The 142,631-nt window shown below is 42.6% G+C and overlaps 4 protein-coding genes and 5 long non-coding RNA genes across 29 annotated transcripts in view; 4 read left to right on the top strand and 5 right to left on the bottom strand.

The window, feature by feature from the left end:
* The window catches only part of LOC110396930, a 14,085-nt gene extending 6,527 nt beyond the window's left edge, over nt 1-7,558 (bottom strand). Inside the window, exon 1 of the long non-coding RNA XR_002437373.1 lies at nt 1-7,558. This exon is cut by the window's left edge and continues 2,610 nt beyond it. This is a non-coding gene — a long non-coding RNA (uncharacterized LOC110396930).
* Nucleotides 30,384-46,609, top strand: C3H1orf100 (chromosome 3 C1orf100 homolog). Of its 8 annotated transcripts, none has more exons than XM_021392728.1 (5): nt 30,384-30,432; nt 32,107-32,177; nt 32,484-32,576; nt 33,225-33,409; nt 35,175-35,334. In XM_021392728.1, exons 2-5 carry the CDS (start codon nt 32,116-32,118, stop codon nt 35,276-35,278), a joined length of 444 nt encoding a protein of 147 aa, XP_021248403.1. In that variant the 5' UTR covers nt 30,384-30,432; nt 32,107-32,115; the 3' UTR covers nt 35,279-35,334. The 8 variants fall into 8 exon arrangements, with proteins under 8 accessions (XP_021248403.1, XP_021248404.1, XP_021248401.1 ...); XM_021392729.1 differs by having other exon boundaries at nt 30,414-30,494; XM_021392726.1 differs by having other exon boundaries at nt 30,427-30,630.
* On the bottom strand, nt 36,604-68,528 carry ADSS (adenylosuccinate synthase). Of its 3 annotated transcripts, none has more exons than XM_021392718.1 (13): nt 68,195-68,528; nt 56,486-56,588; nt 54,033-54,101; nt 53,237-53,287; nt 51,345-51,411; nt 48,407-48,514; nt 48,096-48,177; nt 46,620-46,746; nt 44,374-44,528; nt 43,415-43,539; nt 43,046-43,143; nt 38,225-38,374; nt 36,604-37,474 (listed from the first exon to the last, which is right to left on the bottom strand). In XM_021392718.1, exons 1-13 carry the CDS (start codon nt 68,459-68,461, stop codon nt 37,422-37,424), a joined length of 1,455 nt encoding a protein of 484 aa, XP_021248393.1. In that variant the 5' UTR covers nt 68,462-68,528; the 3' UTR covers nt 36,604-37,421. The 3 variants fall into 3 exon arrangements, with proteins under 3 accessions (XP_021248393.1, XP_021248395.1, XP_021248394.1); XM_021392720.1 differs by lacking the exon at nt 68,195-68,528 and adding an exon at nt 62,734-62,757; XM_021392719.1 differs by lacking the exon at nt 68,195-68,528 and adding an exon at nt 58,563-58,589.
* On the top strand, nt 68,598-97,178 carry LOC110396851. Of its 9 annotated transcripts, none has more exons than XR_002437303.1 (14): nt 68,598-69,079; nt 74,888-74,976; nt 77,192-77,382; nt 77,749-77,779; nt 79,015-79,089; nt 80,164-80,275; nt 83,135-83,270; nt 84,176-84,314; nt 86,058-86,226; nt 89,011-89,069; nt 92,405-92,480; nt 94,365-94,504; nt 96,043-96,096; nt 97,046-97,132. It is a non-coding gene; the product is annotated as an uncharacterized LOC110396851 (long non-coding RNA). The 9 variants fall into 9 exon arrangements; XR_002437304.1 differs by having other exon boundaries at nt 84,176-85,384; XR_002437309.1 differs by having other exon boundaries at nt 68,598-68,875; nt 84,176-86,226.
* Nucleotides 93,402-99,686, bottom strand: LOC110396852. 2 transcript variants are annotated; one of them, XR_002437310.1, is made up of 2 exons: nt 99,490-99,686; nt 93,402-98,478 (listed from the first exon to the last, which is right to left on the bottom strand). It is a non-coding gene; the product is annotated as an uncharacterized LOC110396852 (long non-coding RNA). The 2 variants fall into 2 exon arrangements; XR_002437311.1 differs by having other exon boundaries at nt 96,163-98,478; nt 99,293-99,686.
* On the top strand, nt 99,909-114,649 carry DESI2 (desumoylating isopeptidase 2). 2 transcript variants are annotated; one of them, XM_021392722.1, is made up of 5 exons: nt 99,909-100,086; nt 106,449-106,521; nt 108,304-108,397; nt 109,088-109,229; nt 111,031-114,649. In XM_021392722.1, exons 1-5 carry the CDS (start codon nt 100,048-100,050, stop codon nt 111,262-111,264), a joined length of 582 nt encoding a protein of 193 aa, XP_021248397.1. In that variant the 5' UTR covers nt 99,909-100,047; the 3' UTR covers nt 111,265-114,649. The 2 variants fall into 2 exon arrangements, with proteins under 2 accessions (XP_021248397.1, XP_021248398.1); XM_021392723.1 differs by lacking the exon at nt 99,909-100,086 and adding an exon at nt 102,521-103,722.
* Nucleotides 103,729-112,701, bottom strand: LOC110396853. Its single transcript, XR_002437312.1, has 3 exons — nt 112,567-112,701; nt 106,530-106,651; nt 103,729-105,650 (listed from the first exon to the last, which is right to left on the bottom strand). It is a non-coding gene; the product is annotated as an uncharacterized LOC110396853 (long non-coding RNA).
* On the bottom strand, nt 113,442-127,646 carry LOC110396850. 2 transcript variants are annotated; one of them, XR_002437299.1, is made up of 2 exons: nt 117,560-127,646; nt 113,442-113,567 (listed from the first exon to the last, which is right to left on the bottom strand). It is a non-coding gene; the product is annotated as an uncharacterized LOC110396850 (long non-coding RNA). The 2 variants fall into 2 exon arrangements; XR_002437300.1 differs by lacking the exon at nt 117,560-127,646 and adding an exon at nt 116,404-117,545.
* Nucleotides 132,743-136,944, top strand: LOC110396849 (cytochrome c oxidase protein 20 homolog). The gene is made up of 4 exons (XM_021392732.1): nt 132,743-133,125; nt 135,175-135,289; nt 135,434-135,497; nt 136,038-136,944. Exons 1-4 carry the CDS (start codon nt 133,093-133,095, stop codon nt 136,177-136,179), a joined length of 354 nt encoding a protein of 117 aa, XP_021248407.1. The 5' UTR covers nt 132,743-133,092; the 3' UTR covers nt 136,180-136,944.

The following is a 142,631-nucleotide window of genomic DNA, read 5'->3' as shown; positions in this document are numbered from 1 at the left end:
GTCCCTGTTCCTTACTGCAACAGTGGAGACAGAATTTAGTCTTAGAGCTTGAGAGGAAAAGGGACTTACTGGTGTTTGGAAAAGACTACAGAATTCCTGAAAAGTCTCAGAATTTCCTCCAGCTCTCCTGACATACATCAGGTGCATCGACTGAAACAAATTGACTTAGTTTTACTCCCAATGCTGCTTTGAGAATCACTTGAAGAAAGGTGCTAAATAAAAAAATAAAAGGACATAGGTGCTAGATAGAAAACAATACTGCTGACAAAATTAAAGTTTGGGTTTTTATTTGTTTTTTGTTTGTTGTTGTTTGTTTGCTTTGCTTTGTTTTGTTTTAGCTTAAAAATAAAAGATATTATAAAAAAAAAAAAAAGCCCACAAAAACACCAAAACCAGACAATTCAGAAGTTCTGAAAATTGCTACCAGCTATTTTTATAGGAGGCTCTCTGGAAACAGATCTTTGCTCTGTCAATCCAAACAAGTGTTTCTGAGACACTGGGGACTGTGAATTATTTCTCTTTCCTATGCAGGACATTGCTGATTTAGGTCACATCAACAGGACTAACAGTTCCATTTAAAGAAACGCTGAGATGGGTAGAAAGTTTAAAAAAGAGGCTTCCTGTTAGAAGGAAATCTGCATTTCCAAGTTGCTGATGACCTTTCTGACAACAAAAAAGCCTTAATGCTTTACCACAGTCTCCCGAGCTCCAGCCTTGCCATGCCAATGCAGGAATATTATCCACCTCCTGCCACTCTAAAGACAAAAGGCACAAGGAAAGTGCCGTTCGGTCTTATATCAGTTACTCACCCTGTGTTTGCCTCATGATGTGAAGCTGAGCCCTCCCACAGACTATAATTGAGTTAAATCATTGCCAGAGCCTTCCAGGCTGCCTCTCGCGCACCCTTCAGTTCGTGCATTTCTGATGAGGCATGTGACCGGGGCCGTGCTCCCAGGACATCCGGGAAGACAGCCACCTGCCTGGGGGCTCCAGATATTTCCATCAACTCTATTTCACTCCAACATTTTCTTCCCATTTAGATGATCATCAGAGATGGAGAGGGGAATAGGGAGGATCTGTGAGCAATTTACTGGAATATGTACAGGCATTCCCCAGATTTTCCATCCTCCTCCTTAATTGGATATTATCCCTCATTAATGATCTATCAGAGCCTGTACAGTACTAATTGTCTGTAGTTTCACTCCCTTTCCCTCTCCTCTCCCCTCCCAGTGATTTGTCTTTTGTTCAAGTTCATGAAGTTTAATTTCTGTTCCCCTCACCGCAATGGGAAGCGCGTCCAACTTTTGTTCCAGCAAAGCACTCAGAGCCTGGCATTACCTCCGAGGACTGGTTCTGAAGGATCAGGGGAAGTCCCAAGGCCTTCCGTCCACTGCATTGTCACTCACCAAAGAACAGCTATCCTGGCAGTCACAGCCCCACAAGACTCCTTCACTTCTCAGGCAGGTGAGAGTACAGGAGAGCCAGAAGCCTGCGTCACCCCTCTTTACCTTGTGGGGGGCTTGTGTTCCTTCCAAGCAAAGCAGCTAATCCCAGAACAAACAAACAAACAAACAAAACTTAATTTAAGCGCCTATTAATCAAGGGCTGACGTGAACAATGAATGGTTTTGAATGGCTGAGTTATTTTGCATTGTTGCCTGCCATGGTAAGCTTTCTGCTACTCTTTGGCCTTTTTCTGGCTGGATGTCTTGCTACTAGGACATTTTAGGTCAGTTTATTTAAAGCACATAGATTGGTGAGGCTTCCACGGGTATCAGCAAGCCCTGTGATGCAATTTGGCTGCCTATGGTCAGCACAGAGATGCAGTTACATGGAGCATGAGTATGTCTTTTAACCATTGCTACACAGGGAAACCTCATTTTCCAACAAAAGTCATACAAAGGGAGGTTGCTTTTTCAGGAAGATCTTCTGTAACAGCAAATTATTAGCTTGACATGGTTCAGTCCCCAGGTTGTCCCAGGACACCAGCGAACAGGCACGACCTCTCATGCTCCCACTGGCCGGGCTGCTGGGCCAACCTTAGAGAGCCCCATGGCTGCCTCCCAACCTCCTCCCCACCTCCCCACCACTAACAAAGGCAGAGATGCCCAGGCCCAGGCACAACTTGCCACCCCACCTGCCCATGGTTCCTAGAGGGATATGTCCCTCCTGCACACCAGGGTTGCTTCAGACAGCTGGATCAGGAGAGTGAGTGCTTCATGGTTCCATCCTGAGAAATATAGGACAGCAGAGACTACGCAATGGTTAGAGACTTCGCTGTAAAGTCTGACCCATTTTTGTTCTCTAAAAGCAATATAACATCTGTTCTAAGTATTCCTGTGTGCCATTTAAGAAATACCTCTGAAGGAGCACCACTAATTCATGCCCTGTCCACTCTCAAATTGTATTATTGCAGCTCTTACTCTATATAGGCTTGGGGATAGTTCTTATATTAACTAAAACATACAGAGAAGATTATCCTGGGGGTAAGTTCTGTAGCCAAATGGACCTGTGGCAGTTAAATCTCAGATCTCTCTGACTGTCCTGCAAAGCCTGCTGTGAATAAGTGGGAATAAATGCTAGTTGCTCTATGCTGAGGCATTGCTATAGAGCAGCCACTTCTGGGAGACCCTTGGGGCTTTGCTTCTGGAGGTGGTAGGAGAAAGAGCCTGGAAGGCATCTCCCCACAGCACCCAGGCAGGTGCAGGCCTTGCAGGCTCGGTGGGCTGTGGGAAGGAGGGGCCATGGAGACCCCAGAAGCTGCAGCTCCCAGGTTTCCTGTACTTCAGTTTCACAGCCTGGAAATGATGAGCAGAAATCACTTCCCAAGGAACTCACTTCAGCTGGGTGCAGTCAAGGGGGAAAGGGACTCAGCTCAGATGCCTTTCGTGCCCTGGAAGGAGAGAGAGAAGTCCTCCTGTGCCAGGGAGGCACTGTGGGCCCTCCATTTTTGCTCAAGGTTCAGGGAGACCTGGCAGGCTCTGAGAGGTGCTGGCTGTTGCTGAAAGTCTTCTCCAGCTCTTGACTGAGATGTTCTTGTTCTGCAGATATTCTCTGCCAGTAAATATTCCTCTAATCTGAGAGCCATCAAAAATGCTGGCTCCACTTATTTTAGAGTCCATCTTTGACCTTTACTGCTGTGAAATACGTCTACTGATATTCCACCAGAGGCTATAAAACATCTGGCTTGACTGTGCACCAAATAGATGGAATTTTCTATCCATTTCAGCCTGTGGCATTGACCCTAAATAGCAATTTATCTGCAGTACTTCTGAGTCCCTTGGCACCTGTGGAGCCCATAACGCCGGGAGCAGCATCCATGTGCCAAGCAAAACCAGCCTGCATCTGGAGAAATTGAGAAATCTTGGTTTTGAAGGAAGACTTTACATGGGTCTCACATAGCATGATATACAGCCTTCGGGCAGGTCAAGGAGGCTGAAGGATGCTGACCCTGACTGAGAGCTCCAGGTATACATGTGGATGACAAAGTGACACACTGCGTGCCCTTCAGTGCAGCCATTCTGAGCCCAGCATCGCTGCTGGGTGGCAAAGTAGTCAGAAAAGGCAGAAGAAATGTGGACAGTAAAGCAGGGTGGTAGCCAGCTCAGCTGCTCACTCACACATCATCAGGCACTCTGTGAAACACCCACATGCCATGCTTTGGCATGGGGTGGCACCAGTGTCTGCCGGGGAGAGGAGCAGTGCCTTGCCCAACACCCTGCATTTCTGGCTCTGTCCCTTCCTCTGTCCCTCCACCACAGCCCGTAGGGATGCTGGCTGGTGAGATGGAGAGGGCTGGTCATCATTTCAAGGTAATTTCCTAGGACAGCAAACAAGGCTTGCCTTTGCGTTCCTTATGGTAGGCCGCCGGGAAGGTCAGCTTCCCAGAGGCATTTCTGATGGTGGCATCCATACTGGCAAGGCATTGTGATATCTTCGATTGCACATCTAATTCATTGTGTTCTCTGCTGCAGATGAATAGACAAAAGATCTTCCAAGCGGGAGGGGGGCTGCTTCATCAGAACTGGGATTTTTCACTGTCAGCCAAGCAGAGGATCCAAACTCCAACAATGAGCTCCCTGCTCCTGTCGAAATACATTTATAACCTCTCCAAGCAGAGCTTTGGCAGGGCGATACAAACTGAGCTCCACAAGCTAATGACCTTGAAAGTATCCATTTATCTTGGCCTTTCCCCCCAGCTTGAGATGCCACAGAAAGTGTGAGGCTTTCTTTCTTCTCTTTTCCTTTTTTTTTTTTTTTTTGTTTTCCTTTATGAGCAGGAGGGATGAATACTCAGCAAATGCAGATGACATGGAAACAGCTTGGTTTCACCTCTTTGGCTGGAGCTCAGGGCTGAAATCCCAGTGGAATTCCAGCATGCCAATGATTGTCCCTCCTGCCTCCTGTCTGAGTACATCAGGAGAGACGGCGGTGGTGAGAGGACACCACTGCTCTGCCTCACTTACCTCACTGGTCCACACTGCCTGCTCATTCATTGATCTTCCTAAGTAAACAATCCTCATAACCACAAAACCCAGTCTTTGAGCCCGTTGTTCATACTCACCAAAGGCAGCTCCTACCTTCCTGTGCTGTGACAACCTGAACTGCATTAAAATCTGGGAAACATGCTAAAAGTGTCCCTCGAACAAATGGAGTTGGTGCACAGTAAATGGTATTTCCTCAGGGAGAGCAGTAACTCCCTGGAGAGTTTTACTTTGAAAAGTCAGTGTCTGTTTTCTATGTCTTGCCACTGTATAGAAACCACTAGCTGGCACAGCAGGGTGCTCCCTTTCTTAAGGGATATACGACTTGGGTGTAAAATAATCCCTTTTCATTTCCTTTGGCATTCAGAACAGACAGCTGAAAGTGAAAAGGAAAGTCACATAAAGCAGCTGACGGACATGGGCAGAAGCTGCTACTAAGAAACATCCTTCCACTTCCAGAAAGAAAATCAGATTTGCCAAGATGTTTTCCGACTGCTGCATGTTTTCATCGTCATACAGATGCGGTGGAGCCGCTCCTTCTATTTGCAGCTCTTCCCATCTGGCTGCTGCTCCACAGATGCTCCCGTGCCGGTGGCCTGGGACCTGGTGCTCACCTTTGATCCCAGCCGGCACCGAGGGCCGTGGGCAGGGACCAGCATTTGGGCTCCAGAGAGGATCTGGTGGCTGCTGCCTTTGAAGATGTAGAAGTAAGCACCAGCTCACGTTTCCATTTTAGGCATACACGTAATGTACATCTTTGCTTACTGGACACTCTGGGATGCAATCCAGCCTCAGGAATTCTTGGCTTCCCGCTGGGCTTTGATGACTTTATAAGAGGTTTTGCACCAAAGAGGTCCGCAATAGTCATCTCCTGACAGCTTGCCAGCAGGATGGAGGCCCACATGGTGGTTTGGAGAATGGAATTTTCCCTCCAAAGGCACCCCAGCAAGTTGGGTGCTGGGCTCCCTGTGCACGGATGCTCCAGACCCCACCCAGTGCCATCACTGGAGATGCGGCTGCAGCATCACACACAGAAAGGGCATGAGGCTTGGTGTGACTGTGCACCACAAGTGATGGCTGTCCTGTGGCTCCACGGGCCAGATCTTTGCTTTTTGGCAGTGTGGGGAGACAGAGCAAGTTTCTGTTACGTCTCTCTTCCATCCCCTCTGGTGCCCTGTTTGCAGGGGAATGTTCAGTGAGACCATCTGCAAAGCCTGCCTTGCTCCTCGGGCTCTCCAGCTCTGCAATGCACCTCAGGGAGGTGGCTCTGCAAGCTGTCACCTGTAAACACTTTGGGTGGAGCTCTGCTGGCTGCCATAAGCAGGCATGAGGTCTGAGAGAGCAACTGGAAGTTGATCAGCATTCAGCGCAGCACTGCAGCGGACCGCTCGCTCAATGAGATCGCATTCAGCATGAATACAGCTATCAGAGCCTGGCTGCTTCCAAACACCTTTATGACACACGGGTTCAATTATTTCTTTAAAAACAAAAACTCCTTTGCAGAAAAGGAAATGTCACAGCCTTTTCAAAGCTTCTTAACACAGTCAATAAGAAACCAGCTCTGATTTACATAACAGTGATATACATAAGTATGTATACGTGCGTATACATTTGCATGAAAAGCATTTGCAAAGCATTCTAAAAATAGGAGACATTTCAGAAGGTTTCTTGGGCACATACATCTTCACTTTCTATTCTGCTTTATTACTTCCCTCAAAATTAAGTGTTTAAATTAAAATCCAGTCCTTCCATCCCATCCGCTGTGCAGTGCAGGGAGGCACAGTCTTCCCACAGACACCTTGCTCTAATTCCCTCCCTTGCAGGCATAACCATGCTCATGCAGAGCTATGGGGACGGGGGTAAGCAAAGGAGTTGTCCGAAACTGAGACTCACCTCACAGGCTGGAGGCCAGTTTTTCTCAGAGGAAGGTAGAAAAGTGGTAATACTTCCCTTTGCAACCCTTCTTGTTTTCACATGAAAATATCTGAAGGTTTGATGTACAAAAGTGGGAAAAGGGAGGAGGTTAGAGACCAGCTCTTGTGAACTGTACACTCCAAATACGTGAAAAGATGCTGAGCTTAAAGCCCAGGCATAGCACCACTGATGTGGGGGAACAACTCCTGTACTTCATGCTAAGTGTGTGCTCAACTGCTCCCTTGGTCAGGGCCCCTGTTAGCAAACCAAGATCTAATTTATTCTCAGTTACAGCTGCCTAAGACTATATCAAGAAAATCAAACTGTATCAGTAAAAAAATAAGATTAAAATTTGTCTTGAGATAGAAAGGGAGAGCATGACACAAAAATGTATTTTGTTGTTAGACGCTGATTCCTCTGTTACATATTTGTGCACTTTCACAGCTCTTTGTCCTCTTAGAATGCCTCTGCTTCAATCTCTTCTCATTCAGATCAGTCTTTCTAATTGCTTCTTCAAAGCAGCTTCTCAGCAGAAGGTGCTCCTATGCCAGTGAGATAACACCGCGCACAAGAATCCCCCAGTTTCTAAAACAAAGCCTGGGAGCTAAAATCTAAGCAAACTCATAGATAAAACGAATGTCCACGAGTTAAACCTGCACCTATGCCCATGAGTAATCACATGCCGGTATTTTTGTACCTCTTTCTTCTCCCTTCCCTTCTCTTTGAGCTGTTCAGACCTTGACCCTGCCAGTAGCTCAAGCCAAGGGCCCGCTGACTTCAGCGTAGCTTAGGTGCGCTCTTCACATCTCACTTTTTAATGAGTTTTACATGGGAGTATCCCCCGGCATAGCTATGCCGCCAGGCTTGGCCAAGGGCCTGGAGGTTTGGGAATGGCTTTGGCCAAGCACTCAGAAGCTGGTAACATCCAGCACAGCGTCAAAGAGAGGCCCACGCTCCTACAGTGCTGGATGCGAAAGAATGCACAATTCACAGCAAACACAGGATACACCCCAACCTCTAGCAGCAGCCACTCCTTTTATCAGAAATATGGTTTCATCTGCCTGAAAGGAAAGTAGGAAAAAGCAGCATGGACAAAGGCACATTTGGAGATGACCAAAGCTTGTCTGAAGCCAGTTCTTCAAACAAACACCTCTCAGCATTTCTCACTGGGGTCTGGTTGTCCCTGTGCAGGGATAATAATTAAAAAAAAAAAAAAAAAGTTTAAATTTTATTAAGCATAGGTATTTTTTTTCTGTTAATCTTACCTTCTTTTTTTTTATTTTGGCAATTGGCTGTAGTGGTTCTGAAATGCAACGTAAAATAGAGGGTTTGTAGAATCATTGGTAGGACAGCATAGATGTGGCAAGCCAAAAGTTTGAAGAGAAATCCATGCATGCAAGCTCCTAAATATGGATCTATGTGGTTATTTTCAGCCAGAGTCTTGCACATCCATAGCTCTGGGTTAGAGAAACACCAGCCCCAGGTGAAATGCATTTGGAGGCTCTCCACCATCCTATGAGAACGAAGACCCCTACCACACAGTCATCTGTATGACCTACTTGCTGCTTAGGAATTGTCCAGGACTCACATAACAACTCCACACTCAAGCACATTCCTCGAGCTGTGTGAGGAAGCTTGCACATTGCCTGACCACATTATATCTGCCTCTAGGCAGTGTTATCACTCCTTCCCTTCCATATGCTTAAGCAGAATTTTTACAAAAATAAATGAAATACATATGTACATTATGCAAAGAGTGTTCTTGAGCCGTGCTATATTTGGTTTTGCATGATACGTATCCAGCGTGTAGACCATTGGCACTCGGTTTTTAACTGTTAGAGATAAGCAGAGTCACAGCAAGCTACAAAAGAGTGTAAAATATGCGGGGCCTGATCCTCCGGCTGACGGAGGCCCCTTTACATCACGCTGGCACCGCGCTGGAGCCTAAAAGCAAGTGCACATGTGACTGGAATCCACTCTGAGGCCCTTTCATACTGCCAAAAGAGCTTAAAGTTGCCTGCATTCAAATGAGACTCAGAGGCCTGTAGCACAAGCTGGTAGCCATAATTAAAAGGTTCGTTAACAGAGCTGCCCCTCTGCCTCCGGAAGAGTGGGAGCACTGACCTGGGACAGGCACAGTGGTTGGGTCTGGTGGGTGCCACCACACTGGGGACATGAGGACAGGCAAAGGGGGACAGCACATGAGGAGGAGCTCCCATCTGGCCCCTGCACAACCCAGGACATGCATTGCCTGTGTGTCCCTGCTCAGGGCTGCCCAGGGCTGCAGCAAGCAGCAGGGAGCGATGCACATGTGGGTGCCCAGGCACTAGCCACAGCTGGGAGAAGGAGGGGAACCAGAGCTCCTGGCCCAGAACTCACACACAGAGCAGCCCATGGCTCTCTCCTGCAATAAAAGAAAGTTCACTTACATTTAAAATGCTGGAGGGAAGGATTTTTTTTTCCAAACTCTGAAGTCACATGGCCAGACTATTTTAAACATTCCTGGCTATTCCCCCATGCACCAGCTCCCTTGGCTGGCACCGGGGTATTCTCGAAGCTCGGTTAGGAGAGTAAACTCTGCATGTATAATTTATCCATTGTAAAGGATGCAAAATCTACTGGGAACAGGAGGGGATAAGAAAGAGTGAAGACACTTGTGGATGCCAAGAATTCCAAGTGCCAGACCTTGCTAGCTCTCTTCCAAAATGGAGGGTCCTACACGGCTTACGTTCAGCTCAAGCTGAACCCAGCCGTGCCTGCTGTGTTGAGATTTGGCAGCCGGCAGCTCCCCATTGTTGCCATCTCGCATGAAGGCGGCAGTGCCAAGGCTCCGGCTGCACCCCTTGCTGCGCCGCTCCCGCCATATCTGGCTGCTCAGGCCGTGCCGGGCAGCGCAGGGGACACGAGCCTCAGGCGAGCCCCACCCGGCCCCGCTCACTGCCATGACGGATTGCCACTATGAAACAACAGAAATGTGACAAACAATTGGGATGGGGGGAAACGTGAAATTTTATTCCTAATCCTTCCCACTGGGCGAGCCAGAGGGGCCTTGCCAAAGTGGGCAGTAACGCTAAGCACCCTGGGCGCAGTCCTGCGTGGTGCTGGGGCCGCTGCCCGCTGGCTGCAGGGCTCGGCCTGGCTGCTCTGGCTGCATGTTGCAGCCCAGCTCCCCGACTCCTTCTGTGGGGTGGGAGCACCGCTACTCCACCTGCCAGCGCTTGCAGGGACCTTATCCTGGTGTGCACAAAGGTAAAAGGGCAGGATTTCATACCTTAGCAAGGCAGTGAGGTCACAGTGAGGAAGCAAGACATGTCAGTGGCATGAAGCCCAGGGTCCTGCAGCTTGGGCTGGCCTCTGGAATCCAATGCAGCCACTGGGCAAATGGTAATCTGATAGTTTTTCAGCCTCATTCAGCACTGGGTTTGAACTGGGTTTTGCAAAATGTGAACCTTTAAAGAGCCAGGGCTGAGCACCAAGCACTGTCCCTCTGCCCTGGCTGGATCTCAACAGGACATCCCTGCACAGGGGATGCATCAAGGGAGCTAGCCCAAATGCATGCCAGCACCATCCAAAGCCAAAACTGGACCCAAGCGCCCACGCTTGCCCATCCTTCCACACACCCCTGAACCGTCCCTCCTTGCAAGCACCAGCAGGACTTGGCCGGTGGCATGAGGACACTCTAGCTCCCCAGCAGCCACTGCAGGGATGCCCCCAGTGCTTATGCTGGTTGGAAACGAGAGCTGCACCTCATGTCAGGGGCAAAGTGCAGGGGAGGGTCCCAGGGCCCATGGTGCCAGCTGCCCCAAGCCATCACATGCCGACCATGCCCACTGGCCATGCCAGTCGTGTCTGAGGAGAGCGGTGCAATCTGGGCATGAGGACAGGGAAAGCAGCAGGTAATGAACACATCAGTTTCCCATTTCCCACGCCTCCTTGAAAGCAGAAGGCCTGAAAGCAGGTGCTGCTGTTGGCTCCAAGCTCCTGTTGCCAGGCCAGCCCAGGAATGTGGGGAGCCCAGCCTGCAGTGGTCAGACCAGCAAAACCCTCAGCCAGGCTCTGCCATCCTGATTTTTTGGCCAAGTGGAAGAGGCCCTTCGCTGCAGAGCCTCCCTCCTCCTTAACATGCTGGGCCATGGGCTGGTGACAGGAAAGGATCCCCTCACTATTTCGGGGAGAATGATGGAAGATTCAGCACCTCACTGGAGTTCTGTGGAGGTCATCTCCTCTCAGAAGAGGTAGCACACTCTTTTGACCCACTCTTTTCAGATGAGCAACTGAACCGAGGCGTTCAATAAGGCACATCATTCAGCGCTTCCTGCACAGCCATGCTCCCTGAGCCAAGGACAAGGTGACAGCACCAAGAGATCCTGATGGATGCCATGGGAGCTTCTTGCTACCTCTCCTTTGGAAAACCCAAAGAAAACTTTCTGCCCTGTGTTTTCATGTCCAAGACTTTCCCACAAACACCAGCATACTTCACTGCTCTCCCAGCCTGGTTCCTGGCTGCTCTCACTATGCCAGATTGCCTGAGGTTTTCTCTCCACATCCTCAGGCTGCACTTGGCCATGTTCTCCTCCAAGCAAGGGAGGGAGCCGTCAGGCTGCACCCGAGTCCTGTCCTACCGGAGAGGGAAGGAAAGGCAAGACAAGGCAAGGCAACACAGCGCAACCCAATTCAACCCAAGGCAACACAAAGCAAGGAAAATGAGACCGTCATCCCCAACGTGCCTGAGTTACAGGGTATGATGGGGATGGGCAGCATGTGAACATCTCAGGCCCAGCAGGGTAAATTATGGCTAGAATTACGGACAAAGGCTAAACTTGGCACCAGGATATCTCTCACTGTACCTACGGCTCAGTACTCCTGCATATGGGGGCAGTCCTGCAGGGAGCACAGTGGAGTAATGGCTAAGGCAAGATGATTTAATCTAATGGTTAGGAGCTAGCTAACCTAAATAAAGTTTCTTTGTAATTTCTATTAGTATCTTATGAGAAGCCAGACTCTTTAAAGAGAGAAGTAATAAGCAAAAAAATTACAAATGAGACCAGTCTAGAAAAATACACATTTGCTCACCTACTTGTTAGAAGGCAACTGTGCAGGTTTTTGTGCAGGCCTTCAACAGCACTGTCACACAACACAGTGCTGGGAACCAAGCATCCTCTTCACTGCCATCTTCCTGGGACACGTGTGCTGTGGGCTTATTCCCAAACACACATGAGGAGCATTTACTAATTGTGAGGCCTTTGTGTGTAATGTTTGGCTGGGAGCTTATGGCTTCCATTTAGTGACACACCATTATTCAGATCTCTGCTACTAATATGCTTTGAAAACCCCATTAGTTGCCTTTAACTGTAACTTCATAAAGTAATAAGTCATCATTTTTTATTTTACCGATTCTGCCCCTAAATAGCACCCTGTCTGCCTTCCCTCTCTTCTGCAGGTACATGTGTATCCATGTGACCCAAACACTGAGGCTCACAGTCCCCCAGACAGATGGCCAAAACAGAAATGCAAGAGCTGGGAACTAAACCAGGGAGCCCCTTTTCTTCCTGGCCCCCTACAGCTGGAATTCCAACACCATTTATATGCATGTACAAATATACATGGGTAGCCACATTCTACATATAATCCACACAAACATGGATTCCTTTGCAACTACATACGCGTAACTTACGTTTGTTTTGCTCCCTTCTGATCACGTTGAGTGTTGCCTCTCCAGCCTTTGAGTTTAGGGACAGAGGCATTTAAAAAATTAATCCGTTAGTTTTTCCCAGCCAACTCTCTCTCTAGTTGTTTTCCCACAGATGCACCCATGGCACATGTGCTCTGCTTCTGCTGTTGCTTTGTGGTCAGACAGCAAGGAAATTGTTCCTCCATTCTCCAAACGGAAAAATTCCATCCCCAATCTTCTCTGCAGCACTCCCCACATTACCTTTGCTTTTTTCATTTTTTTTCAATACTTGCCCCAGTTGTTTCACGTGTTTCAAACGTGGGCCCACCAGTGCCCATGTCACCGCAACGCCAGCTTGGTGCATCCTTCTCCCATTGTCACACAGAGCACAATTTTCACCTGTTATTGACAATTCAATATTGGGAGATTTTAATTCCAAAGATTTTGATTTTTCAATGAAAAAGTGAAAATGAATCTCGGCGGGACTGCAGCAGAAATGTTGTAAATAAGCTGATCACGTTGAGGTGGAAGGGGAAGAAGGAAACAGGGAGGAGGAGTACAGAGCAAAGGGGAGAAGCACGCATAGCCAGCCCTTACAGGAAGGCACTTAAATAATTCAGGTGAGAAGCATGACCAGTGGCACAGATGTAGTTCTCTGCACAATCTAACAGAAAACAGCACTGCTCACACTGGCCCATCTGTTACTTCGGAGCTGCTGTGCCTGCAGCTCAGCTTGCACCACCCATGGGTTCCGACCCCCAGATTTTGGAGCAATGCCACAACACAGCTGAAAGTCCTTGTTGGTGTCATCCTTATTAAATCGACTAGCACTTTCTCCTAAGGGTTAACTGGATTGGTAAAACAACAAAAATGTGTTGTTTAAAAAAAAGAATCCAATAAGCAAAGTTAAATATGGATCTGTTCTCCCTATTATTTCTGATAAAATAGTCTACATTAAATATTAATGGGCCATTTTTTGGTCTTCTGTGCAGCTGGAAATCTCACAGCATGGAGGGCATTGTGCTAGTCCTTACTTATGAAGGACATCGACTGTTGCACATGCTCAGGTCTAAGAAGAGACACAACACCTCCATGTGTCCCAGAGCAGCTAGCAAGGCTTTGGGTGGACACTCGTACCTCAGAAACAGAAGTCTTCACTGGTGCTGGTTCTGGGGGCATGCTACTTTGCCTCCTAGGGCTAACACTCTGCTGGAGACCTGCCTCCTACCTGCACCGAAATCTGAAGTCTCTCATCTTCTCATGGACAAGCAGCCATCAGCATGTGCCCAGCAGGGTTAAAACACAGCTGCCCGTATTTCTTCTCTCCCTCTTGTGGATCCCTTTGTCTCCAATAGCTCTGCACAACCTTACCCCACCACCCCTTCATCCCTCCACCCCTCCATCCTTCCATCTCTCCACCCCATGATGCCTTCACCCCTCCATCCCACCACCTCTCCACCCCACCACCCCACTATCCCTCCATGCACCCCTCCACACCCCTCCACCGCTCCATCCCAACACACGGTGTCACCTGGGCAGCGGCTCCTGCGGGCGCCTCCCCTGGGCTCTCATCCAAGCCCGCTCTCTGCCGCTTGCAGATTCTTTCTGCATCACGTCTCTGAGATATGGCCTTCCTTACCCATCTGTACAGCTAAAACTCTTGTCAAGACTCTCAGCGTTTCACATCTCAATTACTGCAAAATCCTTCTCCCTGCTTGGCAAAGGCAGCCTCAGCCAGCGCTTCCTCTCCCATCTCCCTGCCCAGCCACCACCTTACCCGCCAACCACAGCTTTGAGCCATTTATGCACCAAAGGATCACGCACAAACACCTCCTAGCAGCTATTTTTCTGCCATCCCTCGCTGGCGGTCACAGGGCAGTGGTGAAGATGTGGATGCAGTTTTACAGGTCCCCCCCCTTATCACCACTGTTAGGAGCTGGTGATCACACCATAAAGCTGAGATAAAACACTGCAGCCGGGGCCAAACCCTGCCATAGTGTGGCACTGCCCTTCCCGTGGCTCCGTACATGCTCTTCTCTTCCTCCCCTGTCCTCTCTTCCCAGAGCTGCTTTTCTCCTTCCTTCCCCTCCCGCTGCTTCTCTCTTCCTCTCTGCAGCGTGAGGAAGCCCGGAGCTGGCTCCTGCGTTTCTCTCCTATTTATCCTCAGGTCTGCGCAGCTTTTACTTTCTGTTTTCTACCCCGAAGATGACAGCAAAGCGAGAGTTTAAACAAATTTGGCTTAAGGTGCTTTAATGAAAAATTAACGGTTTTAATACTGGCTTAACCATCAAAAGAAGGACATTAATGTTTAATATTTAAACAACACGTCTTCACAATAATTCCACCACACTTCACATAGAGGATTCACAGCAAATGCCTGGGGTGAGGCAATAAAAAAACCCAACAGTAACATTATTTGCTGGCTTAACTCCTTATTGACTGCCATCCCCTGTCTACACCACATTCTCTTACAAAAAGAATTGAGACATTATCAGTGTGTCCTTTCCTCTGCCACAGTGAAAGGTAAGAATACTGGACTTTGAGTCATAGCCCTGACCCCTTAAGACTTTTCAAGATCAGGGATACGGAAAGCTTGAAAGAAAAAAAAAATGGCTCCAGCATCTGTACATTTTGGTGTCTCCCCACATTCCTGCACTAAAGTCACCGTGCGCCTTGCAGCCAGTGCAGAGGGGGCTGAAGTGCCCAGCACCGCACCAGGAGCACCCAGAAGTGGGTTTGGGGCAGGTGTTGCTGGTGGTGGCCCCATGAGAAGCCATGGGCCAGCTCCCTCCCTGCTTTGATTTCAGCCAATGGCCAATGTCTCCATGAGTCCATTAGTTACGAATTACCCCCGAGCAGACGGCTCCCCAGACCCCTGCAAGCTCTCACTGATGGAGCACAAACAACTTGAAAAGAAAACACCTCACCCAGGAGGAAACACCGATTACATTTTATTGCCTGAACTGGCTTCAACACTCTTTTACATGTAAAATGAGAATGATTTTCTAAATGGTGAGGAAGTTCAATTTGAGACAGGAGTCTCACTTAAGTAAATCTCTGCCTGTAAAAGAGCATGATCCAGCTGGATGGCGAGAAAGCAAATCACATGCATTGCAATACAGAGGAAAGAAACTACAATGCTTCCAGATGCATATTACAGGAAAATAATTAAATAGCGGCCCTGGAAGTAGACATCACAGTTGAAGCAGATAAATAAGAAAGCTTTGTTGACATGAACCCAGAAATAAAGCAGAGGAGGAAAGCACTTAAATATAAAAAGTCATCAAAGAAGTTGCGTGTCTGCCTTGATTGTGCTTCCAGAAAGTTTCTGGGTCACGTGTCCGTGTAGTTTTCCTGCTTTCAAAACTGAATTCTGTAGCACAACAAATATTATACAGGAAGAGATGAACAGCTGAAGCAGGAAGCAGGCAAGGCTCCTCCGACCAAGGCACAAAACACTGCCTGAAAATTCAGATTAAAATGTCTCTGTGCTCTTTACATGGCACACATGAGCAGTAAAATACACCAGCAGAGAAAGTATTGGGGTGAGGCATTCTCAGTGCAGACTGGGATTGCCGCAGGCATCGGCTGCTCCACTGCCCCATACGCCACGGGGTCATGTGCTGGGCACTTTGATTACAGAGGCAGAACACACTGTTAGGATCAAGCATGTTCTTTTAAGAGCAACCATGTCCAGGCAGTTGTGGAATATGACTGATGAAGGTCAAGGTTAATTTTAATTGGCGTTCTTTCTGGAGCAGGCTCAGAGGACTGTTTGTATGGAGCCTGAGGACTTCCAGGACTCCCAAAGTCCTGATGTCCCCACACTACCACAGCCCTCTTACTAGCGGCCACCAGGCAACCTCAGTCCTGCAAGGCTGCAAATTACTCAAGGAGTGCAAAGTTACATAGAAAATCTGCAGCCTTAGCAGGGAACAGCTTTAGCAGCGGTGTTGGACTAGGTGATCTCCAGAGGTCCCTTCCAACCCCTACAATTCTATGACTCTGTGATCGAGAAGCATTCTCCAGCTCAACTCCTTGCAGCAGCATCCTTTACTCATCCACAGTGGAGGCTGTACAGCTTCCTATGGCATACCCTTAAGCTTTCCACAAACTGAGTGCACCCCTTCCTTTTCTTCTCCTTACAAACTACCATGCCCACAGCTCCAGATGGAGCATATTTTCCTCCACAGTCAGGTTGACACCCCCAGGAGGGGGCCAATTCTAGAGGGATGCGGAAGAACACTGCTCAGACTGCAATCAAGCAGAGAGCATGTCGTCCTGTTGCTGTGCAGTTGTGCACAGTGCAGCACAGAGGGGCCTGCTCCACCGCTGCGACTCCTGGCTGCTGCCACCATGCAAATGACAAGGAGGATGAAGATATTTTTCAAGAGGAATTGGTGGTACACAAGCCCCATCTGTATTATGGCTAATTCCATGTTCCTCAGCCATCATTTTTCCCCCCAGCAGTTGCTGCCCCATCGGAGTGGTCTTTAGTGAGCGGCAAGACCCACGTTGGGGACCTCAGAAGAACAATGTTGGGACACGGTGCTCAAACAGCAGCTTTAAGTCCACCTCAGATTCCCACTGGCCTGAATCGCATTCAGCAGAAGTGTTACAAGTGCAAGATCAAGCCTTTTAACTGAGCTTTCTCTGTTGTTTCCACAAATGTTCACTGGTGGCAGGTACTAGGACAGGATGGTGCTGCTTCCCCACAGGGGCAGGTGATACCTGCTAGCTTAGGATGGATTCCATTAGCATACCGGGCCAGGAAAACGTCAAGCGAGAGGGGAGAGCAGGAATGGCCTTAAATGCACTCACTGAACTACTCTGGTGGGGAAAGCGCTGACTTCATTCAGTCACTTGTCACAGCTTTTTGTATTGGTGCCATACACAAATATGCACTTAGAGCCTATTTTGCACAGAGCCACAAGCCCTTCCCATTAGGTAGTGGACCCTGAGTCGGTGTCAGTCGGCACTGCGAGTAAACAAGATTTAATCCAAGGACTTCTCACCATGTTATAACTTTTCAAAGAGCTTCACATGAAAGCCTACATTGTTCCTAAGTGCTAGACATTTTCCTTCTCTAAAGTTTCTAACACGGAACTTCTGCTGGGTTTTGGATTCAGGTCTTGTCGGCTCCTGGCTGCCAAAATGACTTTTGTGAAGCAGATAAAACTTGGAATCGATCTGGTGCAACCTTTACAGCCAGCTCCTACGCCTGGGAAGTTTCTGAAACAAAACCCAGAGTCTCTGGAAAAAAAAGAAAAAGAAAAAAAAACCTGCACTCCCGATTGTCGCTCTGTTCTCAGTCGGGTGTTATAGTTCGGGTTCATGGGCACCCTACAGCCGGCTGGCAAAGGGAGCTCCCCTTTCAGAGTGGGCCTCGCGTTTATTCTTTGTCCCTTCTGAGGTGCAGCGTCTGAAAGTGCCGCACGCAGTGCGCAATGTGCGTCGCAACAAAGCGGCCGGCCAGGAAACCGGGCAGATGTGGAGTCCCTCCGCTGACCTGCGGTTTCAGCAGACCTCTTTGTGGGCTCAAGCCAGGAAATTGCCCCGTGCCGTTTCAGAGATGGAGGAAAAAAAAAAATACCACGTAGAGTATGGCACTTGCTTAAAAAAGAGGGGGAGCACCCAAATAGCCTCTGCGCTGACTTGCTGCAAGGAGAGGCCACCCGAGCCCCGCTTCCTGCCCAGGTGCCGCAGACCGGCCCCGAACCCCCCGCGCTGCTCTCCAGCTGCGGGGCCGCCTGCCCGGGCCCTGGCCAGGTCCGCATACGGCGGCCGCCGCCTTCCCCCCCCGGCGCCGGAGCAACGGCGGGCGGTGAGGGACCCCTAGCGTCCGAGCCGCCCGAGCCCGGCTCCCATCGCCGGGGCTGCGGCACCCTCTGCTGCTCGCCCGCCGCATGCCCGGCTCCGCCGCGGCTGGGCTTGGGGAGGCGGGGCAATGCCCGTGTCGTGCCCTGGGTCTCGACAGGGATCCCACTGTCAAAGCAGGCCTCGATAATTGCAGCCCTGATAATTAACAGCAGCGGCAGGCCTGGCACCTTCATAGAATCAGTAAGGTTGGAAAAGATCTCTCAGGTCATCTAGTCCAAGCACCAGCCCATCGCCACCCTGCCCGCTAACAGTGTCTCTCAGTGTCACAACCACACGGCTCCTGAACACCTCCAAGGACAGTGATCCCGGTGACTCCCTCACCTCCCTGGGCAGCCTGTCCCAATACCTCACCACGCTTTCTGAGAAGTTTTTCCTAATATCCAACCTGAACCTCCACAGCACAACTTGAGGCCATGACCTCTCATCCTATTGCTGTTACCTGGGAGAAGAAGCTGACCCCTTCCTTGCCACAGACTCCCTTCAGTCGTAGAGAGCTATAAGGCCTCCCCTGAGCCTCCTCTTCTCCAGACTGAACAATCCCAGTCCTTTCAGCCACTCCTCATAAGACTTGTCTTATTCCCCTGTGGGCAGGTAGTGATGGACCTCCTTGTCCTTGTCCCCATCCCTATCACCATCCCCATCCCTGCTCCCTGTCCTGCCAGCCCCACACCTTCAGAGCTATGTACAAAGAAGAGGGAGAGCAATAGCAGAGGGGTTCCTCTGAGGAAAGTCCAAAAGCAATAATGGGGATGGGGTGTTGCCACCACCTCGTGCCCAGCCTCCACCAGCAAGAGGCCACAGCCCAGACACCAGAAGGGCAGGCAGCCTCCCAGAAAACATTGATGGTCAAAATGGTCAATGTGTGGGATTGCTGTGAGGACGGGGGAGAGGCAAAGGGAGGCTTACTTAAAGGGGGAACAATTGGTTTTCCCCATTTTTGGAGACACTGCTTGTCTTGCCCTGCTTTTTGTCTCAGAAACCTGGATGGATGACAAAGGAGCTTGTCAGACTGAGACACGGGAGGTGACAAGCAAGTGAAAATTGGTTTGCAGGAAAGTTCCTTTATTGTATTTTGATTGATAGTTCTAGTTGCACCTCGAGCCTTCGTTCAGACCTGTGTTCTGTGTGTCTAGGAGGTGCCAAAGCAGCCATGCGGCCTTGCCCAGGCCTCCATGAAGGCAGCTGGCAGCCCTGAGACCTGAACCAGTGCTCCTGAAAAATGAGCCTTGGAGAGAAGACAGGTGTTGTGCCGTGACCAGGATATTCCTGTTAATTTTACCTAGAAAAACAAAAAATGCTTTGTCCTACCAGCTATCTATCACAACTAATGAAGCAAGGGCATCTTATTTTTTCCACACAAAGCCATCTTGAAATAGGCGAAGAGAAGCTGGAAGATGTCTGAGGAGGAGAAGCACAGTCCTGTGGGCCAATGCCATCAATCCTGATGGATCTCACCACCTGCAAGTGGCAGATGCACACACACAACACACACACGTGGCCCATGAGCACAGCACAAAGGGACACAAGGTATACACAGGATTTGCGCACTTGCCTCCACAGCAGCCGTGCTGCACCCATAGCACTCACCTGGTAGAAAAAGGCCTCTTAAATGCAAGGCAGCACGATGCACCTGCAAGATGATGGAGGTGCTTGGGTGATGTTTGGGGATGTGCTGATGGTCCTGGGCAATGAGCACCAGCTCCTATCACTGTCCCCTGCTGGGTCGGGGGTGGGGGACTGGCTTATGGGTGGGGTGACTGACTGGGTGGGGTCTGGTAGATGGTCCCCAGATCCTCAGTGCCGCAACTGGGGAGCCCCATCAGCTGTGCCCTGGAGGAGATGCAAGCAAGGATGCAGAGAGCAAGGGAGAAGACAGCTGAGGGTGTTCCAGGACTAACTTTGAAGCCAATAAAGGACTTCATTTCTGACCCTACAGAAGGGCACATAGGACAGCGGGTGAAGGGCTGGGAGTACATGTTGGGGAAATGTGGTAATGCAGAGGGTTGCTGCCTGCCTCTGGGCATCCAGGAGGTGGGGTGGAAAGCAAGATGAAGCACTCTGCCCTGTGCTGCCCTCCTGGCTGGGTGGTTGCACAAACTCCAAGACCAGTCAGGAGGAGCAGGGAAACTGATTCAGTCACTTGAGACAGAGAGAACCAGACTGGAGGGGGGATGGAAACATGGGGCGAGGCTCCGTCTGTGTTGCACAGGAATGCTGGGCTCGCTGCTAGCTCCACGTTTCCCTTTCCTTTCCCTGCTGGTGTGAGAAAATGCACGCTGCATTTGTTCGACTGCCAGGAGGATGGCAGCTCAAGCACCATCTTGCTAGCTTTGCTGTGTGTCTTTTCCCACAGCATTGCTTTAAATAATGAACGGAATCATGATCCACCAGCTGGATTAGACGGTATGAACTTACCTGGCTTAAATCCAATGGTGATATATTTGGTCTCATTATTTTATGCACAAATGCCACAAAACAGCACAAGATTTTTTTTCCTCCAAAATACTCTTTTTCTTTTAGCGCTGACATTTCTCTTCTTTGCATTAAGATTTGCACTGAACAGTCTGTGCCAGACCAAATTTGACAGAAACTCATGCTTGCAAGGCTGGGTTGTTCCAGGAAATGGGTTTGGGAACTGTGTGCCCTGCCGCAGGTGTGGGCCGGTAAGCACTCCTCAACCAGTGAAGACGAGGGAGGGCAGATGCAAAAGCCAGAGATACCAAGGGAGCAGAGCTGGGCGAGGGGTGAGAAACTCTCTGAGCACAAGGTGATGAGGGGACAGAAGCCTTCGCTCTGGCAGGGAGGGTTGGAATTGCCAGGAGCAGGTTCCAGTGTCCTGCCACCCTGTCATGTGCCAGAACGAATTCACCACAAGGTGATAGTTACCTGGGATGGCAAGCTCCAAAATTATCATTTTATTGTGATAAAAGTGCAAGAAAGGAGAGTGCTGGGTGGGAAGCTTTACCCGGGCATCCTGGCAAGATCATGCCGTGTTGCAACTGAGTTCAGCCCCCAGACAACAAGTTACTGCTCTGCTTCCAGAAACACAGGACCTGCATTGGGTATTTCATCTGACAATCCAGAAAGAAAGGGAGACAAGAGAAGCAGAAATCTACCATATTTTTAAAGTCTTTTTATTCCTTTTGCTTTGTGTTTCCTATAGTCTTAGGCAAGTGCATGTGATTGTGCTGAATCTGCTATTTGAAGCAGCTGCTGAGAAGTAAGACTAAATTCAGAAACATCTGGAAAAAACATGAGCAAAACGAATCTGAAAAGCAAAGTCAGGCTCTCCTCTTTTGTTTTCTATTAAGCAGATAAAGGGAAGAGAGCAATCCATGTATTCAGCCATTCAGGTGTGGTGTGCTGAGCACAGTCCCAGCATCACGCAAATCCCAACAGTCTCTCCGTATAAGCAGGAGCTCTCGGAGTCTAATGTTAAGTGCTCATTTCATGTGTTCCTCAATGAAAGCCATGTAGTCAGGGGAACAACAAGCCTGAGGGTGCTTGGTGTCTCTTTGAGACACGTCTTCCCAACACTACGACTGTTGTAGTAGGCCGGAGCTCGGTAACACTACGACACACCACACAACCACACAGCAGTAGCCGCTGTGGCTGGAGCTGAGCCTCCTGCCAACAGCCCACCCCCAGATGGCTGTTTTGATCCTTTGCACAGATCCAGTTACTTAGGGTGAAGCATAAGAGAGTACTCGTTTTTCTATTTTTATTTTTTTGCTAACATTTCAGTCTTTAGCAAACTCACGGACATTTTACAGACTCATGAAAATGCCTCCCAGGCTGAAGAACTCTTCTCAAGGCAGTAACTGCCATTCCCAGGCACTTTCCAAACTGCAGTGACACATTTGGATCTCATGAATCCACAGCTTAAGTGCTCCCAGCTCTGGGACAGTATGCAGTCACTGAGTGCTTGTGGTTGAACAACATTATGGGAAAACTCAGTGCAGGAGGGAGACAATGCCTCTGGCTTGCAGGGGAATCAGGAAGCTGAATTTGGGAAACAGGAATCTATTTCTGTACATACTCCTCAAACACACTCAGGATATGTACGTTAATGAAGGCTCTGCAAAAAGCACCACTTGATCTTCAGTGGCCACAGGTGGCCAGGACTGGACTGCACATCATTTGAAGACTGATGAATAAAATAAAATTACGGCACGTTTTCTCTGCGGGGACATTTCCTAACCCCTGGCTCCTGATGTAAACCACAGGCCATCTGTGAGGTAAGGTGGCCCTCTTGGCTTCCCTGGGCTACAGGGACAGGAGATGAAAATCAGATCTCCCAGCTCACAGGACACATCGCCTCTCCTGCGCTAAGTGCTCAGTGCAGTCACAGAAGGCGACAGGCAAAGGTTTCAGGAGCATTTCAAAGCAGTCAGATAATCGATACGGAGGCAGAGGAGCAATGGTGGTGTTCACAGCTAAACAGATAAGGTGTCCTGTCACGTTTGACCTATTTCACAGCATCAGCATCATTTCTGCTCCAGTTATCCTTAAGAGACACTGGATCCCGTTACCACTGGAGAACAAGAGGGAAACATCAGAGTCTTCCACTGAGGTGTTAAATGGGCTCCAGCACAGGTTCTATTAGCAAGCCCCCGTGTAACTATTCTGTAATATTTCTAAAGAAAAACTGGAGAAAGAAATGAACTGTGCAGGGCAGACTGTCATTGTGATGCTGGCTGTCACTTACACATGAGTGCATCCAGCAGCATCCCCTGTACTCGGATCACTCCAGGCAGCCTTGCCCTGTGGGATACTAGGGCAGGACTCCCTCCTCGTGTCACTACAGGCTGAATACTGATGTATTTGGGACCATGACAACCTGTCAGGCTGGAGCAGGTAGGCAAAGCAGGCAGATTCAATGCCCTAGCAGTGCAGCAGTCCTAGTTTGATTGTAAGATGAGTCTGTGCTTCTGGGAAAACAGCCATGCTGCTCGGCAGGTATTTGCATTGTCCTGCCCCAAACAGTTCCAGTTGCTCCCAACCCTTCTGTCCAACCTCCTGTGGAAGGTTAGCCCCATACACCATTGCATACAACTGGGAAGAAGCAGCTACCCTAGGTGATCCCCATCGGCACCCTGCAAACACGTTGTATAGCAGGTGTAAAGCCATTAGTCAGTAAATTGGTGGGCAATGAGGAGCTGGTCCAGATGAACCAGGGGAGAAGGCAAAAGCAGCCACAAAGGATACTTCTTCAGGCTGCAGCAGCACAGCAGGACACAATTACCCCCAGTTTTGCATGTTTTGGTGCTTGGGAGCACATAGCTCCAAGCACATTACTGCTAAAGTGTTGCTGCTTCTGCTTGTGATATGGACCAGCTCTTTTGCCTGAGGTGAAATGCAAATTTGTGCAAGAGCAGGATCTCCTCTGATGCTGCGCAAAGTTTTTCACAATTAGGTCTCCACGCACTATATAGTTTCCTTCTCAGGAATTGTTCTTACACTGCGTCTCAGGGATATTTTGCTGTAGGGTAAAGACGTAAACCATGATATTTAGAAACACAGCAGCAGTCTGTCCCTCTGCTTCAATGTGCAGAACTAGTCCTTCCCCTGCTAGGTTGAAACATGAGTGATGTAGCTTGGATCCTTGTCCAGAATTCAGCGGTCTCTGCTCTCTGCATTACTGGCCAGGAACAAAGACCTTTGGCTATTCACTACTTCACCTGTGTGACGGATTCATAACCAGTAGGGCTGGAAGTTCCTCCAGTTTATCTCACCAGGAATGGTGAAGGTGGCAGGAGACACTTCCTGCATTCAGGTCTCTGCATCTTGGTGCCACCCGGGCAACGCAGTGCAGCCCATTACATCTCTGATACTCTCTAAATGCCTCAAGAGCGGGGCTTGCATTGAGTCAGGACGTGTTCCCTTGTGGATTTCAAAGCACACAAGCATGTTTCACTCCCTGGATGAAGAAACTCATAGAAATTTCAGATTTGGTTTGAAACAAATTATGAATAGTTACTGATGAGAAGGTGAATGCATGAAACTTGGATCCCCACCACTACTCCTGGATCACTCATCTAATGTGCTCCCTTTTGACGCTTTTTCACTTTTGCAGTGCTCCTGTTGTAGCAGCAGTGCTCATAATCCCTCTCCTTAATGGCTCCTTGCTAACACTGAATCTGAGCTGAGGGGTTTGGACTTACCTTTTCTTCATGGATGCTTTTTCACAAAGGGGCTGAACTGAGGAACTGCAGTCTTTGAGAACATCACCTTCAAGCTGGTTGGAAAATTCAGAAGTGATTTGGAGGGAGCTTACAATGATCATCTCGGCTTTGTTTCCATGTGAAACAATGCTTTAAAAGCCCCACAGGTTAAAATCTATGGAGGCTTCTTTCACACTTAGGATCCTTTTGTCACTGATTTGGCCAGTTTGTGCTCTGACTTTTCCTCTTACATCCACAGAGAAGCCCAGCAGGCACAAGGACCCTCCAAGCACTGCCTCTCAGCCCTGGAACAGCCTCGGCATCCTGACTTCCCTGCATGTTCCTGCACAGTTCCTGCTTGAGCTTCCCAATTTCCAGACCCTCTCCCATGGCTGCAACAACAGAAAGCCAGACAGGTTTCTCCAGGGTAGGGGCTGACCACGTGCCCCAGGTCTGCTGCTGCCTCCTGGCTCCCCCTCCAACTCCATCTATTATCCTAGCATTTTTCTTCTCAAATGTAAGGACAGCATATGTCTGGATCTGCAATTACAAGTTGTATCTTTGTGAATCGCCAAGAAATGAATGCTCCTTGATCCAGCCCATGTGTTGCTTCTTCCCCCTGGTGCCAGAGCATATGATGTGAGCGAGGCACCCAGCCCACCTCTGCAGAGGAGAGCTCTGCTGAAAGCAGCACTCGGGTGTGCGAGCTCAGAATAACACAGCACTGCTCCCCTTCCTCTCTTGTGATGTGAACGACAGGCAGACCTGGGCCGCCACGCTCCCAGCACATCTTGTTGCAGGGCACCTTGCTCGTGGAGGAGGGAGGGTGCATGGGCAGGGACATCTCCAGGGGCCAGCTAGGGCAGCACCCAGCACCCCACTGCCTGGGCACACCTGTGCCAGCAGCTTTCCCAGAGCTGTTGCTTACTTTAGGTCACACATTCCATTGTCTGCCAGGGGAAATTATTTTCTTTCCCCAGCTGAAGAACTTTAATGGCATTGAAATAATAATAGATTTAGAGCATCCCTGTGTTTACACAGCGACATGCCACAGTGACAGGCTCAATGTAAATCGCTAAACACTGAGATAACTCAACACTTAGACCGATGAAAAAAAATGCCAACATTTTTCCCATTCCAAATTCTTTAGAGTAATCTCATTTGACCTCCAGCACAATGCGTGCTTTAACGACGCCTGAATAATTACTAGGCAAGGAATTAACACCCACCGTGGGTTAACACACTCACTTTCACCCGGAAGACCTGGGCTCAAATCCTGAATAGATCGAATGGATTTGGTGATCTCATTCCCATTCCTCCCAGCCCTTTGTTCGCAGCCTATGCTGTGACACAGCCGGTGGCCTCATGCAGAGAGAGGCCCAGTGTTCAGCCTGTAGAGGGGCTGCAGGTCAGACACAGGGTGCATTAGCAGAAGCCAGAAAGCCCCTCCTGGTGCAGGGCCCTGGCCCCTTCCCATCCCTGCCCTTAGAGCAGGATTCAGGCAGAGAGTGTGTCTGGAGAGCGGCAGCACCTCACACCACCTCCGGGATGTCAAACATGAGCTGCTTTCAGACACCTAGATGTCAAAAAAGTACCATTTTTGACTGCGAAGCAGATGTTTGAAGACAAACTGCCTCAGTGTGACCAGCTGCAGATTTGTCTTGCCAGTTTTACAAGTGGGAGAGCAAATGGGATTCGTGCAACCTGTGGGAGGTCTTCGCCAGGTGGCTGTGCTGGCAGAGTTCTGTGCATCCTATGGAAACCCTGCACCTACAGGGAACCTGAAGCAAAAGCAGTCCCCTGATGCCTTGCACTTCCTGCATTTTTCTGCTTGCTGCTAAGGACACTTGGACAACATGGAACCTCTGAGTGGCATTTCCAAATCCTGTCACCACAAGCTAAATGCCCAGCACCCGTACTGGGGCCCACAAATGACATCAGCAAAAGCTCAAGTGCTAGATGGCTACAAAAATCACATCACTTCTGCCTAGAAGCATTTCTGAGGTGAAACAACTTGAAAGGCTGCGTTGTTTTCTTTTTCTTTTTTTCTAATTCAGTATCTCCTTCTAAGACCACACCCAAAACACAGTAACATCACAACTGCCGTGGAAATAACTGAGTCAGAATGCTCTATTATTTCACCTTTAACAATGTAGGCAGCCCAACTCGAAGGTCAGTGAAGCAAAGAGCATGTTTCCATGCAAATAGAACTGCCATTAACAACAGCACGTGGCTGGTGCTCCACCCTAAATCAGACAGAGTAAAATACACTTACATTTTTTTCTGTGAAGCCTCAGAGTGTAGATATACTAGGAGTAAGTAAACATACTAGGAACAAGATTAGTATGGACAAGCTTGAACAAATCTGCATTGTTCTTTTCCATAAGGTGATGCTGCAGTCTGGAGGGCTGCAGCATGACATGGGGACAGCTTTGCAGCATTTGCTGAGGACATCCCAGTCACAGGATGCACCAACAAGAGTTCATGCCCTCGTTTCAATAGGGATGGGACATTATCCCATCTTTTCATGTTCTTGATGTGCATATTAATAGGACAATCTTTTCTGGCAACACATGGTACCGAAACACTCAGAAAAAGGTTTGGGTGCTGGTTATCAAACCGAGGAGCATTGCCAGCACAGCAGGATATCCTTCCTGCTCCCACCTCATTTCACATGTGAAACATGGAGGGCATGTTCATGCTGCCGCATTATGGAGCCCAAATGGTGGCTGTGGAGCCATAGGGACTGCAGCCTTTCTCCTCTGTAGCACAGATCCTGGCTGTGAGCAGAGCTCCCCATGAACAGCAAGAACAACCTGGAACTGCTGGTGCAGTGCTGTGCGAGGGGTCACCTCCAGGGGAGTGCAGAGGCACAGGGGTGCAGAGGCTCAACCCGAGTGGCTCCCACTAGCAAACAGGGCTGGAAAGAGGTGTTGGAGGGCCAGGATCCTCCTCCCAGTTGCGAGCACCAGCTGCTCTTGCCTTGGGAAAGCAGGTGGCCTAGAGCTGCCTCTCCAGGTATGAAAGCACACATTCATCATGCCATGGTTTGCTGCCCTAACCCAGCAAGGTCGGGCAGGATGGGAGGCAAGGCACAGGTGGCATGTGTCCCTGTGTACCTGCGCATAGCAGCGACAGCCAGGTAACCCAACGGGGAGAGCTCAGCTGCCTGGGAGACCCACAGCAGCTCCCTGGATGACAGTCACATGAGCCAGGCACAGCCAGGACATAAGGAAATCCCATCCGGAGAGCATGCTGCCCATCCCCATAATGTGCTCCTACTGGGAGAGGTGACACTGAAGGGAACAGTACAAGCTCACCCTGGCCCAGCACAGTTCATCACGCAGCAGGGAGAGGCTGAGGTCAGGAACAAGGAGCTCTTCACAAACATTTCTGCGCCACAGGGTCTGCATGACGTTGGCCCGCACTCAGTTCTGCAGCTGAGGAAACCGAGGCGAAGCAAAACACTCCAACAACCACAGGCACCAGGTTCCATGCAGGCTGGCAGGCAGCAAAGCTCTGCTTCCAGCCCGTGCCCCCCAGCAGGTCCGCCACCCACCCAGCAGCCCCGCACTCCACGCTGTGTGTGCTCTCCCTGTTTGCACACACGGATTTAAAGCATCTCCCCCGGTTTCTCCGCAAATTGCTGCATTCAGATGAAGTGGCAGCTGCTGTAATTAAGACACAGTTAATTACATATCCCCTTAATTGCGATGATAGGATTTTGTCAATTTGGTAAATAAGAACTGTGAGGTTTCTTCCGGCAAGTTGAGCCCCCGTGTGGCACAGGCGTGCCTGGCTTGCCCCCAGCGAAGGCCGAGCCCCGGGCTGGGTGAAATGCCCACCCCGCAGAGCCCACGGCCTCGGTCGGGCCCTCTCACTGCAGCACCAGAGGGACAAGTCCCCACCTGTACCACGGTGACTGGACAAACACTGCTTTGCTCAAAGGGAGGGAAACTGAAGGCAAAGGGATGGCAAAATGCAAGGATCAACTCCGGCCTTTCTGAGGCAGGCTCTGCAGCAGTGACCGCAGCCCTGTGGCACTGCGGAGCCAGCGGGATGTTGGGTGGGTGAGTGGCACCAGGTACGGGAGGTGTGTGGGAGCTGTGGAATTGCGTTTCCGTGACTCAGCACACAGAGCTGTCAGCCACATTATTAATGAGCTGAGGCTGCGCAAACAAGTACGCTCAGGGTGCTCTCACACAAATAACAAAAAATCATCTAATTAGAGGTGACCTACAGTCACCTCAAATTTCATCATTAGTTACAAATAAATCGTGATTAGTTAGAAATTAAGCAAAACATTGTTTGTGTTTGCCTCCCAAGCCCTCATCCAGTGAGCAAACCCAACCTTTCTCCTGATGGGAAGGAACATCAGGCAAGGCCTCACAGCTGCCCTACCTGGGGCCTGACACAGTCGAGAGGAGGCCCTGCCCCATGCCCAGCGCAGCCAGGTACCTCTAAGTTGCCCCTTGGGCCTTTCACAATGCCATGTCAGCCTGCCAGGACCTGCACACTTCCTGCATTATCCTCCTGCCTCTCTGCTCAGCAATCTCGAGGCAAGGAGCAGGATATTTTCCTCAAGCATGAACAAACCACCGGTATCAGCTCCAACAGTAACACGTCTCAGCTTGCAGGGTACCACTGTGAGCAAGCAAAGGAATGCAGTCTACAGAGGCCTGCATTGGGGTAGGTGCACAACAGGACAGCGGGATAAAAATCACACCCTGAGAAGTTATTCACCTTCAAACCACCAACACGCTTTTAGCAAATGGGCGCTGCTCCCATACAGTTCAAGTTCTTCATTAGTGAAGGCAGCAACAGATTAGAGAATACACTTAGTAAAGGTGCAGGTGTAGTAGCACTAAGAAGAACTGCAAGAATGTTAGAGAACAGCATAACAGTTCAAAATTGCTTCAATAAATCAGAGAAGTGGTCTGAGAAAAAAATAGGCTGCAGACAAGACTCTACGTGGAAGCAAAAATAAAATACTTAGGAAAACACAAAATGGAATGAGATATAATTCACCAAATCTATTCCACTGGAAAGGTGGAAAATATCACACAGGAATCCATAATTAGATTTCTTGATGTAATAAGATATGTGATGTCATCCATTGCTTTTATTTGGCATTGCAAGCATCAGCAGATAAACCATGTCTGTTTTCAGGTCCCAACTCCCAGAGTTAGGAGTCACAGGCAGCCTCAGAGATATCTAAAAATTACCTTCAAACAAAGCCTGAAAGAACTAGAATTGATCAGCCTGAGGAAAGAACAACTGAGACTTAGCAAGTATCCAAAGCATTGCTGCAGAAAAAAGGGGGAATAATCTGTTCTCCATGTCCTTAGCAAACAGAGCACCGAACAACAAGCTTAAAATGGCAGCAGGAAGGACGCAAATATATAGCAGGATAAATTTTCTTAATGGCGAAACACCAGAGCAGATCCTCTGGGAGGTTGCAAAGCCTCATGGTGGGAGCTGGGCAAGTACCTGCCTCGATCAGCAGAGCCATCCTTTGTCCTTCCTGTCACCCCAGGCCCCCAGTACCGGTCCTCCTTGGTTCCAGAAGCAAACAAAGCTCTTCCTTCTTCTCTGCCCCACCTCGTCCTCCCTGAGGTCTCCACATTCCACTGCTGAGGTGTAGGTTATAGCTGCTATGACAGAACGCAGTGTAAAAAAAAGAAGTCCAGACTCAAATTACACCTACACTTCTAATTCCAGAAAGGTTAAATAAAGTCTTACCTTCTGCCTATAGCAAGTAAGATGCACTGGAGAGTTATTGGATAACTATTAGAAAACCATTTACCTGTAAAGATCCAGCCCTGAACACTTTGCGGCTTGCATCAGACCTTCTTTGCTTTCTCATCCTTGAAGCTTCTTTAAATTTCACTCTTGTCAGGCGATGCTCCTACTGTTAAACCTAGAAGTAACGCGAGGACCGTGCAGCTTGAAGACCAGAAGACACAGCCATTTCTCTACCAAAGCTCAGCAGCAGTCAAGGCAGTGGTCAGCAGTGCAGGGGCACAAGTTTCTGGGTGGTTTGCTGGTAGATCAGACTTCCCCTCCCCCTGTCCAGCTCTGTCTCAACCCTCATCTTCACTCTGACACCGGTCTTTCATTATATTGTGGACATAGTCAATTGCAGAGCTGCTAGCAAATTGGTCCCTGCCGCGTTAGCCTTGTGCAGCTGTGTTTTTGTGGTTTTAATGCTGCTGGAGCCAGCTCCCAGGACCCAAAGGAAGTGAGGAAGCATCACAAAGCCCCACACAGTGAGGTAAAGGGCTTTGTTCCATTGGCTTCACCAGGGACAGGGAGCCCAGGTAGGCAGCACACTCTGCACTGCCTCATCGCCCCTCAGATTCATCTCATCCGTAACACCACAGTGCGTGAACTAGGGAAGGAAAGCTTGCTTTATAGCCTCCATCTTCACCCAATCTGCAAACAGAAATGCCACTTGGTAAAATAACTGGGATGAGCTTTCCCAATTCTGGAAAACAGAGTGGATTTCATCCTGAAAAGTAAATCCTTTTCCAGTGTGCTAGGTTAGAGAACTTTCAAAACCAGGTTCGGGTTATTTTTAAATGTCTGTTTATTATGTAGCACTAACAGGGTGGTTACAGATGGTCCTGCAACTTTAATCGTTTGGCTCTGGCATTTGCATGCACTCTTTTCCTTGCCTGTCACAGGCTTCCTGCAGGCCCCTACATGAATCGCTTCATCTGCCCGAGGTTCTCTCCTTCCTGCTGTGCTTTCCATGCCTGGTCTGCTCAGACCAAAGCCACGTTGCTCTCAGCACGCTGAGTTTTTAATACGCTGAGTCTCAAAGGCTTCTGAGACTCTCAGCAAAGTTACAAGAGAAAGCTGTAAACTGGGCATGCACGTGGCAGATATTGAAAATACTCCTGGCTGTATCCAGGATGGACAGTTTTCTACTAAAGTCACACTAAGGGTAAAACCAGAGAAGAATCACCCGCGGGGAGGAGCCACGGAAAGGAGAGGAATCTCTGTTGGTGCTGCTGACTATGATGAGGACAACAGTTGTGCAGAACTGGCTGACAGGGATATGGAAATGTTAGTAAATATAACAGTGATTCTCAACAGCTCATATTGTGTGTGAGTGTTGGAGTTGTCACTTTTGTATGTTGTATAGCTACATTTTCCAAGATTGACTGAAATTATCTAAAGCATGAAAATACATTCTTTTCTAGACTGAATTGGATCAGCGGATTTTACATAGTGCTCTACAACTAAGTGGAAAACTCACGGTTCTAAGTCTTAGACAAAAATCAAACTATGGATATATTCAAGTTGTTTCTAAGACAGCAGTGCCACAATGCCATCCAAAACAATAGTCTGTGGCTGAGAACCGATCTTAACATCAAACTCCTCAGGCTGCAACATTATTTCACACTCCAGTGAAGTAGTTGCCATGGAGAGGCCAAAACAATTCACTGACTCCAAAGGGCAACAAAATACAGAAAACATTTACCTTGTTTTCCAAATACTGGTGAGTCACCATTTTATAGATAACAGCCAAATTTCATTCCTCAGGAGGTAAAATAAATTATGACTTAATTGTGACAAATGAGCAGACCACCAGACTCACTGCTATTATGAATCGGTCTGCAAAGAAATTCTGCCTTGAGACACAGAAAAGCCCTGTTGTCCTGCATTACAAAACACTGCCTAAGTTAACCACTTCCTGCCTTTATTTCTGTTTTGACATCTGCTGCTGATATTGCGCAGCTCATTCTACAAACACCCATACCTCTGTAAAGATGCAGCATTTTGTAGAGCCTTTACTTTTGCACGTATATAACAGTTCTTTTCTTCCTGTAGCCATTTCCAGGGGGGTTCCTAATAGATACGCTATTCCACAGGGGGTTTGGGTACCAAAACAGAGATAAATGCATTCAGCCACATAAGCAAGTTCTTTTAGGTCTATCGGTAGACTCTTATCAAACAAAAGTAACATTTTACATCATTGCTTGTAGGAATTTGTCATGTTGTACTCTGCAACCAAACTAAGGGAGCTTGTCGATCCTGCACCCATCCTGCCACCAGGGTAAGGCTCCTGACCAACACAGCACACACTGTGCACACAGGCCAGGCTATCATTAGTTGTACAAGAAAACTGCTCAAGACTACTATTTCACAAGGGTACTTTTGGTAAAGAAGTCTGCCCAGCTTTTTTAATTAAAAAAAGGTGCATCAACACAAACTCAGACTTTAAAAAAATAATAATAATTCCCTTATTTGCTAGTAAGCTCAGTAGTGGGACAAACCCTGCTTGCTTTTCCACAGAACGGATGGGATCCTGCTCTCTGCCTCCTGTTGATACCATCACTGTCTTGTTTGCTTGCTTTATCAGCTTGGTTGTTCGCCCTGGAAAGGATGCCCGTGGATTCTATCCTGGAGAACTGGGACGGGTCCACCAGACACACATGCCCAGAGGAGCTCCAGGGTAAGTTTGCACGTCAAAGTAAACCTGTAGGAACTCTGGAAAATGCCTTTCCTATTTGCACCTATAATGAGCAACATCACAACAACTCCTAATGATCTTTTATGACTCTGGCCTGAAAGAGAATCCGGGTAGAGTAAACCAAAATTACATCCAAAGGCTTTTGGCTATACGAGAATTGATGCATGTCCTGAATTTAGTAAGTAACCGAGAATCCAGGACAAAAACTGCTGGGGGAGTGTGGGGGGGCAGAATCCCCCCAAAAAATTTGTTTAATAGCACGTCCACTTCAAAACTTGTCTATATTTTATTTAATATGTTGTATGTTATTTCAGTTGAGAAGTCAAGGCTTTAAAAATCCTAATAATATTAAACTAATCCAGTTAGTTGCTCAGCTGCACGATGCACAACTCTTATCGTGCTGATTACAAGTCAGATGGAGCCAACAGAACAATACTGAATTATTAAGGTCTTACCGCACATTCTGAGGCTGTTAGCATCTATTAGATTACAGTGCATTATACCAAGCGCTCATTTCAGCTAGAGATTAGAAAGTACATTTATAATGCTGGCTACTCTTTGGGTGGATCACAGTATTTACATACCATATGTCAGCACAAGATTACAGACTGATTCATGCTTTTTGCCTAGGCCTTTCAGTAAACTGCAACCAGCTCCAGTAAACTATAAAGCCAAAACTCCATTTCAACCCAGCTTCGACAATTCAGCTCTCAGGAAGTATGTTCATTTTCAAAAAATACTAAGAAAGCCCACACCTGACTGGTACAGCCAAACTACCTACAGGGCAGCATTTGACTTGCCTTATCTCAAAATGGGTAAGTAACCCATGCTCTACCACACACACTACTTCTTGGCAAGAGGGGCATGAAAGAACCAGGGAGGTTCACTCAGCTGCAAGTGTTACCCAGCTTAAATTGCACTGAAAAGGAGAAGTGAATAGTGCCTCACTTCCTTTTTTCCAAAGTGGACTCCACCGGCCCTCCAAAGCCATTCTCTCTCCACTACCAACACTCAGGTATCCCAGTTCCCTCTGTAACAGTCAAAGGCAGCCAATGGATGAGAACAAGGCAAGCTGTTGATACTTGTGCAGACTGTTATCCAAAAAAGATTAGCTGAACACACTGCAGATAGTGACAGCAGCATATAGAGAAGGCAGAGAAAGAATAAGCACCCAGTTTTATGAACAAATCGATTCAGCATTGAAGAAATTAGTATAGTATATGCAAACAAATTGTATTTGTTAAATAAATGTAAGAGCTCTTAAGTGGCAGGGAAGAGGCTAAGGATTTAATTCAATATTATCTTTTTAAAGTTGCACTGAAAGCCTTTGAATGTGAACTTATTGCAAGATATTTAAAGATGCAAGATGATATGTTATATTTTGCAAGATATTTTTATAAAGGAGTCAGCTGTGACAGCGAAAGGGAAGTTATGATCTCCTAATAGAAAGTAGATTTCCAGGACGATGACAGACAAAGCAGCTGTCATGCATTACACAACCATATCCGTCTACCTCTTTATCTGAAGGGTTTGTCCATTAGCTGCATGCCAAAACCCAATTACATGTGTAATACAAATGGAAAGGCTAAGCATAAGTGTCCCTTGCTTCCTCTCCTATTAAGTTAATAAAGCAGGCTCACCAAGCCACAGGGACATAGGGCTATTAAATTCTGCAGTACACCACAGGCCAGGACTATCAAACTCATCAATATTTCAACATAAGCAAGAATGGCATGAGATCAGACTACCTTGTCTGTCATGAGCCTTGTCAGGTTTAGCAGGTATCTATGCCTCTCCTGAACCCATCCCATTCGCAGCAGGGGCATCTGGTAGAGAATCAATTTCAAGTACTATCCTACACAGCCATCCTATCCCCTCACACACCAACAAAAGAAGAAACTTCAGAGAGGAAAGCAGTGTACAGGAAGGGCCTGAGAAATATATACTTATTATTAAAAAGAAGTACATCTAAAGTACAAGAAGTACAGCCGTTTTGTCTTTTATTACAGCTTATAATGAATCTTATGACAGACAACTGAAAGCTTTTTGCCAGTGACTGTGGCAATCCCTTTTGAGGCCAAAACAGCTCTTGACTTCATGAATGGCAATTTTCGGCTCAAGAAGAAACTATAAGAGCCTGTGACAGCTACTTAACTTTGCAGCACACTGCTGTTAGTATAGTGTTAGGCTGTTCTCCTCCTTGCTTCTGTAGCTGAATGCAGTACAGTTTCAAGAGCAAAACATAAAACACTTGAAAATCTCCCTAACTTTCAACACTTGCTTCCATAACACACAGGCTGGTGGATGAGACATCCATTCTAGCTTGACCAAAAGACCCACTTCTCCACATGTACGAATGAAAGATGAGGTAGAAAAAGTACCAATAAAAAACAGCAGGAATTAGATAGGCTATAACAATTCTATAAGCATTTTTGACACCACAAAAAACGGCTGTGCACAAACCCAATAATTCACTTTATCAAAGCTTAGGCAAAACTGGCATTCAGGAACAACCTAATAAGCTTTACAGAAGTGAAGTTTAACCATCCATAATTTAAAGAGAAAAATTCTTCGTTCCAGATCATGAGAATATATACACACCAACAACAGTTCCTGTACCACATACTACCTGGAACAAACTACCTGGTCAGAGGATGTTTTCTGCTTCCCAGGCCTACACTTGAGTGGAATAACAAAAGAAAAATCTCGGTAAAGGAGCATAAATCACTCTTGCATTCAAGGCAATCGTTGTTTCTTTAACTGCACTAACACTTTGCATCATTTTAGGCTGTGGTTATACTGCTTAGAAACCGTGTTTCACCTAGGAATATGAATTCCTCAACTGTACAGAAGGATGGTTTGTACAATGGAGTTAGGACAGTGGGAAAATTGAAACAGGTCTTGAACATGAAGCTCTCTGCTTACCAGAAGGCAAATAGTAAGCCCTATTTACCCTCTGCAGAAGCAAAGCATTCCCTTATTTTACTCCTTAAACTGAGGATGCCCCCATTCCTTGGCTGACAGTTCTAGTGACAGCTATACAGGAGACAAGAGCACTCCATAATTATTACTTATTTTTCACAATTCAGGACTAATTCACTTCCTTGCCTGCTTTTCACCTTCTAAAGAAACTCTGTAAATTAAGTATAACCATAGTTATGTCCCTCTCTTATCACAGATTTTTGTTTTTTGATTTGCCTTAGCTAGAGAGGAATAGGATGGTTCTTTCCTAAACTGTGAGGCAAAGACCAAAACTAGCAGAAGATAGGGGCTCTTGTCAGAAAGAAAAAGAATAAAGTTTTGTTTTCTGCTACTGAGGAGAATAATCTTTACATGTAATGCTGATACAAAGGCCTCTTGACATATTTGCCAGTTTTTCAGTATTCCATGTCAACCTCCTCTTTCCACGTTGTGCCAGTAGAATACACACCTTGCTCACTGCTGTCACCTGCCAACAGTTTAACAGGAAATGCTCCTTCTATTCAATTTCAGACGTGGTTATCTAAGCCATAATGTGGAAGGTCTGACAGAGTTCATTTTATATTGCATCATAGCCAAAATCTGCTGAACCACCTGCCCTATCCTGACACAAGCTTTTTCTTCCCTTTTTTTTTTGTTAAGGAAAAGTAAGTTTTATTTGGAATGAAAAGGAAGCAAATGAGTAATACCGTACAGAGTATAGTTACAAGTCACTCTCAGAACTGGAAGCGAAATATGTAATTCTTGGGTTACTGCCAAAAGAAATCAGATTCTTTGTATTATATCATAATGGTTATAAATGAAAATCATTCTGAAACCTTTTCCAACACTAACAAGACAAAACATGTTTATGTCACAAGGCGAATACTTATTATTTTCCCTACATCAAAGACAAATGCACAGAATATTCTTAATGTTATTTCTAAAGCATCTCAATTTAGAATTACAAAATTGTTTGTGCTTTGTTAGCTCTCCAAAGATCTTCTATTGGTTACATAGGAAACAAAAAGTTTAGAAGGACATCAGAACGTTAAGACTTCTCACCAAAAATAACCCTCTTTAATTAAGGAAACAGTTTGCTGAAATACGTGCTTTGGAAATAGATAAGTGCAGGGCTTTTAAAGTAATAATAAAAAAAGTAACATTATAAAACATTTAACTCAAAAAATCAGAACTGTTCTTTAATAATTGCAAACGAACTTTTTACAATATCAATTTTCTAACTTCCCGAGCACACTTTCCGGTAAACACTTGAGTGTCCTCTGTGAGTTACAAAGAGTTAAGTTTTCTGTGCTATACAGCTAAAAAAAAACTTGGCATCACACCTTTTTTAAAAAAACAGATCACACAATAATTTAGACAGCATTTATAGCATTACAAAATCAGAATCCCTCTCTTTAATCACTCACAAGAGCAGCCATAAGGAATACAAACAATGAGGATGTAAAACTATCTGTGCAAAACTGCATTATTTTTACTGTCTAAAATTTCAGGGAAGTAACACCGCCAAAAGCAGAGAGAGGATAACAAACAGTCATGAAGTAATGATACCTTAGATTTCCAAACAGGAATTACATTATGAACTAAGTATTAGGTAAAGAAAAAAAAAAATGATGGCACCTTGAACAAATAACAGATGTCCTGGAACTTGCAGTTGAATAGGAACAGATACAGGTTCAAGTTAAAGTCTCTTTCAGGAGTCGCAATTGATTTAAGGATATCAACTCTAGCATTTCTTTCCATGCAAAAAAATCTATCTTTCCAACATCTTTGCTTTGCGGGCTACTAATGCATTTAAGAATGAGCAGTCTTTTGAGGAGTGTGCTTTCTTCCATGCATCTGAAATCTTTAAAACAGCTGGATCATTGATTCCCTGGACTTTCCTACTCCAATCCATTTAACTGCAGGAGAGAAAAGCAAACTTTGATTATAAGAATACAAAGCAAGATTGGATTGCAGCTTAAGATACAAGCTTATCTTCTTAAGCGCTTAAGATCTTTAGTACTATAGCCACAAAAAAAATATTATACTATCAGTAGGTTAAGAAATTATAATTACATCTACTGTTTGTGATGTAAGAATGCACTGGTAATCTGGAAAAGCAAGAAAAGTCTTCAGGCTCCTATAATAAATCACTGTTTACCAGATCATAGGAAAAAAAAATATAGAAACTGTTAGAAAAGTAAAGACTTGCCTCATTGCCCTTCCCAGCTTTGGATGAAATCAAGATCATCTTTATTAGGAAGCTTGAGAGTAATAGGTGGTTTGTTAGCTTAGGATCTCCTACTGCCACACATATTTAATATTGCATTAGTACACCAGTGGTTTCACTGACTTTATTATGGCAGCAGAACTATATCCCTATTATAACCAATTGGAAAAACACTTAAGCAACTTCCAAGAATCTCAGTTGAATGAGAGCTACAGTGTAAGCCAAAGAAAAGATGCATATTAAAACTTCAGAAAGTTTTCAATCCAACAGACACAAAGATCAATAAGAAGTAGTAAAATAGTAATTACAAGTATCACCAGGTACAAGAGAATAACTAGCTACAAACTAATTTTCTATATTGTGAATGTTCATTAAGGCAGAGTGCATGAAAGATAAGTTTCACGGAGCTGGGAGAAATAGATAAATCTTCTTTACTTACCAGGAACACCTAATTCCATTTCTATAAAACGAACGTAGTTTTGTGCATTTACAGGCAACTCATCAAACGTCCTCGCATTTGATATGTCTGTATCCCATCCTGGGAGTGTTTCATACTTAACCTCTACTTTACTTAAGACTTCATGGTTGGCTGAAAAGCAAACAAGACACATCCACAAAGTTTATACATTCTCTATTGCTAAACACATAGCTGTAAGCTTTTTATTCTTTTCCCATAGGAAGAGATTTTGTCTAAGTACAATACCAGCACTGAAGGTGCTAACATATACTTTTTTGTTAATATAAGCAGAGAAAGGAAATCCAAACAACTACCAAGACTTAAGACTTTAGGAATTCTCGTACTAACAGTCACACATATTTTGCTTAAACTAGAACATCTAATTTTCAGGAAATGTGATTCCTCAAAATGTTGATTCTTTTTGCTATACAAATATCAAGACTCAATTCTCCTCTCATGAAGGAGTTTGGTTGATGTAAAAGCAAAAATTATGTACCAGCTTGTGAGTACTACACAGTTAAAAGGACATATTTTAAATGGCACAGGAGTGTACTTTCTACTAAATAAACATAGTAATAACAACATGCACTGTTTATACAGAACGTAATTCTCATGCCTACACAGCTTTTGCCCCAAAACTCTACAACAGAGTAGAGTTTGTCTAGTTAGGTTCTTAAGCGTCTTAGCTATAGAATACTGGAAGGAAGGCAGTTTGCCAACATGGTATCCAACATTACCAGTCCTCTTGCCTCTACAACACAGCCCAAAGCAGTTATCTTATCAGACATGAAATGGTCTATTCTTGGATATCATTGTATATGAAAGATGTACAAAGAGCCTTTCAGCATCTATCACAATAGTCAGCAGTGCCAAGGGACAGAATTTATCAACCAGGTGAGCGCTGCAGACCTGAAGGTGGATTCACACATTCCACTGTTCCAATTACTTCTCAGAATAGAAGAAATGACTCCATTCCATTTTGTCCATCATTTAATATCTTACTATAATGATGTCCATCAATTCTGAATCCTGTGATCTCAAGCCCTGGAAAAACACATTGTTCTGGAACTGAATCATTCCATTAATTTTCTGAATATTAACATTGGAATGACACTATGAGACAAAACAAAAGCCTTAAACCTGAAGATATTAAAAGATACACCGCTAAAAAATGGAGGGTACCAATATTCTTGCCTTCCTGAAGGCAGCATTCTACCAAAGGCACTGTAATTAATGTTAGGTAGGCTCTATGTCTCAGATACCTGACCAAGTCACTCTTGCAAAGACAGCCAGTCAAACTGGAAAGGTGTCTTAAGTGCAAAAGGCATAGCAAACATGCAAACACAGAATCATAACTAATCTTCCCCCTCAGTGTCTGTGCAGCCAACAAAGTCAGGCTCAAATTGTTGAATAATTTGTCCTGATGAATGTAAGAGCTCAACAGTAGTGATGTGTTAACTACAGCCTCTAGGAACTAGGCCCTTCTGAGTAAGGGCGAAGAACACATGCTATGCTCTATTGACTTCGAAGCTTTTAATAGTGAGAAAAGGCACACTTTTTGTTATAATTGGGTTAGCCTTGACAAGCAGGGAGAAACATTAAGGATATTTGATTGTAAAGGCCAAGGATAAGCACTTTCCCTTATGTCACCAGCGGTAACAACTGAGCTGCTGTCTGTGCCCTGGTAAACTGAAAAACTGCGGTATTCAAAGTGCAAAACCACAAACCCATCTCCAGGCATTGCAGATGCAGAATAAGGTGCCAGCTTGGAAGTCTACAAGCAGTTCAGTTTATTTTTGAAGTCCCTGATTAGGATGGGTAGGAGAAAGCTGAAATCACTTGGAACTGAATAGTCTAATCTTGCCTACAGTCTTCCATTACTCTTAGTTCAATTCCTTACTTCCCCAAAAGGAAGAAAAAGACAGGATAAATTTCTTGGTGTTTCAAGTGATTCTCTCATGTTGCTCCAGCAGGTGTGCTAAAAGATGTGTGGTCAAGATAGGCCGTAAGCTGAGCTCAGTGTAGGAACAGATACAGTAACCATCTAGATTTCTCTGAGCTCTTCCCTGAGGGGAGTCATCTTTCAGGCTTTCTGGAACACTCCTTATTAACAGCTGATTTAGATAACAGAGAGAGCGGATATAATGACATCTGGTAGTCTGGTACTAGAATTTTGAGAGAGAGTGGCACAATACTACTTCCAACTCGAAAAGAATAGCTGATGTTTGGGATCTTGGCATCAGTGTAAAAGGATCTCAGTGTAGAAGATCCTTCAGCAATTTCCAAAAACTGAACATACAGTCACATAGATCAGATCAAAGGTGCACTTAACAGTCTCCTGGCTCTGCAATCAACAGTAAATGCTCAGGACAAAAGCACAAGAAAAAAAGCAAGCATGAAATAAGTTCCTTGAAAATACTCTCCCAATGTTTAAAAATCTGTGTTTTTGAAGTCTCCTGAGCAAGAGGTTGCATCTGTGCTGAAATTAAATGATACCTGAGCTTGTACAGGAGGCATTAAGCAGGACTAGACCATGGTTTTCACATTCCTTTTAATCCAGACCATCTTAGAGCTGGTAGAGACTTCTACCTTTCTTTCCTAAGCTCACAGAATAAAACAAATGGCAGGAAGACACTGGCCAGCTCCATACCAAGAGCCATTTACAAGCTGAGGACAGACGTAAATTTCTGAGACATATTAAGTTCTTCCTTAACAGCAAGTAATGAACTGACCACAGAAATCTAACCTGAAAAGCTAATGAAGATTCCTACGATTCTCAGATCCATTTAAAATCTATGCAATACGGCATGTTTTTTTTTCTCCCTGAGACGTTAGTACTCTGCTTCTAATTTGGAGACAGTCATTTCATATAAAGAGCAAATCAGCATCTCCAAGAAAATGAGAGAGAGGGAAGAGACAGAGAGAAATATCCTGCTAGTGAAAGATTTCAAGACAAGAACTTTTCTAAATTGAATCCAAAATGTCAAAGTGGCAAGTTAAGAAATATCTAAGAGCCTGTAAAATGAAAAGGGGAAGACAGTTACATTTTGCTTTCCTATGCCAGAGCTCAATGTAACAAGAAACCTGCAGTATAGGTTCAGAAAACACAATCAAATGTTGAAGAGTATAGCAGTGAGAGAGAGATGGGGAACACAGAGGCACTGTGAGAGACAGCATCTTCCAGCTTAATGGATGATCAGCTCAAACTCCTTCGTGACACTTCTGGAAGACATGCCAGCAGCCAAGATAACAGCTTCTACTACATTTCTACTGAAGTCTTAACAGCTAAACCAGTTAAAAGAGAAAAAACACTATTTGGTAGATGAGTCATATTGTACTGCAGTGGCCAAAGGTCAGCTTCCTGTTACATGTGCATATGCAGGGAGCAAAGTCCACCTCCAGGAGCCATAACAAGATTCTGGTCCCATCTGAGCCACAATGAATGGGAAAAAAATATATAAATCACTGAACTATGTCTTCATACTGGAAAGCATGGCCCTCTACTTAAGTCGTCTTTAATGATGGACCACCAGAGGATGTCTTCTGTCCTGAACATAAGACAGCACAAACAATCCTCAGGTTAGATGACAGGGCTACAGATGAAGTACCTACTGAGAAGTCCTCAATTTAAATGTACATTGCCCATAATGTTCAAAGGCTATTTCAAGTACAAATGTTTCCTTCATATTTTGGAAAGGGTATCAAGCAAACAATATTTGAGTTTTACAGGGGGAAAACCATTCCCTGATTTAGTACAAAACAACCGCTGAACTTCCAGGATAAACTGCACATCAAGTTACTCCATATGCATTCATATTTTAGCTGGTGCTTTTGTTTGAAGATTACAGAGGGCAAATCAATTACAGAATTCCCTCAAGCACACGGAAAAACAGAACTACAAACTTCCCCAACAGACGTACTAATTTCAAGGACTACTACTAGATCATCACTTATGCCTTTATACGTAACTACATATGTAAACTACCTAAATCCTTTTCTGAGTTGTATTTTATTATCTCTGACCAGCCCCAAACCCTTAGATAGCAACTGGATCGGAAATGTATGTATGTGCACATCAGAAAATCAGAAAGCCCAATCCTTAGTACTGAATGATGTTCTTCCTTTTTCTGGAGTATCTCTACAACAAACTGAAAAAGACACGTTACCCTGAAAACAGTATTTTGAATATTTTAGCAGCCAGATACACTTTTGACCACCGTCCTCTTCAGAAAGGGACTAGAGTTTCCATCATGCTAAGCTGATGCACGCTGCCCCTGCACTGAAATATAGTCTTGTTTTCTCCAGAACTAACTGCTCATTTCCTTCTTGCACCTTTTCTCTCTGCCCCTTCTCCATTGTGCAGGTGTGCCTGGTTACCTACTGGCTACTCGGTGAGTTGTTAAAGGGTACTGAAATGTTAGAAAAATAACATGCACAGAAAATCTGGCTTTATCTGGCTTTTCAACTGGAACAGTAGTCTCGTCTGTTTCACTGCACATCTAAATAGTCTTGTCCTGCTGGAAGAGGGGAATGAACAGCTTCAGATTTAGCGTGAAGGAAATGCAGGCTGACTAAAGCAGATAACATTTAAATTTAAGATGTTTTAGATAGCATTTTGCACCTTGCCAGTAGGCAAATAACACTGCAGTACAGGCATGGTGCAGAGTGCATCTCAGAAGACTTTAAAGGCTTAGTGCTGAAGTAACAAATTCCTGTCACAAATTTTACAAGTAAAAGTCCAATGCATTTAAGTATCAGGTTACATTTCACCAAAATCTAAAATTGTTTAACAAGTAACCTTACCTGGAAAATGAGGTATGATTTCACCATCTAGTTTGTATGCAACACCAACTTTGATTTCTGGAAATACATCCAAGATATCCAATTTGGTAAGAGCCAATCTATAAAGAAACATTAATCTGTTCAAATATGTTTTTAACACCTCTCAACTTTCGACACATCTTAAAAACACAAGACAAAATTGATTCCTGCACTTTGAGCATGCTGCAATTAATTATTTTTTTCCATAGAAAAATCGCCTCTATGCCACTACTCCATCCATCTGGCGACTTAAAAAACAACAACAAAAAAAATAGTCTTTTGGTTGTCTACTTAGACCTAGCACTAGAAGAAAAGGGTAAAATTCAGATGAAACACTTCAAAACAACTTACGCAGTAAACCCATTAATCATGTAGGCATATCGGAGTTGCACAAGGTCCAGCCAGCCGCATCTTCTCTTTCTACCAGTGGTAACACCGAACTCTTTACCCCGCATTTGCAGCAATTCTCCAATTTCCTAGCAAAGAGTAGTACTATTACGTGAATCTTTTTTCATGTGCAGGAAGTATACAACTGTATCATATACCTTAACACCACTTTATAACACTGTAAATTACTTTAAAACTTCTTCCCCCTATTTTTCACAAAGTTGTCAATTGAGAATGAAAACAGAAATACAGAATTCTACTCCCTTTTCAAGAGAATGCTACCTGAACAAGTCTCTCAACATTTCCTCTCACTCTAGACTTCTATTCCACAGGAAGATCTAATAAATTGACAATCAGATTTGGCAGTCCTGTAAGCACAGTTTATAATTATAAAATCATTTAATGTCTTAGATAGGAAGGGACCTTAAAAACCATCTGGTTCCAACACCCTGTCTTGGGTGCCACCAGCTCAGGCTGCCCAGAGCCCCATCCAACCCGGCCTTGGCACCTCCAGGGATGGGGCACCCACAGCTTCTCTGCGCAGCAGTGCCAGGGCCTCACCACCCTGAGTGAAGAGATTTTGGAGCCTTTGGGCTCCTTTGTTAATCATCTCAAAAAGCTCATTGCCCAAACACTTCCTGCTGAAAATGAACAGAACTACATTACAGTTTCTCACAATCAAGGCTATTCATATACCAGAAACAGTAACGTGGAACTCACTTAACTTATTGGTGACAACAAACACAGAAACTCTAGTCATGATGACAATGAGTAGGAATAAACATACAAATAATAGAATTGGAAGAATGAGATATCTAAACACAGAGTCTTGTTTTTTAGAAGCAATACTGATTTAACGTAAGACAGACACAATGAGTTATTTAACTCAGTAACGGGTCAAGTTTAAAGAAAATAATGCTCACATTATCTTGTTCTGTAGGAAAGGCACCAATTCCAACTCTAGTTGTATATGCTTTCACAACTCCATACACTTCCCCAACGTTCTGCGGTGGCATGCCCAGACCCGTGCAAACACCGCCAACTGTGCAGTTTGATGATGTCACAAACGGATACGTGCCTATTAAAAAAATGAGTTTAAAAATCACATAAACGCTGTTTGGTTGGTTGTTTTTTACAGGTTTTACAAGTCAAACCTGGTAAGGATCACTCCATTACAATTACCTAGACCTTAACAAAAATAAAAAGAAATCCAACGCCATATACTAAGTGTATTTTGCAGTCAATCGGGTCGATCAGATTTAACAAGCTCTTAAAACTCTATGTACATTGTCTGATCCTTCTTCATTAAAACAGTAGAAATAGAATTACCCCTTCCAACTGGTACAAAAGCGGGATCTGACGATTCAGAATGATCATACAAGTCAAAAATCCGAACAAGATTCCAGGAAATCATACCTTATGTTATATAAAATAGATTCACTACTAGAACAGTGTGAGAATTTGAAAGGACATCATTAAGAAAATAATATTAAAAGGTCAGAAAATACAGGTTTACCATTTTACACTTCTGGAGGAAAAATAATCCGCTCTACGAAGTGGTCAACATAATACAATGCTGAGAAATCACAAAGATGATTAGAATTCTGGAAAGAAGAGTTTCGCTTAAAAAAATCAATTGAAAAAAAACTGACTGCCACAAGTGAAACAAAGGAATTAATTAAATAAAAAAAAAAAGAAAAAACAGCCCAACTCCTAGAATATAATATAGTTGACTGGTGATTAGAGTTTGTCTCCGGTTAAATATTCAGCCCTCAGCCTGGATAACAAAATATAGTTAAAAGAGTTAAACTTCCTATAAAAGACCAGCTTTCTACCCCATGCTGCAGGTGTTTGTTTTTTTCTTTTTTCAGAATAAGGATCAGAGATGGGTAAAGAACAGCCAAGACAAAGGCAATACAACAGTACAAAATATGGAAGCAACTAGAAACTGTTCAGTAAGATTTTGCAGACTATCAACATACCATCAGGTATATCTAGTTTTTGGGGTGGTTTTTTTTTGCTCAACTTAAATCTCTGTAGAGAAAGACAGAGGTTTACACGTGTAACATGTTGTGTTTGCAAGAGCAGTTTGCAAGCACTAATTAAGTCTGTATCTTTTCTATCACAGAGTAACTGAGTTTCTCTTTATTGGCAGATTCTATAGCTAGTGGATGTCACAACTGGAGTCAATTAGATAGCTCTTGCTCATTTTCAGCTTCCAGATTGGTAAATTGACAGTGGTTTATCCTTACCCAGTGTTTAAAATACAGAAAATCAGACACAGTCATAGAGACATGTGCAAGCATCATTACAGGCTTCAGAAAAGTGGCAGGAATGCAAGACTGTGGATTTACCATCTTCAGAGCTGACAGACATGCACATTCGTAACATTCGGTTCAGTATTAGAACTCCTGTGCAACAAGGCACAGAAAATAGCCTCATCCAGAACACTCAATAATCAAATTTGGTATTGTCAAATCTTTTGACTGAGACTTGACTGTTATCAACTTAAGTGCCCAATCAACTGACGATACCTGTCTAGGGAGAGAATAGAGATTCCTGTGTCAATCTGTTTCTCACAGCACAGTCAGGATAAAATCTAAGTGATCCAAAGAACTCCACTCCTGATGATTTTCAGACGTGATCTGCATTTCCCGTGCTTACATGAAAACCATTTTTACCACAGTAACAATCCAGATTCTCACTGTCTATCCTTGCATTATAGAACAGTGAAACATTGTTACATGGAGTTGAAAACATTGACTTTTGAAGACTTGTACTGTAAGAATTTTGCATACATGCTTTGTCTCTCTATTACGGAGATTTCCATTTTCCTTCTTAAGTGTTTTCCCTAGATTTATAGAAGTGTGAGCTATTTTGCATGAAATACACATACACTGAAGTACCAGTTACAATCTCTATAAGAAAATAATCACCTAATCCTTATTGTCACTCAAAAGAAATAATCATGGGAGACTCATGAGCTTTTTGAAAGTATTTACATAAGAATATTATTTTTTCCACTGATGGTTTGCTAATCACAGAGAGTACAGTTCTTCTGGAATACAAAACATTTATTCCACAAGAACAGATATGCAAAGAAGAGTTAATACTGAATTATATCACAACAAATGTATAGCAACCTGCATCTCAGAAAGGTTATACCTACCAAAATCTATGTCCAGTAGTGCTGCATTTGCACCTTCTACTAAGATCTTCTTTGGTGGTCCATGTAAAGCCTCATACATAAAATAGACACCATCCTTTACCATTGGTTTTATTTTTTCCATGTAGGCCTAAAGAATAAGAGTAGTGCATACTATAATTTCAGTACAATAAAGACAGTCAGAGTGTAAGTGCTTAACTTCATAGTCTTCTTTTTGAAAAGGAAAAGCAAATGTAAAGATGTGAAATAAATGCTAAAGAAATACGCTAAAATATGTGAACAAGGGAAGAAAGAATATCATACTCAGATTTACATATGCAGTACGTATGCAGTCTATTGAATGAGAAAACAAACAAGAAAGAAAATCTAATTTCTTCAAGCATTTTAAATACTTTAGAAATACTCAAGGTTGAGCATGACCACCATACAGTATTCAGTGCGAGTAATTTTCCTCAAGCTACAATTATATATCATGTTTCCACCCCAACAATGCATTTTAGGCATTCTGTAATCCTAATGTGTATTGTGTAAACTATAAACCATTATAACATGTACAAGTGAAACTGTTTTTTAGCCCTACATATCGATAGAAGTACTTTAATTCAACAGATGTAATCTAAAGCAACAAAGCAGAAGTTCTAAGAACTCCCACATACTCAATTCTAGAGCTGGCAAACTGAATTTAGTGGTAACTAAAGACAGGAGAAGGATGATTTCTTCGGTCTGATTTTCTGTAAGAATTAAACATACGTAACTGTGCATGCCCTCCTCTGTTCCACAAATACCTTGCTATTTTTAACTCATGTCAAATTCATTGACGTTCTCTGAGGGGTAAGAAAATATCTCAGAAAATTAAATTCTTAAAATGCTGAGAAAAGGTAAGACATGAATAAGAACATCGCGCTCTGAAATTGTACTATTAGACATAAGAGAATCAATGCAATTGAGAAATCTCTCAGGTGTCTCGAGTGGGTGCAGGGGGAATCAAATCAGATTTCATATTTAACCACGAGAGTTGTTTGCTGATAATCAGGCTTCATTACTTCTGCTGCTATCAACCCACAGTCTAACAACACGGAAAAAAGCCTATTTTTTTTCCTTAAGGCTTTATTACTTCAGTTCTTCGGGTTCCAACACAAGGAATTAACATTCGGCTTTCCCCAGCTACAACCTTGATGCTTGTTTTTTTCTAGCCAGTATGTCTGAGTAAGTGAAAGTCAAATCATAATCATCTCAAAATGAGACCTTTTCTTGAAGTTTACAGTAGTTCTCTTGAAACCAAGTTTTTAAATGCTGCATAAAGCAGGGTGTCAAAGGTGCTTTTAAGGATGCTAGCAGGATTTTTAAATGGATAAATATCAATTTCCTATGATAGGTATTTTAACTCATCACAGAAGTATGAGAGTCAGTCACCTCAAGATTTACTATCGGTAACTGCACACAGTGACTACAACATTTAACAGAGAGAAACAGACTTACCTTGAGTTTTTTCAATTCTCCTTCAATATCTATCTCTAAGGTAGGATATATCGCTTTGTACTGATTGGCTAACACTTTGAATCTGGAAGACAAAAATCACTGAGGTTTGTTTCATTTGTTTTCCTTCTCTCACTTCCACCAGCCCTATGATCTACCGATTACACATACACAATTATTTTGTCATTAAATAATTTTTAAAGCAGAATGAGTTATAAAAAAAGCTAACATCAACCGGCTGTAATTGTTTACACAAGGGCACACCCACAAATTGAAAGTTAAGCTTGAAACTTGCATTAAAATACAAAAATTACCTCTCAGAAAATTCATCAAAATCAGAAACAAGATCACACATTCTGAGTCCGCTTCGAGCTGCTTTTGAAGAATACACTGGACCAATCCCTTTTTTGGTAGTTCCCAAACTTCAAAAAGATAATAATAGAAATTACGATTGATAGAATACTAAGCTGTTCTTTTCTTTAAAATTAATACATCCTTAGCATAAAATGAAATGTTGTTATTGTGAACCTTGTTTTAAACATTTAAAACACCAGATACTTTTAGTAGTTATCAGTTTCTGCACATAACTGTTCACAGGCATGAAGATATTCATATTCTACATACTTTTGTTTTCAGACCAGTAGCTTTTCGTACTTCAGTGAATTTTACTTACCTATTTGTACATAGATCCCAATTTTCCTCCCCAAGAAAGTGAATTCTAGAACAATCCTGAAATGCTATGAACTGAAACTAACCATACCTCTTCCTAGAAGACTATTTTATGAAGAGCTAAAGAAAAATACAAACAGTATGGATTTCAAATCTGTGAGAAATACTTCATTTAATTCTGAAAGTCTCAGCTGGAGCCTGGAAAACAAACACTGCCGAACATCTAAAGAGTGATGCTGGTACCCAAAATGCTGTACATACAAAACTACTGAGGAACATTTTCCAACTGTTGGTAATTCTGAAAGCCTAAATTATTGTTCTTACCCCTTTCTATCTACTCACTCTTAAGTTGGCCTGCTTAATGTGAGCAACAGTCCCATATCAATTAAATGGGAATCTGAACGACTGTAAAATAAATCTTTGCCATGTACCATTACAAAGAATGGAGACAATACTGAAAAAAGAAATCTAATTTTTACCGCTGAATATTATACGGACCTTTTCAGCTGGTACTGGAAGAGCAAGAATGCCAAATTGAAGTTTGATTCCTTTAAACCGCCTTGAAGGTCATACCACAGCTCAATTCAAGAGGGACTCCATTTTAAGTAGAGGGTACAGGCTAATCCCAAGGTCATACCTAAACTTTATACTAAAAGGTAGCAACTGATATGCAAGTAAACTGAAATACAGTCTTCATTAGTACTTAATTCTTTTTATCTAGACCATTACAAGCTTGGAATAGACTCAAAAGAATAACCTTGGAAAAAGTAAGCCAACAAACGTTCTGATTAGATTGATATCAAAGCATGATATGTTTGTCTGCAGTCCAGTATGAAAGACATTGCAACCAACTTTGCCTAACACAGTATCATTTAACTAAATCAAGAGATTGCGGCTTAAATAATTGGCTCTAGCCTCCACCTCAATTCATACCCCTCCCAGATAATTTTTAAAGAGGAGCTGGTTTCTATTTATTAGGACAGATCGATTCATAAAAGAGTTAAGCTTTCAGAAGACTATATTTATGGACATTAAAAAACGGTATCAGCATAATATACTTCTATATTAGTTTACCTTTTCTACAACCTTTCTGCAAGGGAAACTTTAGGAACTACATCTGAACAGATAGAAGTAGTCAGATAAAAATTAAACTTCATTTATAATAATTAACTCAGAAATGTTATACACAAAAGAAGTTTAATACAGAACATGCTATGCAGTCAAATCTACAGTTAGACACGCTAACAAGCTCTTTCACAGTTCTTCCTCCCACAAACAGAAATCTTCCAATAATTAGTTTCTGAGATCTTGTGCTTAGCCAATCTGCAGAAATACTTCCCCCACTAGAGTCATTTAGCCATAATATTCTGGAGGAAGTAGATAGCTTAATGCTTTTAAACCATCAGAAGTTTGAACAAGTTTGAGAACTGTATGATCACCGCAGAAATTCAAGAACATAATAAGGCTAATGGGAAGAACAGATACAGCACTTTTAAGAGTGACTTAAATTTCTAAGCTTTAAATGTGACTTTTTTAGAGGCCAGAGTCTTTGAAAATAAATTAATCAATGAAGGTGTTCATTACTTTACCAGGCCTTCCCTTATAATCTTTAATGTTGACCAATGAAATAGCTCGCAAGTACCTCCATGACTCTTGGTATTTTTAAATCACAGATAGTACCATATAGCAATTTTAGCTTACACTCCACAAGCATTCCTCTAGAATGGCTGATATGAAAATACAGGCTCATAAAATATATATATATATACACACATACTCTTTGTGTTTGCTTTTTAATTCCTAAGAGAACAGGTAACAAGTCAGCTGGCATAGCACAGACAAGTGTGAAAATGACCCAATCTAGGAATAATCGACGAGTTTAACATTCAGTAGCAGCCTGTGTGAAGCAAGATATGCCCAAACCAGACACTCTGAAAGGTTATTGTCATGGATGATAACGCTTTACAGGTCTCATTAAATGGCTTCTCATCCATGTAGAGAGATTAAATTTACTGGTACCTTGGAAGTCCTACGTTACTTGCCAGCTGCAGACTCTTCACATTTAATTCTGCCAGCTCCTTCCCTATTCTGAAGAACTAGTGAACGACTTAGAAATCACGTAAGAAACATAGCATCTAGTTTCTAAAACTTTCATAAGCGTCAGGAAGTCAGCAGCAACACGAACTAGGCAATACGAATTCTAAAAATGAAGCATCCTGAGAAACTAAATTAGTCCTATCAGACCTCTTAGTTATTTGGAGACAATAAAGCGGTACTTTTAAATGTTTACAGCAACATAACTCCTGTAATCAATTAAAATGCTAAGGAGTAGGAAGTCTTTTTTATGAGGCAAATTGGGAATCGGGAACTTTTCCAGAAGGCAAAATATCAAGACAAAATCCTTTCATTAGGAATATAACATTTTGCTAGCCGCTGCAGGACCAAAGAGAAAGCAATCCCAGAACACTCACGTTACAGACTTACAAAGGAAATCAATACATTTTAAATTCAATGACAATCAGGAATGGAAATCCAATACATCAATTCATATGTTTGTACTAAGCCACTGATAAAAGTACCTACTTCTTTCCTGCTTGTTCTTGCCTTTGTTGTTCCTGGATGCCATCAGCAGCTTGGTGGAAATCAAACACTAAGAAAATAAAAATAACTTCCGTAAGTATAAATTTTGCATGAAACAACCAACCATATCAGTAATGCTCTGTTCAAACCAATTTTAGTCTTGTTTATCAATATGGAAAAAAAATACTCACACACTGAAGAGAAGGAAATAATACAGGAGGAAAAAACTCTGGTCATTTTACAGCCTACTTCCCCTTCACCTCCCCACCCCAAGGTCTGTAGTTATTCAAAGACTTTGTGTTTGTGTAATGACAGGCAAGGATTATGCAAAATACTCCTTCCATCAATTCTTTGTCTACCATAAAAGTAAAAAATAAGTATGACAAGATTCATGGCAAATTTGAACAGAGTTAAACTTTCCAGTTTAACAGATGCCAGCTCATTTTTCTTAAGCGCTATATCCTCAAAATTAAATAATTAATCTACTCCTACACAGGTGAGATTGAAATCTTGCAAGGAACTTGCTCATTCAGTAAGAGCTTTAGCTTCTCTAAAACAAACGTGATTTTCCTTGCTTTCCTTACCAAGTTTATTTCTGTGTTTATTTCCATTCGTTCCCACAATTTAAAGGATTAGATCACCAGCCTGAACCTATTTTAAGTTGATCTTTTGTTACAGACTAATTGCTCACAGTCTGCCAACATCCATTTCAGAGAAGACATTTGTAACATAAACAGATCTCCAGATTGCCCTTCAAAATTTTTTAAACAGAAGCATTCTGCAAGTCCATTAAGATAAAAGGTTGAATGATCAGTCATAACTAGCCCTTTTTGCTCAGGACCTTTTTACCCACAAAAATTTCATGGTAGTGCCACTGTAATGTAATCACTGCAAAACAGTTCTTCTAACAACCCAGTTACCCCAAAGAATTCACGTACAGTGAATCTGCTATCAAAAAAAAAAAAATAGAAGTTTAGGAACCGTTCCTCAACTATTTCAACTGAAGAGTAATTACTCCAAAATAAAAGGGTATTTATTCTGAAATAACACGTTCACTCACTGAACTATTTCTGATTTCCAGATCAGTTTTTAAAAAATCCTTTTTCTTCCCCACGTCATTGGCTTTTGTCGGATAACGACTTGAGTAGTTCCCATCTTCAGAAGATGACTACCACAGCATCAATAATTCTATTTCCTAACACATGCAGTTATGTAACTATTATGTCACAAAATCTAATTTACAGCAGGAATTTATGTAGTGAAGACAGTCTAGGAGATATAAAGGAAAAGCCTCTAGCACTGAAGCTCTGTTCTGGTGAATTGGATTATCAACATTTCTTCCAGGCTCTAAGCTGAAGAGTCTTCTGGAACAAACTGGAATCAAAGCTTGATTCATGAGCTCCCTTAGAGAAGAAATGCCGTTCTCTTCAGCCCTACAGAATCCTTGCCATAAAGTCTCTTTTCCCTAGTAGATGGCATTTTAGTTGGTAGGGAGTTCATTAGTTTGGAAGTCACATCTAGTCACATGGTTTCCCAAAAGAAGCTGATACATTTCAGGAAAGAAAAGTAAAACTGCTTCTACATGGAAGGAGGAAATGAGTCCTTCGGTGAATTAACTTCTGAAGCGCTTTTTGATTGCTTCTCATATCTCATCTTCAGCTGACCATGATCACAAAGCGGGATTGAAGAGTCACTGGAATATAAACCTAGGAGGAGGTGCCCATGTGACAGACAAGTTTTTCAATAAGCCAAAGCAGCTACAATGTCTAGCGTACAGGGACATAACCCAAAGAAATTTCACTATAAATCTAGAGAGATGGCTAAAAATGGTCCCTCGCTTCACTCCCATTAAAAGTTCAGAGAAAAAGGTAAAAACTAAAAATCTGGGAACTTACCAATATGAGCCCTGTCAGAAATTACTAGTCTTTTTTCCCAGCCTTCTAGACCTTAAAAGACAAAGTAAAATAGTTCAAATTATGATTTCTATAGCATTTTTCCTCTTCTGATGTGCAAAGGAAGAATATTTTAGTCTTCAGTCAACCTGTTAATGAGCAATCACATTTCAGAGGAAAAAAGTGTAGATTTCAATAATTAAAATGTAATATCAGCCTATAAAGCTGAGACAAATTAGGCTTATTCTGATAAAGAATTCCTGACATTCTAATAGCTCTCCAGTTTCAGCAGTTAGTAGTTTTACACTTATGAATAATTCAGTTGATTTACCTAATTTCTAGCAGACTGGTACCAAACATGGCCACAGACATGACAGCAAGAAGCCAAAAAGAGAACTCTGAATCAAGAGGATTACTGTCACACTTATTTGCATTAACATGTATCATCATTACAGTATATGCTAAGATTATGAGAGGTAAAGTGTCTATCAACAGGTAACATACTTTAACAAGTAGTTTTACTCATTAAATTCACTGCTTAAAGCAAAAAACATGTCCGCAGTTAATTCATATTTAGAACGTGTTCTGTTCTGAAGTTGCACACAGATTCCTTTTTGCTGCCTATACTTCCCAACAGAAGTATTCTTTCTGTCAGAAGTCTTGCTAGAAGCCAGTAAATGGAGTTCTGGAAAAAATTATCATATGCAACCTCTACAGAGGCATCCTCCGTCTAAATCTCAAAAGACAGTAGGAAGTAGCCACAAGCTATTTTAGGAGTAATAATTCAAGATTTTCTCACCTTTTCCTTTCTTTAAGTTTTTTTCAGTTTCTTCAAAGAGTCCTGGCAAATGAATTACAACACCATTTCCTGAAGAAAACCATCACACAAAGTTTAATGAATCACGTCGAACACAGAAAAGTAATATTTCAACCAATTCAAAGACAATCCATGTATTATGCGCAGAGTATTTTATTTTTTAAACTTTCAATAGATTACAATTTTCATTCTTAGGAATTAATCTACAGAAGACTGATTTATACCGCTCAAACTTTCAACTTAGATCAGAACGGTAACAACACTGTGCGACTGTTCAGAACGCAACTTCCTCATTTCTAAAATTAACTTCCCTCTTTACACTTAATTTTAATCACCCAATAGTTCTAAAAGCTTAGCACATTTCTAACATCATTATAAACATTAGCACTCCCTCCGGCACTCTTCACCTGTAAAAAGACACAAAATACTCCACATAGAGAGTTTGGGTTATTAATAGACTAGCAAAAATAACATTAAAAAGTTCCATCGGAAACAAACTCGCTTTCCTACGGGAAAGATTTGCCACTGTCACATTGCTCAGAAATAGACTGCACAATTAACCAGTATCACTAAGTGCTTGAAGAAGCATTTCCATACACCAAAACTGAACCACCTTCAGGTGATGCCAAACTGCCAGTATGAGACTGTCTATAAAAGAATGAAGGGACCTGCCATTTGGAACTATTTGCAAATCTTCTAATTTAATCACCTAATAATACAAGCATTTTGAACACCAAAATACTGACTACTGAAGATGTCTTCATTAAAACTTTCAGGGTACAATCCTAATCACTTCTCCCCTCTGTTCTTCCCGCACTTTTTTTTCTTCAGAACTATAAACCCTTCTAGTGCAACCTAAGCAAAACTGATTTTTTTCCTTCTACTAAATATGTTGGAACCTCTAAAAGTTTTTAAACACAACAATGCAATGGTCTTAAAAGAAGTTAGAACAACAAACTTCAGAACAGACAAGGCCAAGAGATGGGAGATAGACACAAAAAGATTTGTTAAAAAGCTCTCTCCTGCCCACTGCATTTTTATAGGGTTTCTTTTTTCTACTTGACCTGAGTCCAGCAAAGAGAACATAGCAAATGGACATCCTTTTTCACAGCTCTCCAGAAATAACATTTAAAAGAAACATAATATGATAGTGCACCAAAATAAAATAAAGGCAGTAACATCTGTCATAGTTCCCAAAACTAGAAGAAATTAGTATCCCAACCTCCCCTCTCCCAGAGGGAACCCATATTTCCATGCCTGTTCGGTCACTTTCCACAGAAGTACTAGACAGGGACAGTTAATCCAGAACAATTCAATTACCAAGTCACAATGTAAAAGCTGAAAGGAGGCACAATCATTGACAAATTCCCATCAAGTACAGCGTTAACACTAGCTGCAAGCACACAGCCGCAACAAACCCATCCCAAGAATTCAGCAGGTACTAAATACTGACAGATGCTCTTCAGTTCCTATGTTGTTTAGCAAACTGACAACGACCACTTAGTATTTGCACAGGAACCAAGCTGAGACACATGACTACAGGATCAAAGTAACGAGACGCAGAGAAAGAAGTAGTGGGAAGGAGCCTGGTTTGTAGAAATACACTGCGTAAGGGACAGGAGTTTGTCGTATCAAAAAAGCTGGCTGGAAATCTGATAGGTCACAGCCTTTAAGTAATGCAGAAACAACTTCATTTGTGAAAGAGCATGTGAACACTTGCACAGTTATAGGATTGTTCTATATTCACCTTCATTTTCATGAAGAAATTTTAAAGGCTACACAGTATTACTAAGTAGATTAGTCATACAAGTCATTTGAAGAAAAATGTGTACGTCCAGAAACAAGATTGCAAGAGTAAAAATGGGGTAAACGTATGGAGCAATAGAGGACAGTCTAAATCTCCTTTTGGAAAGCAAACAGAGTGTAGATCCTTACACCACTTAGTATTGTCACTGGCCCAAACCTTCTAGTGCACTCTCTTGAAAAGGCCTTTTGACGAGATCTGAACAGTACATGAATCTTCTTGGTTTCAACATTCTTTTTGCAATCCAATGGAAAAGGGAACAAAGATCTATGAGGCTAATGGTACTGGTAGTCATTTACAGAGGCTGATGAATAAAATAGAGGAAGAACTGTGAGAATAAAAGAAATCATTGATAGGAAGAAAAAAAGAGGGAAAGGAAAATGAAGATATGCTTGGCAGTTAGCTGTTCGCACTGACAGAACAATAACAACAAAAATGACCTATTGAAGACAATAAAAGGAACATCCACAATCCAAACTTCTGTTTTTACAAGCAAAGCTCAAGCCTGCAAGAATTTGAGGGAAAAAAAATCCTGTTTCTGTCTGTCCTCGAGTATATTTTGTTATTTTAGTATGTCAAAAGTTTGTAACCACCTTATTGTCTGATTTTGCTTTAGAGATATCCTACTTACCAATAAATGCTGTGACTTTTGGGTTGATAATCCCACTTGGCAGAAGATGGAAGTCATATTCCACAGAATCCACAACAACTGTGTGTCCTGCATTATTGCCTCCCTGAGATAACAAGAGGAAGAGATAAAAAAAGTATTAACAGCTCTTCATACAGGAGACAAATGAAAACACAATACACACATGGAATAAACTAATTCCATCTTCAACTTCGCAGCTTTCATTTCTGCTACTGACAAAAGATCTATTAGAGATCTCCCTCTCCCAGTAAGTCTGCTGAACTTGGTTTGTCAAGCTTGACGAATTCAACGTGCATATTATCTGTCAGAGATTTTGGATGGTATTTTTATTTATCAAAAGTAAAAACATATAATCTTTAAATAAGATTAATGAATTTCTAGAAATCATTGGACAGAGCTATAAATATACTAGAATATGCAAACATTTCTAGAAGTCATCAACAGTTTCGCTGTGTTCCTAGTACACTTAGGAAGAATAAGCATTAACAGTCAAGCTGCAACCTTAAAGAAAAAAAATACCAGTTAAAATGAGTAGATAAAGCCCTAGCGTAATTAGGGAGGATAAGGTCAGCTGTTTGGCAACATGCAAGCTTGTTGTTTTGAATTTGTGGTTCAGTCTTTTGGATGTTTTTCTACAATAACCATCAGCAAAGTTGACAAGTTCATTCAATGCCTCCTCAGCCAGTACAAGGCATTTGTATCTGAAGTCTGCTGTTCAGAAGTGACTCTAGAGACAAGCAAGACAACTGTGGTTAAGTTACAGGAGACCACTTACACCAACTAATACTCAGCATTTCTACTTTTTCTCACGACCATGAAATACAAGAGTTTTAAGAGATTTGTTAAACTGTGAAATATGTCCAAAATACAAAAAGGAGCCTGTGTCTAAGTCTTATGAAACTAAAAAAGATTACAAAAAAAGTTACAAAATATCCCCAGTTCTCATTTCCTGTTCTTCTGAAAATAAGCTTATGCTCCCTTGTGACTAATTCAAGGGACGCAAGACAAGGGACCACACAAATGGGTCTGTTTGTTGTAACTACAAGAAGAGCACTTAGAGGCATCTTGCACCAGAAATCCACCTGAAGTGCTCTGCAGAAGACAACAGAAAGACTTAACAATCTAAGCCTTCTTCCAGCGCAAGACAAACTTGTCTTGTGCTGGAAAGGCAATATATGAAAAGAAGAAAAAGGAGGAAAAAAAACATTATATGAAATATTAAACCATGGAATTATATACCTGAAATATTTCACCGTAGTTTATAGAAGAACTTTTCTAAGTAATGGACTCAAAGCTACTCACCTCTTCTAAAACATTTAAAAAGCACAAAGATGATACATAAAGCCACATATCTGGCATTACAAATAAGGAATACTCTTAGATATTCAAAACTCTCTGCCATAGGTAAACGCCTCACCTCAGCTTATACCAGTCTCACACCCTTTGGAAACACAGAAGACTTAAAGACCTTCAACTAAGGAGAATGCCTGAATTTAAGGAAAATTGTAATATATTACGGAGTTTTTTCCATGCAGTACCTTGAAAAAGTTGTAGATTTCTGGATACAGATGGTTTTCACCACAAGTGATTTAATCAGAAAAGTCCAAATTTCCCATTCACAACATTTAAAACACACTGAATGTATAAATAATGCAAGTCATTCTTTCTTTTAAGAAATTAATGTTCAGGAATAACTTTCCTCCCATCCTCTCTACTTAACAGTAGCGTTTAAAAAAGGTTTAGAGGTCTACCGCCTCCACAGTTGTACCTTTGATTTAAAAGAATGCTGAACGGCTACATTAGCAAGTAGATGATTTATAATTGTTTTCTAAATGCAATGCTGGTAATTCCTCAGCTACTGCAGGTTACTTGAAAGCTAGGCTGTACTTGATGAACTATTAAGTTTATACCTAAATTATACAAGCTATTTTAGTAATAAAAGACATGAATTTCCTACTCAGTATTTGAGAATCTAAGCAAATCAGGTGAAGAAAGAACAGTTAGGTACAAAAAGAGCATTTACAGTAAAGTGAATCTGCTGAAAGTGGCAGAAAGTTACCTTCTTCCTCATCAGATTCCTTCAATCTATTCCCATTAGATCCATCGGTAATATCAATCCAGACAAATTTAACCTAGGAACTGACACATTTTAAATGAAAATTCAATAAATAGGTCTAAGTACGATACTGGCATACTAAGGTAGTAGCAATTTGCCAATAGGAAGATGAGTCCAAACTGAAATCCTACACTGACTGGGAATTTTGTGTTTTGCTTCTCAAGTTATTTCTAAATAACAGCTTTTCCTAGAATCAAAATGTTTAAGAGAAGAAAAAAAGATTGGTCGCTGTAGGTCATGCTTAACAACAAATTCTTAGTCTCTAAAAAGACTGCCAAGCTCATGGAGTCATTTAGACGCGCTCACATAAAGTTCCATGGCCTGTCTGCTTGAGCAAGGTGCACAGCATAGGAATAGAGCTGCTGTTTGTTGGTAGTGTCAAGATTTTTCCCTTGCATTGCTGAATGACGTCAAGATACACAAAGGTGTGTTGTTTCCATGCTCGTTTGAAAATACCTCATGGCTGACAGAATAAAACTGGCATTTTACCCTTTAAACCTTGAACTGCACGCACAGCACAGCTCATACTTTCTCCAGAAGTAAGCTAGTTACCCAAGTTACAGAAACTTCCACATCTTTGCTATTAGCAGCTATACTTCAAGGGATTTTGCTTGCGACTAAAGTTAAAAGAAAAAAACAACCCTCAGCATTGCATGTGATGAATCACCATTTGAATGCGCCCTCAGGTCTCAAGGTTTCTTAATGCTCGCTTGCAGATTATACTCAAATTTTCATCTCAGAATTCAGTTGTTTGTGTTAGGAGAATGCCTACATCGTGAAAAGATTTTATTCCAAATGAGCCACTGATATTGATTTCCTTGTAGAACAATTGATAGGTAGGAGTGTCTGGTCAGTTCACATCCTGCTTTCGGCACCAGTCCATCAAACAGTTTAATTTTTTAAAATTTCAAACTGTATTTTAGAAAAGCACCACAAGAGCAGCATTTAATTAATTCAGTCTTCAAAATGTTGACTTACAGGTAAGCCCTAACCGGACGCAGAAGTGCAAGTGTACGGTTACATAATTAAGGAATTGTGATATATTAAGAGAATGGTTCATGTTGTATACTTAAAGCGAACTATCAGTGAAATGTACTCACATTGTATGCCTAGATATTGCACAACACAACTTTGTTAAACAATTCTGTTTATAAAAACCCTAATTCAGAGTTCCAGTGGCAGGGGGCTTGCTGACTTCTTGAGTTTGGTGGGTTTCAGGTGTTAGTTTGGGTTTGTTTCTTCTTTTCCCCTCATCCAGAAACCGATGATAACACCAGCATCTTTATAACTGTTGCCTCTGGGCTTAATTCTATGTCGAATCTGAGGAAGTCACTTCTGGCTTCAGTCCTTTCCATCTCTATTTCTCAATCCTCCTCCCTCACCACAGTAATCCAAAAGGGATCAGATGGGTCATTCAAGCCAACACTCCTTTGATTCAATTATTTAAACATCAATGAAGAACTCCTGTGTTTAACTAACAGTGAAAATAAATTCCACTGTTTATGCTCAAATAAACTTCAAAGTTTTATGAAGCTTTTGCCAGAGGGAAAGAAAAACACAGAGGTCACTTCTTGAGGAACATTTAACAGTCTCAAGACTTATGTGCTTGGTGTTGCAATGCAATATTTAATTACAAAATTACGTAAAAGTGGCATTCTGAAAGACAGTAAAGATGCAAATAATACAAAAGATAAGTGAGAAAATCATTTTAAGAAAGAAAAAAGGAACAAACATTTTAGCAATTTTTAAGTAAACTAAACTCACAGAAGACCAAAAAACAGATCAGGATTGACAGTATACAAGGACTAGAAGAGAGCTTCCAAGGTCTGCAAGACCCCTGGTGTACACAGTCAAACCAAGTGAACCTTTTTATGTAGCTATGTGCTCTCTCCCTGCTTCCAAGTGTATTACAGCTATGTAAGAACATGATGCTGCACAGCTTAACTTTTGCTTAATTAACACGGAGATAACTCGCTAGGTTACGCTACTAGTCCATTCAGTTAAGGATACGAGCTATCTTCTCTCCGGTGTTCTAATAAAGCTTACTTCAAAGACAGCTATTTTTTTATATTTGTGCGTCTCTATCAAAGCACAGCACTGCACATTTTTAGCATACTCTGAGGTTTCTAAAATTTGATTTTCAGAAGTCAGCGATTTACACCTAACTGTTTTTGGAGGAAGGTGAGTGAAAAGTTAAAAGCATTCACTTTTCACTTGTCCTCTTCTCCCTTCCTTACACTATCCTTTCTACCCACATCTTTTAAACAGTATTTGGAAAGTCTCTCTCCTCTCATTACACGTTCTACAGTGCTGATGGGGTCAGCCCTCTCAGCAAAGCAGCCCTAAGCTTTACCAAATTATAAACAATCATAAACGATGACACCCAACATTTCTGCTGGTAACAGGGAAACATGTGCTTACTGAAAACGAAAGGTGAACTGAATATCCTTTCTTCCCCCCCAGTAATATTAGTTTGAGCAGTTCATGGAATTGTGGAGCTCAGAATCTTAGAAACATCTCTTTCAGTCATAGTTTTGAGGCAGAAGCAAACAAAACACGCAGCCCTAATATGCGTCTTAGTATTCTTCCAATGTCACTATCGCAGTATGCTTAAATTACTTCCTTGAAAAAGCATATGATCCCTGGCCACCAGCTGGTAATCCCACAACATCCATGCTACTCAGCATGTAGAACAGCTAAGTATGCAGGCATGAGGGGAAAGTGCGCAGTAATAGACAAATTAGCAGACAAGTTCTGTTAGAATGACAATAATCATGGTAAGAACAATAAACCGACGTATTTACCCACTTTGTCTAGAAGCCTCATCCCAAAAAACAATCCCTATGAAACCCTTGTTTGAAATATTCCTTTCATAGCAGTAAGCTGCTCAGAGAGATTTTAGGGAAAAAAAGTAAAAAAGTGTTTTTTTCCTCTAACCTGCTTAAGAAGATTAAGTAGCGTAAAAATCCTTCTCAGTTTAAGTACCACACCCAAGAATCTGCACCCATACACTCAATATATATAGGCCGGCCAGCACTACCCACAGAACTATTATAAAGTACACCTTTCCTGACAAATGCGAACAGGATCAGTTACACATGCACAGAGGGGGCTTAAGATAGCCAAGGCAGCTGCATGTATTGTACATCTGGGAGCCACCTGATAAACACTCTTAGGGAACACCCTTCTTGCAATAGTTTCAAGTGCCTGAAAATATTAATTTTGAAGGGAAAAAAAGTCATTATCTGCTAGCTGATATTTTACTGGAAACAAACTTGAAATTTCAACAAATCAAACAGGTGACTCCCACTGGCCAAGAACCGCCATCCAACTGCTGGAAGGCAACACGCTGTACAGTTTTTTAAAATACCTTCACTGGCAGTTAAAATATTTGGGTTAAACAATTGAATAATATTTGTGCAAGCACCTGACTACAATGCAATTATTGTTTTTCCTTAGCTGCGAAGAGTAACAGCAACTTTTACAAACAGAACACTTGAAAGCCATATTCTGGAACCAAACCAGGAAACAGAAGAATGTACGAACAGCCGCTAAGCAAAACCACCTTCCCACCTGGAACCTTCCTGCAGGCTACGACTCACCAGCCGTAACAGCTTCCAGGGCAGGCCATGTACAAAGCATGGAGAATGAGCATTTATTATATTTGACAGACTTCTTCCCCCCCCCCCCCCCCCCGGAATTGCATTACAAAACACTGAAGTTGAAATAACCCACTGTTTGTTGGGGTGCTGGTTCTTCTTGTTGACTGCTCAGTTTGTTTTCTGCTAAGTATGCAGGTACAATCAGTGTTTCCTAAGAAGTTATTCGTTTAGCTTTCCATAAATACATTTCAATATTAATGTTCACTAAGGATGTACAAACTTAAATAGACAAAAATAATAATGTAATGTTTGCTAACTTAAGAACTCATCTGAAGCCAAGCGAAGCCCACAGTTGAGGAAGTAGGGAATCTCATTTTCCAAAATGACTGAAAATAATACAAAGCCATCTTGAAATGTTTATAGGAAAATCCCAAACTAGAACACTCTTTTCTGATGAGTTTGCTCTGGGAATTCCCATGTTCGTGGGTTTGCAACTAATCTCACAGACTTACCTGAAACATACCTACAGGATTTTACTGCTGGTCCTTCTGGTTCATGTGAAAAGGACATGCAGTTACTCTATTTTCTTGGCATATGGAACTCGTCCGTATAGTATAGTTGCCAGAGTACTTAAATCTGTTATGAGCATATCAAGACAAGGAAGTATTTCAAACCTTGATGCCTTGCCAATAGCAGCACCCTCCTAACTGCCTGGCCTACATTACCACAACTTCACCCAACAGTTGAAGCGCACAAGAGGATTTATTAGAAAAGCAGACTGAAATTACTATTAAAAGCATATTGTGAGGGCTCCAATACTGATATTAAACTCAAAATTGTTCAAAGCAGCTCTGAAATACCAAAATACGCACTAAAGAGCCCCCAAAAGCCTGCAACAGTCACTGCCTTTCCTTATGACACGGTAATGCCAAGCTGGCTACCTTAAAACAGGACGCCTCCGGGTAGAGCAAAGAAGGCTTTCAAGCTAACTCCTCTAGAACAGAAATTAGTTGCCTAGTTTAAAAAGATGTTATCTCATGTCTGTACTAAGAAAGGAGTCATGCACTTCCTTGAGCTCTCCCTACTGGAGGTGAGTGGGTGTGCATGCATTTTTTTTTCCCCTGCTACCACATCCCAGCATTAATTTTCAGCTCAGAGCAGCCACTGTCATTTCTGAGCTAGTAATACAAGTGACTGCCTAACTGGGCAAGAAGCAAGTCAGTGTTGCTTTGGCATCACATGGTTGTAAAGACGTCCGTTTAACTCTTAAATGAAAAGCCAAAAATGCATCAAAGAAGCTAGATATCACCACTACTTACAATACATATATCCCTTCCTCCTTGTCACGTGCAGCTTCTTGGCATTCCAAAAACACCTTTAACAAGGTGATCAGTGTACCTGATCCTCAACTTCCACTATCTACCTCAACGCAGCTTTGCAATTACTGGGCTATTTGCTTCTCATTTCAAACCATATTGTCAAAAATCTACTTTGAGCCTCAGCTTGCCAATCATCCCTCCTTTGAGAAAAAAACAAATAAACAGAAAGATAACACCAAAGTGTGGATAATAAATTCACTGTCCTGCATAGATGTTCACGATTAATTTCTTGCTCCTTTATCTCCCTCAGTGTAGCAATCAAACTCGACTATATAACCTATCCCACAATTTCAGTATAAACAACATTCAGCATCTTGCTTTGCCTACTTTCTCTTAATGAAATTAATGTTTTATTTTATTTATTTAAGTCTAACCCAAGTTTCTTCTACTCATCTCAAAAAATTTCATACATTTCTCTGTACTAACAGAACTAGCTGAAGAACTGCCATAGGAACACAATATTCAGAAGCACTCTTTAGATCCAGCTTCAGCTTAGTTTCACCTGATTTGCAAAATCTACTGTTGCAATGCCTACATATATTAAGCAAGAAACTTAACTCATAATACAAATCATCGTTCGAATCAAGAAAAAAAGACTAACCTATCCCTAAGAGATACACGATCAGGGAGGGAGGGAGGAAGGCCGGCCAATAACGAAGAAGAAAAATGCTGGAAGCACAGATGGGTCCAGCGCTACATTGCTTCAGTGCACAAAACCTGCTGTTGTTTTCTACATTCCACAGCAATAGAGCTAAGAATGGATATGAATAACAAAGAGTGACTTTGGGAATATTTACAGACAGCCTCTTCTAAATGTGGAAGGCAGCATAGAAAAAATGAAAAATATATTTGAAATTTGGCTGAGCGGCTATAAAGGACTGCATCTTAATCAACCACGTGAAAACAGCGACATTCTGTACTAACAGTCTGAATGAACAGTAAGAAACCAGCACGTCAAGGTGTAATTTGTTCTCTTGTGCTGTTAAGATCTCCTCTTAATAGGAATATGAGGTTTCAGCTGCTCTTCTGTTTAAAATAATGCCTTGTTGCTGGATTGTTTGCAACAAGGAGCAGTCACCTACCCCCACTTCTCTGAAGCCGATCTGTGAAGCACTCACTCCTGCCAGGTCAACTAACTCATTTTCTGACCTCTCTCCCCAGCAGCACATGTTACCAGCATGCTGATGACCACTACAAGGCCCACAGGTGCACCCAGCACTTCAACAAAGCGAGAGCTCCAGCACGCCATTACCTATAGGGGCCTGATCTGTTGAAAAATTGCTGTTGCTCCTCATCCTGCCATTCCCATCTCTGCATGGCCTGCAGGGGCTCTAGACTAAAAGGCCTCTTCAGATGAAAATATTTAGAAGAGAGAGGACGGTTAGGAGTCCACACGCTGCAATACACAAATATTAGTGGTTCAGGGGTAGAAACTGTGTGACACACATAGCATAATGGTAAGCAGCAGGCAGGCCACACTGAAATCAGCTGAGAAGATGTGGTAAGATGCTGCAGTTCCGTTCTGAAGCAGCAGGAAGACAGGGTCCTCCAGCATAGTAAGCATGCCTTGATACTGGCAGATTTCAAAATCTGCATCATCTCTGTGAGTTATTGCTCTAAATAAATCAGCTATCTGTAGCGGTAAGCCAGTGACCAGCAAATGTGCTGAAGAAATGAACAAATGAGAATCATGCAGCAAAGACAGCATGCTGTGTGGGCTTTTTTTTTTTTTTTTTGCTGTATTGTGTACAGTGGTACACTGGAGGGGAGGTCATATAAGAGATGCATAATATGTTTTTTCTAATCTTTGTTTTGATAAGATGATTACTTCAAATCATTTGCTTGTATTATTTTGCCATTCCCATATCTATTAAGGAATGAAATTATAGTAATCAAATTCCCTAATTTGGTTGCATTTTGCAATGTAGGAAGTCCCTTAATCAGAACAATAAATGTCCTCCTTTTAACTTTCCATTATCCATGGAACTGGCAAAAACACAACGTATACGTTTAAACACTGCCAGCTCTGAGGGCAGCGAGGCTAACTGCTTACTAAGAGGAAACTGTGACAATAAAAAACCACAAAAGCACGGTTTTCCTGACAGCTGCTCCAGAATCCCAGACCAACTCTTGTTCCGTTTTACTGTCTGGACTACAGTTCACATGACAGCAGGTAAACAGGTTTTGGTCTGCAAGCCACCGAGGATCAGATGTAGGTTTAAATGCAGAAGTCTCACAGACGTATTTGCCTTACCGAAAGTATCATCTTACCAGGTATCTCTTACTCAAGCTCATCAGTGGAAGAACCAGTACATACTATGCCTGTATGGCAGACACATTTACATTAAGTGCATCTGAGCCCTCTGTCCCGGCAGTGCCATCATTACACAACCACAGCTGCCAGAGCAGCTGCATTAACACTACATACCTGCAGCCCCTGGGCATGTCTTGGTTTTAGCCTTCTTCGTTAAGGTCTGGTGTTTCTGAAACCACAATACTAATTTTGATAAACATGACAAGAAAACCCCACATCCTCTAAACAATCTCCAAACCCCAGGTGGTATTTGGAAGAAGCACAGCCACGGTACTAGGTGTCCTGGCTGTACCTAGGCATGTATCCCATTCCAGGTGCCCCAGCTTGCATCAGCCCGGCAACCAGCTGCAGAAGTCGTGGGGACACCTGCTACCCATGAGACAAGGAGGTACAGCAAGTATAGCTCCGTGCATTGCCTTTACAGGTGCTATAAAAGTCAATGATAACTGGCTCTGTCCCAGAGCAGCAGAACAATTTTAATGGCCTGCATCTGCGCAAAACCAAGCACAGTGGTATGAAGCCACGCAAGAGCTCCCAGACTTTCACTTCCAATACAATACAGTTTTTTAAGACGCCTCAGATCTGCTACAACCTACTGAGTCTGCCAACAAAATAGTACACACTTTCAGAGGAGTATGACAGAAATACTTGGCCTTACCCACAGGTGCTCTAGCAACCATGAGGCTGAACAGAGTCCAACAAGGAGACAGGACCCAGAAGTAAGGACTGCAGGAAGCTGCTATGAGCAAGGGTCAGACAGAGGTACAGTCTGTCTTTACGGGCTGTACTGCTATGAGACACACAAGAGTCATCCTCATACTCTTGCTCAGCAGCAGTTACAAAACCATCAGGGGTATTCCTGCACAACACACAGCGAGATGACACACAGGTCAGCACTGCTGGAAGAGAACAGCCCTATCTCCCCTCTCATTCTGGGAAACCACTCTCTGTGCTCATCTTGCCCCGGGCTCATCTTCTCATTAACCTCCCCTGAGACAAGTCAAGTCAGTTTTGCTTACTAAAACAGCAAAAAGTAAAACCAACAAGAAAAACAGTTTCCTGCCATTTTGATGACTTAAACCAAGTCCGAGCATGGGAGGAGGCCCTGACAACAGGAGGCCCTCAACAGGAAACGGAAGAAAGGAGGGAAAAAAACCCTCCTTCCTTCAGCAGCAGCAACAAGCTGTTAGCAAGGGCTGAAACAGCCATTGAGATCATATCGCTGTTTTTCCCCTTTCCTGATTTTTGCTCAGCTGACTGGAAGAAAGTGGCACAACCATTAAGCCTGGCTACCTCCCCCTCCCTGGCAGGCGCTGGCACCCCGTGCCTCTCACCTGGCACCGCCTGCCCCAAGAGCAGGGCTGCAGAGGACAAACCAGTCCCCATGCTCCGTGCCCCACAGCACATTTTGGTCTGTGTAAACACGGGGCATGAGAAAAGTCATTCATTGGAGAAACCAGTTGCATTTCTTGACTTCCAAATCCATCTTCAAGTTGCCAAGATTTTTTATTTCTTTGCCTTACAACTGCCGCAGCCTCAACAACCCCAGCTTTATGTATGGCTCTCCTTGGATCATACAATGTCTCAGTGTTTACACAGTTAGGGGAAAGGCGCTCTTTTCCGAAACGCGTTTATCAAATATGGATTTCGCGTGCACCCAGCAGCAGCGGGCAGATAAACAGAACCGAGGTGCAGCCCACACGTGCCGTGGGCATTTCGTGCAGCTCTACCTCTAACTTCAGGAAAAAACGCACACAGCTCCAGCTCACGCCATAATACTCCACAGAATCGCTACAAGAGAAACATTAAGGAAAAAAAAAAAAATCTCCCCTCGGATCTCCGTTTGTTTTGATGCAGGCACCGAGGTGCGCCCTGCCCGCATTCACTTTTCATCCCTTCTGCTGGAGCAAGGCCTCCACACAGAGACCCAGGGGGAAATCCCGAGGCAGGCAGAGGGGTTCCGCGCCTCCTCCCGCCGCGCGATGCTGCGGGCGGGCGCACTTCCCCTTCCCAGGCGCCTCGCAGACAAAGAGCGGAGCGCGGCGGCGGGAAGGGGAGCGCCGACCCGGGGCACCTTCCCGCTCCCGGCCGCGGGCGGACGAAGAGGCGCCTTCCCCGCGCCGCGCTGGGACAAAGGAGGGCTGCGAACGGCGGGCCCCGGCCGCCGCGCTCGGCCCCCAGCCCACGCCGGCCCCGCGCCGGGCGGAGAAAGGGGAAGGGGCGCGGGCGGCCTCAAGGTGACACCCGGCAGCGCCGGCCGGCCTCCCGCGCTCCGCTCACCTGGCACCTGCAGACGATGTCGGCGTCCTGGGCCAGCAGGTCCACCACCTTGCCCTTGCCTTCGTCGCCCCACTGGGCGCCCAGCACGACGGTCACCTTGTTGCCGGGGAGGCGGGCTGCGCACCCGCCGTTGGGGATGGCGGGCGCCGGGGCGCCATGCTCCGCCATGGCTCGCGCTGCCCGCTCCGGCGCCGCTCCAGGCACATGCGGCAGCGCGCGGCGGCCCCGCTGCCCCCGCCTCCTCCCGGCCGGGCGGGGATGCCGCATCCAGGTGGTGGTGCCGCCTACCGGCACCGCCCGCCCAGCCGAGCCGAGCCGAGCCGCCCACCGACCCTCAGGCAACGTCTCGCCCCGCTACCCCGCGGGAACCCGCAGCCGCCGCCGCTCTTAGCGCTTTCCTCACCCTTGCGCCGCTCTCCCGCGCCTCGTGGCGCGGACTACGCTACCCATCGCGGCCCGCGGCTCCCGCCGGGCGGCCTGCCGCTCGGGGCTAGGCGCGGTGCATGCTGGGGCGCGTAGTCCCCGCGCGCAGCACCTGTAACTGAGCAGTCGGTTGGCGGCCGCCCCAGGCTCCACCGCGGCGGCGCGAGTCGGCGTCCGTTAGGGGCCGGTGGAGGCGGCCATCGTGGCGGCGGGAGCGCTGCTCCTGCTGTAGCCGGAGAGAGGCTGCGCCCTGTGGAGGTGGAAGGAGGGGGCGAGTGGTGCCAAGCGGCGCCGTGGGGCGGCAGGGGGCCGTGAGCACGGCTCGGGGTTACGCGGGCTCCTGTGCCTCAGGTCCTCTGTCTGGCTCCCCAGCACGCAGCAGCCCGTGGCTGAGGTGCTACAGGTGTGCTTGCGCGTCGCCAGAGCCACAGAAATGAGCGTTTCTAGAACCACGGGGTGCATGTGAGTGGCCATTTTCTCCAGAGGCGCCAGAACATGGCCCCAAGCTTACTCATGAGGAAGAACAATAATGGAAAAAACCCATCGCAGAGAAATGCCTTCCTCGTGCATACTTGAGGGTTTAGGAGTGGAACTAGTGTCTCAGGGGCTTTCATTCTTTCCTACTTCACAGAATCAACACGCCTAGGGGAAAGAATTTTTTTGAAAGCAACTATTAAAAAGGCGTAAGTCTGAATGATGCAATTACTGCTCAGACGGCTACTCAGAAACCTGAGTCACCAAGCAGGACTGACAGTCTGCAGCTATGGGGCAGGTCATGGAGTTACACTGGGTTTTAGTTGCTTCTGTATGCCTTCAGGTTTGTTCCCCTCAACAACTGCAGGAGCTATAAAAGTCACCAGAGAGAATTTTAACCATCTTGTAAGGATAGAGAGATTTTTAATAAAATCAAATCTAAAGTTACCTGAGAAGATTAGAAATCTAAGTCCACCATTGCAAAGAGGTGCTATGGCAAAGCAGTCAGGAGTTCTGTGGAAAGATGTTGAGCAGTTGGAGGTGATGTGAGGCAATTGTGTGTGTGCACTTCAAAGACTAAATGGTCCCCTAACACTTAGTACAGCACGTTATATTAATATTTTTGACTGCTAAAAAAACATAGCAATGGTGTACCCCTGGACAGAGCCTTTGGGAAGTCAGTAACAAGCACAAGGAGCTGCTGAAGTCTGTCTCACCAATCTTGCTGATGGCAAACTTTGTTCTAGTGCAGTCACTTTGAAATAAGAAACAGAGGCTGTACATCGCGTCATGACTCCCAAAAACATGGTCCCGATCTAGGGTATGATTTCCCAGTGTAGCTGAATGATACTAATGCCTCACCATTGCCAACACAAATACTGTCTCGAATCTCAACATGTATTTGAGCCTGTTAGGATAGTGTTCTGATAGTGTGGTATTAGTATAATGCTACTTTCCAAAGAGGAACCAGATGCACATTGTCATTCTACTGCTATTTTTATTCAGTATAGAAGAGTTTTGAAATTATATTTTGGTATGATTTCTTGGTAGGTATAGAGCCACAGAAGAAAACTATAAAGTCTTTACTTCCAGGAAAGCTGTAAGTGTTTAATGAAGATCGAGTTAATACCGATTGGTATGCTGAGGTTTAGAATTTTTAGTTAATATACATCTGTCATCCGCCCACCTCCTTTTCTTTGCAAACTAAATGGAGGCTTTCATTCTAAAATTGTAAAAGTGCCAAATTATTTACATGATTCACTGAATGTTTTTGTCTTATAGTTCTAAAATAAATAACTCAACCAAAGCACAAAAACAGCAGGCATCTAATGCCCCTTGTAAAAATAGGCATTTAGTTAAGGAAGAGTTTAGAATAATACTGTGCAGAAGCACCAATTGCACTTATTTTCTTTAATATGATCAAGAGAACCAGCAAGAGCATGCAATGTTACAGTAGTGATTTTTTTCTTGTAATATGGAGGGGATCTATTAACTTTCTTCTAGTTCAGCAAGCCAAATCTGCTTTGTTAGAGCTCAGGCGAGCATTTAGAGGTGATGCAAAGTTTACCTCCAAGGAGGGAAGGAAGAAATGTGACAGCTCTTTCTGGAACTAACAAGCTTGGTTTTGACTTCATAATATTGAAGCCATGGTAGAAGTGCACACTGATAAAGTTTAGGTTTTACTGTCTTCTCAATTGCTCAGTGTGTTTGCTTGGAGACAGTTATAGTTAGGATAGATTTCACTGTAACTTAGGTACATTCAGACTTTTGATATTAGTAATTTTCTGCCTCTTGATAAATTTCAAGAGGCTCCAACAGGAACTCTTAATAAATAAACACAAACTGGGAGCAATGTGAGATAATTTTTGCATTTCATTCAGATGAGTTGAAGAGATAAGTGGAATTGTTACATATGTATGTTTTCAGTTATTCTAATGAAATAAATAGTCTGATGTTTTTAAAAAGTGTTATAGATCAGTTTGTCTATGTTGTTTAGAGCAGAATTTAGCTAGGCACTTCAGTAGCTCAGACAATCAAAGGTGAACGTGAATGAAAGGAAATTGCTGTAAAAATCCAAGAATGTCAGATGGATTATTAGCTGTTGTTCAGCATGGCTTATGGGTCATAGAGTGTTATTTCTTTGACCTTACTCATACTTATTAAATGTGTTGAAAGACAACTGCAGGATGTGAATACTTCTGATACTGTTTTTCCTCCTGTAAGCAGTTTGATTTATTTTTCATGAAGAATATAGATTGAAGAGAGAAATAGCCCACAGCGATGAAAATGTCAGGGCATGTGGTCCATGGCACAAGTTTTCTGTTAAAACTAGTTCTGTCTGTGACAGTGATATAAGGTTCAGATTTTTTATACTGAGGTCTTACCTGCACTAGAATAGTGGTTGTGGAGAAGTTATCTGTGGGCCACGGTTAGCTAATCTGTAGGTATCCTACATAACTATGTTAAATAAGAAAATGTTGAAATTTATCACATTAATGGCATTGAAATATTTAATGAAAGGCAAGTTAATTTTGCTTCCTGTTCATTTACAGCATCTTTATCTAAGATATAGAGTGACTCACAAAAAAATATTGGGTGTTGATTGTGCCATAGTCCAGAAAAGCCTTAAGAATTACTGTGCCAGACAAGATTGGCATCTTTAGCACTTTAAACTCTCAAGGATGCTGTTACTTCACCTTATATTTACTTTATAGAGACAAGAACGAATTATACAGTAAGGAAATATATCATTTTATTTGAACATTGTGCTTGATGTAATGGATCCCTTCTCGTTTATTCCTGTTTTTTAAATTAGTTATTCTGGTTAAACTTTCCCTTAAGCATTTTTGGTAAATTCGTTAGTTTTTTTTATCACAATAAAAACGAGATTAAGCCCATTATAAAGTAATAGTTGTACACGTCAAAATCGATACATTTATCACGTAGCTAGTGTTTTCAACTCTTTGGTTAGATATATCTAGAATATGAAGGAACTTTGTTTACTAGTAAACAGAGTGGGAATTTCCTGATATGGGTGCTATCGAAGATAAAAGATAAGGATTTCACAAATGAGAAATATCCTCACAACAGCATTCTTTTGAATTCAGTGAGAGAATAGTTAAGATAGTACAGTATACTTTTTAAATTTTCAAACCACTTACTTTAGAGAGGTGTGTCTTTGTATGCAAGTGCAAGTAAGGTCGCAACAAGCAAGACTGGAGAGGCACAGGAAAATAAAATACTGGGATTTGTTCTTTGAAAAGTTGCAAAGCTACATCCTTTTCTTGGAAATGAGATTTGCAAATTATGGTTTGCAAAGACAACTATTTAATGTAATAATACGAAGAAAAATGAGAAAAGAAACTTTAAGTGATTTCTTCAGATCTACGTATGCCATTTGATTTGAAAGCATGGCAAATGAATTGCTGTCTTTACAGATCAGAAATGAGTTTTTGTATGGATTACATTTAAAATTCAATATTTACCATCAAAACTTAAATAGGAAAGGGAGAAAGTGAACATGTATGATAGAAATTAGCTTTTATTACCGTGTTTCCTCAGAATTCCATTGTTCTCTTTCTATCTTGGCCTTTCACAGCATCACACATTAGAAGTTTAACAGAATGCATCATGTGATGGATAGTTTGGGTAATTAAAATTTCTTAGGAACCCAAATGTTGTACAGTATTTGATGGAGAGAGATCTTAAATTGGCAGAAAGCTTTTTCTTCTTCAAAGGTCTGGTTTTTTGTTAGAATTTTTCCCAAAAAACGGTCATTGCAAAAGTATCAGCTCGAGAGGGGAACACAGCGCTCCAAATTTACATCAGCTGTATCTGTTAGAAAACAGCAGCCTTCATCACCATCTCTTGAAAGTGCCTTAAGAGCTGTGGGTGAGATCTACCACGCCAACTACGGTTGTATTTGCTTGTTAAATATAGGTTAGAATAAGCATTTTTGTCTGTTTTATTTGCTAATCTTTAACCTGTATTATCTGCTAAATCCTTCGTTTCTTTTGCTGTTAATCCTACGTGATATTTTTGGACAAGATGTATGAGAACAAACTGGTTAATGAAGTGTGACCTTAAAGACACGCAGTCAGGATGTGCAAGCCTCTAGAATGGCCCATACCATTCCGCATGCTTAGAGAGTTCAAGGACTGGGAAGTGTGCCCTGCCAGCTGGCTGTCCTTTGGGGACTTGTTTATATAGCTCTTGAGAGAGCCTGGTCATGTAATTCTTAATTTCCTCCAAGTGTCACTCTGATTCTATACAGTAGCTAGGTTATCTCATATATAGGTAAGGTAGAACTTGAGCTAAAAGCTTAATCCATATTTTATGTTTTTAAGCTCACGTTTCTCTCACGTTCTTTTCTTTTAAATTTGGTCAAATGTGCTTATAAATAATGCCCTAAACTGTATATATATTTTTTAGTCTTAGAGATGTAGATTGCCTGTCACCAGAATACCGAACTGCTAGATTGTATGCTCCGTTTTATAGACAGTTCTTGCACAGACTTTTGAAGAGAGCCCCGAAATCCTGAATTTTCATGATTTAATCTAAGTAGATTTTCAGACACTTATCTGTTATTAACTACTATGTTTTGTACGGTGCTTTTTTTTTTTTTTAAATAATTGTAGCTCACCCAAAACAACACTGAACCGTCACTTTTCTAGAACTTACCAAATAAAGCCAAAAGTAAAGACTGAGATAAGCTGCCAAAATAAATCGTGTAAAAATTAATTGCAGTCTCATTGTGTACTCAGTGGTGGTTTGAATGCAGGGGTCTCTCATAGTATCCGTAGTCTGTTGTGGAATGGAGTTCCAGAACTGAATGTATATATATTTGCATAATATATATTTACAAAATAACTCTTATCTTTAGAGATAAAGGTCGTGAAGGGGAACTTCCAAGTAAGAATGGAGTTTAACTAATGTAATAATGGTTCATTTTGTTGCAAGCTTTATCAATGAGTTCTGAGATTACTGATAGCCCCTATTATTTCATTAAAACATTAAATACGTTACGCTTGTCCCTTTAATGTGTATTTCCTCTTTTTCTAGGGAGCTGTGTGCATACTGTACCTTCTGTGATGAGGCAGCTGCTTATCATGTAACCACAAAAAAACTCAGCTATCTCAAAATAGTTTTTGTAATGACCATTGATTGTTTTTATACACATTTGGCAGTACGATTACAACTAAAAAATATGGGGCAATTTTAATGGATTTTAATCCTAAATGAGAGATAAGAAACCATTGTACAGGCATTATTCAGTTCCTTATTGTGTCAAAACTGGATTTATAAGGGGAATTGGAATAATTGTGTTTCTTGTCTGTTAAATGGGATTGGCACAGATTATGTGGATGTTGTCACAGATTTCCTTCATGCTTACTAGCAAAAAAGCCCTCAAGATTTGATGAATTAGGATTTTTTTTTTCCAGTATTTTGTTAAGAATTTAATTGGTGTTTTAGGAGATTGGTACTGAAGATACTCATGTTGAATCGTGATTATGGTTACCTATCAGTAGAAACCACAGAATCTTTTAAATGGATTAAGGAAGTTTGTAAGATGCTGTTGAATCCATGCTAGCCTATGTGTGTGATCACTGACACAAGGTTTGTAGGACCTTGAGTTTCCAAATAGTCTGACTGAATTCAGGTGGGTTATTCATAAATCAAAGATTTGTTCTGTAAGCATAGAGCATTATGTAGGCGCATATATTGCTAGAAGTAAAACATAAGCCCATAGCACTAGGAAGGCAATGTATCAAAGCAGAATGTCTCTCTCTCTTCTAGACCTTTGAGGATGAAGAGAGGTATTTGCCTGCATCTGATCATTCTCATTGTTTCACCTGGTACGCTACAATAGCTTCAGAAATGGAAGGGTAGGTTTTTTTTTTCCCCTATGTGAATATTTTTGGAAATATATAATGTTTACTAAAAAGGATCTTTTTTTTATGATCTGTTTGAAGAAATGAAAAACATCTCAGTTTGGAATTTGAATTTTGAGTAATGTTGGATATCGTGTGCATATATATACATATATATGTATTCATATACATCAAATTTAGAACTTTTGTTTTTATATTGAATTAAAATTCATGGAAGGGGCAAAGGGAAGATTTTGTACTTAGTAGAGGCCTGAAAATGAAGGATACTGACATACGGATTTCTTTGTAGCACTTTAGTACTTTGCAGCCAGTCTTTGCCTGAGGGCAGTCAATTTCAAGGCAATTGCAGAAGGCAGCTAACTAGCAATAGATTACAAAGAAAAATGGGGGGATTATTCACCAAAAGACTCAGACTTTGAAGGACATATGCCTAACAGGTCTTAAGGTTATAGAAGAACCTCCCAGTTAGTGTAGAAAGTAGAGGTATTTTGCTTGCAGGGTCCAGAAGTATGTATTTTGGAAGAAGCCAATTGTAGAAATTAATACTATTTTGGGTGCTGTTGCAGGATTCCAAAGAATGTTTCAGAGAAAGGAAGAAAGTGAGACAGAAACTCTATTTTTGTGTATTTCTCATGCTCGTTAAAGTAATGATTTTTGAACTTTAAAATGCAAGCATGTCTGTCACTCCCTTCTCAAGTCCTCGAGGAGCACTATGTCAGAGTGAAGGCGCAGCTAAAACCACGTGTTCGGACAAACAGGAATTAAAAATAATTGAACAGAAGTTGCTGTTCAAGTGTGCTAGGCAGATCAATTAAAAAAAAGCTAATAATGAATCATGAGAGCACTTTTCAATACAGTAAGTCCCTGCAGGAGTCTCAGTGCTTGTCAGGGTAGGAAGCCCTGCCAGTTACAATTGCCTTGTATTCAGAAGCTCAAAGAAAAGCCTGATTATCATCAAACTCTTGAAAAAGTCCCATAGATATCCTGCGTAAAACCAGTCATTTTTAGGCAAAAATAGTAACTTGTATTTTGCTTCTTTCATCCATGGATTTTGCCGATATTTGGCTTCCTTTATTTATACAGGAGGAAAACATCTATAATGCTAGTCAGGAATATCGTAATGGCATATATTTGTTTATTAGGTAAATAACCCCTCTACTAATTCCTGTGTAGCAATCAGAAGGACCAACACAATGGAAAAGGCGTTACAAAAGAGATGGAAGGACCAACATGAGAGCAAGGTGCTATAAGGGAAGGGAAGTAGATTGCTCACCCATATCAGAAGATTCTGGATTCACAGGGAAAGACTTCCACCAATAAGTGATCTCCAGAAAGACATCCTCAGCCTTAAATGAGGCCTAAGAGGGGTGGAGCCTGGCTTCCGGTCTCACAGTGAATTCGCAGTGAGATTGCCTTCACCTGTGCTCCCAGGGCTGACTGGGTCTTTCCTCCAGGCGCTCAATCAGTGGTTCAGGCCATGACTCAGCACTTCCCATACATTCCTGTATAATATAAAGCATCATATGTTTGCCCTCAGAGCTGTTTTATCTGTTTATTTAAATACAATGCTAGTTAAGTTCCTCACTTGGATTATTTCCATCAATTCCAGAGCAAACTTCCCTGCGTGTTTTCTGTTTTGATCCGTGTTAATGTTGCTTGAGAATGTCTTTGTATGTCCCACACATTACCACAAAAGAGAGCACCTGGTTCCTTTTCCTGCTTTCTTTTGCTGAAAGGAATGCATTCGGTACAATTGACAAGGAATTGACAAGAAATCAAAGACAACCATGGCAGCAATGTCTCCCATCCTGAAAGAACTGTACATTACACTTTTTTTGCTCTAACACCTCAGTCACACTAGTTGAATTTACCTGTTTCTTCACCTGAAAATTGCAAATTTTTTTTTTGAAGTCACGTGGAATTTTTTTTTATCAAATTTGAATATAATTGGTCATTTTAAAATACTTTATTTAAATGCTGATGAAAACACGTTTCTGTGTTATGAACTCTGATCGTTGTCTGCAGCTTTTTTTCTGTTTAATTGTTGTATGAATGATTGACCGCCTCTTGTAAAAGCAATTAATGTTTTCGTATTGACTTTGTGGGAATTAACATTTCGTCCAGGATGTTTAGTGGAGTTGGATGTAATGCAATCCTGAAGTATGGCTGACATCAGAGATCTAACAGTTTCCCTGCCTCTCCCACTCAGGTTGCAGCCCTTGGACCTTCCCCATTCCAGCTGCAGCGAGAGTGCAAGAGATGCGGAGGCCCTGTTTCTAACATGACCAGCACTTTGCTCCCTCTCATCTCACTGCGAAGAGGGACATGTCTCCCTTACTGGAAAGGGAGACTGTTCTCCTAATCCAGTGCACTGTGCTCAGTCTCCATAGTGTACACATGGTACAGCAGGCATCCTTCTTTCCAATCTGATCTTTTTAGTCTGGTTACTTTAAATTAGATGAACTTTAGCAGAAGACATGCTTTCTTTAAACAGTATGTATTTTTGGTAAGAGAGAAACTACTTTATAAAAAAGCCTGTGATGCCTAGAGTATATTTTTAAATGAGAACCACGAGCAAATATAGATGTCTGCCTTTAAACATTTATGCAGTGGAACAGCCAATGCCAGTATGCTAAACACATTATATTATGAGATTGTAGACACTATGTACACACCTGAGACAAGCAGATTGATTTAAATTGTGTAAAAGAGTTTTATTCAGTAGAAAGCTTCTTGTTAATATCATATTTTTTATCGTTTTTGTAGCGCAGATCAACTCTTCTTAAATGAGCACCAGGTGAATTTAATTTTGAATGTGTTCTTTGGCCTAATATTTTTTATCTAGATCTTTAATTTTTTTTCATTTTTATGAAATACAATTTCGATGCAAATTCATGCTTAGTAATGGCAGACTTTGGCCACCCTTCTGTATTCATTCCTTTGAACTTGTGTGTTTGCTTGGGATTTTTAAAAGGTCTCTCATTCAATGAATGCAATTAAACATGCCATTGGTATAGTAAATTAACATCTGGTTTATAAAATTCCCTATTTCATAACGTCTGCCAAATCTAATACAAAGAGATTACAAGATAAATTATTTTCTACCTCTCCCCCTTTTTGTTTGACTCTGAGAGAGATTGGGGTCATTTGAGGAAATATGGAAACTTTTCTTATAAACAAGTCCATGCTAACAAACTGAACTGAGATAACTGTTCTATAAGTGGTTTGCAGCCTGCTAGAAATGGTGGAAGCTCACAAGTGTGGAAGCAAGCTTATATTCTGTTCAAGTTCTATTCATCCACCTCTGAGAAAGCAGCTGTAGGATTCCTCAGTTTGCGCAGTTCTAGGGACAGATTGTACAACTTGGCATTTTGATCTGAGTAGATGAATAGCAAACTGCAGCGTATGAACCGTGGGATGCAAACTTACAGCGTGTCTGCTGTTTCATAACTGCCTCCGTGCACATCCTTACACTGCTGTACTTTGTGGTAAATGGGGGGAGTCTGCCTCATGGAATGATTCTTCTCTTTGCACATACCTAGGAATTCCAGGTGTTTGCCTTCTACCTGACTGAAAGAGCAGTGTGTCAGCTCTGTGTCAGTCATGGAAGCGTCATTTTAGTAGCAGCTTGGCAGCGTTTCCTTAACAAGAAGCAAATTCTGTTTTGTTTTAATAGTGGGTAACCTCTCTTCCATTGCTGCATCAGAACAGGCTGTATATAACTGCGCTGCCCATGAGAAAGGCTTCTGAAGGAAGCATGAAGGCTTCAGAGGAGAAAAAAAATCCTCTGCATAAATTTTACTCTTTTCCCCTTTATGTCTGAGAACGTGGGTGCTGTTTCCCTCAGTATCTGCTGCCCATTGACATTAATAAGGAACAAGATGTACAAGATTAGTTTGCAGGATCAGCGTTGCTTAAGTTGATATTGTTGTGCTGTTTTATGTGCTGTCAGAAGAAGAAATGTTGTCATATTGATAGATTTCTAATATATTTTTAAAACATATTAACTCTTGTCTCTCTTTTACTTATGAGTTATCTTTGCGGATATATGATCCTGAAAGTGCAGATGCCTCTGAACTGAACCACACTGCAGTTTTTCTATCAGAAGTAAGTTGAAATTATGCCACTTTAAAAATGTGAAAATGTATGTCTTGTGAAAATTTACCAGCTGAAAGTGGAAATGTCTTGCTAAAATACTCTATCTGCATACATCTTTACTTACTTCTTTTTACTGTTAGGAAAAGTGCATTTGCAAGATTTTCTCTTCTGTTAATACTGCAGCAGCAACACAGGTATAAGGAGTGAGGTGAAACCTATTGTCTGTTTTATAGATAAAAGAATTAGCAAGATTCAGTGATTCAGTCACATTCAAGTCTTTATGAAAACAATACTCAGACATTGTAACTGGTAATAATGTGTGACAGTTAAGTCTCTGTTTCAGATTCCCTGTATACCAAACTGTTGGCAAATAGTCTAAGTTAAAAGCATTAAGGAAGTCATGAAAAATGACTTTCCCATGATAAATGGGGTTGTCAACTCACTGGTTTAGTTTAGATCTAAAATGTAACAAGATATTGTACGGGCTGATCTGTATAGGTAGACCTCTGGACTGAATTGGGCATTGACTAATGAGGTTATCCAACGTGGATTAGTTATAGGGATGAATGTGTACAGTAAGTTTTGTTAGGACTGGCTTTCTGATCTAAACAAATGGCAGAAAGTATTTAGTTTTGGTGTGGTACCTGACACCAAGCATGCATGCATGGCACCACGATTTGTTTATTTTGTCATCATTAGATCTTGATTTTTTCTTTTTTTTTTTTCATAATTGACATTACTATCTTACAGCATAAAATAGAAGGAGAGAGTAGCAATATTAATTGCATTAGGAAGGCATCTTTGCTATTAGATAACTAGATGTTAAGAATGTGGTTTTTGTTCTCTGCCTGATGTGACAGGAAAAAAAACCACAAAAAACAATGGATTATATTCTGAGTGTAGTATATTCTAAAATTGATTGACTAAATATGGTTTTAGTAGCATGCCATTGTTTGAAAATGTATTTTATATAAAAGCTGATTCCAACGTAAGAATTTCTAAAGAGAAAGGTTGTCACAAACAGCCTAATCCTAATTGGACAAAAACAGATGATTAATAAAAATCTTTATTTTACTTAAACAGAGTTCTCAGATACTCAGCAAGCTGTTATGGATTTTGGGACAGGAACCTGTTGCTCATACCTATTTCAAACAAAAAATGTACCATTCTGAGAGGCTTCCAAAATTTGGGAATGGTAATTTATGTTTTTCTTTAATTGAATGTTCTTTAAAAATGTTACATTTATGACTCTATAGACAGTTGTTAAGGAGTAAGTATAGAAAGGGCGATGAATAAAATAATTTGGTCATTTTCTTCTAATTTTTTTTACCTACACCGTAGAAAGTGTTCTTGGAGGCATATCAGAATAGGTGTTATTTCAGCTGCAAGTATGTCAACAGACATATCAACAAAAATAAGTATGAGGGACACAGTGCCCAAAGATCTTCAGAATTTCTTTGTAACAGATTTGCTCCACAGAAGAGGGAGGATAATTGAAGAAAAAGAAGCAAATGCATGCAAGCTAGGAGTTATCAATCCTGAACTTGTGGTATCAGTCTTGTGAATTTGAGTACTTATGGGAATAGCTTGTTCTCTGCAAGAAGACTAGGTTTTGTTTTCATGGCCACACAGCACTTTTTTGGGTTGATAACAAGTTAGAAACAACTTCCAGATTTGTAGAAACTTGTAGGTACCTGGCTTGAAAAACCCAGGGAGTCCAGTAACAGCTTTCAGAGCTTGTGCAGCAATAAGATCTCCCTGCGACTCCTCAAAATACAAAATTTGGGTGACTGTGGCCATGTCTGGACCTCTTTTTTGTGCTTTGGGATAACGTTGTGCTTCAGTAATAATTTTGCTCTTTTTGCTTTTCTTTGAAGACAGCTTGTCATGTTAAGCAGGTTTATCTGCCCTTTGTTTCATTCACCATAGTTCTTAAATTTACATAAGCATGCATTTCAGATCCAAAAAACTCACTGCATATAACTGTTTTACTTTGTATGTACAGAAGCCCAAGGAGTAGAAAGCACGACTAGACTCCAAAGTCATCTGAAGTTTTTACTGTAACAAATGAGTAACAAATTTGAGTCTTAATTATCAAGTTGTAGATACCAGCTTGAAGTTCAATGGCCCCCCATTCAGTCATGCCATTCCTGGAACTTTAGAACCTGTGTGAGCTGCTGTGTCAAACACTTCTTTTTCATTTACAAGAAAATATTGGCCTGTTGTTGTTATTCACCCTCCTCTAGGCTTCTAAGTCTGGGATTTGCACATTTTTACTTTATGTGCCATAGAAAGAAGGTAGCTCAGGTAGAATGTCATTCAGGGTCAACTAAACTGCTTCCAGTATCTCTGTTAGCTTGTTGTCCTAACTTTGCTCGCATAGAGTTATTTTTCTTGATAGTAGCTGGTGGGGTGTTGTGTTTTGGATTTAGGATGAAAACAGTCTTGATAGCACCAATGTTTTTGTTGTTATTGAGCAGTGCTTGCGCTGAGTCAAGAACTTTTCAGCTTCTCATAATTTCATACTTCTCATACTGCTCCGCCAGCAAGGAGGCTAGGGGGACACAAGAAGTTGGGAGGGGTCAGAACCAGGACTGCTGACCCAGACTGGCCAAAGAGACATTCCATACCATATGGCACCACGCTGAACACTAAAACTGAGGAGTGTTCACTGGGAGGGGCTGCTGCTGCTCGAGGACTGGCTGGGCATCAGTTGGCTGGTGATGAGCAGTTGCACTGTTCATCGCTTGCTTTTTTTATTCTTTATTTATTCTTTTCTTGTTGCTGTTTTCCCTCTTTCTTATTAAACTGTCTTTACCTCAACCCATGAGTTCTCACGTGAGGGGGAGTTCTTACTGTGGGAGAAAGAGTGAGCAAATGGTTGAGTGGTGCTTAGCTGCCTACCAGGTTAAACCACAGCACTTCTTCAGGAATGAGTCCTGGTATTTGTGCAAAACATCTTAGACATCTTCTTTCACCTGTTTGCTGAAGAGTTCGTCATTATCTGCGAGACTTCCAGCAAAAAACAATACTTAAATATACTCTTGATGAACAGTAGTAGGGCAATAGTTCTAAATATTTGTGATAAAATAATACCCAAAGTATTGATACTCCTTTTAAAGCTTGTTTACACTACAGTCGTGCTTTCAGTGGGAGTTCGCGTGTTCTGTAAAGGAAATAGGATAGCAAGAAAGTGGCTGGAAGGTGAGGGAAATCTGAAAGGGATCCTAGCACTTCCCTGTACTACAGCATCCACCAGCAGGTGACATTTGTAGGAGTTTCTTACAAAGGTTATATGGGATTCCAAAGGATTATTATGTATCTTTCGTTACACAGGCAACTATGTCAATTTAGTTGGAAATAAAGAAATTACGGTGAGATTTTGAGTATGGACATTGACAAAAGGGCAATTAATGAATCTGATAATTAAACATATCAGCTAGATTTTTTCACAAGATAATGAAAATTACTCCGGGTTTACATTCTACAAGGGATTCTCAACCGCAGACATTTCCTGCAATGGTATTTGCCATCTGTCTTTTATTTACTCTTGTTTTATATACTCTCTGAGCACCACTTATAACATGCTCACTACCATTTTGTGACTATACCTTCTAATTTTTAAAGAGTTTACTCTCAGCGTATAACTAATGCTAGGTATGATTCTGCAAGAAGCGAGTGTGATTTTCACAGCAGTGTTTAAGTACTTGTTATGTAGATTTGGTTTGCTCTCTGACATCTTTGTCAGTTGTATCTTACTATGTAATCGCTAGATGGCAACATAGCAACATTCCGTATCAAAAGCTGCTGTAATCAGAGATGGGCTTTTTCTATAGCATTTTTCACAGCAGAGCTAAAATAGTCCTCCCTGCCCCACCTTGTGAAGTGGGAACATAACATTCTGGCCATTTTAGTAAACTGTTTCTTAATTATGAGTTCTGGTATTTTTTATCTTTTTAACTGCTCCTTTTTAAATGACTGAAGTGCAGAATAATCAAGTAAGAGAGAATAAAATTGCTTTGTAAATTCTTTTTTTTTTTTTTTTAACTGGGAGTCTACTGATTCACCTGAATCTTCTCGTACACACTTGGATATTTTGCAGCAGCTTTTTAATTGAAGCCAGTGGCACTCATGTCAACAGGAACAGAATTTGCATCATTTTGGTCTTTTCAAACATTTCATTTACTGTGGTAAGTCTGAAACCTGATATATCTGTTGACAGAAAAACACTAACATTTGAGGTGTAGCAACAACTATCCAGTAATCCAGCATCCTTGTTGAGACCGCAGGGCCAGCAGCCTGCTCTAGTGGTTGGCAGCCCTGCACTCAGCAGGAGGGTTGAAACTCGATGATCTTTGAGGTCCTTTTCAACCCAGGCCATTCTGTGATTCTATGAATTCAAATTCTAGTCAGACTGGACAAGATGATTATCTGTCTGAATATTTCAGACTAAGAGAGAAGAAGAAGCAAAACCAATCTTAACTGATCTGCCAGCTTCTCTTACTTTTGAGGCTTTGGACAGACTCACAGTTTCACTAAATTTTTGCTAAAAATTTGCTAAGTTTCCTCTGAAAGTCAGCAGCATCTTAGGAAACCCAGACAGTTCGCAAGTATGGGAAAGGTCTCTGTCCTCTATCACATTTTCTTCAGAAGCCAAAGTTATAGAGCTTATACTCCTCCCAGATCTGTTTTATACTGAACTGAATTTTTGTTTTTAAGTTTTTATCAGCCCTGCTGTATCCTGCTGTAGTGAAATAAAACTACTTTGGCCTTGATTTTGAAGAAGTAACCATCTTCAGGGATGCTGACCTTTTGCACCGCATCAGATCTGTTATTATCCTACGTACTTCAGGAACCAGACATATTATTGTGCTGGCCACCTGCAGCTAGGGAAGTTAATTTTGGAAATCTGCACAGCTACTAATGATTGAAAAGCAACAAAATATAATTTCTCTATCTTAATTAACTTGCATTACTCTGTGTTTCTTGTGAATGTCAGTTGAGGAAACCTCTTTCCTCAAGTTTCAAACTCACTCCAGATGTGATATATTGCAGCTACTACAGCTATACTTTTATTTTATATTCTGATAAACAGGCAGAACGCTACCTGCTTACCACTAGGAGGATCATACAGATTGTTGATCTCTGTAAGGATCGCATTAATTACTGGATTAATAGAATACATCAATAATTACATGGAAAACACTGACCATCAGCAAGTAAAGCATATAGAAGTAAGTATATAGAATTAAATAATTTCTGTTATGCATGATTTCGTGTGCAATTCTGCATGGTTTTGTCTTATTGCTTATCAACACAATTCTTGCTGGATCATCAGTGGGCCCAGTCATCAACTGCAGTATGGTTTCACATTAGCTCCTGTTAGCCTATTTTCTTCTACATATTGCAGGTATCTCAATGGAGGCTATGGGAAAGGTGGGGGAGAAGGTGTTCTCAGAAACAGCGAAAGCTATGTTATTCAGTGCAACTATAATAATGTTACAGCCATTCATTTTTAATACTCTCTTCTTAGCCAGGTCTTTCAGACACATAAAGTTCCCAGACATCCCTGAGATATGGAATATGCCTGCTTAGAAATTACAGGCAAATTTGTATCTTTTTCTCCCTGCTTTGATTTCACTGTCTACTTTCTGGAAATTAGAAGAGGCTTAAGAAATAATTTGGTACCGCTGTTGGCGCAGTTCTTCTGAGAATATGACATTAATGATGTACCTCAATTTTTGTCGGTCAGTTCAACAGTAGGTTTTCATCTTTCAAAGTAACCTGTTGTTCTTTTCATTTTCAGATTATGGGTAGTTGATATACCTGAAATATCTGATATGTAAAAATACTGTAAAAATAACTGGAGAGCCAGTAGTATTTCAGGAGTGCTTTGTTCTAAATACTTTCTTTGTCATTCCAAGGCCCAAACAATCATTTCCTAGCAAGAAACGTGACATCTTACTCCGTTCCCCTCAAAACACTGAACGCTCTATTAAATGGTCTGCGTGTTTTCCAACAACAGCAGTTTTGTTATCAATTTTTGGAACTTTCTACACAAATGATGCATTCAAAACGTACATAGAAATTAAAGTTCCCTCAGATATTTTGACCCAAGGCCTAAATAACAATGTAACTGTTGTGGCTCTGTCAGATAATGGAATCTCACTTTTAATAAATGGCACTTGTTATAAAAGAGAAGCCAGTCATTTTTTTAAAATGTGGAGCAGAACACAAGCTTCCTGAAAGTGAAATACTTGGAATGCCTTCAAGATATTGGTGTCCATCTGTCTATCCAGTGCAGGTCAGTTATTCATAGTTCTCATTTGACACTTAAGATATGGATGGTCTTCATTAAATGTCTGGAAACATCTGTTTTAGATCTCTTTTTCATTGTTCTAATGCTAGGGTGAGAATTCGAAATGACCAGACAGCAACAAGTTTATTTAAAGACATTCTGAAATAGGGTCCACACACCGTGGCTCTGTGTGAGCTCACGCAGCCATTTGAACTTGTTTTCTAGACTCCTGGCTTAAATTTGTAAATTGATTTCAGTGCAGCTTTGCCAGTTACATTAGTTGAAAGTGTATCCCAAAACGTCTTGATTTCTTAGTGTACATCCTTGATATGAACTTTATGAGAAGTTATTGTTTGCCTAATCACTGTGTTCATTTTTTTTAACAGAGTGGCAAACAGTTAAGTACTTTGGCAGCACGGAGGTCTACTGAGCTCTATCTTGGGTATAATGAAGCATTTAATAAAATAGCAGATTGAGCGAGCTTAGCCAAGACCCTCAATTTTCCAAAGGCTGCTTCTTTAACTGTAACAACTGTTACCTGTGACTCAGTCCCATCTGAAGTTACAATGTTACTTATTTGCAATGCCTGCAGCTCCTCCAGACTATTTTTTCTGTCGTTTTATAATGAAGACAAACAACTTTGAGGCTTAAGAGATTTTTACTTACCTGTTCCTCACAGTTCTGCTATGAGGATGATACGTGTAAATTCAGCATTATCTTCTGGACTGCTGTGGGATGATGTGTTTACTACACCTATAAAACCAGCAGAGATAATGGATATCTTCATGCATCTGGATCGACACGACCAGAAATGACTGATGGGGGCACTATTCACCAGATAATTCTCGGTTAAGTATATTTTATTTTAATAGTTATTAACTTTCTTTTTTAGTGAGCAAGTGGTAAAGAAATGTAAAGTAAGAGATCATTGAAGCTATCTTCATGATGACAGTACAAGAATAATATCTGTTCATTTCACTGGTCTGTTAAGACTGAAACGTATTAATTTGAGATGGAAAGACACACCAAGAAGGCAGTTAGCAAACTGTTACTCAGGTACAATTAACTTGCATTCCTAATCAGTATGATTCTTACCTGCACCCCTCTATTCAGTGTGTTTCTAACGAGAAAACTGAGGCTTTCATCCTTAGTATTTGTTACAGGAAGATAATTTTATTTGGTTTTACCTTTTGCATTTGACTAACAACATGAGAACTAATTTTTCCCGAGAGAAAAATAGGTGTGGCAATAATATATTTTTCAGTATATCAAAGAGTTTCTGACATTTTAAGGCGTTCACTTTCAGATTATAACCACAGCATCATTGAGAAGGAAATGCACAGGCAGTAAGACATACGGCCTGGGAAGAATACAAGGATGCTGTCCAGATGTGCAGAGGTGGGGTCAGGAAAGCCAAGGCACAAATGGAACTGAGCTTGGCAAGGGATGTGAAAAGTAAGAAGGGATTCTATAGGTACACTGGTCAGAAGAGACAGGCAAAGGAGAGTGTACCCCCATTAGTTAATGAGAAGGGAGAAACGGCAACAATAGGCATGGAGAAGGCTGAGATAACTCAACGAGTTCTTTGCCTCAGTCTTCACCAGCAGTCAGGCTCCCCACATCTGTTGCATCCCTGAACTGCTAGACAGGAATTGGAGGAGTAAAATCCTTCTAACTGAAGGCACCATAGAAAGTCATACTGATGGTTCCATGAGAGAAGGTCAAGTGTTAGTACTGAAGCAGCTTTCATAGTGATCACTTCTAAAGAGAGAGCCTGCATTCACAAGCATACTTACGCTGACTTTGGTGGTGCAAGGCTGCTTCTCCCACATTTCTTCACTCCTCTCTCACAGCTGCTGTGGTACAGTATCTTTTGCTTTCTTAAATCTCCAAGAGTCACCACCGGCATTGCACGCTGGCTCACTTTTGGCCATTGGTGGGTCCTTTTAGGCACCAGTTGGAGCTGTCTTTTATCAAACATGGGGCAGCTTCTGAGCTCTTCTCACAGAGGCCACCCCTGCAGCCTCCTGCTACCAAAACCCTGCCACATATGCTTGTTACATCCGTATATCTCAAAAGTGTCTCTCTTGTGCTTGAGTAACCTGCTAGTTTGGGTGTGTATATCATAATCACAGTGTGTTGTGAAGTAACTGCTGTTTCTCAGGAATTTAAGTCCTTCTCTCACCCTCTACAAGCTCACTGTCTCTCAGCTAGTTACCTCAGAAACAAGGCCGTAACTGAGTCTCAACCGCTAGTATGAAAACACCAACCTATGCATTCTTGTTCTGGCTAAACTCAGGAAAGGTCATTAACTGAAGAGCTGTGAAATGCCGAAAGTAGTTTGCTGTAGAGGAAGAAGATCTGATGAGAGAAGATTGGAGGCAGAATCAGCTGCCTTTGCTTGTTCTCCACACACACCTCATGCTCCCCCTAAATGCAGCTCTATGGTCATCACTGATGAGACAGAGTGGATAGAGTATTTCCAGCTCTATGTCAATGCCATGATGCAACCTTCCTTGAAACAGATTCAGATTCATTTCCCATCATGTCACAGACATCACTGCTTTCCTCTCATATATGTGAGAATAGCTGGCCATAAAGTACAGGCTGGGTTTGGAAATGCTGAAGGAAATTTCTCGCAGTATTCTTAGGTGCTATTTCCTTCCCTGTGCTGTGCCTATGTGCTGTGCCTATGAAGACAAAAGAGTTGAGGATTTAGGCAGCTTTGTAATTCTAATGTCCATTGACCCTGGCTCCTTGCTCTTCCTTTCTTTCCTTTGTTTTCCTCTCCTTGTCTTACAGCTCTCCTACCTGTTCTCAGAGAATTCTCATGCATACTTGCCGTATTTCTTTCCCATGAGAGGTTGAGAGTGAAGAGGTAACCATGGTGGCTGAGTGCTGAAATGTGTGAACTAGTGACTGATTAGAAGAAAATACATATTTTTTTTCTTTTAGAGCTGACTGAAGTGGAATAGGATTGGCATTCAAGCAGAGGTGACTAGATAGCTACTGTGCATATGGTCAGGTCCTCTCGAAGACAGCAAGTTGTTTTACTACAGCAGTGTCTGCAGTAGAAGCTAGTCATCTCTGTTCTGTCACATGTGCTTCTGATAAGAAATAATGACAAATCATAAGCATCTGTGTGCAGAGTCAAGGAAAAGACAGGAGAAGGGAATGAGGATGTTGAGTTGTGCTGTCCTTGAAAACACATTGCAGGCATGACAGTGCCTCAGATGTTTCAGGAAGGGACTGCATTGCTTTGCCTGACAATAGACTCTTGGGTGCCTTTTACAGAGGAATGTGAAGAATGTATAATTCTGAGAGATTCAAGGCTTAGTCTTATGTGCTAGGGAATTTTTCTTAATTATGTGATGGCTCCCGGTTTGTAGCACATAATCTGTCTGTAGTTTAGATAGCTATTTTAGGGTAGGTGAACCCTGGATACACTGTCTGGGCAAGTCAGAACCACATGAATAGAGAAAAGATTCGGTCTGTCATATGTCATTGGCACTGTGGAGGAGCCATAAAAAATAAATTTCAGATTCTCTAGATATCATGAAGATATCCTTTGTCTCACTAAAATCATCAGTGTGGTCAAAAGATTTTTATTAATTATTTTTATTCTTTTACAGGAATTTACATTTTCTCATCAAACTGACTGTACTTCAGAATCCAATTATAAGCAGGCATTGTGAGTATCAGGAAATTTATACAGTAGATGTAAATTTGATAGTGTAGTCTTGGTAAGTAGGAATTAAAAGCACCATCCGGAATTCACTAGCTAATCTGACCATTATTATATAAATAATAATGTTAATATTGCTAATGGGCAGATACTGGTGCTTGCTTTGGTACTTCAAGGAGTGGTATATGCAGCCTACTTGGAAAAACTGTGTCCATTTTACCTAATACATAGATTCATTCATTTTTTATGCTGACACTAATAGGGTTTTCAGCATTTATATATTCCTGGCCAAAGATTCAGCTGTTAAACAAACGTATATCCCTGGGTTATATTCACATAAGAGGGATCTTGGGTTGGAAACCAGTCCTAACTTTCTTATGCTCACTTTCGTTTTGAATTTGCTTGGTTGAATTTGAAGGTTTATTCAAATCTTCTCTCCATCTCTAAAAGCGTTGACACTCAAGTTACTCAAGTGATAGTTCCGACTACTAACCACCTTTTTTTAGAAATGGAAACGTCCCCTTGACAAGCAAGATGCTGATGTCTTTTTAATGTGAATGAATTAATGACAAATTGGTAGCCTGGAGGCTGAAGAAGTTTCTCTCATTTGGTAGGCCTTTTTATTAATAGAGACTTTCGAGACTCTAAACCTTACATAATGCATACAAATCAAGAGCTATTCTTCCTACAAAGATATACAGGACATCAGTGAGTGTACCATGTGACTCCCTCTTCTCTGAGGGAGATTACTTCAGCTGCCGTTCGAGAAAGCACCTCAATGTGTAACCTTAGTACAGTGCTCTGGCAAGGGATCTAAAAGGATTTTTTGTATGTATATGATAGGAAATATGAATAAGAACTAAAAAGATCAAATTGCGTTGGTGTATAATGTTGATAAAGCTAAGACTTAGATAGTTGTGTCCTGTTCTGATACTCACTGTTTGAAAGGAGTGTAAAAATACTGAGAAGGATTTACAATCAAAAAAATGATTTGGCGAGTGAAGCAGAATTTTTACAATGTGAGGCCTAAGAAATCAGTTTTTCTTGTCTTTTGATAAAAGAAAGAGGCCGTTGCAGTCAGCATTTTCATAATGCTTACAACTTTGCACAAGAAAATGAATATAATTTAGCATAATGCTTCAGTGTTCAACCAGATATGCTGTAGGAATTAGAAAAGTATGGTGTTCCCCAACACTTAGTGTTATAAATTAGACCGCATCAAATCAAATCATAGAAAAATATTTATTGATTCGAGTAAGCAAAAACACAAGCAAAACGCAGCGCTGGGCGGCTGGGGAGTCACAACTTCCGCAACAGCACGCAATCTGAGCGAGGTTTGAGTCCCGTCTTTTATACACTCCTTAGTTCCTGTATACGTGACCTTCCAGTGTATGTGGGCCGTTGCTAGGGGGTCGGCGTCTGGGATAAGGTTCGTAGTTATCTTCACCGCTTCCAGCGGTTCCGTTGTTGTAACATTGTTTATGTTTCCTGATGTCCTGACAAGGGGGCTTCTTACAAAGCAGTCCTCGATTTGCCTAACAATTATCACCATATCAGGATGTTTGCCCGCAGCCTGTACACCCAACGGCCAGGTCGTTAGCACTTCCCTTTACAATGAACAAACGACTTTACGTCTTATCACACTTAGTGGCCAAATTACTGTAAGGGAAAGGTGTGTTTCTTTTCACTCTCCTTTGAAACACCAGAGTTTGAGCACAGATTAAGATTATATCTGATATGATAAACCAGTGCACTTCTTTGCTCCAGTTTTACCCCCTGATTTCTGGGACCTAGGATTCCTAAAGGCCAGTCTTGCTGGTAAAGACTGAGGTGAAGAAGGCATTCAGTTCCTCTGCCTTTTTCACTGACCTGTGTAACCAGCTCCACCAGTTCATTCAGTGGGCACAAATTTTTGCTGCCACCAACTAACACCAAGAAGAATCTCACTGCCATTGAATGAAGCAACCTTAAATCTATCAGTAAGTCTATCATTGGCAGGCCCGTATGTCTAGCATCCCCATCGGAGAGAAAGACTGTAAGGGACTTGATGCCTCTGTGTCCTTCCAGTTTTTCTTTCAGTATCAACTTTTTTTTTTTTTTCCTCCATCCAAATCAGTCAAAATAGATTTCTTCTTGGCAAGTTACAGATTCTGTGCCATTGATTTCAGGCTGAGATTCGAGGACAGATGTCTTAACATTAATATATTGAAGTGTAGAGCTATAAAGACCACTGTGTGCATCTGATGATATCGCTATGCTCTGCATCAAAGCACAAAGTAGCCTGATTATTCCTTTGTCAAAAACAGTTAAACTTTCAAAGTTTTGAATCAAGCTGCCAATTCAACTCTTAATATTCTCCTTCAAGGAGTGCTAAAAATAGTAGTGAACAAGCCTTTCCACTTCAGAATATGAGATCATAGATGGGAAATACAATGGGGTGTCTTCAGTACACTTTTCAAGGTCTGATGATTTTCTGAAATTGATTTCTTTATGGAAAACTACTCGTTGGGAGCGACGTGGTAAGTACTGCATATTAGGGCTGCCTCAGTCAGCAGTCTGTGACGGATTTCAGATTCAGTGCCACACTAGGTTGTCTTGTGCCTTTAATTTTACCTCAGTAGAAGCCACAGTTTACAAAATGTGAAGTAGGATAGGATGCGTGTAATTCTGCTTATTTCCATCTGCCTAATTCCAGATTATACTGACCCTGGTAATGGGTTCAATGATAAGCATAAATCTCTCACAACATTGATCAGTCTTCCACCCAAACTTGGCTTTTCTGTTCCTCTGCAAACTCAAATAAAAATAAATATTCAGCTGTCCACATTTTCTAAGCTGTCTTCACCATCTTGCTTTCACTGTGCTTGCGTTTGTCCATAGATTAAAACCCACTTCATAGCAATCATTAAATAATTCTCTCAAAGTAAAACTTATTCTAGCATTCCAAGAGAACTGGTCCTGAAATTAGCATTGAAAAATATATTCCGCCCTTGGGTAGCTACTCTGTTATACACAAAATAACCAGGAAGTCTAATAATGTCAAACTTGACTCTGGAATCAATAAGCATTTGAAATTACTAACTACTAGAGCTGAGTCTCAGTTTCAAACATCCACCAGTAATCCCACGGCAATGCCTAGATTACTACAGTGGGAGTAAAAGGGACATGGACATTGAAGGTGGTGTGATAATAAAGTAACAGTAAGTAATAATAATTAGTGCTTCTTGCCTCCAAATGAAATTCCCTTGCTATTACTGTAGTTAGTTGCATTGGTGTTAATGACTGATTTCAAAATAAATTATAATACGAATTCTTGTTTGGGTGGGGGGATTCTTTTGTAGAGAATTGACCAGCGGTGTCATGTCAGTTGAACTGGAGCCTAGCATTGCTGAAAATGCATGTAAATTACAGCATCAGGTAGGCACTGTAGCTTGAAAAAAATACAGTAACAATGCTTCCCGGCAAATCCTGACCGACTGTCAGGAGGATTTCACTCTATATCAGTCCCTTTTACTAACATCATGTAAAATAACAAAGACTGTTCGAGTGGAAATGTGGAGGGAGGAAAGTTCACAGAATAGTACTGATGCAAAAGTGTCAGAGATGAGTAAGATGTGAAAAGCTGTGGACTAGAAGGGAGCATTAGAGTCTTCAGAGCTATTACAGGGTTTTCTTGGAAGTAAACAACTCTATTTATCATTTCCACTGTCAAGTGAAAGAATATGTAAATGTGCTATTTCACTCCAAGATAACGTGAGACATGCCAACCCAGGTGCTAAGCACCTTCTCTACGACCTTCTCTATTGCATTTAGTAGGTTTCTCCAGCATTCAGGTGGTATGTATAGCACAGCACACACATGTGCCTATTCAAGTCAGTTGTTACATACTCACTCCTTGACGTACAACAGCCTTTGGGTTAAGTCCACAAGTATCCAAACACGAGCTTTTCTTCATGCAGCCTCATTAGCTGCCTCCTTAGCGGCAGAGGAAGGAACAGCTGGGACAGAACCTTAATATTAATGAGGACCTTAACCAAATCAATTCATTGTCTACAAAATACGCTACCCCCATCCAGTTTCATATCACTCTGTTCTTTTAATGGAATCTTAATTCAATTTCTACATATTTTAAAAAGAAAACGCTTTGACTATGGGACTACAAGCCTCTTCTAACTTTGTTTTCCAAGATCACCTCTTCAACAGTCATTACCTTGCCCTGTTAGCTTAGTTGAGAGCCAGTTCCTCACAGCTGACCTTTATTCTGGTTTTTATACATATACTGTGATTTTAGAACACACGTAAAACTCTTACTCTAGATGGTTCTTGACATTTATTTAGCCCAGGAAATTCTTGCAATCACTTTTTTTTTTTTTTTTTGGAAAATTCATTCTTCTCCAGAAGTAACCCTTCATATCTTATTTGTTAGTGTAGTATAGATAGTTACTTATCTGTATTAACAGGACCATTTTCTAACAGTTTCTGTATGCACACTGATGGTATGAATGTAGATATGTACAGCGTCTACACAGAAAATACAACCTTAGAATAAACTTGGAGTAAGTCATAATTTTATTTTTGCTGTTTGATTGATCAGATTCCCGTGCCAGGAACCCATAAGTGTTAGGAGTTTGAAAGAACATAATGTATAAACCCTGACATATTGTTTTGTTTTTCATTTTTTTTAACCATCAAGCAGCCAAGCTGGATAGGAAAAGATAGAATACAGTATATAATACCCACTGAGATACTGCTTTGTCTTGTTTGCCTGCGATTTTCTCATCTGCAATTCAGTCATAATTATGAAGCATCTTCATCACCATTTCAGAATGAGGAAATATTTTCTGAAGCATCAGAGATAAATTCTGAGGCAATTCAAAGTTCACTCGGTTTTTACATTCCGTCTTTTCTGTCTAGTAGTAGACAAGGTTTGTAGAGTAGAGACTGGATAAAATAAACTGAATTCAGACTGACCACGATAAGATCAGCAAGTTCTCTATGAAGATGATGACCTTAGGAGAAATACAGTTATTTTAAGAACTGATATTTGTGTTTGGTAAGTTACTGGCAGTTTCTTAATAGTGCTGTGAATGGACTGAATTAGATAATTTATGTTCACTGGACATTTAATTTGTGCTTATTTCCACATTTGCACAACAGAATTTATTTATCATTTTTAGCCACTACCTGCAAATTAAAAAAACAAAAACCAAAGAATGTCTAAATCAGTCTTTGTGTCTAATTGCTTTTCAGAGCTAGTTGAGAAATAACTCTTCTTTTTTTTGTTTCTGTTCATAATTACAGATCCTGTTTTCAGCTTCTTGAGAACAGTTCAAAGGAAGGACTGAATAAGCAGTATCAGATTTTAAACAGCACCTCTCAAAACCACATCGCTTGGCCTTTTAGTCATGATGCCATTTATGTGTTCAGAGTGAGGATATTAGGTTATTGTCTCTTTTAATGTGAAAAAAAAAGAGCGTAATGGTGTGGGATAAAAGGGGATAAGATGCTTACCAGAGATATTTTAGAAATATTTTTGCTCAGGATTTCCTTTGGCTTAGGTGTTACCAATGTTTCCAGTTCTACCTAGCTCCAACTTAGAAATTATTCAGATGTCATTCTCAGAATCCACGACTTTTCCATTTTCCTTTTACAACATAAACACCTGCTACATAATCTAAAAACAATGAGGAAGTTACAAAAAATGAACGATACTATTTGTAAATAAACATAGCTGATCTGAAAATCTTTGGAAATACCATAGAATCATAGGATCATTTGAGTTGGAAGGAACCCTTAGTGGCCATCTAGTCCAACCTCCCTGCAATGAACAAGGACACCTACATCTGGATCAGGTTGCTCAGAGTCTGGCCCAGCCTGACCCTGAGTGTCTCCAGGGATGGGGCATCCACCTCTCTGGGCAACCTGTGCCAGCACCTCACCGCCCTTACTGTAAAAAACTTTGTCTTTCTATCCCATCTAAATCTCCATTCTTTTAGTTTGAAACTATTTCTCCTTGTTCTGTCACAATGGACCCCGTTAAAGAGTCTGTCCCCTTCCTCCTTATAGCTAGCCCCCCTTTAGAGACTTCTTATGTTTTACAAGAGCTTATGAGAGTATAGCTTCTACTGGAGAATTTGTCTTCTTTTCACGTTAAATTAACATTCTCAAGTTAAAAAAAAAAAAAAGAAATTGAATTATACAATATTCAGTGTAGTACCCTACATCCCATATATTTGGGGTAAAGACCCACACATTCCAATAGAAGTCAATAAACAAATGCTGCTCACATACTCTTGTTGGGTACTTCTACTGGCCACCTTGACACTTGAAACCAATGAGTTTCTGTGCGAGGATCTTTTCGGTTTTTTTCCAACCTGACAAAAGGCACAGGAGAGAGTTCTGCCTTTTCTTCTCCCCTTCTTTCAAGCCTGCGTGCTCGAAGCACCAGCAGAAAAGTCAGACTGCAAACAGTGAGGACTGGCCAATGCACTGCAGCTTCTGCCACATTCCTTGTTTATACTAAACCTGCAGCAAGGGGAACACCGTTGTTAAGCTTTTTCTAACTCTAAGCTGTAAGAGCTCTCCTGTATCCTGATCGTTGCTTTGAGATGTATTACATCATGTTTAAAGCCCTGCTGATACTGCTGGGACAGCTCCTGTGGAATTAGCTTTTTACAAAGCACGTCACATGTAAAAACCCGTATCTACGTGGCTGAATGCTCAGAAATGTCAACAGTACTGCAGAAAAACTGTAACTGCAAAGGTACTAAAATCTGACAATAAACTTCATTGTGAGCATCACTCAACAACCCCAGAAGGGTTTAAATAATTTTAATAGTAATCCTAATCTGATCATCGATAACTTAATTTTTTCATTAAAGATATAAGAATGAATGATGTGTACTGGACAGTTTCACAGGATTCTGTGACTGTGCTTCAGTGATGAAAACAGCCTGACAGCTTTTCTTATCTATTGCAGCTTTTGTGATTTAAAAACAGTCTTTGCAGTCCGTATATATGGTGTAACAGAAAGGTAACAGCTAGTAGATATTTATAATAGATTGTTATTTAATATATTAAATTCTCCCTCTGCTCTTCCTTTTTTTGTTTGTTTGGTTTGGCTTTTTTTTTTTTTTTGTGAAATATACTTGATAGTACAAAAACAAGAAGACAAGATACTGTGTTCTTTCTCTGTGCAGATGACTCAGAGATAAAGACAGAAGTTATCCGCACAGTTTTAATGATTTCGCTTCTCCAGAATCTCTGCTAGAAAGCAAGCAGGGTGTTTTTCAGCCTGCCAGGCCTCGTGTGGTGTAACGCAGCGTTTGTGCTAGACCCACAGAGCTAGATGCTTCCCTTGGGACTGCTTACATTCATTTTGAGCCGTCCTGCAGAAATCCTATTTCCACAGCCCCCTGCTGAAATTAAAGTGTTTCCATGGATGGAAATGAAAATCAGATTTGAACATTATCCCATCTGCACTTCTCCAACACACCAGGCACTTGAGAGAATGGCTTTGGCCATGCTTACAAACTTATTTAACGATGTAAAAAGTGTTTAGAGGGAATACTTATATCCCAGCCTGCAGGCTGGAAGTAAGCAATGGATAATACCCGCTTCTCACTGCAACTCTTGCAGCGTTTCTGTACAAAAGACAGCTGGAGCTGGTGAGGTTTTAAAATCAAACGAACTTCTAACTACTCCAGTGCTTTTACTTAAAAGAAAGCTTTGTTTGTGATCCTTAATCAAAGGAACATTGCCACTGACTGGAAGAAGCAACTCATTGAGGTACATGCCTGTTGGATTCTGAATCATTATGACCATACAGATGACAAGAAATACCTCATGATTAACCAGATGAATATTGTCATAAATTACCGTACCAAGTGACTGTACTGCTATGATGAAATCTGAGATAATCTTCACTTAAACATTGACAGGAATCTAAAAATAATTATATTTTCTTTTTATTTGCATTTCAGGTCAGGTGTTTCTACAGCTAAGTTTTATTCATTCATCACACTCGGCCTCTTGTTTGTCTGCACCACTTTCTGCTACAGACACGGCGTCACTGGAAAGTTTCAAACGCTGGGTGGATTCCCACCGAACTCAGACAAGACCTAAAGGCCAGTATCTCACTGTTACACTAACAGTGTAAAACAAATCCTTAAAATAGGGCGGTGTTTGGGACAAATGATACATTATTAAGAGATGGTTTTGCAAGTGCTTTTTGTATCGCTATAGTATTATTTCATGTATCTAGTTTCCAATACAGACAGCATGCTGATCAAGGCAACTGAGCTCCTATGGAGCAGAGGCCAGGTGTGGCTAATAGTTTTTAAAAGACATTTTCCAAGCCAAGCTAAGTTAAGCTGCAGCTGTGAGCCTCATGCTTGAGTTGGCTTCACCTTGTGGCTTTCACTGACTCAGCTAAGGTATCAGCGTAATTTTTCAGTGTGAAATCTGATAGAACAACGCACGCAAAATTTCTGCTCTGTCGAAGGGCTGCAGCCAATGGAGTTCAGAAAACGCTGAGCACAGTCCACAGAGGGAGTATTACCTGTTTCTGAAGACGGTTTTTGATGCTGCATGTTTTACTTCTGTTTAACAAATGTTAGTTCTATCTTAAATGCATTTGGATCATATGTCCTCTCAAGCTTATTCACTCCTTCAGTATATAAATGTTTGTTATAATATAGTTGTAAATGTGATAGTTGGTTACAATAGTTATAACATTTGTTATATCAGTAAGCAGTCATGCTTGCATCTATTTTTTAACACCATCTGAAGGTGTTTCTGAACTTCCAGCCTGAAGTTTCTTATTATCAAATTAAGATACCTTGCAAAGCTTATGCTGTTAATGGCAATTGTTCCATTTGCACTAAAACAAGTTTAACAAAACTCCACGGGTAAATAAATGTTGAAATTCTCACAATTGCTTTCAACGTTCACCGTTTATGAAAACTTTCATAAAGGTTATAAAATCTATAGAAATCCAGCTTGAATATGTGCACATTTTAAAATACGTGTTACTGATTCATTTTCTATGACTCATACCCTGTGTATTTCAGTACAGTTTGCACCAAGACAGAGATCAGAAAAAAATAAGTAAGCAGCTCAGAAATTTCACCTCCAGTGGAAGTCTGTTCCTACTGAAGTCAGCCTTCCCTTAGGGCAGGATGGTCCCATGGGCTGAAGCACAGGTGAGAGCCCTCCAGTTCCTTCTGGAGCACTTGCACATCTGTGTTCCACCTTCCCTGCACATACGCCCCACTCATGCAGGCTTGTAGCAACGCCTCCGTTGGGCACTCTGCATTTCTGTGTCCATCTAGGCTGCCGTAGTGTTCTCTCAGCTCTCTGCTATGGCTGAAAATTGGTGCTTCTCTACTCTTCACTGTTTCTACACCTGGGAAAACTAAGCAGAAAACAGCATTTCCCATGGAGACAAAAAGAACAGTCTTTAAACTGATCTCTCCCATACAAGCTTAGTAAAATGTTATGGCATAAAATAAACGCAGTATAGATTCACAGTCAGATATGCAACAATTCAGGGTTTTGTTCTTAGAATTAGCTAGCTTGCAAAAGACCTACAAGATCATCCAGTCCAAAAGGACTTCTTGAAGAAGATTTTCTGTGTTCCTGTTCAGAGCCCACGTACCTTCCAGTTTTACAAGGCAGAAGTCCCTGAGTTCACACATTACACTTTGAGGTAATAGTGCCCACTACTGATCACTACCGGCTAACATCAGCCTTGAAGGCAGACACACAAGGTCAGGCTGGACGGGGCCCTGAGCACCCTGATGTAGCTGTAGGTGTCCCTGTTCATTGCAGGTGGGGTGGACTAGATGACTGTTAAGGGTCCCTTCCAACTCAGATGATTTTAGGAACATAAGATGCCTAGAGCAGAGAAGCAATGCCTTAGAGGAGACTTACTCTGAGCACCCTGCGCTAAATGCCGAGCCTGGCCCCTCTGAAGTACCTTCAGCTGCCTAAGAAGCCCACTGCTGAGCGAGGAAAGATCCTGGCCTGACTCCTCCCCAGCTCCTTCTCATCACCTTCCAAACTGCAGCTACCGAGCATCCAAGGTCATCGGCAAGGAACAAAGAAGAGCCCGAAAGCTCAAGAACTGTGATTGTCACGGTTTTCAGATAAGGTTTTGACTACTGCTATTTTAAGATACAACCCCATTTTCCTCAGAACGCCCTGACACGGACGATGCTTCTTCCTACCAAGCTTCTGGTTTGTGGCTAGCAGCCTGGTCCCAGCCGCCAGCCAGAAGAGCAGAGAGAGCACGGCCCAGAGGAATTAGGGGCCGCACGGTGACAGCTCCACAGGCACCGCGAGCTGTCACCGCCAGAAGTGCTCGCAGCGCCCAGACGGACCCGAGGGCCACCGGTCTCGGAGGAGCCTGGCGTCACGGTCTGACCTGCTCCTCGGGGGAGGCGTGGGTTCCAGGACCGCCGGCGGCACACCTCGTCCCGGGGGGACCGCTCCCAGCGCACAGGCACCGCCTCCGCAGAGCCGCGGGGTGACGTGGGGCGGGCAGCGCTGGGCAGGCCGGGAGCCGCGCCGCACGCCGGGAGCTGTAGTCGCCGCCGTCCCGCTCCTGGAGGAAGGTGGGGGCGGGCTCGAGCGGCTCCATTTTGCGCCCATCCGAGGGGCTCCCGGACGGCCTCGGTGCCGCCAGTGCCAGGCAGGCCGGGAGCCGCCGCTCGCGCTCCCCCCCGTCTCTTTCCGCTGCAGTCAGCGGGGCGGGGCCCGCTCCCCGCCGCCCGGCCCCGGGCTGATCGCGCCTCCCGCGGGCCAGGCCCCGTCCCTCCTCGGCGGCGGCTCCATGGTGCCCGCCGCCCCCCCCCGCCCCGCAGCAACAGGCGGGACGAGGAGGAAGCGGCCCCCGGGGGTGCCCACCGCCCCGCCGCCGGCCTGAGCCGCGCCGCCCCACGGGAGCAGCCAGCGGGCTCGGGGCGCCCGCGGGCCGCCGGCGATGGCGAACCAGCTGGTGATCCTCAACGTGTACGACATGGTGAGCGCCCGCGGGCCGGGGCCTCTCGGCGGGCGCGGAGGGCTGGGGCCGGGGACGGGAGGGGGCCCTGGGGGCGGCGCGGCCCCGGTCCGGCGTTCGGGGCCCGGCGGGAGCGTCCTGCGGTGCCGGGAACTTTCCCTCCCTCCTTCCGTCCTTTTCTCCTTTCCTCCCTCCTTCCCTCCCTCCGATCCGCGTCGGTGCGGGGCTCTCTGTGCGGGGGTGACACGTCGCTTGTGCTCCGCGGTGAAAGTTTGGCGTGTGGCTGGGTCGCGGGGCTCAATGTAGGGTCTGCAACCTGCAGAGGGGCTCTTCTCCTCCTCCCTCTCCCTGCCGTAGCTGCAGTGGGAGCGAAGCGTGAATTTCTGTGAAGAGTGCCTCCTCGTCCTTCAGGAGGTCCCTGCTCCACACGGGTCGCTGCGCAGCGCGCGGGCTGGGGATAACCACCATCTTTGGAATGATAAAAGTTTCAGGGCGCTGCGTCAGTATTTTGGAACAGCTCTGGTATGGCCGAAACTTGGCAGGAATAAAGGAATTGCCTCATCCTGATCTGCGATGCTATGAGCTCACCTTGCCCTCCCGTGTGATGGCTGGGTGACACCACCAGCAGCTGTTGCATTGCCCTGCGTGCAGCTGGAAGCTGCTCAGGTGCCATGGTAACAAATGAGGCGGAAGCACCTGCGTGGTGCAGCCACGGGATAAGTAATATTAGGGAAATATTATCCCTTAATGCGCTTCAATCGCTGGAAACTAGAACGAGTGCCACTGGTTGTCCTCTGAGCGCCACTGGGCCTGATGGCGAGGGGCAGGGAAGCTTCACGGTAGCATCAGGAATCATGTGGGACAGGCTCCCCTTGGACCGCCACCAGCATCAAAGTGAACTTCTGGTGCTGTAGGAGGGTGGAGGAGCACAGCGTAGATGTCACTGCTGGCAGAGAAGTGCATCATCTTGCTTGGAAGTACTTGTGCTTAGGCGCTTGAGTGTTTAGCAGTTGATAGGGAGCTGTCTTGCTTGGAATTAAAATGATGCGTCTGATTGTTGCCATCCCCATCAGAGGGAAAGAAGGCAGTGTCCCTGTCAAAGGATTCCCTTCCACCTCCCCCTCTCCCCGTGCCTGGGTTCTGTTGCCAGTGAGTGCAACCTATTACTTCTGCGTTGGGTTTGCTTCTCCTGGTGGTAGGTGGATAGTTGGACTGGATGATCTTGTAGGTCTTTTCTAGCCTAGCTAATTCTGTGATTCAGTGATTCTGTGTGGAGCGTGGGGCATTAACTGGGACAGGAGCAGTCTGTTTGCTGTGACCTGCTGAGAGAGGCACAGGAGCGGGGCCTTGCTCACCTGCGCAAGCACGCACACGGGGCCTGTGAGGCGTAGTCAGCGTGTTGTGTTATGGTAGACCCAAGTGGGGAGGATGTGATATGCCTGACTTCTTTAGGCTGCAAGTGAAAAACATGCATGGAAGAAGCTCTTGTGGTCTAAAAAAGAGCTGTTTTTTGTGCATTAGTTATAAATACTTGTACAGTGGAGGAAGCAGGGCTTTAGTTCCAAGGCTGTTACGCAAGTAATTACCCATGAAGTCAAAGGCATGGCACGCCTCTGACGTGGGAGACGCAGCAACCTTGGCTGTGAGAACCGTCCTGGGAAGGCTGCGAGGGGCCGGGGGCAGCAGCAGGAGGGCTGTGCTTACAGAACCTGCTCCGTGCTTTCCCTTGGGATGTGCCAGGACTTGGTAGCTGGGCCTCTGTGTCAAGGAGAAGGAGAGTCTGTAGGCTCACCGCCTGTGGAAAGAGCTCGTTCTCCAAAATAAGCAAGCTAGCAAAGCTGCTTGTGGATGTTTGGTCATGTCGGGGTGCTTGTTGTGCGCTGATTTGCAGCTGTGGTATCTACTGAAGCTGTACATCACCACAAGTCCTACATATCACAAGCTGAGACCGCTAACTGGAGCGTTTCTTTATCCCACCTCAGCTATGGCTGTTTTATAATCACATCTGTGTTACTTGACTGCTAGAGAAGCAGATTTCTTTTAAATGGGGAAGAAAAGCTGAGGTTCCCATGGTATCTGATGGACGCCATCAGTGTGCGGCCTTGAACTTTCTCTCTAAATGCTCGCTCAGTTTGTTTTATTCTTGCTTGAAGCAGGGGCCTCACTAAGGCCTCACTTTCATGGGCAGTGTGTTACCGCACTGAGAGCCCTCTGAAAGCAGCGGCATGGAGGGGGAATTGGAAGGGTCTGAGTGCAGCTGTTTTGGGGTTGTTTATTCATAGGGTGCCCCTGGTTGTGTACTGAGGCACTCACAGATTTGCTTCTAGCTTCTGACGTTTCACATCACTGGGTGTGGTTTGAGGTGTTCAGGTATTCAGGCTTTTGTGGGGCAGGAGTTCTTTATTTGGTGGGTGTGGGTTTTTTTCGGCCTGTTCTTTTTTTAGGGGAGGTGTAGGGGGCAATGAGAGAGCACTATTTGTCCCTTTAACGGAGTTAACATTACTATAACTACAAAGACTGTGCAGACAGCTTGGTATCAGCCTGTAGCTCCATCTCCAGAACAGCCCCTTCCACTCAGGGACTGCAGGGTATCGCTGCTGTTTGAATCTGTACAGGACCAAGTCGGTTTGCTTTGTAGCATATACACCTCTGTTTTCCTCATCATTTGATAAGGAGAAAACCTGGGGTCACACCAAGGGGTGACGAGGGAGCCACGTGTTGCAGCTGAAAGTTTACTGTCTTGTATGGTAACTTTACGAAGGGAAAGAAATTTAAGGGCATGTTTATGTGCTGTAGTTCATGCCTTCAGAAATGCTTTCTGATCATTGAAAGGGCTGTGTGAAGACCAATAGACTGTGCTTTGAGCTGGAGTACTTCATATCTTCATGATCACAAACGGCTGTCTCTAGGAGTATAGGATTTTTTTGCCCCAATTAGCATCCTATTTTCCCACGTCAAAAATGAGAGCTCTGAAGAATGTAATGAGGGTACTATGGAAGCAGTGGGATTAGTGTTTCTGTCATTGCAGTGACATGACTTTATTATGCACATAGAAATGTACTTCCCTAATATTTTTGTTTTGATAGTTGCATTAAACATGAATCCCTGTTTCACACAATGACTTGCTGCAAAATATTGAGGATGTGGGGCTGTGCTCTTTAGACGTTCTTCTACGGTAAAATTCAGACAAGGCTAAACGAAGGGAGTCTGGTTTTGTGCAATGGAAGCGCGAATGTAGCTTTTGAGTTCAGTTTGGGTTTCCAGAACTTAGAGAGTATTACTGAAGCAGCCAGCTACGTGTATGTCATTTAATCTATTACGATCTTTATTTTGTAAGCTGTATGTAATCTTTTCAGCTGTGGCCAAATTCAGTGTACTTTAAGCTGTATTTGTTCTGCATTCCTTTCTTCACCGAGATAAGGCATTTTGTTCAATGGGAGAGTGCCACCAACCTTCCAATAACTGATCCAGATTAAGTAATAATTAGATATAATTACTGTCCCTAGGGGGTAAGTAATTCCGCCTTACTGAAATTCTTTTGTCTTCAGTTCACCTACTCTGTTCTTACTGGAAATACAAAACGAGGTGCTTTTGGCACTCCTTTCAAGCTTCTGACGTGCGTTTAATCTGCTGCCACTGCTCGGTTTCTGTAGTCAGGTAAGCCCCATCCACGTACTTCTGTGCTACCAGCAGTAAGGACTGCCCACCCGAGTAACACGGGACTTGCTGAACAGTGCATTGCAGCAGCTCTCCATCGCATCCCCCTGTTTCTGTGTGGCTCCGTGAGGCAGCTTGGTGACCACCTCTCTGTTGTGCCCCCGCATCCTGCATTAAGCTTCACAAGTTGTAGGAGCGGAGTTTCTTCCTGCTAGTTTTATTACTTGCAGTGCTAATGGGATATCTTGTGTAACTTGTGTCCCCTTGTCAGGGAGCAGATCTGACATGTGTGTTATTTGGAACTCAGAGGCCAGATGCAGAATTTTCAGCCACAGTGGGTGTCCTGGCGAGGACCAGAGCTCTGAGGACCCTGTCTAGATCTGTTTGAGGTTACGTAGACGTGGACAACCATTCTCATTAGGCAAGCGTACTTTTTTCCTGTGCTGACAAACTTTATGTTGAATATTCCTATTGTTTTGATTGTACGTATAAACACAAAACTATTCTGAAATGATGAAGTGAATAAGTGTAGAAAGTGAGCTTCAGAGGTAGGTTTACATTTAAGAAGCTCTTGCATTTTCCAGTTTCAATTTCACTTCAGTGAACAGCATCTATTTTTTACCCATGTAGTTGGGTAGTTTTAACTTTCACTTTGCCTCTCTGTTCTTCTCTTCTCCTTGTTCTGTTTCTCTACACTGAGTAGATCTAGCCCCGTACGGTTCTGGATGTACTTGATCTGAGAAGTTGGATTAGATACAGTGCTTGCTCTTTTCTGGGGAGAGAGAAGGAAACAATTTGTTAACCAAAAGAGGTTGAGGTGATGATGTAGTACAGTCTTCCACATCCCACTAGCTAATGCAGTGATGGATTAACAAAGCCAGCCGTCAGGGCCCACCTGTGAAGTTCAGTCTTAAGCAAAATGTATCCACAGATCTCAATGACGCTTGGTGTTAAATACCTGGAAAGAGCAAAATCTGTCTGCTGTTAACTCCTGTTGATAAGAATTCCCCCAGCTGGCATGTCTGAAGAAGAGCTCATCAAATCCTCAGTGTCTGGTTATGCAGATAATCACCACGTCCTGTGCTTGCCAGCAGTGTTTGGTGACTGCTAGTGGCTGAATTTGGGGCACCGCTTACTCTAGGAGTGGTGATGCTTAGAATAAGGATGACTGTAAAAGCCAAACGCATCCATTTATGATGCCAGAAATGTTGTAACATTTGGCCTGAACTACTCTTTTTGCCATTTAACTTTGATTTTCATGAGCAGCTTCTCACTCCAAAGTCTAGCGAATCATTCTTATTGGGAGAAAAATGGCTTTCAGAAATGTTTGTTAAATGCCAGGTCAACTAAAATGTCTGTAATTATATACTAACTCCAGCTAGTGCACTTAACATTGTGACACCTGTACCCTTTCACATTTTTACCATCAGTTATGCTGTTTTAATAGTGACTTCATATCGGAAAGCACGTATTATGGCAACAGTTTGTGTGAATAAGATAGCTTTTTTTTTCTTTTCTTCCCATTTACTAAATAAATAATTTGCTGAGGGTACTTCCCCAGCCCACGTCCCCACTGAGCTGGCTCCTTGCAGCCTGCCCTGCAGCCCCCAGCTGTGTGCTTTGGGAGTGGATGCCGTGGGAGGGAGGATCCCACTGCTGGAGAAGCTGACAGGATTGTGATCGTCATGTCTTTTTGAGAGGTTTTTCTTGCTAGTCCATTTCAGTTATAAGGACACACCTGAGAATTTTTATTTTTCTTTACCCTTTCTTGGAGATTCTCCTTCAAATTGCTCCTCAGAGAGTGATATTATGAAAGCGGTGATGTAGCCAAGGACAGACGGTCATTTTGAGAGCTCCCTTTTTCCAAACTCCGTGTGCCTTTATGGTGCTGAGGGTAATTGTTAGCTCCTCGTAGGCACTCACCGCTGCTGCTTTTGAAAAAGAAAACAGAAAGCACTGAGGAAAGGGTTTTTTCTTAAATTTCTTTTCCCCCCTCTTCAGGGGGTGGGGGGCAATAGTACCGAAAGATCCCAGGAAGTGGTAATTTTGAAACGCAGCTATGTTTGTTACCACTGAAGTGATCAGCAGTGATAGATTGGAAACGTATACCGGAGGTATGCAAAGGACATCTGATAAATCGAGTCAGATTTATCAGGAGCCAAACAAGGGTTCAGACTGTTGTGTGGTGACCAGCAATGTAGTGTTCAAAGGCAAAATACAAGCTAATTTCCTTCCATCTTAAATATCTCTTGAGCGTCTTGTGATCATCTGGTGTTAAGCAAAGGTGTGGTCTACATAAATGACAACTAGGGTCCATGTGTAATAGTCCTACATTTTAGTGTTCTTTCAAAAAAAACCCAACAATATGCTCTTGCGAAATTATTGCAGTTGATTCTAGTATGTACTCTACTGGTGGAAAACTTTAAAGTTCTGACTTGCTCCTAGATTAAAAATAATTTAAAAAGTGGATTTCTCCCAAGTATGGGCTCCTTGGTTGACGGGCGCTGGCTGGCAGCACTATGACACGGAGGAAAACCTAATGGAATTAATTGACCATGTATAGTTAATGGCATGCTCTGTCCCCATTAAAGAAAAGGTTGTGCAGTTTTATTTGGTTGACTTTTATGCTTTTGATATGGAAGGACGACTATTTGTCAGTCTGCTATCTGAAGACAAATCCGTATTGGAAACTAACTGGAGTGGTTTTTGTTCTTCTTTCCTTTTAGTATTGGATGAACGAGTATACTTCTTCCCTTGGAATTGGAGTATTCCATTCGGGTATAGAGGTGTATGGCCGAGGTACGTACGTAATTTGCCCTTTGTTCTAGCAGTGTTACTAAAACAAACAAACAAATGCATGTCAGGTAGCGAGGGAAGTCTGGCTCCTGAAACCTGTTTATCAGTTTCCTTTCAAAGTTCTCCTCTGCCTCTGGAAAAAAAAGAACACGTGGGTGTCAGTAAATTGGAGTCATCTTGCATTCTTGTGTAAAGCTGTGTGTGCAACTACATAAGAGTATACAGCCTATTTCCCTAGAAATAGCAGTATTTAGCTCAGGTTTTGGAACACCTGCTGAATGCTTCATATAAACACAGTGAGATCATTTCATCCATGTTCTGCCAGCCCTCGTGCAAGGAGTTAATTTTTAACTGTAGAGACTATAGAGTTTATTTAAAAAGTAGATCATGCCCGCTGTTTATTTTGAAAAGATACATCTCAAATAAATAGAGCAGCACATTCTGAATTTGCTAAATGGGTTGTACTGTGGGACGCAGCTTCCTGAGCTGTTTTAGGCCTCTTTCAGTTCCTGCTGCTGCCAAAATGGGCATTTCTGAGTGTGTGCACGGGCTTGGGTCTGAGGTCTTCACACCTCACAGGAAAACCAGCCTGGGAGGGGGAAGCGTTGCTATAAGTAGCTTGTTTAAAAACAAATACATAAACAAGCCTCCTTGAGATTTTCTTTTTTTTACTGGGATGTGTTTGGAGGTGAGTGGGAGCAGCAAAGGTGGTGGCATGTGATCCAAAGACAACGCTGTGCCAAGAATCTTAGGCTGGAGGTGTTTCGGCGGCTGTAGTAGCATCGCGACTGGGTTTGCAATGGCGAACTGATGAAATGTGATGCTTATTGTTAAAAACTTATTAAAATGTCATTTAATCCAAACCAGAAAGACCTGATTTGTTAATAGTGTTGTGCCTGAAACCCGGTTCTTGGGCTGTGCCAGACACACGTGTCTCCCTTCCTGTCAGGTCATAACAGCTTTCTCATGTTAGAGATCATTCCCCTGCTGGAACAATGACTTGCATTTTTCAAAGTACTTCACACTTCATTTATTAACCTACTGTAAAAAAGATTATCCACAAAACTGAATGCTAGACTTGGATGGCTTAGTGCGAGTTTTTAGGGAAGCAAGCGTGAAGGCAAGCGTAAAGGTTTTTGTTATACCCTGGGAGTGGCATGTTGTGTTATCTCACAGACACAGAAGGAAGTTAAAGCACGCTATCTCCATGAATTCTGAGTGCTGACACCAGCAGATGTCATGCACAGATTTCAGATCCATGCCCTGGTTTATTTTTCTGTTAGAGAAGGGCTTGGGATAGTTAATTGTTGCGTAGCAAGAGATTCAGAAAGGTATGAGGCTAATACTGGTTGCCACATGTACAGCTGCGGCACATCTTCAGACCTTTGAGGATGCGATACTTTGAATCTCTAACCTAAAAATATGTAAGTGGATTTTTGGAGATCAACACATGTCAAACACATTGGTAGAATTTACAGTTTAACTTCTAAACCTTCACTTACACAATGAAAACAATTATATACTTATGAATTAAACCTGCGTGCTGATGTAGGAAGTTTCTTGTCAGTTTTTGCGGAGGTTGACTGCTAATCAACAAAACGATTCATTGCCAGCTCCTTGCTTTTGTTACCCATGTGTAAATGTGGTATCCGATTTCTAGCTTTAGGTGCTCGTGACGTTCTCATTGACTGGAAGATCCCTGGAATTGATCTAGCAGTCAGTGAGGTCTGTTGTTCTTACTGTCACTTGATGCCGTTTTTGTTAAATCTGAGCTTTCTTTTTCAGAATTTGCCTATGGTGGTCATCCATACCCTTTTTCTGGAATATTTGAAATTTCTCCAGGAAATGCTTCTGAGCTAGGAGAGACGTTTAAATTTAAGTAAGAAAAATATCTCTTTTCTTGTTTTTGAGAGAATATGTGAAAAAGACAGTTTCTCGCATGGATAGATACGTTAAATGACACACTAGGATTTCTGACTCTGAGAAAATAGTGTTTTCTTTCCTTTGAAAAATGGAAAGAGATGTTGAGACCATGAAAAGTGCGTACAGCAAAGAGTATTATTTTTAGCTTATTATTAAATTCCTTAAAAATGTATAGATTGTGTGGACGTGTAGCTAGCTTTTTGTTATTCATACCATATCTACAAGGGGGTAACTTTTCCAAGCTAGTGAGAAATTGAAAACTGTTGCTTTTCAAGGCTGCCCAGTGTCTCCATTCTGCTTTCTCAGTGAGACTGCCTCCAGCCTTTCCTGCGTTACAAACTCCTACCTGTTCCCGGCTGTCTCTTACAAACAGCGTTGTTTGGAGAGGAAGAGAAAATTGCAGCCTGCACTTGTATGAGTTAAGCTGCAGAGAACATAAGTGGACTACAGGTGTACAGTCAGCAAGGAAGTAATCTCATAAGATGAAAGTAGTGCTGTAAAATGGAATAGAAAGAAGTCTGTCCTTCTGGGTGGGCAGAAAGATCTCACCACCCACAGTGGGGTGATTTTTGAAAATCAATGTGAAAACAGTTAACCACTTATTTTATGGAAGCCTGATCGTCCTAATCTCTGTTTCTCTTTCTAGAGAGGCTGTGGTTCTAGGCAGCACTGACTTTATGGAAGATGATATAGAAAAAATAGTAGAAGAGCTTGGAAAAGAATTCAAAGGAAATGCTTATCACCTGATGCACAAAAACTGCAATCACTTTTCTTCAGCTTTATCTGAGGTAAACAAACATCAGGGTCTATAGAAGGGTGCGTCTCAGGTGGCTACAGAGCGTCATCTCCTTCCTGTCCTTCGGGTTGTTTGGCATGATTTCCAGCATCTTATCTCTGTTACCTTGGGTCAGTGTTACCATTTCTTTGGATATTTTTGTGTGTGTTCTTGGGTCAAAAATGCAAGATTATGCTGCCAAAAATGCTGAATGTTGTTGCATGCACTTTGTGTTCCAGAAGGTGGTATTCCTAACTGAGAGACCCTGTAAAGCAAGTATTAACAGGGTACCAGAATCTTTCCAGACACTTCAGAGACCACTGTGGGAGACAGAACCAGATGTAATTTCCATTACACAGTGCCCTTGCACTGAAAGTACTTTCTAAAGAATAACAGAGGCATTGAAGTTTCACAGATGATGTTAAGCTTCTGTTTGAGAGGCTTTTGTCAAGTAAGTTGTCCCTCTGCCAGCGCCTGTGTCCTGGTTATGTAGGTACCTGTGAGGTCATGCAGAATATCTGACTGTGGAATTGAATGGGCTTTGCATTTCCCTCTCACCTCTATTTTAACCTTACCAGTTTGCCAGCACGAGAGAAACAGTCAGGAGCAGGTAACCCAGGACAAAGAAGGGAAAGACAGTTGCGCTTTTACTACTAGTTGCCGACCTGTGCTCATCAGAATTTATTCTAATGCTCACTGAAGTCTTCCAAACACGAACTGGCTGTGGTTTCCGCAACAAATTTCCATAAAACTCTGTTGCTCTTTATTCAGAATACTTAGACAAAGCACATGCTATACAGTGAGCGTGCCATCATGTCTGATTTCCAGTGGTGATGGAAAATTTTGAGATGATGATTCGTGTGCGGTGCTAGTAGGAGTAAGTTGGGTGACATACTGACAAAGCTGAAATGAAATCTGGCCAATATGACCAGGCATTTGCCACACTCGTGAACTGCGTGCTCATGTTGTTTCTGTTTTAACTCCTCCTATTTAGTGTTGAAGTTGGCTAAAAACTAGGGATATAATTACAAGTAAAATGCTCCTCAGTTACAGCAGAGTAGTGCTCTAGCTATGATTTTTCTCCACATTTGCACTGGAATAAGTAATACTAGAAGCGAACATGGATGCAGTTAAAATAGGCCACTCCTCAGTTATGTTTATTTAATGACTGATGTACAGTAAAAATGACCATTTAATGCAGCTTTATGTGTTTTTTAGGCATTAAAACCAGGTTTGCATTGTATATAGCCTCTCTTGTTCTAGTGAACTTACAGCCCGTGTGCTGTAAGATACGCATCTCTTGTCCAAAGGCATCAGAGGCCATCACAGTAAATATCCCCAGCTGTATGCATAACTCCATGTAACTGTAGCATCGACGCTGTCTTTTTGACTGCTTCATTTCTGGGTGTTTTTGTCATAGTGAACGCTCGCCTTCAATTGCTGTTTCTGAGGAATTGTTTGTGAATATGAAATATACCTTAATTCATTTATTTGCCTTTTAAATAAATCGCTCACAAAGTGAGGTGGTTGGGCTTATCAGGACTCTAACAATAATTATGATTTTTTAAATAAAAAATGGAGTATAACCACATGTCAAACTTGCAGTGGAGAAAAGTGTCTGCAAATTGGGATGCTGCTTTTACTGATGGAGGAAATTGTCTTCATGCAGCTAACTTGAGTGCCGCTTGATTGATGTTTGTGATACAGAAATAGTCAGGCTGCAGCAGCTTTTGCTGATTCTTTACAGTAACAGAGCTCTATTACCGTTCGATCTATAATACGAGTTACTCCTTTCTTTTCCCCTTTTCTTCTAGATTCTGTGTGGAAAAGAGATTCCACGATGGGTGAATCGTCTTGCCTACTTCAGCTCTTGTATACCATTTCTCCAGAGCTGTCTGCCCAAGGAATGGCTGACTCCTGCAGCCCTCCAGTCTAGTGTCAGCCAGGAGCTACAGGATGAGCTGGAGGAAGCTGAGGATGCAGCAGCATCGGCTTCCTTGGCAAGCTCAGCATCTGGGTCTAGGACTGGACGCCACACCAAATTATAAGTCCTCCTCCAAAGTACTAAGTGGTTTGAAATACTTCATTTTAATCTCTCCAGCAATCGACTTTCTGACAGAACGCGAGAGCTGACTCCAGAACATTGTTTTTATATGCAAAAATGGCTCTCATTAGCCCCTGTTTCAGCTCAGGATTATTTAAGTAGCGAAAAGAATTGCTGGGAGAAAAGGGAAGGATTTTGTGTGAAGCCACCCTTTTCATTTTCACCTGTTTGCTAGACCTGAGTTAACATCTTGTAAAAAGTAGAACTTAAATTATTTGTTTACAGTATTGTGTACTGCTGTTTACAAGTCCTGTAAGGACTCCTGCCACCGTGGAAGAAGAGAGAACGTGAGTTTTACTGGTGTGACTCAAAGGCAGCGGTATGAAGCCCTGGCTATGAACTCTCCCCTTTGTTTTCAAGATTTAAGGCAGGTGAAATTTAAATTTCTGAGAAATGCTAGAAACTGCTGAATACTATCCACGTGAACAGGGTACTGTACACTCAAAGTGGCTGATGTAAACAGATTCCAGGATGTAGGGAGACTGATTTTTGTGTAAGATCTGTTATTGAAGTATGACCTCTACATTCGTGAAGCTGAGGATTTTTGCACATATGAAGGGAAATTTCTATCTCATTACACTGCACATTGATCCCTAATGTTTTTTTTTTTTTTTTTTAATTCAGCCATGTGGTTTGCATAGCATCTTCTGTCCATACTTACAGTCTACTTCAACCGGGATTTAGACACGTGATTATTGCCTCTCAAAACCATCAACTATTTTTTCGCTGTTTGCTTTATTTGATTTAAAACTTGTATATACAAAGTTAGTACTTGTATTTTTTTTTAATTTTATTATTATTTCATCATTATTTCTTGTAGTTTGAATAGCATAATACAAGCCATTTATGGTTGGGGAATGGCCTTGCTTCCTGCTGCTGATTTTTGCATCATTTAAGTTTGTAAACATGAATGGGTTTTGTTTTTGTTTTTTTTTTAACCTATATATTACCACCTGGTGGTGCGTATCTGCACAAATTATAGAGAAATCTTAATTTATTTTCCCACAGTTTCTATCTGTGGCATTAACTTTCTTGTCAGATGTAATGAAGAAAAACCTGAAAATTGCTTATGCACCTGCGTGTTTACACAGCAGAACCCGCTAATCTGCGCACGTAATTATGTCTGAAGGTAAGAGATGCTATTTTCTAAAACACAGAAGTATGTTTGCTGGTAGATTATAATTAAAGCTAAATTATAATTAGTGATCAGAATATATAATGGAATGCCTTATTCTTGTTCACTTACCAAGAGAATTAACGGTTCTTCCAGTCATTAGTGTGAATTAGTGAGGTTCTGTTGTGCGCATAAGGATACAGTAGCACAAACATGAGGGAGGTGAGCTTGTGTATGTTGTAAGACTTGCTGCCTTAAACTGTAAGGAAACAACATCTGTAAACCGATCAGCTCTAAGAAGTGTGCATTACTAGAAGCATAAATAATTTTTACAAGCTTTATTTTTGATCTGTTCCTCAGTTTAATTTTTTCATTCAGTGAAATACTGGCTCTACTGTTTCTGTTGTTCAAAACGGGAAAAAGATCCTCCTAGAAGGCAAGAATGCTTAATGCTGTGTGTTCTCCAGGCCATGGGTAGTCAGTGCCATGAACCCTCCAGGAAGGTGCAGTAGGTTATGTTCTAGTAAGAACTTGTACAATGGCCAACTTGATTAACGTTAGAAAAGAGCAAGAAGTTTTTCTTCTGGCAGTTGGGCTGAATCCTTTGGAAGACAGCCTTGAAGCGTTCACCGATCTTCTGTGATGCATCGTAGTGACAGAAAGGTAAACTAATATTCAGTACTGGGGAAAAAATCAAGAGCCGCTCTTTTTTCAGAAGAGTGGGATAGTTGTAGAGGTCTCGTTATCTGTGCTTTGGTACGTGTTCTAATAATCTCTTCTACCCAGTGAGAAATGCTTAAGACTGACAAGTCTAGCACAATATTTCTTTGGTCTCCAGAAGTTGGACATACTGACTCGTTTTGTTTTGTTTTTCACTTGAATCTCTGAATTTGAGGTGGGTTTTTTGGCTTATTTTTTCCTGTTGTGAAAATGAACACGGTGGTCTCCAGTCAACTCTCAAGCATTACAGAATGAAGTATCGCACTACTCACAGCTAAGGTGACAGACCATAGGCAGGTCGTTTCGTCTCTCCTGTGCAGCTGTAGTAGTAACGTGACTCTCTTGGCCAAGGCAGGTCCTTTATTTCAGCTCAGGGTTGAGGCCACTGATCTAGCAACGTACTGTAGCTCTTCCTAGGTTTTAGGAAAAATAAATAGAATCAATTTTCATTGCTACCTAACTCTTATGTACCAAAACCAGCTTTTTAGGCTTCTAATATATCCAGAGCTCTAGGTCACAAATCTCTACACCTTCATTAACACAACTACAGTTTGTACAATGCAAGAAAGTGACAGATCACAGCACAGTTTTTATTTAGAAGTAAAACTAAGAATATTTTTTATAAAGCAGACTGGAAAGTTTGTAACAAAACTGTTCATTTTATCAGTAGCTGTACAGATAAAAAAATACTGTCTTACGCTCCACTTTCGGTTTAAATACATCCGTTTGTAAGTCCTGTGAGGAAACTGACACCTGAACCCTGAAGGCTGTTGGGTATTGCATCAAAGCAAGGGGTACTGTAACTTCAGTCACGTGCTGTGAACTTGGCCTCTGCTGGATGCCTGCAAGAAGTCACCCTGCCAGCGGTTACTCCTATTTGTTAGCAATAGAGCAAGTTACCTTTCACCAGCATTACTGCCAAGCAGGGATTACTTTAGTCTACTAATGACCACACTGTGCTAGGACTAGAACACTCCAAAATGCTGTGAGAAAGCTGGACACCTGTGGAGTCTTTTCCATCAAAACGGGTAGAAAAATAATTTGCTACTTCAGGGTTCTGCTCTGTTTACTTTCTCATTCTTGTTTAGTTTTCTGTAAGGTAGTACTTTTGATACGTAGTGAGTGTATTCCTTAACTCTGTCGTTTTATTTAAATGCCATTTTCTGTTCAGCAAGCCAAAAAATCCAATGTACTGTCAGTGTGCACCAGAAACTTCAGAGTGGCTTGGTAAAAATATACTTGCATTACTTCTAAAATTTGCAATGCAATTCTGATCACTATTGATACATGATAATTTTCACTGTTGGAAGTTGGTTACAAGCTGAATAATCACTGATGCATTTTTGTTTTGTAAACTTGTATTCAAGTTTACTGTACTACATAGTATTTGTATAAAATTCAGAGAATTTTGACTTTTGTTACCTGTACATGGCAACGAGTTGTCTAGCATCTTAAATCCATCCGTTTATTAAAAAATACTTTTTTATAAAAGACAGTTGACTGTGTTTTCTTATTCCCCTGGTACCCATAGACTGTTTCTATCAATGCTGTGCGAGCTGACCTCTCCTTTCGAATGATGTCTTATGTCAAAGTTGAGTAGTTTTCCTATAGTTAGTTAAGCTGTATATAGGCCGTATTCTGATTTGGGCAGTTTTGTTTGTTTGAAGCATAATTAAAAGTAGCTAGTAATAGGCTAGTTTCTGAAATTTTTTGTATTCTGCATGTCAACCACCAACCATGAGGTATGCAGCCACTTGGAGTACACTTGGGTTATGTTGCAGGTATTACATGCCGTACGGATGAGCTCAGAAGCCCAGATCTGCAGTCTTGGCTTTGCAGCAGACTAAACAAACACAGGGTACTGCCCCAGAGGGCTCAGCTAGTAGCCACAAATCACTGACAGCCAGCAAAGAACCTGGGCTCTGTGTTTAGCTATGCTTTGTGAGCTAGGCCTGGCAGCTCTATGAATGCTACTGAAGAGGAGGAGCTTGGACAGGAGCTGCTGGAAAAGCTGCTGAAGTGTGGGTGCATTCCTTTGTCCAGCTGACCCAAATCACTGTGACAGCTGCAGAGGAGTGTGAGGAACTTACTGAAACAAAGCGACAAAGGAAACAGAGTACTTCTGTTAGAACTAACGATGAAAATATGAAGATCTGTTTTGCCTCTGGATTTCCTACACTACACTCTTCAAGATTTCACTTCTGTCATCTCTTAAAAGCAGAAAATTTGAAAACGTAGATGAGTGAGAAGCTGTTCTATGCTGTCGTTCCAAAAATCACCTGTGGCATATGATGGCCAAGAGTGCTTACCCACTTCAAGAAGGCATTCAGTACCCAGAAGGTATACGTAGGGTAAATGATGTGTGTCGGGTACCTCCCTGCTGAGCTGGGGCATAGGCAAGGCTTATAAGGCTGCAGCTGGATGTGGTCAACTCCCAGAGGGGAGGGGGAGACTGTTCCCAATAAGTGCTTTGCTCGAGCATGACGGTAAATGTGGGTTAGGCTGCTTCCTTCCCATTTCCCAGGTCTGAATGGTCCTTAGTGTTTTCTCAAGCAAAGCCAGGGCTTTCCTCCCAGAATAAGAATAAAGCCCAATTAAAACCACCTAGTGACAACACAGGTCATCTTGAACAGAAAATACCTTGTGCTTCCTGCCCAGGATTCTGAAGCTTATGGGTTTTGTTCTGCTTTCCCTATTCTTAATTTGCCTGCGGGAAATGTTGCCTCCTCCAAGCTTTACCCGCACAAGCACACAATAGCTTGTTGCTCTTTGCCTGGAAAGAGCTGCTGAGTGTTTAGATAGCTGCAGTTCAGTTTATTTTTCTTCTATACTTCAACTCATTCATTACTACAGTAATAGCATCCTGAAAGTGAGAACTTCTAAGAGTACTGGAGTTTTTCCCTCTTTTTTTCCCCCCAAAATTTACTCAGCAGCTTAAATTTCTTACAGCAGGCCTATGTTAGAATCACTAGCTCATCACATGGCCAAATGTCAGCTTCCAACAAGTCAATTCACATGTGTTAAGCGGTATGATTTGAGCAGTAAGGACTAGCAAGAGCTGATGACAACATAGTCAGCTCAAATACAAAAGTCAATGTTATTCTTATGTTGACAGGCTGCATAGCTGCTGTAACCAATGTAATCCGATAGAAAGCACAGCAAAGGAGCAAGATCCTAGACTACAGCAAGTGAAGACTCGCTCAAATGGAACAGCCATGGGCACAGGAACAAAGGAAAGAATATGCCTACCTTCACAAGGCCTCAGGTATGCAAGGATCTCTAGCAAGAGATACCCTTGCCTCTACTGCCAACCCTTAAATGAGGTCTGGGAATGGGTGGATCCTGGCTCCACCCCCTCCGGTCACTCAGGGGTGTTGCATGCACCTGAGCTCCCCTGGGTTGGCCCTGCCTTCCCACCAGGTGCTCAATCACTGGTTCCGGCTGTGACTTAGCATTTCTGCTACACCCACTTACTGTTATATAGGTATCATTTAGGACTTTGTAGTAAGTGGAAATGAAAGTTCATGCTGTGCCTAGCAAAATTCAGCTTAACAATAAAGCGCTGCCAAAATCTGTTCCTGAAATGCAAATTGGTGCCTACTGTTTGTAATGGCTGCAAAGTTGTTCCATTATCTTGTTTCATTGTCCTTCTAGCTTTATGCCAGTACCAAACCAGATACTGGTCTAACAAAATCCTGTGCCATCAACTGCATTTTCAGTTTCTCTGCTCTGGATAGCATTGGAAGATAAGAAGAACCATAAAAAGAAGACTGATTTTTGTGTGTATGTGTGTGTGTTTCTTCCAGTTCTTGTTCCTAGATTTAAAAAAAATCAGCAAGGTCCAGCCATGCACCCAAACGCCTGCAGGTCACCCAAGGCAGCTCACCCTGGGGGAGCATTCCCAGGCCTTGGAAGATGCTCTCACCTTTGCAGTTGTTCTCTATAAGCTCCTCTGCCCTTCGGCAGCCTTACGGCTTCCACACGCAGTAAGAGGCTTAAAAGCAGGATGACAGATGGCTTTGGTGGGTCACTCATCTGCTGGAGTGGGAGGGGGTGAAGGCATCTTGAGACCTTTCTCTTCTTCCTGTTGTGCCCCTCCCTGTCTGCAGGAAAAGCTGCCTGGAAGATGTGATGGGGAGGTAGGGGCAAGGAGAGCCATTGCATGCAGGTTGCTGCCACAGGAACACTTAGAAGCCTTTAAATGCATTGCAATAACAAGTAGTGTGTGGGTACGTGAAGATGGAGCAGCGTACAGGCTAATGGGGAGGCAGAGCAGAAAGCTGGATGTGGCCATAACTAGCCTGTCGCATTGCCCTGAGATGACCGTGCAACTGATCTTGGCACAAGTGACCTGCATGTGTACCAGCAGGAGCTGCAGTTACAGGCTGCCTGCCTGCAAACTCACCTGTGCAACCACCGCTGGATCGTCTCTGCTTCCTACACTCTCCTGAGAAATCCCACTTGGTTGCACTGTGGGTCAGGGTAGCTTCGGTTGTCTGCTCTAAAAATACTGAAGTGGCCATGGCAAACCAACCAGGGACAGTAAAAGGATGACCCACTGGCTTTCAGCTGCCGCAGTCCAGCAGTTTCCGGGCTGGGTTTTGAAAGTGGCAGCACCCTGGGCTAGTCCATCCACAAGGACATCTTGCGCTGCTGCCAGGCAGCCCACTGCCCAAGCCAGCATGCCATCCACCTCCTCTCCTGTGTGTGGCGAGGCCCTTCTTGGTTTCCATGGGAACCAGCTGCTGCGTGATTACTATTACCCTTAATACTGAAACTCACAGAAGTGCTTTGCTCCAAGGAAAGGGATTTGTCCACGCATTGTCCCACCTGCAGCGTACTGATGCCTTCACAAATATCGCAGGTGCCACAGAGACAAACTCCAGAAACAGGTGCAGCGCTGCCAGCCCCAGGCAGGGTTGAGGAGGAGGAAGCAGAGCCAGGGCACTTCCAGGTCCTGTGAGCTTCTGGCAGGTGCGAGCCAGATCAGTACAAATGGCAGCACTGCTGCTGCTGCTCAAGGTGAAACCCGTTGCTGTCACTGTGGAGGCCGAGTCCATGAAAATACAGAGAGGTGTTGTCAGGAGAGAAATGGCAGGGCCCAGTTTAGGTAGCGCGGTTGGAGCTGGGGCTCATAACTGATGGTGTGCGGCCCAGCCCTGCCACAGCAGCAGCAGCTGGAGCTACGAGAACTGTGCTCTCCATGCAGCACTGGCACCTGCAGGCAGTCAGCTCAGTGGAAGAACAACCTTCCGAATGGGTGATAATAAGGCAAATGAGAGGAAACATCTGGAAACAGATGCTAGCAGGGTGAAGTTCATTTCTAGTGTGAGTTCTGATAAATTTAGTAGAAGTCGCTCCAATATTTTACAAAAATGCAGTCAATAATACAGAAACGCTGAAGGCAGCCAAGTCAAACACAACACATTTTTGTTCATCATGCAAATATTACAGCTGATCATGGCAGTAATAAGTGTTCATTACTGAGAAGTTCCCGTGTTCCCTGGTGCAGAGAAAGTCACATAATGTTGTAAATGAACATTTTTCTGCATTTCTTCTGTGAAATTTACTCAGAACAATTGTAATGAACTAGTCCTGACCTCATTTCTGGAGAGGCTCCCATAGCAAAGCTCTACGTGACTTGAGGAGATGAAACTAGAAATCCTCGGAGTGCAGTCCCTGCTCTGTTGTAGGATGTGTTCATCTCCTTGTGCAGTGTTAAAACACTGCTATGCAAGCCTCAGGAACATAAACACTAATCACTATAGTCATGTAACTGAAGTCATAAGGAAATTTACAGAACAAGAAATAAGCAATTAGATGCTAAATTAAGAAGCAGAATTTGGTGGTTGACAGTCCATCAAAAGAGGAACAAAGCCCCGTGGAAGACAGCTATGGTACTTTATGGAAGAAACACACAGCTCAGAAAATGCCTAGGTATGGTATAGATAGACAGCAAAAAGCCTCGTGGTGCTGGATTTAACATCTATGCTTAGATTATCAATAAACTGAAAACAACACAACGATCATTCCATAGATGAGGACAGCAAAATAAGAATACATATACAATGTATAAAACACCAATGAAACGTACAGAGCTGCAGCTTTGTACTTTGGATTCAAGCTGCTGGACAGTTAGGGCGTGATTCAGTTGCCCACATTCAGTTGCACTGGGTTCCTCCTGGCTTAGCTACCCAAACATAAGGTACTTTTCCACCTGCTTTACTATTGTCATGGAAGCAAAGAAAATCACACATATGTGAAAGGAACTTGTTTGGCAAGGACAAGATTGGCAGGATTGAGTAAGCTCCCTGTCATGTGGCTTTTCCTGGGTATCTTTCCGTCACATAGTTTTTCCTGGGTTGCCCTCTGAGTTACTGTAATTATCCACAAATATGCTGCAAATTTTTTCCATTAATTTCACATTCATATGCAATTTTACTTTATGGAGAAAGACACGTGGATTGATTTTACCTAATTTTTAAATTCAAACTGTTTAGAATCTTCAACGTTATGTAAACACTGTTTAAAACAAAATTGTTCATAATTAATATAGCTCTGTTTCTGGAAAGTTTCTAGCATTTGTTTTAACATATCTACCTCAATATTTCACCAAAACCATGAGCTCTCCAGAGTCTTATAGCCTATCAATAGCTTCAGACTGATTAAGGTTATTAATATTGGTTGCTGGCGGGGCGAGGAGGAAGACGTTAGAGTACAGACACTGGGAGTTTTAACAAATGCTAAAATATCACACAATCAATACACAACAGCATCATTAAATAGATCCTGTTTTCTTGTCCAGAAGGATAAGAAATTGTTACATGGCTTCTATGTCAGCAAGAGGTTAACATATTTAAATGGCACTACATACTTGGGTAAGATAGGTCTGAAAGGGATTCCAAGATGCGATTTTGCACAGATTTCTGTCCTAATGCAAAAACATTTATTCCAGCAGTTTGTCTCTACTGCCCTTGGGACCTTGTGTGAGGGATACTGCTGCTCTTTCCACAAGGAAATGCTTCCTATTGCCTTTGTTATCAATCTGTCCTCAGCAGGGAGCTTGGAAACTAACAGATTCCTCATCCTCATCCCCATCTGTGTTCATTAGGAACCACATGTGAAGAAATCAGTTAAAAATCTCTCAATCTGGAGAGCTCCTTACACACACAAAAAAAGCCATTGCCCCTTTGGTAATATCCAGAAGGGGAACAGCAGGTTTTTTTCTTCTTGTACTTTGCCTCGTTGCTCTCATAGGATAGAAAATTTTCTGATGCCCATTGTGAACAGCTGGGGAACTGAGAAACAGAGAAGTTGTAGCCATTCGCCCAGATTTATCTTGGAAGTAGAGATTAGATAAAAAGCTCACGCAAATCCTTTCTGCCTCCAGCATCCTCCTTGCATAACTACACTTTCAAGTCATCTCTATAATTGAATGCCTCCACAAAATACTGATGTGAAAGAAGAAGTGTATTTCATATATTTAATTTTTAGTACCAATATTTGTAATCCTATTGATGCAGCCTGATCCAGCTAACATGAGTGACCAGAGTAAATCATACCTTCAGGAAAGGTGTGATCTGGAGACACAGGTAGCTCGCCTCGTATGTCTTCTCTCAAGTCAAGCAGATTCAGGTTGCCTGCATGGACTGGAAACCTGAGCAGTCTGAGCAAAGTTGCTAGGGAAGTCCCAGAAATGAGCGTATTTCATTTTTTAGAGCCACAGAAGAGCAGCTCTATCTGCACTGCCTTCTCTCACAGGGAGCTGCTGGTGGTTGCTTTGTTGGTCTTCACTGCATCTTGCTAGCGAAATATTTGCTACCCCTTTGCTTACTGTTGAGTGATCTTGGTGCTAGTGAAGCTATTGGCTGCATTAGAAATTAACTCAGTGCAATGTGTATCTGATGTTCAGGTGATTTACCCATTGTGAATTATTAAATATGATGGGCTTCACTAGAAAAAATAATGACTTTCAGACATTCCTTAACTCCATCCATGAACCAGCAAGGACACAAGGACAAGCACCACTTCTCCAAGCAGGGAATGGATCATTTGTGGTGTTAGGGTGCCCCTTTATGTCTCAGAAGATGCCACATATCACTTTGTTCACAGGACCACGCCTCTGTACACAGTAAAAAAAAGCCTATGCTGTGTTTAACTCTGGCCTTACCATCTGCAGTGTGGAGGCTAAATATGTATTTAGTTGTCTTCCTGCAAAACAGCGGGCTCCAGACATTATAAATGTTTCCAGTCTTCCCTACAGCCTCTGAACTATGGGTGTTTTCTGTTCCCTCCACAACCTGTGGGAAGGAAGCAAGAAACTTCCCCCACTGTGCTGAAGTCAGGAGGATCATTTTCCTCATCAGCAATGTGCACAGCTCTCTGTCGCTCAGCAGGCAGGCCCTCTGCGATGGCACTCGTGTCCTGGATGCTCCCTGCTCCTCCGCTGGTGATGGCCACCAGCACTAGAGGAATCAGGGACAGAATGAATGGGAAAGGGAATAAGATTAAATGTCAGTATCTTGTCAAGTGTATGCACGAAGTGGAATCCAGCCTGTGAAAAGTAAAGATGAAAATTTAATAGAAAACTCTGCGACATCTATTCACACTGTCTTCCCTGGGACCAAGGATTCAGCTGTCCTTGTGCTCTCCTTTGTGACTTCGCCTTCTTCTCATGACTCCTGTTGGCTTGTGATCTGCCATCCCTTCCTCACTGTCTGCATCCCGGCTTTTTTTTGTGTGACTGCCTTCCTGGGAGCTTCAGCTACCATCCTGAGAGCCCTGAGGAACACCCCAGAGCTCTGGGTCACCTGCCCTCACCAGTGTTGGGTGTGCTGCCTATTAGAGAGAAGGAAGCAGCCTGGATGGCTCAGATATTTTGCCCAGGGGAAATGGTAGTGGAAGACTGCTTTTATGCTGCTTCTGCAGAGGTGACAGAAAAGGGGAAGGAGCTGGAGCATGGTTTGTTTAAATGCTCCGTTAAAAGGAGTTGGGAAACGGTACCTAGAGGGAAATCTGATAACAGTTCTACAAGCAATAGCCACAGATGGGATATTCAATAAAGACTGGAGAAGTAGGGGGTGGAGCTGGTGGCTGCTGCTGCCCCACAGGGGATGATGGAACCTCCCAGGCTAAGAAACCTTCTTGATGTTGATCTTCCATGGTTAGGACGTAACACAATTATTCCAGGCTTAGTTGATCAGCTCAGAAATATTCAACTTGATTCCCTTTTTGAAAGCTCCCTCCTGCTTCAGAAAATATTTTTATTCACCCATGGCATTATGTTTTTGTCTAGCTGCATGCGGGACATTTTGTCCAGAAAAAATACTGTGAGAAAAAATATCCAAAGTTTTTCTGGAATCCAAAAAGATTACATCAGCTGGCTTCCCTTGGTCAAGCAGGTGGGTAACCTCGTCATAAAAGGAAATTAAATCCGTGAAATTTACCCTTGTGAACCTGTGTTGGCTGCAACCCATGACTGCACTGTCTTTCAGGTATTTTACAATAACTCCATAATTTTGTCACGCACTGACGTGAGACTGACAGGCCTGTTTTGACCAAGGTATTCTTTCCTGTCCTTCCTGAAAACTGTAACAATGTTTGCCAGCTTCCAGTTGAGTAGGACTTCTACAGATTGCCAAGACCATCGAAAAATAATTGAGAGATGTCCCACAATGACATCAGTCAGCTCTTTGAGTACCCTGGGATGAATCCCATCGTGCCCCATACCTATACACATGCAGCTGGAGCCACAAATCCTGCACAAGTTTGGGGCTGGCTGGGAATCCACTGTTACTGCAATCAAAGTTCTCCAACTCAGGGATTCAAAGGTCCAAGAGCCTGTCATCGGTGATGAAGACAGAGGTGAAGAAGGCATTAAATTTCTCTGCTTTGTGTCCCTATTTGTGAGGTGATCGTCCTCATCAAGGAACAGACCAGTGTTACCTCTGGTCCTCCTTTTACTTCGGACATGCCTACAATTAGGTTGGAAAAAACAAAACTCTGAAGAACATTAGTTTTTTAATACTTACAAACAAGTCTTCGAAAAAAAAAAGTGAGAGATTTAAGATAAAGTGCTGTATCACAACAATCATGTCTAATTTAAAGTACCCTCACAGGAAGAAAACAAATGTAAAAAGGAAATCATAAAGTATCAGAATATCAATGCTATTCCCAGGAGAAAGGATGAGAGGAAATCAGATGGTACTGACACTGTTATTCAGAATTACACTGTCGTAAACCAAAGCTAGCACTCCGAAGGACCATTCATCAAAATAAGCACTCCTTTCCCTTCCTCATCTAAGAAATGGCCCCTCTTTCCTCTCTGAAGCACAGGATTAGATGAAGTAAGCTGTGCAGCTTTCTGCCAACACAGACCTTTCCAGAACTGGAAGAATAACTCACCACCACCAGCTGCCTCTGATTGATGTTAGGCCATTTTAGCTTTAGCGGACCAGAAAAACTAATCTATTAGACATAAGTTATATCCAACTCTCTACGAATTTTAAACAGTTTATAAGCAAAGTAATGAAGTGTATGTTTAGTTTCTACTCTTGCTCCTGCAGAAGTACTGAGAAGGCATCAGCTCAACATACTGGAAAAATAAAACTATCAGCATAAATTAAAAGAGTCCTCTGCACAGCTCGGTAACCACAGAATACCCATGCCCAAGAGCTCTGCAACCAAATTCACTAAACAGCTGGCAGTCTTACTGATGAGGATAATGGCATGCATGAGGACGAACCCACCATTCTGCTTAGGGAGACTCCAAGGGCTTCCCCAGCAGCATGGCTGCGTAGAACATGCACACATCTCCCACCATTCCCCCAAGAACAGTTGCCCCAGCACCCCAGACAGCTCCAGCTGCCCAACCATTTCCCAAACCTCGGAGCACTAACGGCTTCTGCCATCAGCTGTCTCACATAGGGTGTGCTGTAAACTCATAGAGATGAGTGACTTTAGCCCAGCACCTGAAGCTAGGAGGTCACAGCTCTTGGTAAGCAGTCACCAGCAGACTGACCTGGCCAGGTCACAGTGTGGCAACAGAAAGCAGCAGAAAATTAATCATATATAGACATATTTTTGTGCTAGATCCCATGGCCTGTGGGCAGCATGCGACCTGGGACAGCTAGTAATGCAGCCCCACAGGATCGTAAACTTTTAACATTATTATGTGATTTTTAGTGATATTTTTCACGAGTCAGTTGTGCACAGCTCGAGTGTGGACTGTGAAGGCGACAGTGGAACGTTGTGGAGGAGAGGGCACAGTGCAGCACTGACTCTGCCTCTTGTATCTGCCACATACACTCAGTCAAATCAAAACCCATGTGCATTACACATCCCATGTTTTTGTGGCATTTGGTGGGTAAAACTAGTGGTTGCTGATAATAATAATTCAGTCTACCTATGTGTGTGTGTGTGTGCCTGTGGTGCTCCGGTGACGGCTGGGAAAAACATTTGATGAATCATCACTGCACTGTACATCAAGAACGTTTACATGCTAAAGCTTTAAAAATTGATCATGTCGTGCAAACTGTCATCAAAGCCGTTAATTTCATGAAGTTCAAGGGACTGAATTGTCATCAATTCCAGCAGTTCTTTAAACATATGGATACCAATTATGGGAACGTTATTTACTTTTCTGAAGTAAAGTGGCTGAATTGGGGTAAAATGCTAAAAAGATTTTATGATTTGCAAAATGAATGCAAGTCATTTATGGAATCAAAAGGAAAATTTGTGCCAGAACATGAAAGGGAAAAACAGCTCACAGATGTAGCATTTTTTGTCATTTTGACCGCTCATTGAAGTGAGTTAAACACACGTCTTCAAGGTAAAAATCAACTTATCTGCGCTACGTTTTGAACTTATATTATGGCAAGCTCAAGTTATGGTGAATAATTTTATGTATTTTGATACACTGGCTAAACACAGTCCTGTGAGCAACAAAAAATATGCAACCTTGCCTACCATTTTGATAAAGGAGTTTAAGAACAGGCTTCAAGATTTCAAAAAAATCATCAATTTTTGATATATTTGTGACTTCATCTTCCATCAACATAAATACACAACCTGTGAATTTTCATATAGAACATACAGAGTTGTAATGGATAGAGATATTCAACTCAAAGAAAAATGCGATCAGTTTATAAGACCAGTCTTAGCAGAGAAAGATATCCCTCACTTCACAATCACACCTTATTCCTGTCATCACTTTCAGGCAGTACATACACCGCGAACAATTGTTTTCAAGGATGAAGCACAGGAAGAGTAAAATTTCATCAAAAATCTCTGACAAACATCTTTAGAACTCACTAAGAATTGCAGCCACTGCCATTGAACCAGGCTGATGCATTAGTTTCACAGAAAAAAAGGTCAAATAGCCTACAAGTTTCACGTTTTTGTTGCTCCTTTTTAGGTTTTATTAAAAAAAATAAAAAGTTTTGTTACTTACATACATTGACTATATGATATATTTTACATTCCTCTTCACTCCATGTGCCCAGGCAAGCCATGAGGTTGGACACCCATGTGCTAGATTAACACCCTCACTGCGCACGACATTAAGCCATTCCTGTCACTAACAGAGAATTTTGAATTCTTGCCAGGGAATCTGAACACCACAGTGGGATATCTGAGGCATCTGCAAATTTGCAACAACTGCTTGGAAACAGTATATTGTGCTACGCTTTGATTTCTCAATCACAGCCTTGCAGACTAGCTATTTCTTACGAGATGTTTCTGAAGCCATAAGCTTGTTTTCCTCTATCCCTTGCCCAAAGGCATACTGTTTGGTACAGGAGATGCTACCAAGCATACTAAAACTAGCATTTTAGCGTGAGGAAGGAAACACACCCTAACTACCCTGTATCTCAAAGACCTCTTGGATGGCAGCTGTCTTAAGAGTACACTCTGTTACTTCCAATGGAACAAGGCAATTGGCATCTGGCAGGGTGATTGAGGACAGCTGTGTCACCAAGCAAGGTGGGAAAAAGTCAGTGGAACCCATTCTAAAACAAAAAAAAACTCTTACAATTTAAAAAAAAATACAGAAAAGGAAAAAAGATACAACGAGATCTACCTGGCACATCACTTATTTTTCCTTCTTTTTGTACATAGCATCATTTCTGAACATCTTTCCCAGTTGTCTGAGTGTCCACTTCGATATTCTCTGCTCCTCAGAAACAGCCTCTTTCCCTGTACAGTGGTAATTATACACCTACTCTAATAGCACACTGCATGCAGAACACAGCATCAAAGCAGCTCTTGAAGACCACTTCACTCCTCTCTTATCCTTCAGTTCAGCAATACCATTATTTTCTAGTGTGTTGACCTGTGTTAAAAATGAACCAGTTGCAAAACGTGAGTATATTAATGCAATACGAACAATCTTTCCCTTCCCTGAGATTTAATCTCAGCAAAAATTCAAGAGCGATGGTGAGTAACACAAAAAGTTACTTTAGCCAGTGTTGGATATACAGGAAAAAGCATAAGGACAGGAGAAACACACAGTTATACTTCCTCACAATACCCTTGCAGCCTCCAGGTGAAGAAATTCTTAAGCCTGAGAGGGCACCTGAGCATTTAGCAGCCTTCAATAGATCACTTTTTTTTTTCTCTCTGAATTTTGCAATAGTTTTTAAATAACTTATTTCTAAATAAATTTCTTACTGGCTCTTCAGTTTGTTATGAATTTTCAGAAATCACATCCCAAAAGAAGCAATTATAGAAGTATCTTATTAGATCTAGTTTTCTTTATTCCCTGATGAATTAATAAAGATTAAACCTGACACATTCATATGACAGACATAGAACACAAGGCCTAGAGTTCATAATAATCTCCCCCCCACACACACTGCTCATGAGGGAAACCTCAGGACAGCTACCCTATTTTGATAAAATTGGAATGTTTCTGGGAATCTTTGGCAGAAATTAAAGAGGCAATACTCTGATCTGTGGGACCTGAATATATAATGTTCATATGTTTAGAACCATGGCAAAATACAGTTTCTAATGAAAAAGACTGTGATTTCACTTGTAGAAATTTAACATACAAGAAACCCATATGCCAAAAAGCCATACAACCAAAATATGGCAGATTTATATAATAATAATTCATTTTCTGCAAATCGATCTGTAATTGGGATGGGTAATCTAAAGCCTATTAGAGTACCTATCTAATAATTTAATTACTAATCTAATTTCAACTTGATTACAAATAGAAAGCTGACTGCTGAGGGAAGCTGGGAGGATCCCTGTCTATGGAAGTTAAAAAACAAAACACTTGAATAAACATATTAAGAAAGATAAGAGACAGCGTAACTAAAGCAGTTCTTGGGAAAAGGAATGGACTCGCAAACCTTTCAGGTTCCCTTCCACACTCCTGTTTCTGTAACTCTATGGTCACTAGGTCAGTATCGTTCAGATTTGTCTCAGAAGTAACAGACATCTCCTAATGACTTCAGTTTCAGAAAACACATTCTACATGTTAGAAAGTTGCAACTTTAAAATGGACCAACCCCCCCCCCCCCCCCAAAATATTAGCATTATCTGCTAGGAGTGGATTATAATGATGTATAAGAAAGCTTACTGTCTTTCTATTTGCCACTAATACATTTAAGGATCGTTTTATAGACAAAATAGGAAATAGTTTCATCACATAAAATATGTTGGTTAACTAGGAAAATGTCAGTTCTGTTTTCAGCCAGATACATCCTTAAATCCAGTTGCTACTAAGAAGTCAGGAAATTCTAAATGTAGCTCTACCTCCAGCAGTTTGACTGAAATTATAGTTATTAAGGTTTTATATAAGCCTTTTTTTTTTTTAATAGAAGCTCTTCATTCTTTTTGAATCAGGTGTTTGAATAAGATAAACAGATTTAGAGATTTGGCAGAAGAAATAAAGCCATAGAAGCCTACCCTCATTTCCATGGCATTAAGAGGAGTGTGTTGAACTACAGCTCTTACATATTGTAGCTAAAAAGATCATTTGTAGATAGTCATTTCCTATCAGGTAGATAGGAATAACTTCGGCAAAATCATCCTACAGAAACCATCAGCAAAGCCAGACCAAATAAAACTGCCTTGCAGCTGAAACTTAATTTTCATGAGCAGTAATGCTGGGGGGGGGGGGGTTGGAGAGGGAAAAAGGTAATTTGTTTCATTTAATTGCAACGTTGTTCCTGACTGTTTCTGCAGCAGCTGTAGCCTGCACATGTGCTTTGTGATTGCCCCATCCCCCTCAACTCTGCTCCCACGAGGTGGTTACTCTGACATAACCTGCTGGACGGTATCTCTTCAACCATCATAGCAAATATTTACCATCACAGAACTATCAAAATACGTAACTCCTACACACCTGCATCCCACAGTGTGATGTCCTCCTCCTGAAGGACAAACACCCTCATGCAAACCGGGGACATGAGTGGAAGAACCATTCTCTCCTTGACTTTTGGGAATGTAGTACCCCTTGCTTTCATGTCTTATGAATTGGCACCCGGTCAGCATAGGCAACTGCCTGACTTCTGATTAAGAATCTCCAGGGTGACCATGAAGACAGATAACACGTCCTACAGGACATCACCAAATTTGTCTCAAGGCATGCCTTGACCACCAACCCAGGAATCTGATGGCCAGCTACCTAACATCGTCTGTGACAGAACAACTTGAGGCACTTAATCTAAATCTGCACTGCTCTCAAAAGAGCAAACATGTGTCTCCCCTCATGTCCAGTGGTGATGAGACTGCATGTAGGTTTTGACCCTTCAAGAAAGCGCTCAGCACGATGAAGGAAATAAGCACTGAAGAAGTCAACAAGCCAGCCTCCTGTTCGCACTGTATGACGGGAGTTCCTTTTGTCCACTGCTGTATGCAGTATGTGGTGGCCAGTTTGCCACCACTGAACTGACAAGAGTTTTGCGTGGCCTGGCCTTTATGCACTGAGGTGAGGGGTGATGGACCAGAACTAGGATGGTTGCCAAAGGCCTAGCGAAACCACTAAAACTGATCCAAACCACTCTCAAGCTAGAAATTTCAGGGACAAGTGGGCAGACTTGCAGCCTAACACAAAGGGTGCTATGGCTTTTTGATCAACTCTAATGAAAATAAAGGCTGCAGAAATGTAGGAAAAACTCAAATTTCTAAGAGTGAGTGTTAGTCAGCATGCTATTTCAGATAAAATTGAGCATACATATGCAGTTTCCATCAAAGAATAATGTCCTTAAGGAAAAGTATCTTTCCATATCAGCCATGTCTTTAAGGACCAGAAAACCAAAGGAGCGATTCCAAATGCACGCATGATGTGCCAGGCTTCCAGAAATGGTGTACTGTTGCTATCAGTGAGGGAAGGCTGGTATGCCAATGCTCTTGCTCTGTGCCCCTCCCTGTATGACTCACTTGCAGGGTAGAAGGGCAGGTACTCTGGGATGTGCCTCTGCTGGGTCAGCTGTACCAAGTGTTTAGGGAAAGCTCAATGCAGCCCTTGCAGCAAGTCATTTTGGCAAGGTAGTGGGCATATCTGAGCAGCTTTCACATTCCTTGTACCCTCATAAATGCAACTACTGCATGCTTTACCCCCTCATTTGTTGTCACTGCGAGTAAGTAATGCTGGCATGCTTTGCCAAGCATTGGTCTGATAGTACCGAGTCAAGCTAGACTCATTTCACCTTTACTCCAGACAGGATATAAATTCCTCAAAACAATAATAAAGTTCTTCATACTTTGGATCCTTTGAATTCATCAGAATTGATTGAAATTGTAACAAACAATATTTACAGTCTACTAAGAATATAATTTTAACATCCAATTTTATCAACTAGCAGACTAAAACTTTTATTTTTACTCACTAGAATAAATTTTCTTTTAAGAACAACTTATTTCTATATGAACCCAGGATGTGAAAAGGAAGCTCCCTCTTCCAGTCTCTAAAACAAGTCAGGAGAAAAGAAGCAGGACTGAAGCACTGCCCTCCTTAAGGGCCTGAGGACACCGTCCCGCTTCACCACACACCCTGAGTTGCTAGGTCAAAACAGACAAGAAAGGAAAGGGAAACAAACATGCGATGCTGTTCTTAAGTGCCACGTCAGCAGCCTCTCCACTTTCAAGCTAAGGAGGCTCCATTTCACACATCCTCACTGATCCCAAGCAATGCCAAGCAGCCCTCTGTCTACTTGTAATCTCACAAAGGATGACAGTTACAAATCACAGGATGACTTCTAAAACAGTAGAAGCAAAGCTATGACATGCAGCACTACAGCAGAACAAAGACGAAGCATCAAAGGGAGAGCAAAAAACTAGAAGGTTAATTTTATTACCAATGGATATTTCAGTGTAAGTTATGCTGTTTGGAAAAGGGATAAACTATATGTGCTTCTTCTGGGCCTGTTCTTGACTATCAGACAAAGGACGTTCTATTTGCATACTCTAGTCTATAGCACATTCATTCCAAATCCAATTTTCTGTTTTAAAGCAAAAAAATCAGATTCTTCCATTCATCTCCTTCAAAATATTAACTTGTGCAGGCCGGGCCATATCATCAGCAGTAAAAGCAGTGTCTTCAACGCTGTGGCCCTGTTAATTTCAGATGCATTAGCATACACATGTGAATTCTTACTATATTCTTCCGTGCTTGCAACTGTGTAATAAAATGCAATTATATGGTGTTTCCTAAACCAACTAAGATAAAAACATACATTACAACTTCCAAGAAGAGGTGATGCCAATTATTTTGTTTTCCACATTTTATTACAGTAAATGTCCTATGTTTGTACATACACAAATTACATTAAGGATAAAAAGATGTTAACTACTCTCCATTCCAGTAAGATTTACTAATCTTTTTAAAACTGTAGATGTATTCATTCCATGAATTCTGAGCATGACCTCATGGCTACAGAAATAACAAAACAATTATAGATTTGGGACTAGTGGGAAGGATTGAGGCTTGTTCCTGATCTATCAATCAAAGGTTTCAAACAGTCAAATGTAGAACAAATGTAGAACAGCACTTTTCAACTACTGATGTATCAAAATTCATTCTGTGTAGAAGGACACTGTTTTCAGAATCCTGAAAACATAACATAACTCTCAAATAAACTTGAATTCCACTGAGTGCAAAATTATGCCATTCTATTTGGCATAAAGAACAAAATACATCCAAAAATAATACTATAAATTATCTGAAGATATCTAACTCCACTGAGGAAAGTAATGCATTTCAACACACACTATTTATTTTAAATCAAAGTGCAACATTACACATCCCTCATCCTTGTTTTACTTCCTAGCTGAGACAGAACAATCCCTAAAATGAACGACGGGGGTGGTTCACTACTTAGGAGGTAGGGACTTGTATCAGTATCTGTTTGTTGATACACTAACATTCGGAGCTGTTGGAGCTGGTCCAGAGGAGGGCCACAGAGATTAAGCTTGTTCAATCTGTAGAAATGAAGGCTCCAGGGAGACCTCATTGTGGCCTTCTAGTACTTTAAGGAGCTTACAAACAGGAGAGAAATCAACTTTTTACATGGGCAGTTAGTGATAGGACAGTGGGGGAATGGCTTGAAGCTAAGAAGGGAGATTTAGGTTAGATGTTAGAAAGAAGTTGTTTACTCAGAGGGCAGTGAGGTGATGGCAAAGCTGCCCAGAGAAGCTGTGGGTGCCCCATCCCTGGAGGCACACAAGGCCAGGTTGGATGGGGCCCTGGCTGCTGGGCCACCTGAGCTAGCGAGTGGCAGCACTGCCCGCAGCAGCAGGTTTGGGGCTGAGTGGGCTTTGAGGTTCCTTCCAACCCAAACCACCCTATGACTCTATGATTCTATGATTTACCTTTTCAGATCTTACTACAGGCAAAATTATAGGTCCAAGGCATTATTTCCAGTAGGTCAACTTGATTTACCCTCACTGAGCACATTACTCGTGTGATTTAGTTGTAAATGACCCAAACAAGGCCTGTTTCAAAAGCACTTAATGGAACAATTCATATCCCTCCTTCCCCCTACCTTTTTCCCGATGCTCTCCAGCACTGCATTACTTCCCTGACTTCCCTGTGCCCGCTCCAGCTGCCGGCTATGGCAGGGGACGTGGCTAGGTACAGGCAGCCTGAGCCACCTCCTTCACCCTCTGGGCACTCCTGAGCGCGTTTGCCACGTTTCCACTCACCCCTCAGCCCTGCCCTGCCCTGCCCTGCTCCTTCAGCTGCTAGCCCCGCTGGGGCTGGGCCTCAGGCCGCGGGACAGCGGGGGGCCTCTACTCGAGGATTTATGGTACAGCAAAGGCGGGGGAGGCACAGGGAGGCCGCGTCACTCTCCCTCTGCGTAAAGGGCCGAGGGCACGAGGGACGCAGTGGAGGGCCGCTAGAGCTGCGTGGCTGCTGCAGCATCACGTCCCAAACACCAACAAAACGCGAGCGGTCCACTGAGGGCAGCGGGCCGGGCGGTGCGCGGCGCCGTCAACCAACACAGCTTGGGCAGCAGCTTAGGCAGCGGCGGAGCCGCGCCGAAGAGCGCTCGCAAGCGAGAAAGGGCTGCCCTGCGCACGGCGGGGACGGGTTGGGTCGGGTCGGGACGGGACGGGACGGGACGGGACGGGATGGGGTGTAGGGTGCTCAGCTGTCGGCCGCACCGAGCGGAGGTGCGCAGCAGGGAAGGTCGGGCCGGACGCCAGCGCCGCGCTCGCTCCCTTCCTGCTGCGCGCCCGCGTGCCCCCGCCCTCTAGGTGCGAGCACGCGCGCGCGCCCCCTGCTCCGTGACCCATTTCACTGAACAAAGGATTTTGCTGGAATCTCAGCGCTAGACCTAAAATGGCGTCGGCGCTCTCGCCCGCCCCCGCCCCCCGCGCGGGCACCATAGAGACGGGGCGGCTAGAGCGGCCTCCTCTCGTGCCTGCTCTACGCGGCCCCAGCTCGCTCTCGGTGGTGCGTGGCCGGCGCGGCGCTGTCACAGCATGGCGGGCGAGGGCGACTCTGAGCCGGAGAAGGTAATGGAGAGTGGCGGCCGTCCCTCGGACCGCTCCGCTCCGCTGCCGGCTCTCGGCTGAGGCGTTCCCGGGGCCTGAACGCTGAGGAAGTGGTCGTTGAGCGGGACGTGGAGAGCGGTCACTGCGCGGTGATCAGAGCAGGGATCGGGGCAGAGTGGAGGCTCAGTGGAAGCAGGTTGGGAAGGACTGCGTAGTTTTGGGAGGGGGGGGTTTCTTATTTTTCTTATTTTTCTTATTTTTCTTATTTTTCTTATTTTTCTTATTTTTCTTATTTTTCTTATTTTTCTTATTTTTCTTATTTTTCTNTTTCTTATTTTTCTTATTTTTCTTATTTTTCTTATTTTTCTTATTTTTCTTATTTTTCTTATTTTTCTTATTTTTCTTATTTTTCTTATTTTTCTTATTTTATTTATTTTTCGGGTGAAGCTGCCACGCCACTCGAGCTCTTGTATCCCCAGCAGTTAGCAGTGGCTGGAGCTGCGGCAGCTGATTTCAGAACGGCAACAGGTGAAGGCCTATTTTAAAAGGATGCCTCATGCAGCATGGACGTAGCACCGTACCTTCTTAGCCAACAACAGCAGTGTATCAGATGACCTCTTCGATAAGGGAGTGCTTGAAATTATTCATTAGGAGATTAGACCAATATAGACCAAATCCCTTCTGTCTCACTCGTACGCAGGGATTACGTTGAACAGCTGATGGTTGTCCACAGAGGACACAGGTACAGTTATTGGTGGGGATTCCCTTACCCGCCCACAAATACAGCTGCTGACACGTGCCTCCGTTCCTGTTAGCATGGCCACGTGCATGTCACAGTGATGGTGACCTGCTTCCAGAGCTGCCGGCCCTTCCCACATGGCTTCCTGCAATGTTCCATCTTCAAAATCTAGTAGCTGAATGAGAAGGAAGAGGAGCAGATTTATTCTAGTTAATAGAATCATTGAATGGTTTGGGTTGGAAGGGACCCTTAAGATCATCTAGTTCTGACCCCCCCGCTATAGGTTGCACCAGACCAGGTTGCTCAGAGCCACATCCAGCTTGGCTTGAATGCTTCCAGGGAGGGGGCATCCACAACCTCTCTAGGCAACCTGTTCATGTACCTTAGCTCTGACCGTGCTGCTTGGAGGCCTGTATAGAGGTAGTTTCCCATTCCTGGTTGTGTGCAGGAGTGAGGAAGTCTGTCAGGTGGGAGATACGAGTGGTATTCAAGTTAGGAGACTCAGAATGCACTGAAGCCAGTGTAGGCATCTGTGAAATTAAAAACGGGTTTGTCAGTTCACAGTTGTGTTTGTGAATGCCACATGTAATTGTCATTTGAAAATTAAATAGAAAATTGACATTTAAAAGCCAGTGTAGGTTATAATTGGAAGGAGAGTAGGGCTTAATTTGAGTAATTTTTACCAGTAGGTTCATTTAAAAATCCGTGCGTGCTATAGGAGGAATAGAGGAATATAGAGGGATTTACATGAACAGCCTCTGCCTATACATACGATTAGGATAAGAATGATGTTTTTATTCTTTGTTCACTATAAGATTCTCCGGTATCTGCATCTTCTCCAGTAATTTCCTTCCTTCCTTTTTTTTTTTTAATTTTTAAACACATTTGCCTTTTCAGTTATTAAAATGACACAGCATGACCTTACCTGTCTGTCATGGTGTAGGTTGGTTTTGGACAAAGGAACTGGGTTCCTATGGGTTTTCTCCCTTCCATTTTTTGGGAGGAATGTAAAGGAAGAAATGAAATAGTTCCCTTATAATCTTCAGTAGGAATGATAGATCACCAGGCTTATACAAAATGATGTTGCCTAAATCAATTGCTAACTTTTTCATAACGATTCTTGATGGAGCTGCGTGTGTTCACCTTTTGCTCAAATATAAATTGATTTTGTTCAAATATAAATAGGTCCTTGGAGGCAAGAAATCCTCCAGCGTTTGTTGTTGACTGCTAAGATGAGTCAGTTTTACTGTGAAATTGGCATGGTAGACTTCTACAGAGTCATTTTTTCATTGAAATATTAATTTGTGTTGTTTTGTTTTTCCTCCTTATAGTCCTTCAAACTCCTAGGATTTCTTGATGTTAAAAATGTCCCATGTGCACGAGAATCAGTGCTGTATGGCTCTCTGGGATCTTTAGTTGTGGGTCTTGGACATTTTTTAGCAACTAGTAAGTACTTACACCTTCTGTGTCTTCCTGTGTGTTTATTCGTAAAGATACATTTGTTGATATTTTGTTAGACTTTATGAATAATGGGAAGTCACCCAAGTTATTTCTCTTAACTTTTTTTGAGCATTTTTGTTTTTGTTTCAGGTAGAGTTAGAAGATCTTGTGACTTTGCAGTCGGTGGCTTTATTTGCACAATGTTAGGATACTGGTATGTAAAATGCTTCTTGAATTTTGGCAGACCTGTGTTGGCTGCTTTGTACAATGCAATCCTTGTGTGACCTTACCCACTGTTTTTGAAACACCAAAAATAACCTGCCTAGCAAACTGTCCTCTTCTTTCTCCCCCAAATAATTTTTTTTGAGGGACAAGAATTCAATGCCTTTGAATTCTTATTTTTATATTTATTTTGTATATAAGGAAAACAAACAAACAAAAACCAACTTGCTGGTTTTCTTCTGTCCTGATTATAAAGGCAGCATACTAAACGTTCTTGAGGTTAAGGTCCAAATTGTAAAACTGAGAATTTTCCATTGGAATTGTATATCGTATAGCCTGCTCCTCAATGGCTGAGTAATGTTTGCCTTAAAGAAATGGCAGGTACCAGTATTTTTTTATGCATTATTTCATAGTGAAGTCTGCTAACACATTCTCTGTGGTTTCAACTTTTCAGTTGGCTGAATAACACTGATTTGATACCATCACACATAAAGCAGTGAATCCCATTTTCTTTTTGTCTCTCTCTCTCTAGGTTTTACTGCAGGTACAATTTAGCCCAACAGAGGATTCGGCAAAGAATGCTTAAAGAAGGAATGAGAAACAAAATGTTATTTGAAGGCAGTTCTTTTGATCCAGAAAAAAGCAAAACTGGCAATGAAAGAAGCAATTCGTAGTCCTGCTGTAGGGGAATCTCTGTGGTGTAACACAGCATTGAGAGAAGGTGGTCCAAAAATGGCAGTGTGCCCTGTAAATATGTGAGATAACTGAAACTGATAAATCATGCTGGTTTTCCTAGAAGACTGAAGTAAGAAGTTCAGAGTGAATCTGTTAAATCTGTATATAAGCCTTTCTTTGATTCATATATGTATGTATGTGACTATGTACACAGTTAGCAATGACCTCCTTGTTTTGACTCGTTAAACATTTGGGAATTTATGCTGCGTGTTGCACAGTCTCAGAGGATTAATGACAGCATTTGGGGGCTGCTTTAACTTACAAGCAAAGCAAAGTTGTAATTTCATCTCATTTAAATACAAGAAAATATTTTCATCAGCTGTTCTCTGAGCATCTTGCAGTGCTGTTGCTAAGTGTACCCTTTGGAAAACAGGAATATTTAAGCAGTAGGTGAATGCTTTGCTTGTGCAAAGCAGAAGATAGCAGTAGCTTCTGTAACTTCAAATGATTTATATACAGTGTGAAGCTGAATTTCCATCCTTGTTCCATCTGTGCAAAATTAAGAATAAAAACACTTCAAGAGGGATCTCAGCTATTTATGTAACACTTTTTTAACTTCATTAAAAATGTCTTTAAGACATTTCTTTACAATTGGTAGAACAACAGTTGGCATGATTTGTAAGCGGTGGTGGTCAGTGGTTCATCTGAAGAGGCACACTTTACTAGTATATGTCACTGTAAAGAAATATATACTTTCAAAGAAACATTGTCTTATTTGAAAATAGTATTAGCTCTAATTGCGTACTGACAAGAATATGAATGATGGCATAGTATGCCTTTGCTTGCATGCTTCTGTCTACCTCAATGAGAGTGTATTTAGGGTTTTCACAAAATGATTTATAGTATATTACGCTATAAGCACTTTTGGTCTAAGGGCATTAACTGAACAAAAATAGTCCTTTCCCTGTACCCTGAACTTAGTTTGAGAGAATTTGTGACTCAGGTTGGTAGTGATGGAGGGGAGGTCCAGCTGTAAGCAGCAGCAGGGCTCTACTAATTCGGATGTATGCTTGAGAGCACTAAACCAACATGCTGCTAACGCAAAGATAATTCAACTTTTACCCTCTATGGATTTGTCTCATACAAGAAGAAAACAAATTTGCATGCTTTACCATTTCTACTTGTACCCTATTTCTTTCTTCTGGAGCAAGTGAAAGAATGAAGATAAGTTTTATGGAGAATTTTCATTTCAATAATTTATATTAAAAAGTCTCCAGAGACCTTGAGTTAGCACAATGAAACACTATCTTCGTGCTTGGAATTTGACTCATACTTAGTTCTAATTCACAAGAGAAAATGTTGCTTGTAATTTTGTGCTGGGAGGGTGAGAGGGGAGAGGTGCTGTTTCTCTTTAGATCAGGTAGGAAGTGTTGCTTCATAAAACCCATGGAGTCAGTGGGAAACTGAGCAAGTACTTAGCGCACACTCCTATTTTAATACATGGTTGAGTTCTTTCCTATCTGACATAAGAAAAGGAACTGCAACCTAAGCAGGGGTCTTTTTGCTGTGAAGTCATAATTCAGCTGGGGAGGTCAGAAGACAAGAACATCTAGATGAAAGTATAGTCTTTGGCAAAGATCAGCTGTTGGAAAAGAAGAGAATGCGGTTTTGTACTGACAGAAAAGAAGGCAGCAGGCATGTAAGGGCATCTTTCAAAATAACTAAGTACTGTGACAATGACGAGGAGAAAACAGCAGGATTAGACTATCTCCAGTGTTATTTGGCTCTTGTTTTAAGCTACTGTTGTTATGACTACTACCCCCACAGCAGCTTAACTACAGTGTTAGTAATTCTGGCCGATAACAGTTAAATTCTACATAGATGTAGCTGCATTGCTTAGATCAGCAGCCTAACGCTACTTGGCTGTACAAAACATTAAATGAGTGTGTGTCACACAAATGTTAGCAGAAAAGTGGGAAAAGTGGTAATATGCAGCAGTCTGGCCAACATGTTTGAGTTCAGTTATTTAAAGCTGGGGTAAAATTGAGCTAACCAAAAGTCAGAGCCTTTGCTGAATGGGGAGAGGGGATAGAAAAGGAAGCTGAGTAGGATTTAGCTGGCATGAAAGGGAAGGGTCTGAAACAGCAGAGAAGGAATGCACTGAGAGTTAAACATGCACAAAGTCTCCCTACTTTAAAGCAATCTTAAGTACCACCAAAGTAAATAGACGGGCCTGTGGCATCTTCAGTTCCTGCACACCTTAGTCATCGTGCTGCTCGTGCTACTGACACTCAGTGTTTGCCAGCCCTCTTCCAGCAGGATTGCATTCAGAGCTCCTGGCAGCGACAAGAGCGCACCACACAAGGGGCCGTACCCTCCAGCCCTTCCAGGAAGGAAAGTCACTGTCAAGGCAACAGAAATGCAGCAGTCTGAGTAAGGTAAATTGCCAGCTCTGTTAATAGAGCTGTGTGTGATCAGATTGCCCCTACTCTCCAGCACCTTTCTCTACAGCAGATGTAATGCTTTAGCCACCAAAAATTGTGAAAGACTCAAAAGCCAAGAATTAAAATGTTTAAGCTGACAACAGAGGCAATTACCACTGTCAACCTGAAGTTGTCAATTACATCTTTACCCAAGCAGAGATTTTTAGGATACAATGGCTTTGATTTCTCAGTTCATTTTGCAGATTTCCAGTCTATTTTGTTTGTTACCACCCATACCAACTCCTAGAGTGCTGTGAAGGAAAGGTCACTTTCTGTCATTAATGAATGACTCTGACTTTTGGTAGGGTGATTTTTCAGGGGGGTAACAATGAAGCATTAATGAGTTCCCAAGTGAAAGAATTACCCCAGCTCAGTAGATTAATTCCCATGCTTCTCTCATACCTGTATTCTGGAGCTTAGGTCAGGAGTTAAGTGATTACTAGAGAAAGTTTGAAGCAGATACAGTAAAATCGCCTTGAAAAACTGATCAAAACAAGGTTTTTACAGTATGTTCAGAAGATGAAAATGATGAGCTTTTGATTATTTTTTTAATTTGAAGAACAAAGAACTAATATGTCAGAAGCGGAGCTGAGTTTAGTTAATGCGACTCAGGGCCTTGGAACATACATTGTTATTAAACTGAAAACATTACACTAAACCTTCAAGCTGGGGCAGGGGAGCAGGCAGATAAAGAGAAGACAGAGCCTTGGATGAGACAAGTTTGCAAGTAAAATGCAGACTGATGGCTAGCAAAATCCTGGCTAAGACTGTTCTTAGCAGTGTTTTCCAATGGTCAGTTCCTCAGTAAAGGAGATAATCTGTTCAGGCACCCAAAGAAATTTGTAACTACCAGTGATTATTGCATGCTTTGCTTATGGCATGTTTATCCAGCATTTAAAGCTGTTGAGGGTCACCCTGCGGCTGTGTTGGGAGGCCATGACCGAACTTGTTTTATTTAGTTCCTTAGATCTGATATTAACTAACACAATGTTCTTCAGTAATCCTCTACTCAGACTAACAAAGAGCTCAGCCCTTTCTTCCCAAACCTCAGAATGTCCCTCTGAATCACTGCCATAGAGAGCTTCATGCTCCCACTAACGTGCACAATGGTCCTCTCAACCCAAAGCCCATTCACCATTTCTAGTCATCATCTTCTATGTCACCATCTTCCCACTGGGAACACCGTGCTTCAGCTTGCATGCCTCTGTCACCCACACATGCATTCTTGAGACCTCCACCTAACACTGTTGATGATGCAGTGAGTCTTTTTCTTCAGGCACCACCTGATACAAGGAAAAGGGAATCTTCTCATTCTGGATGTGGCAGGTACCGTGCTCGTAATAGCCTAATCAAGTTGGAACATTTTGGTCTGTCTGCTTCTTCTGCTTCTCTGTGGCTGTGTCCATAAGCCTGCAACATGTTGTTACAGAGCAGCTAAGTTATCACAGAGCAACTTAGGGGTCACAGAGTGCTTTTTCGTCTCTTCCCCACAGAAACAAGTGCAGTTCAATCTGAGCAAAGGATGCACATCTATGCAGTATGCACATATGCATCCATGCCTTCAGTCCCTGAGAACTGCAAGGCTGTGGCATGCAACAGATTTTTATTACATTACATACTCTCGGCATGGCAGCAAAAATGACAAAATTCAGGAGAGTTCCATTACCAATACATCAGAAATGCCTTCCATCTATCAGGCATCCTCTGTGGAATCCATATTAACTGGAACTCTGAAGATACAGGCACCGTTCGGGGGGAGACCATTTGCTCCCTTCCCCGGTTACCCTTCAGTTACTTTCAGTAGTGTGATTTTCATGTTTTGTTTTGGAACTAGATGGTGATGCTTGTATTCAGTGCCGGATAGTACACTTTCCAAGGCAGTAAGTGGATATAAGAGCAAGCTAATTCCTGAAAACTTTTCATTTTCTTCAATAGTCTGCTGAAAGAAACTTTTGGAATCCGTCGTTTCCCTTTCATGGCCGTTTCTTTAAAAAAAAATAGAAAAGCAGTGGCAGGCTGCCAAGTCATGGAGCCACATAAATATCCCAGGGCTAAGCCAAGCTGCTGCTGAAGTAATAGTAGCAGGCTGTGCCTGAGGAATGTCCGGGAGCTGCCAGCGTCTTTGCTGTCTGTCCGCCTCCCGTTCCCAGCACACGGCCTCCACGCCTGGCTCCACCACCAGCAGGTCACAGGTTTTCCTCAGCTCCTCAACACCTGGCAGGCCTGAGTGCCACGTTACTGACACCCACTTCACCTCACTGCTTCGGAGAACATGGCTGCTGTGGCAGCCACGTATTGCAGTGAGCCCTTTGGCTCCAGCACTGGAATCCTGCCTCATGCTCCTCTGAGATCTTCCCCTTCCCTGTGAACAGGCAATTTCCTGCAAAGACCGTTCCTGAAAGAATGCCTTCTGGAGCCCAAATGCATTTTGTAACGTTTAACTGTTATGGTCTTTGATATGTAAGTACTAAAACAGTTTTTATTGCTCTATTGTAGCCTCTTCCTCTGAGGTCTCCCAGAGCAAAAAGAGAAAATACACAAGACATTTAACTTGTACAAGTTATTTCTGTCTAATATTTATTTTTTAGATGCTCAACTTACTATTTAACAATTTAATGTATACAAATTACTGTTGCTATTTATTATTATTATTACAGGATAGCTGCTTATACAAGAGTGTACAACAGAGGCTGGAAACCATATGGCAGCCCTGCTATATAGATAGTGCTTACTATGGATGCCAAGTTGAATACGGGCAGTGTTCTCGTTGCAAACTGGGCATTCCACAGGCTGGGCTATGTCAGGAAGCAGGTGGCCAACAAATCAAGGGGCTGCATCAAAAGAGGAGGGGGCCAGCAGGGTGAGAGAGATCACTGTCCCCCTCTACTCTGCCCTTGTAAGGCCTCATCTGGAGTACTGCATTCAGGTCTGGGGCCCCAGCACAAGAAAGACATAGAGCTATTAGAGTGGGTCCAGAGGCCATGAAGATGATGAGAGGGTCTGTCTCTCCTACAGAGACAGACTGAAGGAGCTGGGCTTCTTCAGTCTGGAGAAGAGAAGGCCCTGAGGAGACCTCACTGTGGCATTCCAGTACTTGAAGGGAGCTTATAAACAGGAGGAGGACCAACCTTTTACATGGTCTGATAAGTGATAGGACAAGGCGGAATGGCTTGAAGCTAAAAGAGGGGAGATTCAGCTTAGATATTAGGAAGAAACTGTTTACTCAGAGGGTGATGAGGCACCAGCACTGCTGCCCAGAGAAGCAATGAGTGCCCCATCCCTGGAGACGCTCAAGGCCGGGTTGGATGGGGCCCTGGGCAGCCTGAGCTGGTGGGTGGCAGCCCTGCCTATGGCAACGGGTTGGGGCTGGGTGGGCTTTGAGATCCATTCCAAGCCATTCTGTGATTCTATGATTATCCCCCAGTGCATGATGCTGTGTGGAATACTGCTGTCCAATTTTGGTTCTCCTGATCAATGAGGTTGTTGAAAATGTGGAGGGTACTGGAAGAAAGGTGGAAGAAGATGGATTAGTCTGAGGAGGAGCAGACTGTGGAGTGATCTAATAACTGCCCAGAATTATCTGCAGGGCAGCCAGACCCCTCTTGGTAGTGGCAGATGATGTAGCAGGGGCTTCAGGCCAGGCAATAGGACAAACTTTTTACTAAGAGCGTAGCACAGGATAGGGATGGGTTGCCTAGGCAGGTTGTGTGATCTCTGTCCTTGCAGATTTTCAAGATTCAGCTAGATGAAGCCCCATCTGCCCCAACTGAGTACTGCTGCCTGTGCAGCTTCAACAGAAGGATGGGCAGCATCTCCAAAGGGCTCTTATGAACATTTCTGCAACTCAGAGACTGAGAACCCACAAAGCCTAAGGCAGTGCAGGGGACTGCTCACCCAAAGAATGACCAGTTCGGTTTCAGAGAATTAAATCCCCGGAGCTCCCAGGCCATGCTGGAGGCCCCAGGGCC

Source organism: Numida meleagris, chromosome 3, assembly GCF_002078875.1.
Source record: "Numida meleagris isolate 19003 breed g44 Domestic line chromosome 3, NumMel1.0, whole genome shotgun sequence".
Lineage (NCBI taxonomy): Eukaryota > Metazoa > Chordata > Aves > Galliformes > Numididae > Numida > Numida meleagris.
Note: the sequence above shows the minus strand (reverse complement) of the source record. Positions and strands in the feature narration are given on the sequence as shown.

What these genes read in the sequence shown, in the direction of transcription:
- LOC110396849 (XM_021392732.1), top strand. Translation starts at nt 133,093, where the DNA reads ATGGCGGGCGAGGGCGACTCTGAGCCGGAGAAG. An exon ending in GCGACTCTGAGCCGGAGAAG is followed by an intron (nt 133,126 to 135,174) that starts GTAATGGAGAGT and finishes TCCTCCTTATAG; the next exon opens with TCCTTCAAACTCCTAGGATT. An exon ending in TGCACAATGTTAGGATACTG is followed by an intron (nt 135,498 to 136,037) that starts GTATGTAAAATG and finishes CTCTCTCTCTAG; the next exon opens with GTTTTACTGCAGGTACAATT.
- C3H1orf100 (XM_021392724.1), top strand. Translation starts at nt 31,542, where the DNA reads ATGGAGAGGCCAAAACAATTCACTGACTCCAAAGGGCAACAAAATACA. An exon ending in ACCTTGTTTTCCAAATACTG is followed by an intron (nt 31,620 to 32,106) that starts GTGAGTCACCAT and finishes CATTGCTTGTAG; the next exon opens with GAATTTGTCATGTTGTACTC. An exon ending in ATGCCCAGAGGAGCTCCAGG is followed by an intron (nt 32,577 to 33,224) that starts GTAAGTTTGCAC and finishes CTTTTTGCCTAG; the next exon opens with GCCTTTCAGTAAACTGCAAC.
- DESI2 (XM_021392722.1), top strand. Translation starts at nt 100,048, where the DNA reads ATGGCGAACCAGCTGGTGATCCTCAACGTGTACGACATG. An exon ending in TATAGAGGTGTATGGCCGAG is followed by an intron (nt 106,522 to 108,303) that starts GTACGTACGTAA and finishes TTTCTTTTTCAG; the next exon opens with AATTTGCCTATGGTGGTCAT. An exon ending in TTTCTTCAGCTTTATCTGAG is followed by an intron (nt 109,230 to 111,030) that starts GTAAACAAACAT and finishes CTTTTCTTCTAG; the next exon opens with ATTCTGTGTGGAAAAGAGAT.
- ADSS (XM_021392718.1), bottom strand. Translation starts at nt 68,461, where the DNA reads ATGCGGCATCCCCGCCCGGCCGGGAGGAGGCGGGGGCAGCGGGGCCGC. An exon ending in AAACTTAAAGAAAGGAAAAG is followed by an intron (nt 53,288 to 54,032) that starts GTGAGAAAATCT and finishes TTGTCTTTTAAG; the next exon opens with GTCTAGAAGGCTGGGAAAAA. An exon ending in AATGGAATTAGGTGTTCCTG is followed by an intron (nt 37,475 to 38,224) that starts GTAAGTAAAGAA and finishes TCTCTCCTGCAG; the next exon opens with TTAAATGGATTGGAGTAGGA.